We start from the raw sequence: 144,179 nt of genomic DNA, 5'->3' as shown, positions 1-144,179 counted from the left end.
GTGACCCCAAGGCGGTGCACAATGTGCTGCTGAGACCCAGCTTATCCCCTACATGGGTGCAGCGTGGGCGCACCTACGCCACGTGGCTGTTCATAGATGTAACGCGGCCTCATTTGTTCCTGAGCGTGTCCCACTGGCAGCTGTAATTCACTGCCAAAAGTATGTAAGGATGTTTTGATCAAAATGCATTTTCTTCTTGTGAGCTGTTCCCTCAGCCATGGCTCACTGCTGTCTCGTTTGGCCTGGGAGAAACATTATATATGCTTCAAGCATAGCACATGTGCAGGGCTGAACCTTTTATTTTTAAGCTGTAATAAACTAAATTTTTAGAGGAGAAAAGCTATCAAGGTAGCATCTACTCTCACGGTGTATGGTTTTAAAACAGAGAAAGCGTACACCTCCTGCAGGAGAGGAAGCTGTTTCCAGGCTCTCCTCTCCCTGCTGTGAGACCTTTCACAGAGGCACGGTGGTGGGCAGCGGGCAGTCAGCGAAGCAGGAGGGATCAGGTACCCTCACATCGGAGCGACAGGCTCTGCACCAGCCCAACCATTGTGGTGCTTTACTGTAGAAAAAGGTGCGTGCCCCAAAAGGTTTGGGCATTTGCAGAATTGTTTTTGCAATCTACAGTTTAAAAACCAACCAACCAAACAAAGAAACAAACAAAATTTGCATTAGAAAGTAATTGCAAGTTTTTTCTCCTAAAAAGTGAAAGAAATATGGGAACAGGAGAAAAGTATAAATTTTTCTTTCAACAAGCAACAGCCTCAAGTCCTAAGTGGCTGGAGGGAAAAAAAGAAAAAAAAAAAGAGGCCCAGGATAAGCAAACCAAAATTTACTTTGAGGTTTATAGCTTGTTTATAAGGTTCAGCCCAAGCACAAAGCACAAAGCAAGCATCTGGCCACAATCCCTTCGTGCACTTTAATGGCCTGCAAATGAGATCTAAAACAAAAATAATCAAACAAAACAACCTCCAGAAGGAAAGTTTTCTGTCGAAACCTCCGGACTGCTCAGCAGCAGTACCCAGACTATGCTTTAATAAAAGTTACCCCTTCCGAAAGGCTGGAGAGCTCTTAGCACGAGGTGCACCCGCCTGTCCGTGGCCGCCCAGACCTCCTCGCCCCTGTGATCACAGCCAAGCTCTTCTTGGGAACAGGAAGTGAAATAAGATATACAAATAGATCCCTCTGTCATGGCCTTGACAGCTCATCACGTATGCTTTTTGCATTTAAATACACTGGGGAAAGTTTCTGTGCCCTCCAGAAACCTTCCCGTCTCCGGGGCTCTTTCGCTGTTTGATGGAAGCTCTGCGTCTCGCGGGCTGCCAGCCGCCAAAGCCGTAAAATCACCTGCTTTGGGAAGTCAGGTTTTAAGTTACAGGTACACACAGATACGGCAACAGCAGAAGGTCTTAAAGAAAAGTTCGAGTGGGAAAAATAATGGTGCTGCAGTTAAGAGAGTAATCCACTGCGGAAATTCACGTCTGCCTTGGCAGTACCTCCCCACAGCCTGGAGGAGGCAAATATCGTAAGCTGAGCCTACGTGCCTCAGTCAATCGCTTCATTTCCAGCCCTGGTTAGGAGCATTCTGTTCTGTGTGAAGCAGTAAGAGTGAAGTCTTAAGGACCAGGACCTTTTTCAAAAGGCATTTAGATGTATTTACGCGCAGTAATTTCTGAAAACCAATTCTGTCACTGGTATGCACCGAGGTTGTTGAGCACCGTTTGTATGAATCAGGGGGCTGGGCCAGAAATTGCATTAAAAAACCCTTACATCTTTTAAAAAAAAATAAACAACAGCAACAAGGGAAAAAGGCCTTCTGTCCCACAGCTCTTCTTTTCGCAGGAGTAAGAGGCTAGCCCTGCAATCACAGCGAAGGTCAGCCGGGGAACCCCTGGCAGCCGCCCGAGCTGCTCCAGCAACACCGGGCGCTTCTTGCGTGTCCACCCAGACACCCTGTCTCCTACAGCATTTCTTTCTTTCATGGACAGCTTCGAATGAAGTGGAATCGTAAAGGCTGTGCTCGGGCAGGGGGAGCACAACCTAGAGAGACGCAGGTGCTGGGTTTGGGCCCCGGTGCCCAGTCGCGCAGGGCGGCTGGGAAGGAGAGCTTGGGTACGGCCGCTCTTCCCGAGGGGATCCTGCCGCTATGTCCATCGTCTGCCAGCCAGCAAAGCTTCCTCAGAGAGCGCTCTTTTTGGCTGAGAATGGCGTTATCCGCTTCCCGCTGCCTCCCGTATACCGTCTGTAAATCAGATCGTCTGTCCTGGGAGAAGGTTTAGTTCTTCATTGTTGGTTCCTGCTTTGTGAATTAGCTGGGGACTAACACCAGTTTTCTTGTTATCCAGCAGATAACAAGATAGCAGGCTTGCACCATGATAATAATAATAATAATAATAATATTTGTATTTATAACCGTAGAGTGAGGTTCAGTCTGAGGTCCATCTCAGACTCTATCTTGTTCTTTTTATTTAAACTTGAGCACATATGTTTTATACTCTTACTAAGTGACGATTTAAGACAAGTTTTTCTTTATTTGTGATGAAACATACATCTTGTCATGAAGGTGTCATTCAAAAGAGAATGAATCACTTTGCTATCTAAAATATTTTTTCTAATAAAATTCTATTTTTAATACAGTTTTCACCTTCTCAAATCTAAAACCATGCAATATTTGCTTTCTTCCCAAATATTTTTAATTGTGAATTCAGTGATATGAGTAGTAATGTACACAAAACAAGATAAATACACAATCTGCCTGCACCCAAACCCGGGTGGAGGTGCAAACTCTCTCCAGAGCATCCCTGACCAAGACAGAGAGCACGAGCACCAGGAAATGCAGAAGCACCTTGGCCAACTCAGGGCTCTGGCTGAGCAAGATCTTGGCAACATCTGCTTTTATTGTCCGCTGAGTTGCTTGGTTTGGGATAAGATAGATGTGCATGGGACACGTGGTGTACAAAGAACTATTGCTTGTTTTTCTTCACATGATCTCTGGCGTCATGTGCCTCGGCAAAGTCCGGCTTGCTTTCAGCCCTGGGAGATGAAAACCACCCTGAAGACAAGGAGCGTCTACCTCAAATCTTCTGACGAGACTAAATGGGACAGTCCTGAAAAGAAGAAAGAAATGCTTACGGACCTGTCCTTTACAGGTATATATCTCTCTGCGAATAAAAGTAGCAAGTACGCTTTTAAAAAAGCAAACCACCTCTTCCTGGCAAAAGGACTGGAATTAGTTCTGGAAACAGGTTCTTAGAGAACGGTGGCAAAATCCTCCTGGAGTTTTCCCATGCCATGGTAAGTGAGTTTCAGCAGGAGTAACTGGATACACAAGTGCATCTGTAAATATGCATCCGTAAATGCATACATATAAGTTACAGGGTATATTGTAGACCGAAATAAGAGAGTTCAGGGAATGTTTGACATTGACTTTAAAGCTGATTTAAAATAAACCGGAGCACAATTCTGAAGAAGAGTTCAGCAAAACCTTTTCAATATGTCAGACAGACGAGGTTGTACTCTCACTTCCCAGAAGAGGCAGGGTTGCTCTCTATTTCCAGGGGAAAATCACATGTAATATAATCCTTTGGTAAAAAGGACAGACCTCAGGATGCAAAGGAAAACAAACTTTATTCCACAGGCAAAGGTTAAACAAAAATTCTTCTAAGAGAAAATGTATCCAAACTTCAGTTATTAACAGAAAGAGGGAATTACAGCTACAATAAAAATAAATCAAGAAACAACAAACAAACATGTTTCCCTTCTGGCAAAAAAATAATATTCTGTTCAAATAACGAAGGTAACTTCCAGCCTTTTTTTTCCTCTTTCTTTTTTTTTAATTTTTAAAAGAGCTTGAGTAAGTGGTATATGTTCTAATTTCTCCCATTCACAATCTGATGATGGGCATCTCTTTTTTTCCCTGCCGGTGCGTAATTCCCTCCATCTGTCCCACCTCCAAAGTCCACACATATAAAATCAGCCTCTGCGAAGCAGCAGGACGTGACAAGCAGCTCACTTTTATCTAGCAAGACCAATGAAATATGAAGCTTGCGTGTTAAAAAGCATTAAAACATGTGTCCAAAACCCAAACTGATCCTACCATATGTTTTGAGGCTTTCACCACATGGTACCACCAAGTAAGAACACATTTTACTGCCTAGGAAGGCAGCTTTTCCACATTAGCTTAGTGCCTCCGTTGTTTCGGCAGGGGCACATTCGTTCTGCTTCTTCCCCTTATTTCTTTGACGCGTTCACTGCATTTTGTCAGCTAGAGCGTTGTTTTTCAGAGTCTGTAATGTGACCGCTTCCCAGGAAGCCCGTATTAGCAGTCGCTTATCGTGTGTGAACCTCAATGTCTTTGGCTCTTTAACACTAATTAACCAACCAAATAACAAATTAGATTTAAAGGGAAATCTTTGGGGAGGAAAGAACAGATTCAATTTAATTACAATGACGTATCTTGATTATTTTTTGTATTAGTACTAAGAATCTGCACTTAAACAAGTAATCTTTGTCCTAATAATTAAGACCATTTGTCCCTACAGGTTATTTCCTGCCTGAAACGGAGGGCTGTTGCCGTGCGAAGGTGGAAAGCTGAGCCAGTGAGAGTGGGAACAGAGAGACAGCTTCTCATCACAGCATTGCCCGCCTCCCACGCAGGAATGCATCTCCTTCCCAACAGGAAAACCTGGTTGCTGATCCCTCCAGGATCACCTGCAACCAGCATCCGTAAGGGCTCTTGCGGGGCGGGGGGAGAAGCCGGCGGGCATGCCAAGTTTCTGGGGCGTCAGGAGGAAAACCTGGAGACTCTCGGAGCAAAGCAGCGGAGCAGGATGTCTGCGCAGCTCCTCTTGTTTCCTGCGGTTTCTCTGGCACCTGAGAACTTACAGGTGAGCCCCGCAGAAATGCTGGGCCAAGCCAAAATCTCTGTTCCGCTGCCCACTGGCAGACATGACTATTTCTTGCCTGTGAGACTGGAACACCCAAGCCCCGCGTGCCTCGTCTCCCATCTTTACTCGGGCAAAGATCCCGTGCGGGAGACGCGTCTGAAAGAACACATACAAGCACTTGAGGCATTCCCGTAAAGCCTACATCGGTATTCAAGAAGCAGCTGGGCAAACCTCCAGCTATCCTTGCTCCTGCGTGAAGAGGATGGACTCCATGACCTCTCAAGATCCCTTTCAGATCTTGCCCTCTCTGTCGGCACCTGTCATTACTGGACCATGCCTCCATTTGCACTGTTTCACTCGAATGATGCTTATACAGTTTTTAAGGAAACGTGCACCATAAAGGGAGGCTTTTTATTATTGTTGCTGTTGTTGTTGTTAACTTAAGAACTGCTGAAAGATGCATCGTGGTTCCTCAGGAATGTGAGCAATGTTTTTCTCAGGGGCTTCGACGTCCCAAGCAGTATCTGCAAATGAAGGAGAGGAACAAACCAGCCACAGCAGAGAAATAGCTGCAGAAAAATGGGAACCTATTAACTGCAGCACCACCAAGTGTCAGCATTGAAAATACCACATAGAGGGAAAACATTGCTACAGGAACTGCGAGAGCGAACATTTAAAAAACTTGTTGGCATCTAAATGAAAACAGTTTAATTTTAAAAGTTTTTGAACAGCTGTGTCAATGTCTGGAACCTGTAAGCCTTCTTCCAAGTGTCAAGATACGTTATGTTGTGTCCAGGTAATGTTAGCACTTCCAGAAAATAAAATATATTTCCAGTTAATAAGGGAATACTTTAAATAGGAGTTTAGATTTAAAACTTCTCAGTATTTTGAATAGGTTTGTATTTGTTAACTATATACGCACAAGCACACACACAACTACTCAGCAGCTGTTGTACGCCGTGATGTTTGCAGGAGTCACAGCGTTCAGCACGGGTGGGGATTTGCTTCACCTAACAGGGACAGGCACAGCACGCAGCAACCACCGACGGATGCTATTTCGGTGAAACTCTTGCTCTTTTGTACGTGTGTTATACTATTGTAGGTGTGTCAGAGCCTTGTCGACATAGCTCCTTGCTTGTATTAGAGGACTCAATTGCACCTGGGTCTCAAGAGTCACATCCTCTGGCCACACGCTGACGTGCCTGAACGTCCCCTCGGTGCTCTGCATCAGACGAGATGGAACATTGTCACCGGGTCCTGCCAGCGGCTCACACGGAGCTGCGTACATGCCTTTGCCTTGTCAACAACTGTCAGGGGCTACATATCTATGGCAACATCACCTTTTTTTTTTTTTTCCAGGTATAGTAAGCAAAAACAATGATTGATGGCTTTTTTTTGATTTCCAGGCAATGTGAGATTCTCAGTCCCTTACTGCCAGCATTTATCCACAGGTGCCTTGACCTGCTACACAAGACGAGCCAATGATGTGTCCTTCTGCTCCTCAGAGCTGGCTGTGCTGGTTGATATGAGATCAAAATCTTCAGTGGGAAAGGAGAGAAACAGCATTTCCAGGTAAAACAAAGAAACCCGCATAACCCGCGTATTTCCATGGTACGTTCTGACAGTAAAACACTAGCTATTTTTATCCTGCCAAAAGCCCTCAGTGAAAAACGGGCAGCATGTGGCACCCACCACCGAATGCTACGTCATAAGAAGCCATTCAATGGTGAACGGCTACTAAAATGATCATGTAGACCAAGCACCACCTACTGCCCAAAAAAATAAGCTCTTCCAATCCCTAACTACCAACTCCAAGCTAACTGCATCAGGCTTCATCTAATAACCTGCTGAAAGGGCTGAAGTAACCTGCAAATAACCTGCTTCTGCAGATCTCCAAATCTTAACACTTGCCCTGACCAAACCCCAGAAATTCATGGCGGTTTTGACGTATAAGCCACTCACGCCTATCAGTACTAGCCCTGTGTGGGCTTTGAAATGTGTAGCACTGCTTTCTATTCCGTAACCAAACATGAGCCCTTAAACAGATAAGATGAAGTGTTGCTTAAGCTACCCCTAAATTCAGAATATCATATTAGCTTCTCCTCGCTTCAGCTTGGTATTTACTTGTACGGCTACCAGAAAACAAACCTTGACCCTAACTTTCAGGGTGAAACCTTCACTTTGTGCCAGCTCTTACTCATCTTTGAGGAGACCTTGCAAGAATGCAACATAAACCTGATCCTGCAGTCCTTTGTCTCTCATTGTCTCCTATAGCTTTCACAAAAGTACAGCAACACTATTCCTACAAAAAATTAAGAATAAGGCATTCAGATTCGTAAGACCAGTCCTCAAATTATGTCATGTGGTTTTGCTGAACGCAGCAGGAAATACAGCTCTGTAAACCTTACTTTCCTAACTCCTTCTGTTTCTCTTCAAGAAAGCTCAAGACCAGAAAACCTGCTTCTGCAACACTTATCTTCCCAGATCCTAACCTTAACCTCAACCTCAACCTCAGCCCCTCCTCTAGATTGATGAAACCTCAAATTTTACAAATAAAGCATTGCTCTGGGCCAGTTCACTGCTTGTCTCTGAGAAACGTGCCAAACGCAGGAGGAACACGTGCCCCTGCCCCCAAACCTTCCTTTCCAAACTTGCTTCGTGCTCAGTTTCCAGGTTTAAAACCGTCCCAAACCCAGATACTCGAATTTTCTGTACCGTTCTTCAGCCGCGACACGGTGTGCTGCCCTGCCAGGGAAAGGCTGAGGTACTCCCCAAGCAGAGGGAAACAATTTTTCTGAAGCGTGCAGACGGCACTTCTCAGCCGACGGCTCTCGCCCGGGGGCGGCGGGGCTCGGGGCGGGCTCAGCCCGGCTGCCGCCGCCTTTCCCCGCTGCCCGGGAGATGGAGCTGCGCGCCCGGCTATGCCCGGAGCCCCCGGAGGCGCGGGAGCTAACCGCCAGCAGCCCCAGCTTGAACAGACTCCAGTTGTCTACATCCTAATCTGACTGCTTTATGTCGGCTTATTACTCTGCAGTAATTCGTTGCGGTGGGTTGACAGCTATAGATCTACAACCTGTCCGTGTCGTTACCCTTTCGGCCAGCAGCGGAGCTGAGCCTCGACCAGAAGTACAGCAGCAGATGAATACTACTGAAAATACCGTTTTCGGTTGATAACGATCCGAAAAAGAAAAGGAAATTTAGCAAGGGAAACGGAAACCAATACGGTTCTCAAGTGATGATAGCAAAGAAACAAAACGTCATATTCAAATGCGAGGAAAACAGCCCAAATTCATCCAAAAATATATTGAGACTGATCATTTCAAGAGGCACGCTATATGAAATACAAGATGTTGAAGTCATTTACTACGCTAAACATTCAGTTGCAGCACCATTAAAATCACATGCTAAAAATAATCTTTAAAAATCACTAGAAAAATGAAAGCTAAATTTAAAAAAGCACAAAAGCACTTCACTGAGGGGTACGTGAATTAACATCATTGAAATAAAACCAGAAGAAAACTAGAAGATATCTTCCTGGAGCACAGAGAAAACCCCAAGCAAGAACAGGTAACATATAAGAAATAAATAACAGATGGGCCAACTGGAGGATTGTGCTTAATGTAATTAACATTAGCACTTACTGGTAACGGTTAATGGTTCTATACCATCACACATCCCAAAACAAAGCCTGATCAGGGATGCATCAAAAGACATGAAGTGAACCCTGAGGCTTAAGTGATATTTGGATCATGCTGAAGACATTTTCATCAGTCTTCATGAGAAGCTACAGCTATTGGAGACAAAGAGATATGAACAAGTTTCCATCTTGTAAGCTCTAAATTTTCTGTAATAATTACCCTTTTCCACCGAAATATTATATATGGTTACTTTCTTCTTGTCTGTCTGTCACTGCTGCTGACCCTGAAGGATTTACACCCCTCCAGCTGTCATTCAATAGTAGGAACCTATCTGAAATCACTGCTTTGCATTTTAAGACAGGAATCTGCTTTTACTGAAATTCAGCATGAAGCCGAAGAAATCTGTAATATTTACCAGACATGACTTTAAAAAGTGAAAATGTTCATGTCATGAGAAAATCTGTGTATTTTCAACTAAAATTTTAAAAATGTGTTTCCACGTGAAGTTGCAGAATTGCCTTCTTTCAGTCACAAGTACAGCTCTACTGAAAGTGACTTGATTGTCCAGTCAGAAAACAGCAATTATAAATAATAATTCCCAGGTTATAAGGTCTTGTATTTGAAAGTTCAGCAGTGTTGTAGTTTGATAAGAGAACTTACTTGAGAAAATGGCAGCGTGCTCGTAGGTAACAGGCAAACTAAGACGGCATTCACTAGGTACGATGGTCGCATGACTTTTAGCCTCTTCATCATCACGCTTGGGAATAAAATGGAAAAATAGAAAAGCCTTTCCCACAAGCAAACATTACCCAGGAGAGGTACATTTTGAATTCTTTTATATTCACAAACTCAAAGCCAGTTTGTGAACCTGAGTTTTCCTCTTTCTAGGTCCTGTGTATAGGACAGGTTCCTTCCATGCCATCTTCTGGTAGGCATGACCATTAGGAAGACCATGGCACTGAAGCTGATGTAGGGGTGAGAAGATGAAATGTCAACATAGATGTTTACTTCTGGTAAATTATAAAACAGAATGACACAATCCAGCGGCAGATTTTTTGTCTGCATATGATTTGTATCATTGTCCTTCAATACATACACATATACATATGCAAATTTACTTATAAACAAATCAATGGAGCACATGTAGCATCGCTATTTTACATCTAGAATATGTGAGAGGGATTCAAACAAATGCAAATGTGAAAATAGATTTTTAAGGGGAGTTAGCTTGCTTATTTTCACCATCGAATAAATATTTTGTACACAATAAAAGGACATCCCCATCTTCTCTGCCAGAGAAAACAGACGATTTTTGCAAAGGAGAAGATGGCCTTTGTCATCTTTATGTGCCGACTTTACAGCAACCTCCCTGTGCCATCTTCAAGAATGTATGTGCTGAGATGAACTGAGGATGGAGATGGAGAGAAAGAGAAACTTGTGCTCAGATATTGCTGCAATTCCAGAGCAGAACCGAGCATCAGCAGACAGAATCCTACTCCTGTGTACGGACAGCATGGTCCTGGGTGACAAACACAGGAGACCATTCAGGAGACGCTGCTGCTGCTGCTGCTGCTGTGAGCTTCCATGGCCCCTGCAGACTGCAGAGCACAGCGGTACCTCTCTGCACACTTTAACTGTGCAAGGCAACCGGCAGCTGGCATACATTGGAGACATTCTTCACCTTCTCTAATTTATTTGGAAAGTTGGTTGGGAATACAGTAGTTAAATGAGCACAGAAATACTTTTAAGTTACCTTGTTTCGTTGCCTCCCCCGCTCCTCCCACTCATGTGCACAGCACTGCCCTCGTCGCCACTCATCCCTCACCACAGCAGTGATATGCCGAAGTGAACTTCCGCACAGGTGCTCCATTTCTTTTCTATTGCCTGTACAAAGCAAAATATTTCATCAAAACTATTTTTTCACTTAATTTCATATCCTAATACCTGTATTTCATTGAAAGTTTCTTTTCAGTCCCTTGTAAACAATCTCACATCATGGTTAAGAATATCATCCCCAATTTGCACCTTCATGCAAAGAAATGAAAATGCGTTCTCTTGAAGTTAACTAGAAACAAAGCCAAAAAAAGCCTTAAGTTAATCGTGTTTAACATAAGGTTTACTTAATTCCAGGCATTTAAAGACAAGAGGTTTTCTTCTGTTTATAGAAAGGATTCACAGAAAATACTAAATTTTGTAATCAAATAAATGTTAGCATTAAGGTTGTTAGAAACAAGCCTCTGATGGTTGAAAGTGGTTATATATTGATCATGTTGGCTGTACCTTGGAAGGAGGAGTTAGCTGCGGAGATGCAAGAAGTCCTGTGTCACTAGAGATGGATCCTGAGTGCCATCTTCTCTGAGTCTGATACCGACTCTTGCATGTTTCTTCCCAAATATCGCTTAGTGAATCCTTTTACAGAACGCCCTTCAACCTGGTGTGAAAGGCAATCAGTATCTCACTGGATATTTCCTTCCCCATGGAGCTTGCTGGTTTGGTTTCTGACTAAAACAACGCTGCTGCCCAGATGAATGAAAGCTACCACCTCTTCACACTGAAAATGTAGACCTAAGCAGCCTCGTGCCTCTGTTCTTCAGACTGAACCAGCACAGGTGACACATGAGGGTGAACTTGGAGTAAGAAGGAAACACATTGCAGATGGACAGTGCAGTGGGTAGGATGACTTGGGCTGAAGCCATTCAGGGAGACTTCAGCCTCGCTGAAGAAATCTCAGGGATCAGTCGTTCAAAGATCCAAACTAGGATAGGCAGGAAATCCCTTCTGCCACTGGCTGATTCCAACAAAGCTAAAAACAAGGAGAAGGACAGAATAACATAAACGTAATAACGCAGTGTTCCCATACTGAACCAGATCAAAGGTTCATCTAGCCTGCTAACCATGTTTTCAGCAGGTCCATCCTGGATGGTTTAGCAAGGAGGAGAAAATGGTGCGGTTCCACCAGACGCAACGGCTCAATGCAGGACCTCATTGCAGCATAAAAAGCGAGGGTCTCCTCCCACTCCCTTTTCCCCTCTCTCCCTGTCTTTGTTCTGCTCCTGGCTGCGCATCCCTGCCCTTACCCTGCACTTGTGAAGGTGTTTGTCAGGTCTTCCACGAGCCAATGTGTGACCTGTTCAGTGAAGAGCAGTTTTCTAAACCGTCTCACAGGCACCAGATCTGGTTCGGGAGATGGAGCAGATTACACCGACAGGAGCAAAGGGAGGAGAGAAATAGAAAAGGAGGCAGAGGGAAGGAGCCCTCTGCCTCGAGCAGCACCAAGCTGTTACATTTATCTGACTGCATATGAAAAGGCAGCAAAACTGAAGTGTTTATCTATTTCAAAAGCTTTGTGAAATGATGCCCCGCTTCTGGCTCTGCAGACGTGTGAGCTAGAAGATATGCACGTAATCACACTAGTTTTGCTGAGCTCCCTCACGTGCTTGACATTAAGCGTGCACCCACATCGTCACATTCTGGCTCATTTTCTCAGAACCAAGTCCTTAATCAAAGGGTGGGAATACACCAGCGCTGCCAGCAGACTGCTGCTTGCAGTTCACAGCTCTTACCTGCATTTGTTCACATCAGCTGTTGAATGAGCTGCCCCCAAAATTCAACAGATCATTTGAAATCAAGGTGATCCAAGAAATTTATAACTACTTGTGGATATACAGTAGAAAAAATGGACTATAAATTACCTTTGAACTTGATTATATGCCTGACACCAACTGAAAGTGCCAATGGTCTAGAGTTATATCTCTATTTTATCCTTTTCAAGAATGATTTATTATAGGAATACAAATTTATCAGAGGTAAATACAAATTTATCAAGAGGATTCTTGCTATTGTGAACCTTGAACCTGTACCTTAAAAAACAAAACCAAAACCACAGCTGACAGTTACTCTTGAATTCTGGAGGGATTCTTTCTTTTTTTTAATGAGATATCTCCCACTAATTCAAAATCAACATGGACAACTTAAATCTTCAAATTCATTTTGGAAGGAATAGGTAGTCCTTCTATTTACTGATAGCTTTGCAGAGCACCAGTCTACCTAGAGATGACACAGATACAGAAGAACTACAGATGGTAATTTGAAATAGATCTTTAAAAAATACATCTTAATAGTATACTCTATATTTCTGCTTCCACCAACACTTCCAGTTAATTTTAAAAGATGCTGGGTCTCATTCTCCATTGCCCTGCTGTTGGTTTTGAGGTTTTCTGCATTGCCAAAAAGATTCTGCCAAATACCACAGCATGAAGTGCCAGGACAAATGTACAGAAATGCAAACCCCATAGATTTGTTCTCCACTGCTTTATATTTCATATTGTCAAATACAGCTCTGCAAGGCACCTGAAGAGTGATCAGGTGAGAATTCTCCACTCCCGCTGGGAAGGTAGGTTTAACACCTCCTTTCAACAGTGACTGTACTCTGCAAAACAGTGGAGAGGAGGGTTATTTATGTGTTCTTGTACAAGTGAACATAAACAAGTGGATGCTCTAGCAAACTGACAATAGACTACTAACAAATGGCCAGATGCTCTTATCCTCTTACAAGAGTGAAGAGGAGCAAAATGAGTAAATATTTATATTATCATAGCGGCATGTAACTGGAGCTCAGTTGTGGAGTGATTTACCAGCATGTTCCTCCTCTCTTGGGAATCCACATAAACCAAGCAAAGGTTCAGCAGTGAGAAAAAGCATTCTGACAGAAGGACTAAGCCAGATGAGGGAACTACAGGTTTTCAGGACGTACTTTCCTCTGGGCTCGGAAGATGACTAGCAAAGAGCAATGTTTTCCCGGGCAAGAGTCACCACAGATGAATACGAAAGGTCTACGTGGGCACGAGAGACGTGTAGGTGCATCATGGCACATAGCGTCAGCCCCAGCACTTCAGAAATCTTCTCTCCCAGAGCCTTGACCTAAAGCTCTGTGTTCAGGACCTCTCCCTGCAAGATGACTCCAGCCAGGACATCCTTAGCTATTGAGCCACTGGCTGCTCGTGTCATAACTCCACTAAGGCCAGCACTCCCCCAAAGGGCGCCTGGCAGGTTACAGTGTGTAGATCATTCCTCATCTACTGGTTTTTTCCACCTTGCCTGCCCTTCTCCCACAATTACTTAAAGTCAATGGTCACCAATTCTCCTACACCTGAACAAGGCTTGCAAGCCTCAAGTGCTTGGACTTTTGCGTCTTCCCTACTGAAAGATCACAGAAAGTTAATTTTTCACAAGAACTTACAATAAAATATTTTGTATTTCAGACATATTTTTGATCCTAATGGATACTTGCCTTTGAGAGTCCTTAGAATGTGACGCGGGTTATTTATGTCTATGTTGTGCTTGGTTTCAGTCCTAGAGCCTTAATATGTCCATAACTCATTTAGGTAAATGTTAAAATTGCCCCCAGCCAATGGAGGGCAATCGAACCACACTTCCTGCAGGAACTGAGAGAAGAACAAACATGCTTTTTGGATGACAAGATGTCATCTCTTCAGTGCATCTTTGGGGTGAAGGAAGGCAAACAAAGTATGTTACCTGATGCTCATCCTGTCCTTTGTGGATAAGAGGTTGGGACACCACCTTGAGACACAGAGAAAGAGCACATCATGTGTCAGTGGAGAGTTGGGGAAAGCACACTCATAGCTGGGATGGTTAACATCCCCGGAGCATCTCTGAAAAGCAGTCACATGTGACGACACACGCCCTTGGGCGTTTCCTACGCTATTGTGAAACACCAGTGGCAATCGTGGGGGTAAACCGGGAGTGATGACCGGAATGGCAGAGGAAGGCAAGCACTCAAAATGTGGTGCTGTATACAATGAAGAATATCCCCATATACTCTTAAAATGCTTAACAAGAGTTTCAGTTGACCAGTTTTGTTCTACAGCTGTAGAGGTTACACTGTACTGTGATGGGAAAATGATTCTCCATCATGTCCAGCTCACTGTGGAGCACTTAAAGCACAGACCCAGGTGTGAACTCATTCCGAGAGGTAAAAACAAAGCTGCATTATGTAATAAGATTTAATGATTATTTGAATCTCTTTTTCCATCCCTGTGGATCATTGATTTAACCTGCCTTGCGCTGTTCTCAGGATATTGCTAAAACAAGTAACCATCTTCTGAAATTAATCAGGATCATTTTTTGTATAACCCTGTAAGAGCTTTTGCTTTCTCTCTTCAATAAAGGAACACTAACAGGACAAATATTTTTGCTAGGAACTGCAAAATGTTTGCAAAATGTTCGCAAAATGTTCATATCGCACGGCCAGAGGAAAGAAATGCAGAAGCTACTATGTGCGTAGCCTGGGGTTCAACCATTATTTTCTCTCAGAGGAAAACAAAAGCAGACCTTTTAAAGCTACCACTAAGGAGATTTCTATTTAGAGAATATGCAATAACTCATATTGAGACAAGATTTTAATCTCAGCAAAGCTTTGGATAATCTGCTGGCACCTGTGTTTGCTGCTCTTCCACCCCACTGCACTGCCTAGACTGAGGGCCAAAGGCCGGATCCTGCAAGCTTGTGGCAGTGGTCCTGCTCACGAGTGACAGTCTTGGCAGGAGAGGCAAAGGTTTTTCAGGATCTGCCCCTGAAAGCGTCACCTATAAGGAAATGACAACAGTGTCATTGTCTTTTATATTTCTTTGGAACCGCTTATTCTTTTTGCCATTATTTGTTGTGGTACATATTATTATTATTATTTTTATATATATATATATAGTTATACTGATGTATTATGCTGACTTGCTTGAAGACAAGGTGTGAAGTATAGACAACTCTGTCCAAGGGAAACAGGTAGAAAGGTATTATCTAGGGTGATTTTTGAAAGAATTGGGAAAGGTTTTTCAGTTGCAGATCTAAGCTACTGGGCACATCAGCCTGTGTGCTCTGGAGAGATTTTTATAGTGGTGTCACGATACGAAGAAGCAGGGACATTTTCAGTGTCATGCAGATACCATTACGGATACTGTGGAGCCTTGCTGCTGCTGAGGCCTCTGTACCTGACTAACATATGAACTCCAGTTAACAAGCGTCACATTCGTAAGAGTTGTGCCTCTGCGGCTCAAGGAAAGAGAAAGAAATGTAAAACCAAACCAAAACAAAAAAAGTGGGTTTATGCATGATTATTTGGGCATGCAGTGAATGGTGCTGTAAAAGGAGATCACGTGGCCGGGCATAGGAAAGAAAAAAAAAATCTGCCTCTGATGTATCTTAGATAGGTTTCATCCACTTAAAAATGAGCATTATTCATTTGAACGGGTTAAAAATAACATCAGATTTCTCTCCTTTGATTCTGTGATTCATGCTTCCCATTTTAAAGTCTACACCCTGTGAAGAGGAGTGCATTATCAAGGAAAGGAAAGAGGCTTGCCAGGGACAGAAGGTAATTTCCCGTAGCAGGTGCGTACAGCAGGTGGTACACAGTGTACCTGCAACGAAAAGGTAGATTTAGGCTAAGATTTTATTTAATATGGAAAACTTATTGCATCCTGAGCCACTACTGGGGACGTGCCAAAAATCGTGTCTGCAGCATGATTTATTACGTGAAAATACCACCGAACTAATCAGTGGAGTTACTAATTAATACAAATCTGCATTTTTGCATAAGCAATTAGTGCAAAGAGAGTGCAATGAAAGAGGAAGTTTGACTCATTTAATCTCAGTGTCTATTCAAGCGGAAAGACCCACTAGGGCAAGGCACTAGGATCTACATTTGGATTTTTTTTTTCCTTTTGATTAGTTAAAGGAACTAAAAGGTCAAATTATCAATATTTAATTCAAATGGAAATGCATTTGTTCAAGAGGAAAGAAAACACTTTATTTAAACAAGGTGGGACTCTGGGGGTAAATGCCTGGATCAAAAATAATTAGATTTTGCAGTTATAACAGCATCTAAATCCCGCCTGATAAGAATCCTTTCTCCTAATAACAGAGGTGGTTTCACACCGATAGCAAAGACTGCTGCTGTTATTTAAACTCTAGCTCAGGCGGTAGCTGGCCTACCACTACAATGTAGACATTTGCTTTAATGGTACGTACTTTTCTGATTTGGGTTGGGGTTTTTTTGTTTTGTTTTTTTTTAATCAATTTGAATTATATTTTAAATCTATTGTGATTTCATAATTGTGTGCACTTGACCAAAAGAGTAATTTAAAAAGCTGATAATTAAACCTTGGTGGTGATGTATTTTCCATTAACTAAATAGAAGTTTACATTTATAGAATTAAAACAACAACAGCATGTATCTAACGGGGAAAGGCTCAATAAAATTAATACACTGAGTCTTAAGGGGAAAAAAGAGCAGAAAAAGCACCTCAGTCCTTCGTACCGATTTCGAGCCCGGCTGTACACGCATCCTAGCGAGACGCTGGGAAGTGCGATGCAGACGCACCCCAGCACCAAACCGGTACCGGAGCGGAGTTTAAAAGCGTTATTCTCCCCGGCCATGTCCGAGCCCCGGCAGCTGGAGCGGGCTGGTCGTTGCTCGGGGTGTTCCGGGCAGCGTCTCCTCCCGTCCCCTCCTCTCGCCGCAGCGTTGGGCCCGGGCGGGCAAACCCCAGCTGGCCCTTCCCCAGCCCGCGTCCCTGCGCCGGCGGCCCCGGCCCCGCGGGGCGGTGCGGTGCGATGGGATGGAGGGGCCGGGCCGAGCGGGGCCGGGGGGACAGGGTAGGGACACTTCTCTTTTTTTTTTTTTTTTTTGGATAACCCTCGAGCTTTGTGTGGGTGCCCCGCTGGAGAGGGAGGGGGCGGGAAACGTGACAGCGAAAGGAGAGAGACCGAAGAGCCCGGGCAGTAAATCACTCGCTAAATTATAAGCGCGGCTTCCTCTCTCCAATAGCTTTAAGCTATTTGGGGAGGCATCCTTTTCCCGCACTCTCGCAGGTGCAATATGAATCAATTATCTTAATTAAGATAATGCCGCAAACCCAAGAGATTTCCTCGGGAGCGGATTTCGCGCTCCGGACAACTGTAAGGCGTTCCCACAGCGCTGCTCCCCCCCCCCCCCCCGGCAACAAACCCCCCTCCCGCCCGGCCGGGCCAGGGCTCAGCCCCGGCGGCCCCCCGCGGAGAGGCTGCGCTCCCCTCCACCGCCCGCCGCACCGGGCCCCAGCCGGCCCCGGGCTTCCCCTCTCTCCTGCCGGGGCCGGGAGGCAGCAGCTGAGGCGGGGGCAGCGGGCGGGGGGCGGCCGGGACGGAGCTTTGTTGGGACGCGTGCGGTTCGCGTGCCGCGCCGCAGGGGGGGGAGGGAGGGAGAGGGGAGGGAGGAGGGCAGGGAAAGAGAAAAAGAGAAAGAAAAAAAGAGAAAGGGAGAGAAAAAGAGAGAGAAAAAGAGAGAGGAAGGATTCGGGAGGAAAACTAAGCAGAAGCCGAATTAGAAGCCAGATGGAGAAGGAGGAGTCTGTAGGTCAGGGGGAGAAAGAGAGACGCTCGGAGCGATAAAATCACGGGGCCGGGAGGGGAGACAGGGAAGGTGGGAAACCGGAGCCACGGAGTCAGGGGACAGCCCGAGCTGGGAAGGCAGAACCGGCTGCCTGGGAGATCCGGGAGGAGAAGCGGTGCCGGAGCAGCGAGAGGAGCGGGAAGGACGAAGCCGGCGCGGCAGAGCCCCGCCGCACCCGGGGCGCAGCGCCCGTCCGCCGCCCCGACAGGCTGCACCGAGGAGTGCCTCGTACCTGCCGGCCCGGCTCCTCCACGGCCACGCGTGTCCCCTCGCCCAGCGCCGCTTGGGGTGGAACCAGCCCCGCTCGGCGGGCTTTAAGCCCCTCTGTCCGACAGCCTGCCTCCGTATTTGTTTGTCTACTTATCTATCGGCAATTTCTTGACTTTATTTCGTTCTCGGGGAGGCGGACTGTGCTGAACACGCTCAGAGGCACACGAGCACCCCAAAGCTCTCAGCGCTCCCCGGGATTCAGCTTTCTGCCCGTGCCCTCCTCCTGGTGTTTTTGCCTGGTGTTTGCCCGGCGCCCCACGCTCCCGGGTGTACTCCCAGTCCGTCCCATCCAAACGCGGGTGACACTTCCCAGCAGCCGGGACAGGGCTGGCCCAGCCCCATCCCTCTCCCGCGCCCTCACAACCTGGTCAAACCTCACCGCTTCCAAAACGCCTCCGCTCCGGCAGCGCGGCAGCCCCAGCCAGCGCCCCGTTAACGGGGGCGCGCTCCCGAGGGGGCGGCCGTCCCGGCGGGGCGCCCTGCCCAGCCGCCCGGGACGCGGGCATCCTCCCGGCCCCTGCCTCGGGGGCACCTCTGCGGGCAGGGAGGGGCTCGCCGCGGGCAAGGGCCGCCGTCAGGTGGGAAGGGAGCGGCGCTTCCCTCCCGGCCGTGCCCCAGGGAAGGGCCAGCAGCCGCCGGCGACCCGAGCGTGCCCTGCTCCCGCCCGGCTCGTTCGACCCGGCGGCACACGCCGCGCTGCCGCCCCTCGTTTCGTACGGAGAACCGGCCAGCTTGGAAATAACAAAACGCAGCCGGTTGTCCTTCGTATTTGATTACCGAGAAGGCGAACATCCCCCGGAGCCCCCTCCTGCCGCCCCGCCAGCCCCAGGGCTATGTAGGTCACGAGCAGGAGAGAAACATTTTAAAAATAACCCGACCTGGAAAAGTATCATTCGAATCGCTCTCCGCAGGGGGCAATTACGGGTTTCGCATTTAAAGTTGCGTGAGAAGAAAATAAATTATTTCTTTTTCGTCCTTTTATTGATTATTTCTCGGGGTAACGCGCGCCGGTAGCAAAGCTCCCCGTGTTGTCGCGCAGGGGGGGTATGTCCCTCGTTAAAGCACATCTCTCAAAGTCGGCCGTGTTTGCAAACTCCGCCGAGGCGTTTAAAGACTTTAAAGCCATCGCACAGCATCTTTTATTAAAACTCCCCGTTAACCGGCGGTATTTCCATCAAAAACTCGGGGAAAGAGAAACAGCCTCTGCTCCAGACGGCAGGACAGACCGGGGGGCACAACAGCCCCGGGACGCCGTTTCCCCCCGCCCCCAGCACCGGAGAAAGCCACGAAGGCAGGGAGTGTGAGGGGGGTGTCTGTGGCGGCGGGGAGCGAGAAGGACGGGGAGGCTCCGGCGCTCAGAGGCGCCCGTTAGGAGATGCTAAGGGGGATGGCGGGGACCCGCGGAGGCCGCACCCCGGAACAATGGGAACAATGCGGCTCCGCGGGTCGGGACAGGCGGCCTCCCCCCCCCCTCCCCCGGCGGCGGCGGGGCGGGCGCGGAGCTACCGTTCCGCTCGGCGCCCGCCCCGCCGCCGGGGGGGGGGGGGGGGGGCGGGCTGCCCGGTGACAGATGGCGGCGCCCGGCGGGCCACAAAGGGCGTGGCGGCTCAACGGGCGGGCGCGCGGCCGCATACAAATAAGGGGTGTCACGTGGAGAAAGGGGGGGGACGGACACACAACGCGCCGCCGCGCCTGACGTGGGCGGCCATATGGCGCGTGCCGCCGGGCGGGGCGGGGCGCGGGGCGGGGCGCAGGCGCGTTGGGCGGTGGCGATCGCCGCGGTACCCAGGTCCCGGTGCCGGCCCCCCGCCGCGCATCCTCCGTCCCGCTATATAACGGGGGAGCCCGGCGCTGCGCAACCTCGGGAAAAAAAAACACGCGGCGCCCTCGCACGGAGAGCTGCGCCGGGGTTATGAGACCGTCACCGCGCAGGAGAAGCTGAGCAACGGAGGTAACGGGAAACCGGGTTTCCCCCCGCGGGAAAGTGGTTGGCGGTAGCTACCGGGGTGGGAGAGGAGCCCGCGGGGTCGGGGCGGGCGGAACTCGCCTCTGCCGGAGCCGCTTCGGTTTACATTGTTGCTTGCGGTCGTGGGAACCGGCGGTCGTTCCTGCCGGTGTGTGCAGGCAGCCGTGTGTGCGCACACCTGTATCCATCCACACATGCACACGTATATATGTGTGTACATATATATGTAAATGTATATGTGCGTCCATCTATACACACACATTATACGTGTATATGTGCTTCCACCTATGCACCTCCTAACTTCCAGCTCCCTCTCCTGCGCGGCGGGCGGCCGCCGCGGTCCCCCGGCAGGCTGCGCCCCGGCGGGCGGGCAGCATTGTTCCTCCCCGGAGTGCCCGGTGCGACCCGAGGACGGTCGTGGCCCCCCACAAAAGGCCCCCGTGGGGAGTGGGGGGACGGTGCCCGTCTGCGGCGGAGGGGATGGCGGAGACGGAAAGCCGGGGCCGGTCCCGCACCTGTTACCGCGGGCGGGGGCCGCGCAGCGCCGCCGCTCCCCACCCCGCCGCGGGCACCCAGCGGCGATCATGGGGGCGGAGGCGGGACCGGGGGAGCCTCGCCGGGAGAGGTCGGGCAGTGTCGGTCCGGGGGAGCAGGTGCCCGGCGCCCGTCGGGGCGGTGCGGGAGCCCCGCACAAGGCGGCGGCGAGGGAGAGCGGCAGGGAGCGGCGTCACGGGCGGCCACCCGTCCCTGTGGGTGTCCTGCGTGTCCGTCTCCCCCCCGCCTCTTCCCCGTCCCGATTCGGCAAACGTGGTTTGGGTTTTTTGTTTGTTTGGCGGTTTTGGGGGTGGGGGTTGTTTGTTGGTTGTTTTGTTGTTGTTGGGGGGTTTCTTTTGGTGTTTTTTGTTTGTTTGTTACAAAAAACGCTTGGTCTGCTTGCGTCGTGCCGCCCGGGCTGCCTCCCGCACACGTAATCTGCTTATATTCCCCGCTAATATCAGCGAGTTACATAATGGCATTTGAACATATGTCAACTTAATTATAAGGCAGGACCGCGGAGACAATTAAAAGTTTGCGCTGGCACCGTGGGGAAGCCGGGTCTTCCCTCGGGAGGGGACGGGGGGTGACCGGGGTGCTGGGGGCGGGGGGGGGGGGAGCGCCGCGGGCGGCTTCTCCCCGCGGGTGGCTGCGCGGTGCCGCGGCCGCAGCTCCGGGTGCTGATACGGCTCTTTTCTGTCTCCTCCGTGACGCAGAGGCTCACCATGACCAAGTCGTACAGCGAGAGCGGGCTGATGGGCGAGCCCCAGCCCCAGGGCCCCCCGAGCTGGACGGACGAGTGCCTCAGCTCCCAGGACGAGGAGCACGAGGTGGACAAGAAGGAGGAGGACCTGGAGGCTCTGCAGGCCGAGGCCGAGGAGGACTCGCTGCGGAACGGCGAGGAGGAGGACGAGGAGGATGACTTGGACGAAGAGGAGGAAGAAGAGGAGGAGGAGGAGGACGACGACCAGAAGCCCAAGAGGCGGGGCCCCAAGAAGAAGAAGATGACCAAGGCGCGCATGGAGCGGTTCAAGCTGCGGCGCATGAAGGCCAACGCCCGGGAGCGGAACCGCATGCACGGCCTGAACGCGGCCCTGGACAACCTGCGGAAGGTGGTGCCCTGCTACTCCAAGACGCAGAAGCTCTCCAAGATCGAGACCCTGCGCCTGGCCAAGAACTACATCTGGGCGCTGTCCGAGATCCTGCGCTCGGGCAAGAGCCCCGACCTGGTCTCCTTCGTGCAGACCCTCTGCAAGGGCCTGTCGCAGCCCACCACCAACCTGGTGGCCGGCTGCCTGCAGCTCAACCCGCGGACTTTCCTTCCCGAGCAGAGCCAGGAGGTGCCGCCCCACGTGGCGGCGGCCGGCGCCCCCTTCCCGGCCCACCCCTACCCCTACCAGTCGCCCGGCCTCCCCAGCCCGCCCTACGGCACCATGGACAGCTCCCACCTCTTCCACCTCAAGCCGCCGCACGCCTACGGCGCCGCGCTGGAGCCCTTCTTCGAGAGCGGCCTGGCGGAGGGCGCCAGCCCCGCCTTCGACGGGCCGCTCAGCCCGCCCCTCAGCGTCAACGGCAACTTCTCCTTCAAGCACGAGCCGGCCGCCGACTTCGACAAGAGCTACGCCTTCACCATGCACTACCCCGCCGCCGCCGCGCTGGCCGCCGCGCCCGCCCACGCCGCCATCTTCCCGGCCGCCGCCTCCCGCTGCGAGATCCCGGTCGACGGCCTGGCGCCCTACGAGGGCCACCCCCACCACGAGCGGGTCCTCAGCGCCCAGCTCAACGCCATCTTCCACGACTGAGCCTCCCCTCCCACCCCGCCGGGGTATGGAGACGGGAAGAGCCGAGCCCAGCCGCCCCGCCGGCGGCCACCGCCTTGTTTACAGGGGGCAGCCCGGCGGGTCCCGCCGCTGCCTTCGGGGGCCGCCGCGTCCCCGCTCACCGGCTGTCTTGCTTCCGCTCCTCGGAGCGACGCTGTCGATTTGGGGTAGGGGCATTGGGATCGCGTCAATTACCTGATCGGGATAACAAAATCACAAGCAATAATTAGGATCTATGCAATTTTTAAACTAGCGATGGGCCAATTACAAAATATATATGAAATCTATATTTTTCAACCAACCTTTTACTACTTGTTACCTTTCCCATGCTGAATTATTTTGTTGTGATTTTGTACAGAATTTTTAATGACTTTTTATAACGTGAATTTCCTATTTTAAACCATGCAGCTTCATCAATTTTTATACATATTGGAAAGGTAGAATTATATCTAATTTATACAAAATAATTTAACTAATTTAAACCAGCAGAAAAGTGCTTAGAGAAGTTACGTTGCCTTAGCACTTCTTTCCTTTCAAATAGTTGAAGAAGAAAAAAAAAATGCACAATCCGGGCAATTTCTTTCCCATGAAAGTATCTTTTTTTTTTCCTTTTTTTTAATTTTCTTTTTTTTCTTTTTCCTTTCCCCCTACAACGAGAACCAGATCCCCTAGGTCTTGAGAAGATATAAGAACGAGAGACTTATTTTCTATTAAAACATATCAATTCAACACATTACTTGCACAAACTTGTATATAAAGATTATAAAGCAAATGCCAACACCCTTTTTAAATCGAAAGCTGCTTGACTATCACATACAATTTGCACTGTTTCTTTTTAGTCTTTGAACCCCTTGGCATTCCGTGGTTTTTTTGAAGAGAACTTGAAGATGTTAATGTTTCCAGGCGATATAAATGCATGATTTTATACATGTTCACACAATCCGTGGTTGTCATATGTTCATCTTATAAATCGGAACCTAAAACTAATCAGGTTGTTAAAGTCGGGCTATATACCTATTGTAGTCGATTAGTACGGTAGCTTGAAACAAATTCAAACCATTTAATCCGTAATTAGAACAATAGCTATTGCATGTACAATGCAGTCCAGAATAAGTGCTGTTTGAAATGTAACGCTGGTTCAACTGGAATCAATCTGTACTGTAATTTTGTTTGTAATCCTGTATATTATGGTGTAATGCACACTGGGATTTTAGAAAAACATCCATCCTTTGGCAACAACATAGTATTGAACATTTGGTCGAATGTTGCATTTCTCCTTAAATGTGATTATTATTTTTTTTTCTTAGTGTAAGTAATTCCTATGGGATTATTGTTTTATTCGGATAGCTCATGAAAGGTGCAACACTTATTATTTGTAGAATAAAATTGGACTTAAAAAAAAGGACACGGATTCTTTACTTACCTCGAGGGGTTCCGGGGGAAGGTGGGGGGGAGGAATTTGTTCGTTTGTTTACAGCGAAACTGGCCATCTGCAATGCTGGTTTGTTGAATTAAGGAAACGGGAGCAGAATCGCGCTTCGCCCGGGAGCTGCGGCTGCCGGTTCGGGCTGTGCCGAGCGCCCCGCACCCGCCTCGGCGGCCCACGGGCGGGGAGGCTCAGCCCAGCCCAGCCCGGCGGCTGCCGCCCACCCGCGGGTCTCCCCTCTCGGGCCACGGAGAGCGCTCCGAGGGGATCCCCCAGCCCGCCGGGGCCGGAGATGCGGAGGCGCCTCGTCCCGCGGTACCGGCGCGGTTCCCCGGGACCGGCACACCGGGAAAACGCCGTTTCCGCCCCGGCTCGGCCTCGCCGGCAGCAGGTGCTCCATGCCCCCGCAAGCCAGCCCTGGATCCAGCGCTATCGATTTGCCGTGCCCCCCCTCTTCCCAGACGTGAAACATGGGTTTCTTTAATCTTCGCTGATTATTCTGGGGCTTAAGAAACCCGGAGACACAACCTGCGGCAGAGCAATTCCCCTAATGACCGGGGTCAGTTATCAACAGGTCTTTGCCTCCGACCCTCAGAAACAGAACTAAGGCGTTCCCCGAAATACCTTGCATGAAGCAGAGGTATTTCAGAAATATTTCACCTAACCAGCAGAAAATGAACAGGCTCTCCTGTGGATGAGGGTTCCCCCCCCCCCCCCCCCCGGAGAAATCAAACTACTGACGTCTATTTCAAAGGTGTTTATAGCTACGGAAATCCAACGCGTAAGCGTTGCAAACCTGTGTTAGTACTGCAGCACCCTCCCGGCCAGTCTTTCGTGCTAAAAACACGCTGAAAATTAATTGCGACGCCGGCCGATGCGTTCTGCAGCATCTCCCTGCGTTTTGCCCGAGCCCGCAGCTCCGCACTCCGAAACTGTTGCTGCACCCGAAAGGGAAGAGAGCAAGAGGCAACTGTGCAAGCGCCCGCCTCACCTTTCCCAGTCAGCGGCAACACAGCTAAACATACCCTAGATAACCCGGGGGGCGATGAATGACAATTTTTCACATAAAATTGAAAAAGCAGGCTTGCTCGCCTTTCGGTTATGCACCTTCTTCTTAAACATAAGGATTCTTCTAGTCAGTCAAGGGGCAACTCACATGCCACCATCTTTTATTCAAAGGCAGGCACAGATGTTCCTTCTGCAGGGGAGGTTTTAATTTATGAAAATGATATTGTTTATGCATGAATGCACTCTGCATAACACACAGTACTTCCATGTGATGAGAGAAATACCACAGAACCAGTGCCAATGTCAGGAACATATTCTGCAAATTTAGTCTCTTAAATGTTTAATGAATATTTGGAAGGCATTTCCAAACCACAAGAAACCTTTTCAATTACCTTTTCTTCTTCCACTGTTAATAACAAAATTCAACTTCTCTAGCCAATGCAATTTAACTAAAAAAATTTACCTAGGCTATCTGAATGTTCGCTACTGTGATACTTCAGAGAAAATAATATTTTAATGTTATGAGCAACCTAATAAGTAAAATTAATTAGGCATTTTGGTAACTAGAGGCTCCATTTTACGACTCACTTGTGAGTTTTGTTATTCCAATTAGTTTAGGGCTTTTTTTCCCCCACCCTTATAAAATATTCGAGATTTCCCCTCCCCCTTTGCTGCTGCTTCTGATGCCTCTGTCATATTTATTTTTTCTTACTGTTAATATCAAGCCGAATCTTGAAATCTCTGCTCATGACTCCCACAGGAAGGTCTATCAAGGTCTCTTTCAAAGGAAAGAATTACTCACACTGTTCCTCTCCTATGAGCATAACGCTAATTAACTAAGGCTATAGTGGGATTATCTAACTTTCACATGGGGAGGAAACTCTGGGGTTGAGTCATACCCACTCACATACTGGGTCATCCAGCAGAGGCCTAGGACTCTTTATGGCTTGTTGACACCAGTGGCCTTTCCCTTCTTCTTTATGCCATACTTCTGGCAGCAGAAACTGTTCTGCCACCAGTGCACGCTTGAGAAGACCCTGGTGAAATCTGTGCAGGTACAGTGCATGAGTAAACAATCATGACTTGCAGCTTTTCCCTTGGTTTTCTGAAGCAATAGAAGAGGGTCCTGAGGTTGCAGACTCATCATCGCCTGTGATACAGCTGAGGCCCCTGCTATGACAGAGGGGTCTGAAGTGGTGGAATTCCAGGTCACATTCACAAGATGTCTGAGAGGCTGAAGACTTAGGTTTTACCTAGCCCAAATGAAAAAAGGACCTGAACATCAGACTTTGGCCCAGTGCCTTCAGGAGGACTCCCCAAGTGAAGGGAAGTAGATTCAAGGAGAACCAAGATTCCTGAATTCACCAGAAGTCCACAGAGCATCACTTTCTCCAGAAGTTACTGTTCCAGAATTTTAATAAGCTAATATCAAAAGGCAACATACAATTCCAGAGGTAATGGGAATTAATAAAAATAATTCTAAACTAAGTCTTGAGAGCAAGTATCATCTCTAACAGTAAAAATTCTTGCAATTATTTCAGTATTGTAACTGATCAAAACTGGATCCACCATGACCTTAACAATTGCATACTAAAAAGATGAGTCTCTCTAAAAAAAACCCCAAACCCCACAAAAAAACCAAAAAACCAAACCCAACACAATACTTCCATACAAAGAACCATTTTGTCAAATACTTTGAGAAATTACAGAGTTAAATTACATTCTCTTGTTTATATAGTATCTAAAGATGAAAAAACCAAACCCACTCAGTTCTCACTCATTCCTATTGAGGAAGAACTCACAGAAATGAGAACTTGGGGGTTCTGCTGGGTGCTGTATCAGGGAAAACATGCAGAAACTGGTCTTTGTTTTTATTGACCAAAATGGGTTGTATGGTAATTATTTCAGAAATTGTAATGGTCTACGCTCTTTCCTTAGCTGAAAATCCCATTTACAAAAAGCCTTCAAAAACATAGCACATGAATAAGTGCTGAAACAGTGAGCTGAAGATCTACAAATAGACTGTTCTTTAAATATATACATAAGTGTTTTTTAAATAATTCATATATGTATTTAACAAACTGTCAGAAGCTATGCAATACAAAATTAAAACCGACAATGCTCTCAAAGCATTCTCTTAAGTATTTAGGTTGCCTGCAGGGTATGTAAAAACCCTGGCTTTCAGTTTCCTAGCTTGTAGTAGTTTGTAGCATAGAGTTAACTACATTTTGTATGAAATAAAATAGAAGCAACTAAGATTCATACTATTTGCCAACATTTTGGTGAAAGAACAATAGAAAATAAAATTCAGAGTGAAACTTGATTACCTTAAAAAGATAGCATGTCAAACAATGCAAAGAAAAAATAAAATGTCTTCTGGTCAACACATTCTCATTTTATATTCCTTCCCACTATCGTATTTTCCTCTATTTTTAATAAGATTAGTTTCAGCTCCCGGTGCTCATAGGAATGACTTCAACTTCAGATTCCATTCTTGCCGCTTCTTATTCCTGCATAATAATTTCACTCATTCTTGTTCTCCTCTTTGCAGAGATTTGTCCATCTCCACAACTTAACTGCTTTTCTTTCTCTTTTCAGACATATAGAAAGATATCTACTAATAGTAATGCTCACTTCCATAGACCATTGGTGCCATTTTTCTTCATAATAATTTATGACCTCACTTATTGTGAAGTCTGCTCCATTGAGACCCCACCTGGAGCACTGTGTTCACCTCTGGGGCTCCCCAACATCAGGAGGGCAGGGACCTGGTGGAGTGAGTCCAGGAGCAGGCCATGAAGATGATCAGAGGGCTGGAGCACCTCTCCTACGAGGACAGGCTCAGAGAGTTGGGGTTGTTCAGCTTGGAGAAGAGAAGGCTCTGGGGAGATCTAATTGCAGCCTTCCAGTACCTGAAGGGGCTACAGGAAAGCTGGAGAGGGACTGTTTATGAGGCCATGGAGTGACAGGACAAGGGGTAATGGCCTTAAGCTGAAGGAGGGTAGATTTAGATCATATATTAGGAAGAAATTCTTTACTGTGAGGGTGGTGAGGCATTGGAACAGGTTGTCCAGAGAAGTTGTGGAGGCTCCATCCCTGGAAGTGTTCAAGGCCAGGTTAAATGGGGCACCCTGATTTAGTGAAGGATGTCCCTGCCCATGGCAGGTGGATTGGAACTAGATGATCTTTGAGGTCTCTTCCAACCTAAACCATTCTATGACTGTAAGTTTGGTGTTCTGCTTAACATCTTTTCTTTGAAGTCAAGAAAAAAGTCACAACAGAGCAGAATTAATAGAGAGCTATAAAAGATGCTTTTCTAGAGTAGCAATGTAAGAAGGGAACATACTGAGGAGTGCTAATATTTGGGAACAAACAGCTGAAGTATAACTGACTACACACTAAAACTTCATTGTATAAACAGACACTGTAGCCAGAAAAAACATACAAGCCAAGGGTATGCTGCCAATTTCAAAATCCAGATTTCTCTAGAAGCAAGTTTCTATTAGCCACTGAAACAACCCAGCTACGAGAAGTGTCCAGTTGAACATGAGGTATTTTCCCCACAGCATCCCCCTCATCTCAATTCCTGTTCTTTAACTTCAACATCACATTATCCATGAATCAAAACCTAGCCTTCCTATTTCTTGCCTATTGACCTCATTGCATTTTTCTACTGTTTTTTCTCAAGGGGAGAGAACGTGTTTTCCAATAGCATGCTTTAGCTGCTTGCTCTCCTTCAAATACTAGCCATACTTCCCTCACTTGCTATTTCTGCTAGAGGTTGTCCTACCTCTTTCTTCACAGGGTTCTTCCAGAAGAGATTTCTGAGACTCCTACTACTTCTTAGCATCTAGACAGCAAGAGATTATTTCCTTCATCCAGAAACACTGTTAGTTGAGGAGATGTTAGCTTATCTCCTCATTTACTACTACCTCTTGTCCAGGCCCAGAAGATGCTCCCCTTTCCTAGTACAGCTGCCTGTGCTCAAGGCCAGCACCCTGACATGGAACAACATCTCCTCCAGGTCCAGACTGCTGAGAACAAGCTCTAAGAAACCACGAGGGGATCTTCTCTCACTCAAGAGCTGTATTTAAGCTCTTACCCTAGTATCTGCCTTCATGAGATTGCAGCTATACCTGTGTCTAGCCATATCCAGGCCCTGACCCACAGACTCAATATATTTGCTTGACCTTAGGCCTGCCTTGACAGTACAGCCTTCCCTGGTAGCTGCTGGGCTAGCACTGACACTAGTTATTGTCACCAAACCTGACCTGCTAATGCTGCTTTTCAACTTGATATTGCCCCCTCCTTATTGCAACAAACTCATTTAGCTATCTATACTCTTGGCTGAACTTGGTTACACACAGCTCCACTCACCTTGGTTGGGTATGTAGGACTATACCTAACTTGCAGCTACTCTTAGGTCTACTTCTTTTATAGAGCCACCTGCCCTTACTATTCCTTAGCATTCCTTCCCTGGTGTTTCTGGCTGTTAGGGCCCTAAGAACACCACCGAGCCTTAAAAACCCTGACCAGCCCCACTTGCAACCCCCTCACCAACCCCGCCCAAGGGCCTGGAGCTCTATTTAAGCTCAGCTTAGGGCTACCAGTCTTTCCTGTAGAGATGCTGTGGGTTGCTGGTCTCTAGTTCAGCTACAGCCCTGATCTGGCTATAAGCCCTGCTGAATCCAGATCGGCAAACTGATGGCCTAGTCTCAGCCCTGCCTCATCACTGTGATATTGCATGAGGAGTGGGATTCTTGGGGATCCTGGCAGCTTTCCTGGGCTTCCGTGCTCAAGTATCACCAGGTAGGTCCTGGCCAGAAAGACCCTTTCTTTGCTAGCCCTGGGGTTGTGCTCTTGGCTCCCTAGCCCTTAGGGAGCAGATGGCCCTTGCTGTGCCCTGACAATGGCTTTGCTTCCCTTCCTGGTGTGCCCCCTGCCTCCTTTTTGCTCCTTCTAGTTTACTTGAGCTAGTTGTTTAAAAAAAAAAACAACAACCAAAGAATGTTAAGACAATTTCTAAGGCAGCTGCAGTGATATTCTAAGTAGAATGGAGTAACAGAGTAACCTGGGATTCAGACTATAAAACACAGCACAAAACTGTTCTGTGGACTCTGGATTTTTTTATTCTTGTTATACTGTAAGCATGCACACTTTGCATACTTATCACCACAATAAGAGAATAGCTATGTCATGTAGAGAACTAGATGGTCTTGTGCACTGCATATTTAGCCACCCTTAAATTGAAGGAAGTACATTAAATTCAGAGAGTTACTTCATATATGGATAACACCAAAGATTTAAAAATACTCAAAGAATACTTTGGGAGTATATCTAAAGAACCGTAAAACTTAATTTGAAGGATTTTTATTAAAAACATCCTTCAACTTCTTATTAAGAGGTCTATGTTCATGTATCTATTGCCATTGAATCAAAATGCACATGAGAGAACAGGAAAGTAAACCACATCTTAGCTGCTTTGGGTGACTTGCAATGCCTCATACATCATCCCTATTCCTCGTGCAGCACACTCTATTTCTAGATGCCCCTTGATCATTCTGCCATCATAAGTACCTATATGCTCCACTTCCAAATTCTGGCTGTGATTAAAGACCTAGAAGAAATCAAGACCATCGCATGTAGGTTCAGTGCGGTATACTGTTTGACTGTCTACTATACACTTCCTGCTACGTGTTTATTGTTTGTCTTGTGTCTTTTTTTCTTATATGGGAACACCACACAGGATACTACATAGGATCATCAATACACACAACCCTTCTTACAAGAAAGGACAACAAGTTTCTATGTGTGAGAGTTCAGACATAGTCTGGAAAATGTATAAAATTATATTGCTGGACTATTCTGTATTTTTTTCCAAATTCAATGCACAAATCTGAAAGTTGTGATATTTTAAAAAGTCTATTAGAGTAAACTTGCTTAGAATATTTTTTCCCCAGGAAAAAGTGTCTGTCTCAGACTTACAAAGGATTGTGGGGACTGAAGATTTGGGAACAGTAGCAAAGCAAGAATGAACAGACTTATATGTTCTTATGGGTTTTGTTACTATATACAGTTCTCTTACTATTTATTTTTTTATCTACTACATTTTAGTATCTTAATAGTTACTGATTTAATACTGCTTTCAAGTAACTTCAATAAAAGGGTGTTAGAAATTTTAACGACATCAGTTGAAGGGTTTTACAAGTCTCTTAGGAACTGTTACAGTCTTCCACTGATGCTACTGAAAATATTATTATTTTATGGTTCTAAGACAATTATCAGCTTACCCTTTCCTGTACCTTATGAGAAATTATCTGGTGACAATATATAACATACATAGAAGGGATAGGCTAATAAATGGTCCCAGAAACAAATACAGATGACTGCAGGAGATTATAAAGGGTGTACAGCCTCAAAATTGATTCAACTGTATCCAGTTTCATGTTGTGCTTTATCTTCTAGTTAATGATTTAGCTTTCCTTTTGAATGACATCAATGCAAACACATTAAAGATCACCAATGCCAAATAACGGACACAGTTTAATTGGTTCATCTACTGTCATACCAGAATGATAAATTGGTAAGGCAAGCTTCTTTGGCTCAGTTTTTCCTGCCTTGTCACTCAGTTATCTTTAGGGGGGGAAAAAGCATTTTGCACAAAACTTCCATAGTTTACACAATTTCAATTGTTCACACTTTATCTGATTACTGTGCAGTCAAGATACTTGCATCCCAACAAAACAGATCTAAGGGACAAAAAAATATTGACACAGTAAAGTCAGAATAAGACTATTGACACTCACAGCTTTAAGCAAGCAGAAACTTTACGTGGTCATGTTATGATTCAGAAAGGTAAATTGGTGAGGGCTACATCTCAGTGAAAGCTGTAGCAATGGCTCAATGCAAACTGAAAAGCAGGTTGCATATTTAACAAATATCCAGAGCATAGTTTAATAGATGGAAATAAGTATCAAAATGCTGTACCATAGTGACTTTTTAAATGTGTCTTAAAACTGTTGTCTTGGCTATGTAATCAGCAGCTTGGTACAGGTTTTTATGGAACTATTAAGGAAGGCAGCTTAATAGTCATGATACGTATCATCTCATGGACTCTTGGCTCGTTTGATTGCAGACAATCAGATTTCCTTACCTGTAATAGCATTTCTCTTCTAGACAGACAAACATTCCAGGAAGTCTTGAATATTTTGACATATGGTTTGAACTGTATTTTGTATCAATCTGCAAAAGGCAGTATTTTTAACTTACTGCTTTATTTCTTAGAGGGATGTTCTATATTTGATTTATTACAAATACTAAAGATAAAATTAAACTGCTCACTTTAAAATGTCCTTTTCATGTGCTGATAAGCCACCATGACATTAGACAACTCAGAACTAAAAAAAAAAACCAAACCCAACACACAACCCTTGCTGTTTTCCTTCAAATTAAGCCCTTAGGGGCTCAGGAGCACCTTACAAATTGGAGTTGCTACTGGAGCTCTGATGTGATTGTCTTCAGTGGATCTTACAGCACCTGTCATACCTCCAAATAGTGAAATATCTCATTTACAGAGTAGGAGCAAAGAAGCATCTCCCTCCTCTGCATTTAAGCGTCGGGAGTGAGGGATGACCGTGCAACCTTCTGAGTATGTTTTCTGCATTGTGCCACTGGAGACCCTCTGGTGTCGTATGAGTCGGTATCAGGCTGAGCCACAGGGCTCCTCAGCTGTGTTATGAGGGGTGTATGTAATTGCGATACCTCCATCCAGGTTTGCGATAATTCTGTTTTGCAGAGTGAATGTCAGCGTGGTATTTATCTTAGGGCTAGGCACGGCACAACCTGTGAAAGCTTGGCCATTTGAGTATGAGAGGGCTATCAGAGCTTTGTGCCGTAGTTTTCCAAAGCTAAACAATCGTAATATTATTACTGATAATAGAAAAGCAGAAGACACGTGGGACGCTGAGGAAGAAAACGAGTTTGTGTAGCTAGAGAATTCCTTCGCGGCTCTCCCTGGGGAAGGAGGAGTGACTTGGGGGAACGGAGCCGTGAGAAGCCGGAGCGCCTTGTGGGCGTTCTCACCGTTACCGTGTGAAGCACCGCACCTCATTTCGGGTGCCGGGTTTGTTCCGGTACCCAACGCAGCCCGGGCACCGGTGCCGGGCGGCGCTCGGCCCGTTTCAGGTGACCCGGCGGAGCCCTGCCCCGCTGATGGCAGCGAGGGGCTTCCCCCTCGGCGGCGGGACAGACGTTTTCCCCGGGAGGAGCTCAGCGCGGCCCCGGACCGCTGCTGTGAGGAGACCTGCGGGCGGCGCCGAGCGCGGCCGCGGCTCCCGTAGCGTCCCGGGCCGGGCGCCCTCCCGCCGGCCCCTGGGCGTCCGCGGCACCGCCCGCGGGGCGGGGCGGGCGCTGCCTTGGCAGCAGCCGGGACGCCGCGAACGGCCGGTGGCGCGGGGCGGCGGTGCCGCCGCCATGCTGAGCGCCACGGCCCCCTTCCTCCGCCCGCGCGGACGGGCCTGGCCCGAGCGCCCGGCCGGCGGCCGCAGCCCGCGGGAGCAGCGCGCGCAGGTGGCGGCCGTTAGCGCCGCTCGCGCTGCTCGCGCTCGCTCCTCAGCGCCCGAGGAGCGGCGGCGGAGGGTGGCCCCGCTGGCGGCGGCGGCCCCGCCGGCTGAGGCGGGAGAGGAGCCGCTCCTCAGGGGCATCTTCGAGATCAGCAAGAGGAGCTGCGACGTGGTGCTGAGCGCCCGACGGCTCCGCTGGAGCCCCATCCTGCCCGAGAGTCCCACAGGTGGGACGGGACGGGGCGGGGCGGGGCAGGGCAGGGGGGTGTCCGCCGCGGCGCGGGGGGCGGGCCCGGGCCCAGGTCGCCTCCGGGAGCGGGTGGCGGCACCGCGGGATCGCCCGGGGCGAGCTGTCCTTCCCGCGGCGATGAGGAGTCGCCTTAAACCGGGATTATAGTGAACTAGTTAAAGTCGGTGGTGTCAGGCATGTCTCTTCCCTTCAAGGTTATGCCGGTGATTAAGAAAGAAAAATTAAAAAAAAAAGTTCATAACGCAATGAACATCTGGTATCTGAACCAACTCTTCCTGGCAAGAGCCTTTACTTCTTGGTGGGCAATACGAAAAGGACGAAATGTAAAAGACGGTGGTTTTTATGGCTTCATAGCCCCAGGCAGAACAGTAAGAGGATTTGATTTTGTTTCTGCTGCATCAGCTTTTCTTGGCTTACTCTTTTTGACAGGTTCATAAACTACAGCGTCTATAGGCAGGTATGGTTTTGTGAGATACGCCCGGGTTTTGTGATGAGGCTTCTGTGCCAGGTTGTCCTTTCTCTGTGCTTCTCCAATAAAACAACATGCTGTGAGAAAATGCTGTTATAAAGGATTTGATCAAGTGAAACAAATTATGCACAAAAGTTTTAGAAGAAATGGAATGCTCCTTAAACTTATCCAAATACTCTTTTTTGTCCTAGAAACTGTGAAAACACAAACTTACTTTCGAAACTACATATGCACTCTTAAAGTGCTTGTTTACTGCAGTGACCTCCCAGTGCTTATGTGAAGGAGAAATCAAAGTTGCCTTCAGGAATGCAGAGTTTCCAGACAGTGCAGTTGCCCTCCTGGTATGGCACACTTAGCTTGTCCAGGTCTAAAATACCAGGTTTATTTTAATGTTATTTTGGACAGAACTTAAAACTTCATATGGGTAAGATCCAACAGCTATGAACTCAGCATACAGAGAAACAAAGTTTCTTTCACATACCAGTTTTTCTATGTTACAGTAATCTGTTCCTCTTCAAGGTAGTCTGTATGCTGTAGAGACTTGAGAGTAGTGTGGAAGCCTGTGGTTCCAGTGCTGCTGCTGCAGAGAAATACTCAGATGCTCACAGTTAAAGTTGTTATGCTTCATTTCATGTAACCATGTTGGGATACCAGAGCTATTCAAATCAAACTAACGTGGTGCCGTGCACAGCTGTTGACTCTTATCCTCTGACTAGTGTAACCGTGTTAATGCAGTGTTGTGCTCGGACTTTTCAGCAGGACTGTTGAGTTCTGATGACAGCTGCACTGATGTGTGTACGGTCCTTCCTCTTGTGGAGCCACTCTGGGTGCCTCAGCAGTGCTGTTACACAATGCTGTAGCCTCTCTTCCTTCCTTTTTGGGATTAACTACAGGTGTCTATGTGCGTGATCCGAAGTGTGATTTATTAATTGTGCAGTTCTGTGTGAAATACTCTCATTTGGTTGCCACTTTATGTTCTGGTTACTTTACTGTAGCTTGAATTGTAATATATCAGGAACTAGGGTCCATGATTGTCTTTTAATTGTCACCAGTGAAGGATTTTAAGTTACAGACAGGAAGAATGAAGTTCGGTATGTATTGCTTCATGCTTCCAGGGATGGGAATATATTCTGGGGTATTTTTGTGTGTTTTTTAGGAAAAATCCACCCCCCTAAGTTGCTACTGTGCATAAGATCTTTTCATTCTTAGATTACTCATACAGACATCAGGAGTTTTTCTGTTTTAGTTCCTGTGAGGTAATAAAGTACACAGTGCTTAAAGTCAGGCATATTGCAGATGGCAGAACTTCAGGAGTCTTATGGAAAGCAGCACTGACAAGTTGGTGTACGTTATATCAGGATTTGGGCTTTTACTGCACATGTATTAAATATATGCTGATACTTTGTCTCTGACAATTTAGTTTTATACTATGTAGTATTGAGCTGCTGAATATTTTGGTTTCTGAGAAGCTCTTCTTTACTAGCTTCAGTGGAAAAGGCAGTCGTGTCTTCCAAATGCTGAGTTTTTCCTGAAGTCTGTGGTAGGCTCTGAGTTTTTACTATAGGGTTTCCAAATTCTTAAATGTCAAGTACTGACCTTGAAGATAAAGGGATTTTCAGTTCCTCTCTTGGTATAGATGCCATCACTATGTCATCTGTGGGTATTCCAGGGCTGTTCCAGGCTCTCTCTGAGAATTAAATAATCTTAAAAGGAAACTATTAGGTTGTTTCCAAGACCCTTCTATCCTTCTGGCCATGTTGTGATGGGGACGCAACGGTCTGCCTAAGCAGCATTCAGAAGAATACTTCTGACTCCTTCCTTCGTGCCAGCATGACCTCTATGTGTGCCTGCCTGTGTCTGCAGATGAGCTGAGTAGAAGCTGAAAAATTCACCATGTAGGGCTTGTTGCCCTCACAGGGATGAATCCAACAAAAGTCTTGTCTGTTTTTCCTTCCATCTCAGATACAGTAGGACAGGATGGTTTTACCTCTGCAGTTGCAGAGGTCAGGTGAGGATTTTGGAGCTTGAATGTTTTTTGTCTCTTGCATTCTTGGATCCCAGTAGCAATTACATGGGGATGTTGCAAGTGTGTGACCTGTACTGGTGCTGGGAGGAGCTGTCTGTGTTATGGTCTCATTTGGTAACAGAAGTACAGTAGTGCAGTGCTCGAGCCGAGCAGTAGGTACAGGAGATGGTCAATGGCTGGCTGGATAAGTCTATTCCACTGGGACTTGGTTTAAGTATACTTTCTCCAAATCAGAAGTTTCATAATGCAGTTTGCCTTAGGCTTTAAAAGGTCAGGTCTTTGCACTTTGCAAGTGGTGCAATGTCTCCTGCTTGGACTTGTATGTAGCAATTCTTCCTATTTTAGGAAAAGTCTTTTCTTCTACAGCAGTCACTCCAGTCAAGTCAGAGAACTGCCAGGTGGTTGCTTTCTCCCTTTTTCCCTAACCTCCCATCCCCAATAGTTCCCCAAAAGTATCCCTGTCTTGCTGAAGTTGTCCTTTGTCATCTGCAGTTCCCACCATGTGTTATTACATGTGGTAGCTCATGTAGCCTCGGCTCCTTCAGCTTCTAAATAGAACTCAAAGCTCCAGCTTAAAGTTCCCAAGCAGGTGACATCTGTTGTGCCTGGGCTTGATCAAGTCATGCTCGTGTATGCGTAGTTCTGCCCCATTGCACTGTTTCTGTGGAGCTTTTGGCAGCATGATTATCAGGCAGATTTCTTTATTCTCCCTTTGATTTCTGCAGCTTCTGTCTCCTAGAGGTTTTTGGCTACCAGTGCTCGCTGAGGATTTTTGATGGCTTCCTTTGTTGTTCACTCTCCAGACCTCATAGTAAGCTCCCCAGCAGCCTCTTCTCCCCTCTCAAATTAGCATGACCCGTTATGAATTTTGTGTGTTCTCTGTTATAATGAAGCTTTGGGCAGAAGTAAGGCCTGGGCAGGCACCTGCATGTGGAGCCTGAGGGAGCAAATGTGTCAAGTGGGAACGTGGGCAGCGCGAGGCACGGCTCAGCTGCCCCCTCCGAAATGCTGCAGTTAGAGCCCGGGTGTGCAGCTTGGCTGAGCCTTTTCTTCTCACTGGAGCCAGATACCCTCTGACTCATTGCTGGTTGCTTGTTTTTAACAATGCAGTGGGCATTATGATGAGAAGTAGAGCTCACAGTCAGTAGTTACTAGTTTTTTCTCTGGCTTCTTTCTATGTGGCTTTCCTATGCTGTAAATATAATCACTGAAATCAAGAGACAAACAAGACTTCTCTCTCTGTATTAGTAATCCAGCTCCAAACTGTAGAGCTTCTCATTATAGATGCTTCTTCAAAACTATAGCATAGAAAGCTATCTTAAGTACCAATTTGAATATTCTATGTGATTTCTGGAAGTTCCCAGAAGATAATAAGAATGACTGAATAATGGAAAAAAATAATCATTTACATTCAAGAACAAATGCTCAGAGCGGATTTTTTTTTTTTTTTTTTTTTTGGTGTTGCTAAAGTTTAAAAGCTAATGAAATGTAGGGGATCAGCAGCAATGGATGTGGGATCATTTGTATTTTAGAACAGTTTCAGTACAAATAGTGTCAATTCAATTGTCTTTATGCTGTTCTTCCAATGTGGCTTGTTTTTTGCTGTTGAATGAGAGCTTTAATCCTGATATTTCTTTAAAGCCTTCAGCATCTTTTTAAAGATTGCCACAGAATTTTCCAATTTCCAGTAATTGCAGTTTTTCAGCAAATTTCTGTGAGATAGGAAATGGACCAAGACTGGCACTTGCTCAGTGTTTTACTGGTATGTGAAGTCCAGAGGCTTTTGATCATCATGAAAAACTTTTTCTAAGTGTAGTTTCTTGTGTGTGTAGTGTACTTGACTGAAGGGTATTTGAAGTTGTTCTCTCAGACTGACAGCATGTAGGCTGGACTGAGTATTTGGATAATAATAATTTGGATAAAACTTGCTTTTTTTAATATTAGTAATTGAACATAATATTCTAAATTAATTGACAATAAGAAAGGAAGATCTCCCTAGCAATCCAGAGGTTAATGTATTATTGAATATATATTTTCTTAATGAAGTAAAAAAATCAATGTGTTGTTTAAGCATACTATTCTCATATGTAGTATTCTATAGTTCTTGCTGATATTCATCTAAAATATAGATTTATAAATATTCTGTATAAGTGCAGCAATAAGAAAAAAATCACCGATGTATTGCAACAGTGAAAGAGTTAGCAATAAAGGACTTAAAATTAATTCTGAGTGCATAGTGGCCTGCTGCCAAGGCTATTTAGGAACAGATGTGGCTGAAATAGATACCAATAGTCTGTTTGGGATCTCTAAAGTAAGACATCTGTCAGTCTATCGGTCAGTCAGGAATAATGGAAATGGGAACTGGCTGTTACAAAATGTGAATTACTGAAGTTCCATGTTGGTCAAATTCAAAGCTTTTGATTCTACTTCTGATGTGCAGAGAACATAATTTCTCAAAGTGGTTATCTGTTGTCCAAATAGAAAAACTATTTTTAAGGAAGAGACATAAAAATAAATAATAGGAAGTGTAACTGAGAGTGAGATGTATATGTATCACATTAATATATGGCTTTAAGATGTAAATTGAAGGAAGAAAGCCTGCAGTTCTAAACAATCCCATGGTGTCTGAACTTGTAAGACACTCTTAATTTTTTTTCAAGGAAATCCATTAGATTAATGTATTTTAGATAAATGTTGCATGAAACTACAAAAGAATTTGTTACTGTACAACTTTTTATGAAAAATTAAAAATATTTAAGGGGATGGAGTATGCTAATTAAAGGCCTCTTAAAATTTGTTCTGTATTTCAGGCGATTTCTAGATGTGATGTCTTGATTCTCTGTGTGTCTTTTATCCTTTATCAGCAGATCAGTTCATGGCTACATGTTTGTGGAACAATTTACGTTGTTTCATGCTCTCTGATGTTTTTCCTTGTATTTCAGATCTTTATGCACCTCTCTGCTTATGGTGAAAGGGATTAGCATACCCTGGACATCTAATAGTAGCTTTTGTATGTACTTTAATTCTCTACCTCCAGAAAGAAAGATCAGATATTTAAATCTTTGGTCCAGAAAATAAGCTTCTATGCTAGGTCTTGCAAATTGTATTTGTGTGTGTTTGGGTTTACATACATGTTAAGCTGCATGTGTGTTAGTGAGTTGGATTCTGATGCTACGTGAGTTTGAAATAACTGCATCTATTTAGCTTTCACACAAAGTAATAACTTTTCTTCATGGCCTTTTCTTTTTAATGCAAAACTATTTCTTTTGGTGATATTGTGGTTTGTGTTATCTTAAAGCTCTTGTAGGTCATAAAATTACAAGTTTTAGACCTGCCTAAAGGTGATGGGGTTTGGTTTTGTGCATTTTTTTTCATTTTTGTGTGGTTTTTCTTTCTTTTTCCCCTCTCATTTCTCCTGTTGCAGTATGTAATAATTATGCCTTGCCATATACTATTATAGATAAGGCAATTCTCTGCTTTATTCATCTCCTCTGCCTGCCTGGTGAGTGAGGGATGGTGACTGGCTGAGTGCTTGCCGTATTATGCATCGTCAGGCAGTTGGCACGCTAGTAGCAAGCCAGACGTAGCTGGTGCTGGTTTTTGGCTGCTGAGAAGGCCAATTGAAGAAAGATAAGTTGGAATCAAGGAGCAATCAAGAATACTGTGGTGGGGGTGAGCTGATATATTAAGGCAGAATAAGGGTTTTGGTGAAGTGCCATATGGGCGTGGGAGGGATTTGTGGGTACTGTGGAGAGGGATATTAGTGAACGGAGGGGAAACTGAAGGTGTTGCTGGGCAGATAGGAAGACATGCAGGGTGGTGCTATAGTGAGTGAGGTATGCGTGACACAGGGTAGGGAAATCCCTGGAAAGTCAGAGGACACATAATAAGGTGCTGAAGTACAGAGAGGTAGGATGCAAGTTCATTTAAAAAATATATTATCAAACTTCCATAATTTTCCTGTTCATAGAATAATTGCCAACTTTTTTTGACTATGCTTTCTATGCAAAGGTGTGCAAGAGTAAATTGATGCTCTTGTTTATACAGCATGATGGAAAGAATCCAAAAGAACGTATTAAAAAAAAGTTGATATACTAACCAATCTTTGATGTCCATGGTAGTGCTATTTTCGTGTCCTTGATAGCGCTATAGGGCTAAGAGCCCCTTCCTCAGCGTATATTAATGTTCTTTTTAAATCATTAAAAACAGTATGCAGTCAAGTCCCTTATCTAAGCATAAATCTTGTATCTCAGTTTCTGAATTGTCCTGTTCTTCAGCCTTTGTGAAACACTATTTTTTAACCCTCTTTCATATACTAGATGCTGCTGTAGTCTTTTCTTGGTTGTCATTTTGTCATATCATCTCCGAATTTGTACCCCTCTACAATGCACCTTTATTTCTTTTTTGTTGCATCAAATGTTGCCCTCTTGACTTTCAAATGTAGCTTATTGGAAAATGTGTGATATCTTTCAGGCAATCCCTTAGGTTTAGCAGCAGTGCTCTGTAAACATCCAAGAAGCTAGGTAATTCCTGAAATCTTGGTTTTTGTTTTGATTTTGGTTTTTTTGTTTGTTTGCCTTTTCTTTAATGTCTACAGGAAACAAATACATCTGATTAATAGCTTGGCAGAGTAGTTGTGGGGATCATGGAGCCTAATGGCTGCTTCTACTATGGTAAACCCATATAAGCTTGCTTCCATAGCTGTAACTATTCATGGTAATGTTCTTTTGCATTTTCTTGTTTTGTATCTTGGCAAAAGACATGCTCAGATTAAGGCATTTCTATCTTTATTTTACAGTTACAAAATAGAAATGAAAATAAAGCAGGAAAGTCTGTCATCTGCTCTTGTTGGAGTCAAAATAAACAAAACTTAGATAAACGATTTTCCTTTCACTGTAGATAGCTTATTTGTTAACTATGTGTGTTACAAAAGCAGCAAGTAAATAATAGATGTTGTTGCAATTATGCAAAACCCAAACAAATAAATATTGGGTAGAAGGAATCCCTTTTTGTTTGCTGTTTCATTTAGGCATATCCAACTATGTTATGCACTGCATTTAGAAGGAAGTTTTTACTTCAGTACAAGTAGTACTCTAAAAATATTTTTATCCTTCTTAGACAATTTCTGAAAAAGCCTAAATGGCTGAAAATCTGAGAACATAAACCTGAAGAATTGAATAGTCTTTGTGTACCTTAACATTAGTGGGTCATGGAACTAATGTTTTCCTTTCAAGGAAATCAGTGGTCCTGTTTTTTATGACTTATGTTGTAACAGTACGTGCAGACAAAAACCCATAATGTGTTGAGTATGTGATACACGTATTACCATATTGCCATAAGGAACTGCTATTATGTTAGACACCAACTGATTTCATGATAGTGTTGGATTTCTCTCACATATGCTTATGTTTTTGTACAGATGATCCTTTAGGAACATCTGCTAGTTTTGTGGTGGTATCTGCTGTTTCCTTTCAAAATGTGACCTTTTTGTCATTTACCACTGGGACTGCTATAGAATTGCATTATACTAAGATCCTTTTCTAAATTGATTCCTGTCTCATAGACATTAACTGTCAATCTTTTGAGTTAATTGAGTTTCACCATTCTCTGAAATACTACAGAATCGAGTGCAACTGTAAAGTTAATAAATTAACCTTTTAAAATACCGTTTAATGATTTTTATTTTTCTTTTTAACCTGCTAACTTGATAGTGACTAGAACTTCCTCCTTCCAACTGTTTAGTTGGTCTCAAAAATACTTGCGTCTGCAGACTAAGTATAAGGATGGTAGTTCTCAAACTATTTCACTAGGGAAGAAGTTTTGGAACTCCCCTCGTGCAGTTTAGGAACCCTTCCCCCTTAGTTGAATTGCAGATAATATCCTTTGGACAGTGATACCAGTTTAGGATCATATCTTCAAGCGTAGCTGAATAAGTGAAATTGCAAGCACAACAGAAATTCAGTTGTGCATGTGGCACTGGAACTGGCAGGGAAGTCATGACCCTGTAAATGCAACCAAAAAAGGGTTCTTAGTGTGTTGGAAACTCCTCCTCTTGGATGAAATACCAAGATGTATTATAATGTTTCCTTCCCTCATAGGTGTTATCTGGGTAACTGGATTTTGTGTAGTTAACGATGAAAAGTTGAAGACATTGGTATTTCCTATCTCTGCACTTTGGCTGAGCATAAAAATCCTTTTTGTAGGACTTCAGATTTTACTATCAGACTGTTCTGCTGTGGCCCTCTGCAGGAAAAAATGGTGTGTTGATATTTTCGTGTGTGTGTAATTTGGAGAAGTGGCTAATTATTTTGTTTCCAACATATGAGGTATGCTTGTATAGAGATAGTAGTTACATTCACATAATACTGTTTGTGTTTTTAAAAGTTAAATGTGTATTTAAGCATGCAAGAAAATTAATATTTTGAAAAATAATTAGACTTCCAATACTTCTTTAGCTTCATTTATTGATATGCGTTGTCATCTGTCTATACCTTTTTATTCAAAACTGTATTAATTCCAAAGGTGATTTTGAAGTTAAAAGTAATTGACTTCATACTTTTCAATGACAATGCTGCTAAAGGGAAGAAAATAGTTAACTCATTTAAAATGTCTGTGGCTTTCTTGGTTGAACCTAAATTTCTTTATGAACATGTATTTTGTTATTATCAAAGTATGTAGAGTAAAAATGCATTATTGAATGAGAACATTTTGTATCCTGTAAGGTTTCAAGGTAACTGTTTTCCTATTGTTTCCTCATGGAGTCATTAAAAAACCCCTCACAATGTAAGTCCAGCAGAGCAACAAGAAATGTCCCACAAATCTGGAAGTTTTGTGATACTAGAATTACCATTATTATCAGCTCTTCTTTGGAGACCAATCAATAAGCTGTGTTTCACACAACATCCCAGTCCCCATTATTTAGGTACAGCTATCAAGATTGGCTTGTTTGTGGTGTAGGATAGTATTAGCTATGTTTATCTTTTGGGAATGAGTTTGGTGCTCGAAGATGTGTGCATTTGTTTGAAGCCTTGAACTGTATTTGTATCTTTATCATTCTTGTAAGTGGGAGTGTTTGAAAATGCTTACGTAGAGATTGAGAGGGTGCTTCTGATTTTATTCCTTCCCCAAATTTTCCTAGTTTATTTCTTTTTAAGATTAAAGAATATCCTCAGTTTATTCTTTGATGGGTGGGTATTTGATTAAAAGAAATTTTTTTGTGTGATTTACGTTTGTCATTCTAGCTAAATATTGTGAAATCTTTCAACATAGTGTCTACTGTAAATGACAAATACTGAATGTTACTATATGAATGTTAGAGATTAAAGAAAACAAAAACAAAGCACAGAACTCATCTCGCGCTCTTTATGTATATCTATCAATGACAACATAGCAACTTTGAGATTGATGCAATAAATATGTAAGCTCTTTGGTTGCAAAACCAAGCCACACTTAATTTGGAGGTTTTGTAATATGATTGTAAGCCAGTGCATGTAGCATGATTGTAAGCCACAACACTTAATTTTTGTAAAATTTGAGCTCAGAAGCCAGAGTGGATCACAAATTATTCTCATGATTTAGCATTAAAACTTATTTTCCATGCTCACCATTTGCTTTATGTTACAAAGAGTTATTAGTTTTCCTTACTAGTAGTATGGAAGCTGCTGTTTTCTCTCATGGTCTGTTAGTGGTAACACACAGATAAATATGTTTTTTAAAAAAAAAGGAATCATGGTCTGTTAGTGGTAACACACAGACAAATATGTTTTAAAAAAAAGGGAAGATAAAAGGTGTTAAAAAAAAAAAAGTTGTAGGTCTGAATTTTCATGTGAGCCTTTATGCATGGTAGCCTTTCTGTAAGGGATTTGATGAAAGAAAATTCTACCACTTATCTGTAAGATTCGGTGCAACTTCTTCCCTCCTCAGCTTCTTGTTTAGTTGTAGGTGTAGGAATATATTAAATCTCTGACAAGAAATATGTGCAGTAACTCAGTTTCCCTTGCAGTTCTCTAATCTAACATGTAGCTGTTTCTTGCTTGTGTGTTGCAATTTTAAACAACTGGTCAGTTAATGAACAGAATTGAATGCTGAACTCTGGATTTCCTGGTTTTTGTCTGTTTGGGCTGTGTAAGATGGTAGTTACTTAAATGCTTTTCAGTACAGAGTAGTTGCCGTAGTTGTCGGTTTATTTGAACTGTGACAATATATCTCTTCTGTCAGTCTGTACACTCAAGTGAATATAGGAAAACATGCTTTGCAAAGCTCAGAAAATGCAAAGCAACAGATGTTATGTACTGCACAATTATACGTATCCTGGAAACAGATCTTTACACAGTGCAGACAGTCTTGGAAAAACAAAATTTGACATACAAATGATCAAGTTAAGGGTAACAGCAACAAATACTTACGACTAAATATAATGCTGTTTTGCAGATACTGTTCTGAGTAATTAAATGCTAATCATTCTATTAAAAACCCCTGTTTGACAGATGTTTAAAAATCATCTTTATATTTTTCTGTGTCGTTTCAGTACAGTATAGTAGAAACAGAATAAGTATTCTCACTTAAAAATAACACTGTAGGAAAATGGCTTTCTAAAAAAAAGCCTATGTTATTCTAACTTAAGCAAAAATTCTTGTAAATAAATTGCCAGAAATAAACAGGAAAACTTGCAGGATAACTTGCTGGCTTTCTGTGTGAAAACAGCACATCCTTGCCTGGCTTATCTGTTGACTGCTCTGAAGATGGTTCAAAATGAAATTGCTCCTGTCCAAGCCCTCTCCCTGGTATGCTTTTTGTTGGAGGGTTTTTTGGAGACTTGTCAAACTGCTCTGTCAAGAAAGGTGCTGAAAGATTTCCTACCTGGATGGTTTTGGACTTCCTAAAGACTTGCTCTGTCACATCTATATAGTGTAACTGGGGGTGAGGTAATTAGCTAGGGATCACAATTATCATAGCACCAGGGAATAATGCATTAACAGTTAGATGGCTATAGATAGTGCTAACTCATGCCGACACCATACTTTGATATGTTACAATAATCAGGCAGAAGGTCGTATATAGATGTCTATTTTTAACTTGGTATTATTTTTATTAAAGGAAAAATAACGTTTCTGAATATTTCATGTGAAATGTAGTCTTTCTTGGTCACTTGACTGCAACACACTCATTAAACAAGGCTGTGATTAAGCTAAGAATATCCTCCAGATCCTTTTCTGTTCCATAGACCTTTTGCGATAGAGGAGTAGTAATAACTTCAGTTGCTTTAGAAAACATTGCTTAGCAGAAGAAAAGAGTACCTGATAAATGCCTGTAGTTTTCTTTCTTTCCTTTTTTTTTTTTACTGTAGTACAAACAAAAATGACATAAAAAGGCTTTTTTTTTCACTTACATTTGTTGAGGAGTTAATTATTTAAAATATGATGGAAACAAGCAGGTGGTGTTTTTGAAATTTCGTCCCTAGGTCTCACTTGTTTTATGGAAACCATTTGTGGAATGTACACACAGAAATGCAGTACTGAACTTACAATATAATTTATACATATATACTTATTTGTCTTGCTTAAAGCAGCTGCTACTTTTTACATCTGCAAATTTAGCAGTTTAGCAATATTAGTTTGTATGCAGGAACAGACTAATAAAATGAACTTACAGTAAAAGAAAGCTGTTGTTAAATATGTTTCTCTTTGTTTTCTGTTTCTAATGTTTGTTTTCTTTGTCTAATTCATGGAGTGAAGGCTGTCTGAAAAGTTCATAGTGCCATAATGTGGTCTGGAAGGAGCATGGAAGAGAAAAAATGGCATGAGATAAACACAGAAGAGCAGAAATGCTGAATTTGTTTGTTTGGGGACTGTTATAATAGAAGTGGAAAAGCATTTAGAGATTGTTAGTTATGTCCTACAGCACTGCTTCAGAGATATGGCCGGTTTACAGATTTGAGAAGGCAATGGGACAGTGAGTCCAAGAGTTGATATAATTAAGCATAGTGTAATGTATTGATCTCTTATTTGAATGCCACCAGCTTGGGATCAAGATCAGGAGCTGTAGCCAGACCATTCCTAATGCATATGATCATAGGTTTATTATGTGTAAAATGTCATCTGTCACTCAAACAGTTGTTAGGATTATTACGTTAAGGATCATTAGAACATAAATAGAGACTAAAGCAGATGTTTGTATGCTCTATAAACCAACGGTTATTTAATCACATCTTGAATACTGCGTGCAGTTCTGGTGTTCTCAGTAAAGATTATGTGGGACTGAAGAAGGTTCAGGGACTAACAATAATTAATGGTAAGGAATGGCTCCTGGATGAGAGTGACAGACTAGGCCAGCACTTTTTGGCCTGAAAGGGAGGCAGTTGAGATGAGGACTGGAGAGAGTAGATGGCAATGGCTTTCTATCTGCCAACATAAGAAATACGGTGGAGCTAGTAAGAACCAGGCTCAAAACAAAAGGAATAACCATGCAGCAGGTAAGAGAACTGCAGAACTTACTGCCAAAGGATATTGCTAATGCTAAAAGATTTTGGGGGTTCAGCTGGAGACGGAAGGCCTCATTTGAGTGCTGTTAGATGTGGAGAAACTGCAGTCAGTTCAGGGTGTCCCAAATGAAAACAGGTGGGGAGTGGAAAAGTATTCGTGGGAAACAGAATAAATGCTTTATTCCTTCTCTTCTCTTAGCATCTGCTTATGGCTATGGTTTGACATAAGATACTGGGACAGATGGACTTTTGCGCTGATCTGGTATTGCTGGTGTTACTTACTAGAAACCAGTTAAATTGTATTTAAATGGTAGTTTATGTAAAAGCACACTCACCGCTAGTCTGTAACTCCATCTGTATTTATACTACTAAGCAAGCTTTCCTGGTCGAATTTGAACTTCAGTTTACCTAGCCTTCCATTTGCAAGGTACTTATTTTTATTGGTGGATCGATATTGTTTAAAGAATGTATGTTCTTTGTCTGACAAAATATCAAGAGGTTAATTTTGTTAAATGTTGTTAAGAATTACAATACAGTATCAGACTGTATAGGAAACCTGTATTTCTTAGCCACAAGTGCCTTGAAAATAGTGCTTGTGTATATGTTTATAATTATTATAGCCTTGGGGTTTTTATTTTTGTTGTGGAGATGGGAAGTTAAATTCCAAATACAATAGCTACACTTGTATAGGATGCGAGTCTGAAATGATTCCAAAAGAGTAATTAGTTTCATCAACTTTAAGATTAGGAAAAAGGGCAACTTCTATATGTTTAGCTGGTATTTTTCCATAAATCTCTTTTTTGGAAGATGTCTGATGTTCACAGGGTAGAAGTAGAAGACAACCCTCAATGTAAAACATCGTTATGTCAACAGCTTAAAGATGTGTGCCAGGGTATCTATAGTAATTGATTGTTGAACACAGGTGATGATAATTTTCTTGCACTGGTTCACTTTAGGGCTAAGTCAAAGATTATTGTCTGATTTGTAATGTGTGGTGGGATATGTGTAGAAACTCAGATTTGTTAAATTTACTTTTAAATGAGCAAGGTAAGTTTAATATTGTGATGGGGGAAAATTTAGAGTAGTAACAATAACACACATACTGTGCAAGTGCCTGTTGGAGACAGTCTGAAGATGCATCTCTGTTAGTTGCTCTATGGGTGCTTTGGCTGTGAATCTCTCTGATCCTGCAACTGTATGCAGGATCTTTATGCTGGGAGTAAAATTGTTAGGATCTGCAAGTAAGATATTTGCTTCAACCTCATAGTGGTAGTCCCTGTACATACGTGTCCATTTGGTGTAATGCTAGCATTTAAATTTTGGGGGAGTAAAAATTGTTACGTATTATGAGAGATTTGAATTGTATCTTTGTCATCTGACATGTTTCTCCAACAGTGAAAACTCCTCTGAATTTTTTTTTTAACATTTTGATCAGTAGTCTTTCTGTTTGATTTTAGTACATCTTAGTACTAGGATTAGGAATAGATATGTAAATGTGGTATATAGCTACAGTTACCATACTGGAGTTAAGAGGAGTAGACAGGGAGATGTCAAGGAATTTGCCTAAAATAGATAGAAGACTACTTGTTTGAGGCTCTTGGTGCACGCAAGGATGAAAAGCATACATCATGGAAAATTTTGGGGTGGTTTTTTTTTGTTGGTGTTGTTTTGACTGATGTCTCTGTTTTGAAGCAGTTGATACACCTGTCAGAAAGTCAGTAGGTTTCTGTATGTAACATAGTATACTAATGTAGTTTGATGTAAAAGTGAAAGTTATTTCTATGCTGATAGTTAATTTTGAATTTCATGGTATTTAATGCTAGAATTTTATTCACAAAACATTTTATGGATTCTGCATGTTCTTTAAAATGCATTAATTTATTCTACTTTATGCACTGTTTATTACACGAATCAAAACCAAGATGGAGATCTTTTGATTTTTGAGAATCTCATGAAAAGTTCAAATAATATGTTTTATTATCATTTATTCTTATAATTCCTGACCTGTATAACAAATAAAATATTAAAACAACTCAAAGTACTGGCTTTACCTTATAACTTTTGAGTGTATTTTGATTTTCAAAATAGCATAATATATCATTTTCTTATAGTGTAAACAGATATTCTCCAGAATTACTTCTTTCTGGAAAAGATTTTGTAGAGCCGTTGACACTTTATCAGTGTCTTATGTACATGGTTTGAAATTTAAATTTGCTTAAAGACATTTATTATTTACGATTTTAGTTTTATTTAAATGTAAGCGTATTGCAGTGTGTATTCAACAGTTCTGCTGCTAAATGAAGTAAGCATATACTTAGCTTGCTGTGCTGATACATGGGCACAGGTGGACATCTTGGTAGTAAGCACCATGCAGTGAAACACATGGCACTACACAACATGGGGCAAAGAGCACGCAGTTTGAATTAGAAGTCATTTTATGGATACCTTGTAAATTTGTGCTTGTTCATATACAGGCTGTAATTTCTAAAAAGGGTGTACATGTTTTTATATTGAACATTTGTGATATGCACATCGCTTTAATGTAGTTGACCTTACTTTGTGGCAAGAGGCAGTATTGTATGAGCCTGTTTATGTCAATATTTTAATAATTTATCTTTATAACTGCTTTTGTCTATATTTATAGTAACATTGGCACCCTGTGTACAGAAGATACAATCAGTGCTGAAAGGAAACTTGCATCCATCTGGAAGCAATAAACTTTTCTAAAAGACTGCACAGTGTTACTTAATCCTGTGATTTCTTACTGTGAATGAAATTAAGGTTTGGTTCAGTGGTGTCACATCATATTGGTATCAAATCTTTTGTGAGAGCTTTGTCATAGTGTTAAGCTACAAACAAAATTTTAAAATTGATGAAAGCCTGAGAATGTAATTTCCTCAGCCACAGGATTATGCATCACTGTAAATGTAGTCAATTCCATATGATAACAATAATTGTAATACCAGAAAGCTTCTGGAGTATTGTGTTTTGTAAGCTTTCTCTTTATATGAAAGGCTAATTTGTATACCGCACAGTTGACTTAAGTATACCTTAAATTTTGTATGGTGTTCTAATTAATTTTTGTACTCTACATATATCATGTAGTATAAAGTATATTTTTAATAAGCCAAAATACTTGACAAAGTTAGAGGAATATGAACACTTCCCCTAAGAGGAAGTGGAAAAAACCATTTATATTATAAAGATTATCTAACAAAATTCTGTGGGGTTTGTTGTTGCCTTTTTTTTTTTTTTTAAGTCTGTTACACGTGTGGTGTACACGAGCAAAATAATATTCATTCATCCCTGCAGGCAAAGTGGTGTAGCTTACATTCTTCTTATTCCTATCTGGCAACTGAGCTGAAGAGTGTTGGGTGAAAGAAGGGTTTTATGCTTGTCAGGGGACTCTGGTGGTGCTGTTGCCATCTCTTACCCTTGGGATAGTGTAGAAGGTGCAGATAGAATGATACAAAGGATGGCTGAGTTTATAAAGAAAGCTACTAAAAAAATAAATAGACTAAAGATCCATGAGAATAAGGCTGAACATGTAGCTGTTAATCAATGAGAAGTTCATGAATGTGCTTATCTAGCTGCTGATAGCTATGCTTCAATACCTAAAAGCATGAATTGCTAATATACATGAATTACCAATAGCTTATGGAAGGAAATTGTCCTGTGTTTAGAATGGGATGTGTCTGTTCTTTTTTCCTGAAGAAAAAGGTGGTTTGAAAATCTTTACCAGAAAAGACAAAATTTCAGATATTTGAGGCATGTTCATTTCCCTGAAAGTGGGACACTGATATGGATGGTTTGTAAATCTGCATTTGAAGCTGAAGCAAATCTTGTGCCAGTAAGAGTCCAAGTAGAACTAATTATTAACTTGTAGTTAAACTCCGTGATGTCATGTGGCCATAGGAGGTTATTTTGATTCCCCACACCCCTTATTTTTTGAAATGACAGAAGTAATTGCCATGATTATGACATAAATCAGGAGGTACAAAATAGTGTGTATGTGTGAGATTTTTTCGAAGGAATGTAAAATTAACCTCATGTTTCTTCTTTGGGGATTCTTTAGTATCTTTCAGCTCTGCTAGCCCATTGTATTAAATAATGTAAGTCATTAGGTTCCAGTGTTCTCTTTTTATTTCAGAAATCTCTCCCTTTAAATCTGTTATATGATGGTTGTATTTTTGGTCTGTGTCATTTAATCTTATGCTTGTGTTTGAAGAGGTTTTATAAAATGATGGAAATTGTTGATGTTTGCTACCCAGTTGTTACTCTGAAGTTTATGTAACTCCTTTCTCTTACTACATGAAAAGCCGTGAAGTTTCAGGCACTTAATAAAAGGTTTGCTGCTACTTTTCCAATCATATTCTGAAATTAGGCAGTATGTGGGCCACACTCTTAACATAATATGTAGAGCTTTCTATAGTAAATTTATTTTCAGTGACCTCTATCTTGGTGTGGTGTTAATGAGAAAATGTAACTATTAAAAAGCAAAGTCTTTGATGCCTGCATCCTCTCAAATGCTTCAGGTTCAGAATCACTGACTATCTGCCTTGCTTCCTTTCCGCTAGCATTGTTGTTCTGCATAGCATTATTCCCAGTAGATTTTCTTGTTAGGGGGCATTATTTTTCATAATCTTCCTCAAAATCTTTGTTGGAGAATGAAGTGGAAAACTCTTCCTTAAGGTGAAGCTTCTTGTCTGGAACAGCATTAGGCCTTGTGCTATGCTTTAATCACACTTTTCCATGGAGGTATTTATTCAAGAAGCTATTTGGCTTCTTTTAAAACTACCAATTTCAGTATGTTTTTTCTGACAAAGTTCTGTTGTTAGCCTGTAATTAATAAGCAAGGTACTTCATTGCTCTAAAACGAAGATGGAACAAGACACTAACGAAAGCTTGATGGATAGATGTCTAATGAACAGAGGGCCTTGTCCGTGTCCTGCTGGGCATCACAGAGTCCCAGGATGCTGGGTGCAAGAGTCACTCCTAAGATCTGGTCACACTCAGAGGGGAAGTCCCCGGGTCCGGCTCCTCCCCAGGGGGAGTCAGCTCCAGCAAAGACAAAATTTTAAGTCCTTGAGTATGGTCCAACTCAGAACTTCAAGGACTACACCAAATGTGCCCTGAAGCTGCGCTTCCTGCAGTTGCTGTGATGATATGATGCTGCTGGGCACAGGGGCATATAACTGCAACAGCCCTCTTGGTTTGATGAGGGTGTTCAGAAGAGTGAGGATTAGTTTTTAAAAGATGTGGTGGAGAGAACAGGGACGGGAATCAGCTGGTCAAGGGGTCTTGGGGGAAAAAGCCATTTGAAACATGAAGAGAGACAAGAGGGGAGAATGAAAGGTAGGAGGTTGCAATTTTAGATGTGTTTTCCCATGCTGTAAGTATAGTAAAATTATCAAGAAATACCCTGAGCAAAGAAGGAAAAAAACTTCACTTTCTGTAGGTTGTATTGAAACTTGCACAACACTGCTAAAGCCAGTTTTTATCGTTGTGTTTATCACATTGTGTCTTTTTCTTTTTATTATTTGTAATAATTACTGAACAGAGAAATAAATTAATATAATTTCTGTTATCTAATATAAGCCTTTATCCCATGATCTAGGATTTGCATTGGAAACTTACTGTTTTGGGTGTGGGTTGTTGGTTGTTTGTTTTTTTTTTTTCTGGGATTGAGTTGAAAAATTAGTCTGAAGTACAGATTTGTTCAAGAATTTTTTTTTTAGTATATCAGTTATTCTTCATAATAATTTTATTTTTAGAGATAGCTATCTATGATAGTAGTTTAAAATTAGATGACTTCTGTAAGCCAGAATAGTGAATAATGGCTTTTACTGTTATATTAAAATAGTGTGTAACTTCCTATCCAGTGAAAATAACTTAATGTGCAATTATAGATTTGTAAAGTGGAGGTTTTTTCTGAGGCTTAATTTTTTTTTTAATTGATGTAAATAGAGTTCTAAAAGATTAAGAGAAACCATTGTGCATCTTTCTCAGTTCTTGCTGACTCTTGTTGATCTGTGTTTGTGTGATCTTAGGGGAGTTAGCAATTGGAAGTGAAAATGCACAGCAGATTGGCTCAAACCATGTTGACTTCCTCCTGATGGAAGGAGACAGTCCCAGTCCTTCCTTCTTCCCTGCTGTGTATTTTCTTATCACTGTGAGGCATCTCTTGTTTTGTAGGACTTGTATTGAACTGATTATATTAAACAAATTTTCAGAAAACTATGCCAGCAAAAAAAATAAAGTGGACAATCTATGTTACTTTAGGGAGTTGAATTGACTTGGCTTGGTTTTGCCAAGTGCCAGACATAAGGAAAAGGGCTGGACCTACATAGTTGTGGCTGGTGAGTGAGGGTAGGTGCCTGTATTGGAAGAGGGATTAGTGGCAAGGTTGCATTGGCTTGGCAAAATACATCACTTCATCCTCAGATTCTCTAGAGGAGGAGAATGAAAATTGGTTGTATTCCTGTCAGATGTTTTTAAGCTCAAATTTCTGCCCTGAAGGAATACAGCTGTTGCTGCAAGTGATTGGTGCCATTAAAAGATGAAGTTAGTAGTTCCACTCTGCTTTTACTCTCCAGCTCTGGAGGAACTGAGATGCATCTCTTCAGTACTTTGTAGAACTCCTTGCTGTTCCCAAAGAGGTGATTACACACAGTCTAAGAAACATTTTTCTAGACTAGGGCCTTGGTTTTGTTACGCTTCTCTTAAAACATCATTTAAAAGGACTAGAGTAACGTAAAGGTAATCTTCAAAGAAAACCCAACCCCTCCCCAACCTGGGCCTTGCTGTACCTTCTCCTCAGCTTACTATTTGATGCTTTTGGGAAGTAGAAAGCGCAATTTTGCTTTCTCTGGTAGCAGATGAGGGTAAGAGGCATAGCATCAAATTTTGCTAAAGGTGTTGCATGACCTGTCTTTTTGAAATAACAAAACCTTGAAAATTCAGATGTTCTGAAAATGGCTTTTCTGTCTCATGTTTGGAGTCTTTAAATTAATGTTAAATAGCCTGACGAGCTATACAGTGATTTTCAGATCTTCTGGCAAGAATGATCATACTTGCTCCTTTACATTTCTCATTGCCACTCCTTCTTAATCAAAGTTGTAGCTGAAAACTGTAGAGGTTTTATGAATCAGTTGCATGCTACTTATTGTGCTTTGCAGGCTACAGTACAGGGAAAAATGGGCTTAATAGTTAATGAGTTAATAATTGCCATTTTATATGCATTAGATGTTATCACATTAATTTTAAATATTCCTGAGCCTAAATTTGTAGACATATTGTCAAAACTAATTTCATTTTTTATTCGATTTATTTTCTTTTTGGTTTTATATTAATACTGTTATATTTTAGTGTATATACTGGATGGTTATTTTGAAAATAGTGTTCGTACAGTGTAGGATGATCTGTAATCAGTTCTGTAATAACCACTGTTGATCACTGTATTTTCTTTGGTATAGTCTTGATGATTTTTATTTCTAATTCTTTCTATTATGTTACACTGGACTCAGCTATAGCAATCAACTATTAACGAAGTAAACTTTGAAAGTGTAATGGGACAGAGAGCCTAAAATGTTTAAGAGATTTATCTGTTAAATGTAGTTAAATGGGGCTAGGTGTCTTGCGAAAGGTCATAGGAAGAATTTATGACCAAGGGAGCATAACCCATTTTCCTTTCTGTCCAATTCTCATACTTGAATTTTACAGTCACATTTCATATGTATTTTCTACCATTTTCCATGTACTTGAGATATTTGTTATGGAAATTAAGTCCTCAAATACCACTTCTAGATGTTTGGCCTCTATGGTAGGAAAACAATCCAATAAATGTTTTATTGTTGAAGTGTTGGTGTTTATATTTTAATAACATACTTCTCTTTACAAACTATTCTATTTTTTACTAATACTGCTTTTTTCTTTGTGTATGTTTTCATCAATTTTGCTGTAAACATGAGATAATCTATTTGTTTAAAGCCTAGTTTAACACTCTTAGCTAATTAAAATTTGGTTTGCTATTTACAATTAAACTGTATTTGAATGCATTAGCCCCTTACCCTTTGATTTAGCTGTGTGTGGTGTATTTAGACTTAATTTTTTATTAAGTAAGAGATTAGACTACCATAAATAGGAAAAATGTAGGATAGTCTCATTGCTTGAAATCAGTGGAGAGGGTAAATGGGGGCATAAAACTTCCTAGAAATTCATATATCCAAGCAGGCTTTTTTTCATGCTGCATTTAAAAAAAAAAAAAAAAAAAGTGGACATGTGCAGAAACTGTGAGTACAATTAGCGTCAAGCAGATAAATCCAACTCTAATCCTGTTTACGCTCTACATCAGACAGATGTGCTGAGATTGATTTAGACAAGCCCTTGGCTTATAGTAATTTTTTTTAAAGTGCCATATATTCTGTTTTTGTTAGATCTTTGTTAAATGTTAAGTGCTGTTAGTTTTACTCTTCTCTAACGCCTATAACCTACTTTATACAGGTTCCCTCTCTGCTCTCATGATGACAGGGCAGCCTGGTAGAAGAGATTATCTTTATTCCTTGTAATTAAATTGACTTTTTTTTTTCCAGAAGATACAACAATGGGAAGTGGGTACTGAATTAAATAAATAGCATGATATCTAATAGATGTATACTTAAATCTCTTGCAAGAACAGATGGTACCCAATATCTTTCTAAGTAATGTGAGAGGACAGTTAATGTCCTGAAACAGCTAGCAATAACCAATATGATACTAACGAACCAATAGGTTTTTTGAAGTTTAAAAAAGTGTCTAATACAATATATGTTTTATTTTTAAAGTAACCTTGGTTGTTATCACATACTAGAAATATTTTTTATAAATGTAGCTCATGACTTAAATTTTCTTTATCCGAATTGTTTTATAAAATTTTACTGCGTTTGTGATGATCTTATTTTCAGTAAAAATAGAAGAAAATTATAGAATATACCTAGTGGCTTTTATGCAGATTTCTTTAGTGAAAATTGGCTGTCCTAATCCAACTAGCTAGTTCAATATTTCCTCTACAATTAAAAACTTGAGGATGATGCTTTTGTATGATTCAGTATTCCTACAGTTCAAATGCTTCTCCAAGCTGTATCTGGAAATGTATTCCAGTAGAACAACTATATATCAAATACTATTTTTGAAAATGTAGTGCTGGATAGTAAGAATGTATTATTTTAATTTTCAAAAGTTTTGATGTGCATCTGAGCAACACAGGAATTTGATAAATACAGAGTAAGAGGAAGATGTAAAAGGAAATAAAAATCTTGCTGAAATAGCATGAAAAGAAAAGCCAAGCCAAGCCTTACCTGGCTTATGACTAAATGTCATTCAATGAAAGCCATTGGGGGAATGAAAAGTATTTTAACAGGCCTTCATTAACTTGATTTGTGCAGGACAAATAAGCTAATGTTTGTAATTTATTTGTTATTAGCATAACAGAATTTGTGATATTCTCAGCAAAACTAGTAGTTTAGTCTAAAATGTTTGTTTAAAAATATTTAAAAAACAAACCCATTTAGCATATGTGTATTGGTTTGGAGGAATAAATGCTGCAGCTCGATTGTTGCTGCAGAACAATTGTTGCTATAATTCACGTGTCTTTGTGTTTACCCATTTTCCTAAAATGTTGAGCTTGCATGCTGGAATTTGTAGTGGTCTGTATGTCTGACAGGGAGACTTTCTGGAAAAAGATAAGCAGCCCCCTCGAAAATGCTGGTTTTAAAATTAAAGCAAGTCTTAAATAAAGGTATTAAACTATGTAGTTCTAGGTAAGTGATTCAGGATATCACAAGTAACTGTTTCATTGAAGGCCAACAAAGACTGTTGACCCCCAAATGCTTTAGAAGAGCAATACAAAGTTTGAAAAAAATCAAGATCTTGAATTTGGTAATGTTAGTATTGAGGTTGCTTGTGCAATGTCCTCTCACCCTCTGAGTCTATGCAAATTCATAGTTCATACTTATGATTCATAGGAATCATACTTTTTTTTTTCTTTTATCTTGCAGAAAATGCTGCAATCATTGCAGTAGTTTAAGCTTTGTTTTGTTTTCTATCGTTTGGTGAGTTTCCTCCTGTTTATCTGTTGTCTGTAGTGCAGATTTTCAGAAGTACACAATTCCCCATGTACTATCTCAATGCACACAAGCATTTACTTGTCACAGTATTCCTTCTAAGAATAGAAAGATTTCAGTCCAATTTTACACCTTAGTAGCTGACATATGGAGAAATTAAGATGGTAAAATGTACAAGTTGGAAAAATATGTGGGAAGCATAATAAGGTCATGCTTCTATCTCTAGCAGGTTATTTGGTATGGAACAGGAAAAGGTGGGTTGGTTGGGAATTGTCAGGAGAGGTAGTACTGACTTGAGCTTTAGCTGTGTTAGCATAGCTGAAGTGCAGTCCTCCAGGATTTCTGGACAGAAAAATGTTCACTGCATAGTCTGGTTCAAGAAATGATGTTGACAAATGCCAGCGTTAAACTGTTACAAGAATTAACACAGGCTTCTTTTTCCCTGTCAGAAGAAGAATGACTTTCTGAAGCCCTCAGCTTCATCTGGTGTAATGAAGTAGGTGATACATGATTTTGCAGTCTCAGCTGCAGTGCTGCCCATCTTTCCCAGGAAGATAGTTTATTTAAAATAGACTTTTGCAGCTTCTCCCTGGCACTTCAGTACGGCGTGCAGCAAATATTCATCAAAGAGAATGTTACGGGTTTTGCTATTAAGAAACCACTTGACTGAACTGTTGCTAGATTTGGAAAAGGTTTCTGGTTTCCAGCTTTTCTTGCCTTGGGCTGCAAAGGGACTTTTATTGGTCTAGTGTTCCAGATCTGCTGTAATTACAAAGAAATCAGGGAATCTTTTTGTGTCCAGAGTATCTGACACCTGCAGGAATCGTGACATTTTTCCTTCAGCCTGTGTATTTGACGTTTTTGAGGAATCAGGTGTTTTACAGCTCAAGAGAGCAGAAAACGGAGAAGCCTGTACCACAGTGGTTCAGTTGATACATCTCCAGGCGGCATTTGGAACTAGTGTCATTGCAGTGATAGTGTCTGCAGCCACAGGGTCCATGTGTATAACAGCCCCAAGATAAGAAAACCTTCATTCATTTAATTCCAGCCCTAACACAAATCTCCCATGGGATGAAGGTCTTGAACTGTCGCGAGAATTTTTGAAACTATTTTTCTTTTACTTGTCTTCTAAAGTAAATTCATGACTTGAAAATGAAAGATAAGATGGGTGACATGCTTTTGGTTTATTTTGCTATTTTTGCTTGACTATTTTCTGATATGTCTCTAGTTCACATCCGAAAGGCAGCAGTTGTATCAAATGAAAAAATACATTGAGCATATAGTCAGCTTGGGTCATAACACACTTTCTGATCTATGACTTAGAATACAACTGCTGAGATTGCTATGATTTAGGAGAATAAAATGAAGAATTTGCTTTTTGAATGAAAAAAATTGCTTCACTGTTCTTAGAGTCTGCAATTTTATTCTTTTTTTTTTTTTTTAATATCAGAAAAGAGATTAAATAACCTCTTTGAAACAGTGTTATCTGTATAGCTGGATACGTAACCTAAGTAATAGACAGTTGGTAAAAAGACCAGTGATTGAGGCAAATGATATGCAATAAGTTTCAATATAGGCATGAACAGATGCAACAAATGAAGCTAGAGATGAAGCCATAACAATATTTTTTTTAGATATTACTTCTAATCATATTGATAATGCTTCTTTTTTTTTTTTTTTTTTTCCCCTCTACAGGTGATTCCAGTATGGTTTTACAGGCTCAGGAGGAGATAATTGAAATGAAAGATGTATTTTCAGTAAAACTGAAACGTCGTCGTTTTGTAGGACAGAAAAAAGGTGGTACTTTGTTGGGTATCACGATTTTTAAATGCTTGAATAAAGAAGAGAATAAACTAACAGACTGTGCTATCCATTTAAATAACTTAAGTGAAGATCATTGTCATTCGTGGTTTAGACATCTGAAGGAAATTTTGAATGGTAAGCATTTAATTGGGGTTGATGTCATTATTTCAGACTTGTTTCTATTGGCAATACATCAGATTGAATGAAGCTTAGAAAAATATTTGCCTGTGGCAATTAAGACACATGGATATGAATGTTATTGCTGAAAAACGTTTACTTCTGAAGTTTTACATGGTGAAGTGTAAAATTTAGGAAAGTGACAATAATTGACTAATGCATCTATAAAAATTAAACAAAATGATGTTATTTTTTGGAAGTTATTTAAAATAAGTAGCTTATTGTATTCTGACTGAAGAGTCTTCTGGGAAATCTGTTTCTTAAAGAAATAAAATATATTGTTTATGTTTTCAATGGAATTGCAGCAAATCTGATGGTACTACAGTTGTTGCAGTCCTGGCAACTCTTCAGGGACTTCCTGGTGACTGTTTAAGAGCTCCCACTTGAGACCTGCAGATTCTTTAAGAGACTAATGGGAGAGGCTTTCCTCCTCATAAATTCACAGGTGGAAGTGCTCTTAAGGTTCTGGAGGACTCTTATTGTATAATTTGATACAGAATGTATTGACACTAACTAATGATGAGAGGCAATTCTTTATTTTAAAAATATCTTTCTGTGTTTGCCTGGGCTAATGCCAGTTTCAGGATGCTTTGTTTAACCCATGGTAGTTGTATTTTTTTCATGGAAGCTGTATCAAACTTAAGAAAAAAGTATTCACAATATAGAGGGGAAAAAAACCCCAACCCCACAACAAACCAAAGCTTTTCACTGTAATTTAATACCATCAATATTGGAAAGACACATAGCACACTTGTGATTTAAAAACATAAAACAACAAAAAAACCCCCACAAACCAAACTCTCTGATTTAGCTCCAAAATGTGTCTCTGTTTACAGACTATAGCAAATGAGTTTATTACAAAAGAAAAACAATCCATCTTGTAACAGACTATGAAAACTCCACCTGAATTGTTAATACTGAGCCAGATTACAGAATTCAAATCTTACACATCTGTAGTGTTTGTAGCAAACTTTCAACAGCAATTTTTAGTGTACTTCTAGTAAAGGGACTTTGTCAAAAGCAGATACTAGAGAAAGTAAAACAGCATTCTTACATTGCTTGCTTACAATATGCTTTGGATTTTCCAAATAAAAATGTGTCTTAAAAAATGCCTTCCCTTGCCCCTTTTCGAAAGACTTTATCACAAAATATCTAAATCTGCAGAAGTGCCAAGATTCTTGCAGATCTCCAGCTACCCATAAAGGCAAGGACATTTGCATAAGGAGCAAATGTCTGTTTTGTTCCCAGATTACCCTCCATCTATCAGGAGCAGTGATACCATATGTTCACAGAAAAAAAGCTGCAGTATCTCTTGCTCAGGTTGCCTTGACTTCGAGGTGCTGGCTCTGTTTTATAGCTCTGTAATTGGAAGCCACCTGAACCTGAAAACAGCATTCTGTGCAGTGCTGCTGTTTGTAGTTCTTCCCTCAGCCACAGTCTTTCTCCAGAAGCTCAAACCTCGTGCAGACTTTTCTTCATCTCTAATCAGTACATTTTTCTTCTTTCTTTTCACTTCAGGAATAATCAGGACTCAGAGAGAAAAAAATAACCAAACACAACCCCCCAAATGTCATTTACTAATGTGTATATTGTTTTAAGTTCTGTAATTACAATAAAAGTAGGTTTTGCACTATTACATTTTGAACTCTGAGTAGATATTCAAACTGCCTTTCTATTCAGAAAATCACCAAAAAAGCAGCAGCATTTCTGCATTCAGTGTGGCAGAGACACATTATCAGTTATTCAAACAATGATGGAATAGTAATGGTATAATTCAGAAAAAAGTCTTCTGATTTAAAATATACCAAACATTGGTAGGAATTTCCCAGTGGGATACAAGTCTGGACTAAAAGTATAAAATGCAGATAAGTTCTCTTGATTCCTCAGTAACTGAAATCTCAAAAGGCACATTGATATATCTCTGCTTGAAATGGTAATGAATTTTCATAGTTTTTGCCACAGCTTGTTTTCATTAATAGTGCTGATGACAACTTTGTTGCTCAACTCAGACTGGCTCCTTTTTGTTTTCCTTATGAACTGCAGGATAAAGTTAAAATTTCAGCCTTCTAATATAGTCAAAACTTAAGTGTCCATATCTCTTTTTTTCCTAATCTACCTGATCACAAAGTAAATTTTCATTAACTGCTGCATTATTTACTTGAAGGTTTTTATTGCTTCTAGGCTAGAGCAAATGAAAAGCAGGTGATTTACCAAAGTAGAGTCTGTATATGTTTGGATATGGCTGTCAGTAAACATGTACTTTCATTTGTGAGAATGGCTAAATATTACTAAAAAGTGTGTCTCCTTTGAAAATAAATGCAAGTTCTATTTGTTTACCTTACTCTGACAAGTTTTTAGATTTTTATGCATATACATTAATTAAGGAACAACAGTAGCGAGTTTATCAGTGATGATACAAGCTAAAGTTTTATCTGGAGATTTGGTCTAGTGAAGATTTCATTTTTTTTCTGAAATACCATGTACCCATGTTTCCCTTTTACTGTGCTCTTTGTGTCTGACACAAATGTTTCTTGCACAGTTTTTTCTGCTCATTCTTACTCTCTTCAGAATGAGTATCCCTTGTTGCTTTGAATTTGAGTTCAGAGTACTTCAAAGTCTAACTAGGCTATAATTGTCTATGAAGCCTGTTATCATATAAGTGAGCACACAGATATACTATAGTTGTTTAGAATATAGTTACAGTGGCTGCTATTATGGATTTTTGTGTGTGGGTGACAGTAACAAAACACAGGTGCTACCATCTTCCCACTTTTAAGTTCTTATTTTCCACATAACGTTCCTGCTGTCCATGTGCATGCCAGCTAGATATGAAGAGCTTGCTCAATGGTGTTGAGGAAAACTGATCTGTATATCGCATAATTGTTAATCTAATGTAAAACGACTGCTGCCATCTTAGGGCATGCACCTATGGAGCCTTGGTTCTGGCCTGGCTCTTGAAAAGTCCTGAACGGCAGCTTAGACAGATTCTAATATGCTGCTGATCTCATGTCAGACCTGTTGTACACCTTATTCTCTGATTTCCATTTATACATCGTATCTTTTTGTACTGGACTTACGGGCATGTACAGTGGATGTACTGCATCAGTGGGATTCACTGTTTAATTTAAAATCTTCTGGGCATGCAAACACCCAGTGTTTCTTAAAGGGTTAAGACAGGCCCAGGAATAAGAGAAAATGCATAATTATCAATGCTCATCCATTTTTTAAAATTTCTTTTTAGCAACATAAGACTTATTTTTATTAACAGTTAATTTGAAAAAGTTTTACTTAAAAGCTGTAAACTAACAGAAGACAGTAAATATGGTTATGAATAGATGATAAAGTAGCAAAAAATGCATGGAGCGCATTTTATTTTTATCTACTATTCTGTAGTACCTCTCACACTGGGATTTGATACGAATGTCTGAAACTTCATGCATGAAGTTTTAATTAAACCATTAATGTTAAACATTAACTTTGGTTAGTTAATATTAACAGTGGCGTCTCCATAGTTACACTAACAAATCTGTCTCATATTATTAGTCTTCCTCATGTCTAATATTCTTACTGTTGTATAAAGCATTTATAAATGTGTGCAATAATGACATGATTCCAGGCTCTTAACTTTTGTAACATGAATCCATTTTCATAAAGCTAAGAACTGAAAGCAGCACAGATGCATGTCTGAGCATAGCGTCTCTGCTGCCCTCTCAGCCTTTGTTTTCAGAACACCCTGATTGACCCACCACCCTTCACGGTTCACTGATTCACTTGATAGATCAAGTTTAAACTAGTGCATATTAGCACATTTGTTAGTACTAGAGGAACAGTTGGCCTTCCTGCTTTAGGCTGCTGGTTCATTTCAAATGGAGCAGCCACAGAAAACAATAACAGAATACCAGTTAGGAGAACACCAAAAGGCTGACAGACTGAAATCACTTGCAGACTGTAGTAAATGAGATTTGATTCGTTCATTCATATAGATGTTGTTAAAGTAAATTAAAAGACGATTATTATTTTAAAATACTTTTAAAGAAGTTTCACTATAAAAATATGTGAAAGCTTAATCTTTGACTACTATTGGATGTTCTTTCATTAAACTCAGTTGTGTGGTGTGTTAGAACATGTCCAGTGCACGCTGGGAATGATAAATAAAAATTTTTGTCATGATGACCCATTCATGTCAGTTGACAATCATCTGGCACAAACAAAACTGCGTCAGTAGTGTACCATATCTTTGCTCAAGTGCAGATTGTTGTGATACCTATTTCTATAAATAAGATAGTTTACCTTTCTAAAAAAGTAAATTGATTCAGGTAGTCATAAAGAGAATATTATAACACTTTTATCCTGTGAATTCATTTGATTCTTGAAAATCCCTCTAGGATTTATGTATTAACTCTGATGTACTTTTTAATGATATTCTAATATATATAATCATATATACAGTTCCTGTTTGAGAAGAAGGTGATGAACAATTTTTTTTTTGTTTTTAAAAAAGGAAACAAGAATTCAATTAAGTTTCTTTAAAAATCTAAGAATTTTTTCCCACCAACTGAAAAGTCTGTAGTCCTTTGTCACATTCTTTGATGTGCTTAAATAAGTGAAAAAATCATCTATGGGGCTTTCATAATTGTTATGTTTTGATTTTAAGGAATACTTTCCCTTTTGATGCTGAAATAGTATTTAGTTAGATATTCTCTGAGGAATTGTTCCTGTTCAGTTGTTGAGGTAGAGTAAGTAGGAAGAGCTTCAGACACTCTGAAGGTACATGTGGCTTTAAAAATGGAAGTAATACTCTGCATGGGACAGGAAAATGTGCTTTCACTTTTGGCTCCTTTTGGAGTTGTGGCCTACTACTGATTTTCCTGAATGTTGAAAGCAGTATACTTGCCAGATATTCTAGCTTTCATTTGGTTAAGAGAGTGATAGTCTAACCTGATACTAAAAGAAAATTTAGAGTCATAAATGAATGAATTGAATACAAAATTGTTCAAATAACATATTTTAAATAACTACCAAAGAAACAGCAGTATTGTATGCCACCAACCTCACTGAATCATGGCAATTGTAGGAATTCTAGAGAAGAGAACTTGAAAAGTAATGTTATTGTTTTAGTATAAATTATTTACTATTCAACAAAATGCCATATTCCAAATAATAATGTTACTTCATAGGATCAATGTGCAAGACAAGGTACTGTTTGCATAGCAGTATTTCATGGTGATGTTTGCTCAGACTTTGTTACTTTGAAAACCTAAATGTCACTTTTTGAAAAATAAAATTAACAATAATACTCAGTTTTCTGAATGATATTACCAAGTTTTCTATTTATTTGGACCTCTTTCAAGATGTGGGAATTTCATTTTCACTGTTTTACTGTTCAGTCTCAGAAAACAAAATATGGGATTGTAGTATCATTTTTTTGGGGTGTTATTGTCATATGCCTGCTGGGACTGTTTCATATTAAATTCCAAAAAGGCTATGTTTTGATGTTTGGGGTTTTTTTTGTTGCCCAGTCTTATACCTTCTCCACATTTACCTTGCTCCTGTATCAGGGCTTAACTAGGTTATGACATATATTTCTTTTTTTTTTTTTTTTCTCCTTCCTGGTTCCTACAATGTTTTGGTTAGTGTGTGATTCATTTCTACTGTTGATTAGCTGTACACAAAAAAGTAATCAGTACTGTAATTTTAAGATAAATAGCACACATCCAAGAAGAAATAGAGACTTTTTTTTTTTAGACTATAATTTACTGAGCATGTTAAAATAATGGTTCTAATATTAAAAAAATAATTTAAGCTTTAAAAATTGCTGGGCTATGTGTAATCTTAAATATTTTGTGTTTTCTTTTTAGGCTTTCAAAATAGACCAAAATCCTTAAAAGTGTTTGTTAATCCAAGCAGCCACAAAAGAGAAGCCACTCATGTTTATTATGAAAAAGTTGCACCTCTTTTTAAGCTTGCTGACATCAAAACTGATGTCACAGGTAAGTTGCTTCAAAAGCATATTTTATTTGTTTGTGAAACTAGTGTTTAAGCATGCAAGACAATTTGAATTTACTGCTAATCCTGATTGGCTTTGCCTGCAAGTAGTGCATTTGGAACTGTAGTTAATACAATACAATATATTTTTATTTCATCAAAAATGTTTTAGTAATACTGTTATTCATTGAATATTTTCCCCCTATAGTTATCAATACTAGTAATTTTTTTTTTTTTTACTTTTTAAAAGCAGGCATTCTATAAAAAGAAACAAGTATTTGATGTCTGACAGTCTTGTATGTGCTTGCTAAGAGTTGTTCCTGCATTCTGACAAACACATGTCCTTAAATATTACTTCTCTTCTAAGAATGTCTATTGGCCTGATATCATAAGAGGGGCTTATCCAAAGGACACATTATTTCTGGATTCTGACTCAGTTTCAGGGATGACCTGGAAGCCTAAGTGCTTAAGTTCTGTAATGACAAGGGCAGTCCTCGTGAGGCACATGGGAACGACTTGGTGTCTGGAGAACACGAAGGTACAACTTTAATATTGTAGTGATGCTGCCTTCTGCTCAACAATGGGTTCCCAATAGCAGCTTTGGATTTAATTTTCAATTTCTGCCAGAGTTCTGCTTTATGTCCTGAATTTGCCCTTTTGTTGTTTCATTTAATAGACTTTTTATAAGAAATTGAACAGGGAAACAATGAATTTTCTTAAAGAAGTAAAATATTAATGTTCTGATCATTACTTCTGCCCCGTTCTATGAAAAGACCAAAGCTTATGTGGTATCAAATTTGGTCCTAAAACCCACCCATGTTTACAGAGAAATTACATTAGTATTTCCCATTCTGAATAATTTTTATCCATAGTATTACGATTCCCTTTAATACACTGCTAATTTTTGATTATGCATTTCATATCCGTGTGAAGTGTAAACTCTGATGCAAGACATTTTAACACCAAAGAGTCTTTCTCCTATGTCTGTTGTAATTGGTTTGCAAAATAATCAGTGCCAGCTTAAGCAAATTATAAGGCAGAGGGCTCATCCTACAGTTGTCCCTTAAACTTCTTGTGAAATCATGACTAGTTCAGGTGGCAGGCCAAAAATCATTCTGAGCAGATCTGATTTAGGCGTAAGGATATAATAACATAAGAAGTACTTGTATATGAGATTTATCTTGCTAATTTTATTACCCATGTCTATGTATTTTCAAATTACTTGGGCTACAATTTAAAGTAAAATCAGATGAAGATTAAAGACACATGAGGATAAGTGAGAAAAACATTGTCTGTGTTAAAATTCTGTAGTGATAATTTCCTAACTTCCCTTAAGTGATAAAGCAATTTCAGCAGCTTTATATAATTTTTGATTCACAGACATATTTTTCACCTGCACGGCATAGATGATAGTGTAAACAGGTTAATAAAAATGCTGTCGTCTTAGAAGTTGAACTTAGCCTTGTTTGGTCACAATTTTTTTTAAAAAAGGGTTTTTTTGGTCATGCAAACCTTAGAGATGACCGTCTTATTGTTAAGTTAGTTATTCCTTTACTTTAAGCAACTATTTAAACAAAATTACCTTTTAAAAATTTTATTCCTTACTACTTTGCTAAAGGCAGCATTATCATTAGTCTGTGTAAGATTACATTTTTAGCTATGTAATGTCACATAGAATCCTAAAGCTGAACTAATAAGTCAAATCTGTATCAATAGTTTTTAATATTAATTCATAGAATTTAATATAAGCTATGAATATAATTTCTAGTGGTTTAAAAAACATTTTTCCTAATTGAAAAAAACAGTTTAAAAGTTTTTTTTATTTTATTATTTTTCTTTTAAAGTTTGAAAATAAACTTCTGGTTTTAGCCAGATAAGTGTTTAATGGCTTATCCCTAAAATAAGGTTATTTTGGCAATATCCAAATACTATTGTGCTTATTAGCTGCCTAACACTCCTCCTACAGGCAAAATGAGAAAATTGCATTACAGTTTTAAATGCTAGTAAGAGATCTAAGTAATTAAGAACTATGCATTAAAAAAAAAAAAAAGAAGAGGTGGTAGTGGGTGCTGAGTGAAAGTTCTGTCTACTGGTACCATCTTCTAATAAAACTAAATGCCTCATTTCAAGTCATTTGAACAGGCTTTTTTCCTCCCATAATTGGTTTGGATTTTGTGAGGTTGGAGTGCGCATCTCACTGCTACTGCTTTTTTGAAACATGGCCATTATTTACATACACAGTGATGTACAAAGGTGTGTTAGGTAATAAAAGTTGAAGGCTTTCGTACAATTTTTACACTGAAGATAGTTTACTTTTAGTCTTTTTGTGTACACATATTTAAAGGTTATAATTAATTGCACACAAAAATCTTAAAGCAAATTTGAATCTCTGAAGTGACTTTCAGCACATACACAATAAAACACTTGCAGGTTACTAAAAAAACCGACAACCCAACAAACTTTGACAGTGGAGGGCTGAAAGACGGAGCTCTCCTTATCCAGTCTTGTATGTTGGTAGCTGGCTGTTGTTTCCTGCATGGTCAAGCTTGCCAGATCTTATTCTTCACTGTAACTTCTGTTGGAATAAACTTTTTTTTAATTCAGAAGTTTGGAATGGAGGTATTTTCTCCTACTTAAGGATATACAGTCAAAAGGCATGTATGTAAATAAGTGAATTCAGAAATAGCATTTACTTTCTCCAATTATCTTTAAATTTGGTTGGTTTTTATTTTTCTCCCCCCCCCCCCCCCCATTACTTTGCACACTACAGATGTATTTTAGTGAAATTCACCAAAGATCTTAAAGAGGGGATTGTGTTTTGTTGGGCTTTTGGGTTATTTTTGTTACATGGAATAAACAAATCTCTGAAGCGCTCAGTGCAGTAGAAAGTGGGAATTAGAAAATTTAAACTGAAACAGTGCTTTAACTGCAGCTTAGGCTAAGCAATACTTAAAACCTGGTCTTTATACAGTGTTTTAAGAGTTCGGCAATCTTGAGTGCTGCAGCTGGGATATGTCTGTTAGAAGAACAGTGACTCTTCTAAAAATCCAGTTCAACAAAAGCTCATTCCGCATTTAGGATACCTACAAATACTGGGGAATAGTGATAATTGGAACTAGTATTTTAGAAATATATTAGTATCTTGCAAAATCTTACACACACTAAAGAAAAATAAATAAAGTAACCCCACCAAACTCCTAGTTTGTCTCCTCTTCCTAGTTTTGATTCTGCTGCTTCCATTTATGCACAGTTACAGGCTGCATGTTTAGGCGAAGCCAACAGTCTTCCCCACACCCCCATTTTTAGGGCAGAATCACAAATGAAAAGAGAGTGAGTGAGAATTGGACAAATAACAGTGGTTTAAACTTACTATACGGTAAATAACATTAATATATTTTCAGCCAGTGTGAACACCAGTTAATCTGCTGTTATCATTAGCAGTTTTAATCCTATTGACATTAGTCTGTGACACAAGTGCCAGCGTTTATACGTGTCATATGGAAGTGTCCCACGTTTTGAAGTGTTGAACTAATTATATGTTGCTTTTTCTATATGTAGGGGTTGAACCCTTAGTTTCTTGTTGGCTGTGTGAGATAGTGTATTGGAATATGTGTGACTGTTCAAATGAGTTACACTGTCAGTGCCCTTCTTTCAGAATGCTATTACTTGAAAATGTGTACTGGAATTTGCAAGTTGGGCACAAAATGGCTTTGAAAAAGGAAAACTACAATTATGCATTAGAAATGGTTGAAAAAAATTAAATTATATTTTTGTGATAATATTTTTACCAAGTATGTAATTTGAATCTTTCTCAAACTGTGAAAATACTTCTTTCTTCCTCTTACCAAAATTTGGTGTGTGGGTTTTTTGGTTGGTTGGTTTGTTTGGTTGCCCCCCCCCCCCCCCCCCCGAATTGGAATAGGACTAAATATTCAAACACCTAGCTTTTCTCCAGCTATCAGAATTTTTCATGTCCCTCCAAAGGCTGTCAAACCTACAGAAAACATTTTAGATGTGGTCTTTTTATTTCTGTGTTGGATTTTTTCAATTTTTTTCCTGCTTGATCAATTTTCTATATGTTCCCATGAAGTTTTTACTGGAGACTTCATTTTTTTTATTACCTTTTTTTTCACAGTGTTTCAAAAGAGATGCTGTGTACCTCTGACATTCTCTTATCAAATTTTAAATTTCTTGGAATTATACCAAATGTTAAGCTTTGCAGTGGTCCTCCTATATAATTTCCAAACTTAAGATATTAGATGCAAAGAGGATGGAACCCTCAGCAATCTGGCTAACACTAGTCACTTTTACTGCCTTTATTGATTTCTCTGTAGATATGAGTCCTCTTTATTTTCATGTCTTTGTTCTTTGAGTGAATTAATTTTGTAATAATAAACATAACTTGCATACATTACATTAGGAAACCACTGAGCATGTTTCTTTTACAAAACAAAATCTTATTTACCATACCATTTTAATTAGACTGTACTCATAACTTTATAAATGATGTCATGTTCGTTTAAAAAGGCATGTAACCAGGTAACCAACTGTATGTTTTCATGGGAAGATTTTCATAGTTAAGCAATGGTAAGATATTTGAACCTTTCTGCATTTTTTCACAATGCACAGTTTTATTGGTCACTTTTTTCACAATCTACAGATAATGATAAAAGGATAGTTCCCGTCAGTAAAAGCAAAACTGAGTACAATAGCTTAAATATTGTGCTTTCATCTTCTAGAAGAGGTCCTGCATGAAAGTAAATTCTGTAAATAATTCCTGAAAGCTATTTCAGTGATAGGTATTTCTGTAGCAAAATTATAATTCTCTGCCTTTGGTATCATCAAAATAACTCTAGTATTTAATTAAGAATTTCCGGAACACCAAGCACTAGAACTTTGCTAATACTGGTTGGGAGATTTTGAAGATATATGCTGATATACAATTGTTTAATATGAAGTGTAGAAAATATATCACTTTTATTTTTAATAGGTTTATTTTTTTTTAAAGTTATATATACTCAGTATATATACACACATTCTTGTATGTGTGTGTATGTATGGGGGAGAAAGAGGTATTTTCAGTTCTTGCAAGCAGCATTTGAATAGTCTGTAGAAATACTATGATAACAGGTACAGATACGGAATGATTGTTTTAGACACCACGACTAATAATTTTAACAGTGTTTAGAAACACTGGAGAAAAGCCTTGAACTATGCTAGCACCAGGGACAGACAAGCATGAAAGATTAATGTAATTTTGCATATAATGATGCACATTCTTACACAAAAAATCCATCTGCAAGTGTCATGTCAGTCAGCAAAAATCTTTGATGGGTGGCTGCAGCTGGGCTGTCTCTTCTGGCAAGGCTGGCCTAGAAAATGCTAAATGTAGTTATGATGCTTTGTGCCATCTGTAGTATGCCAGTTTATCCTGTCTTCACTGGCATTTACAGTACTATATAGGGTATCAGCACACACAGAGACATCAATGTAGAGTGACAGATTCATTTCCTCCAGAGGCTATGAACTCTGGTGTATACTTGTGCCACCTTCCTCTGTGTGTTATATTCTGTTGTCACTGGTATTTGGCTTGATTTCATACTTCTGTGGTTAACTCCTCATAATTTTGAGTTAGCAATTTGCATATCCTAACACAAAAGCAATTAAATTTGATTGATACTGAAACAATTCAATCTTTACTGAGGATATGCTTACATTTTCCTGAAGTTTACCAACTGTGTCAATGCTAAAACTTGCATTTTGATGCAACAAACGTCTTCTCTAATTCTCTGAATTTAAATACACTAAATAGCCATTTGTCTGGCAGCTGAGTTTTAATGTGTCTTGCCTTTTAGTTAGTGTAACTGTGAAACATATCTTCTCATACTTTTAATGTATTTAATGATTAAAAAAAATAATCTGAACTGAATTACTGTGTATCCATCATGTTAGAAGGGCAAAAAATAAAAAAAACCCAAACAACTTTTAAATTATCTAATATTCTGATCATTAAATAATATTATTTTCCACAGTAACTGAATATGAAGGACATGCTCTCTTGGTACTTAAAGAATGTGAACTCCAGGCATTTGATGGGTAAGTTGGTTAGTGAGAATGAATGTCATTAAACTTTATCATGTTCGTTTTTATTTCTATTCCATCCAATGCTATGCTAGTAGGTATTTCATGAGTTATTCTGTTTCACAGATACATTAAGCCTGAGAAAATCAGTTTTCATTAGATGCTTAGTTTTTTTAACTTATTGACAATAGGTATGTATTTTAGATTAATAAATAATGGTAAATAAACATAAAGCTTTCTTAAATATGCTTCATGAAAGCTTCAGTCTCTGTATTTGCAAAAATGACAAAAGTGCCTTATATTTCACTCTATCCATTCAAACGGTTCTTAAGGAGAACATTTTATCTAAAAGTAACGTGAATGTTTTTTCCATTAAAAAAAAATCATTCAAACTTACTTGAAGTCAAGAGTGAAAATGCTTGTTCAATCATTTTTAAAGGCATTGTATTTTTACATTAATCATTCAATAATAAGATTCAATGACATATAAGAATAGTTTTGCATACTGTGGAAGTCTTATAGCATTCTTACAACTCTATTGGAATATGCAGCGAGCCATACAAGAAGGCTTAAATAGTGTTTTATAGTCTAATCAATTTCTATTAGTGCTAGAAACTCACAGAGTTAGGTGAGAGAATATATCTGAAAACGTATGTATGTATTCCAGATTCTGAGGATAACTTCTTTCCAATTAAGAAAGGCCTTTTGGGATGCTAGCTGGGGAACCAGTTTGTCCTGGGAAGCAGATATGAAGACAGAGAAGAAAAAGCCTGGGTTGTATCATCTTGCATAAACCCTTTCTACTCTGAGTCATATTCAAGTTGTTTCATCTTTGATCATTGGGTAGAGTCACTGGAGTACTTCTCCTGTAAGACTTCTCTCCAGTAGCCAGAACTAAGGGGAAATAGGAACAGAAGAACTGGAAGAAAATAACCCTTAAGTCAGCATGATGCTAGGATTTTTGAGGTGAAAAGATCCCTGTCCTTTCTAAGTTAGCTGTTTAAGTGTTGGGGTGTTTTCTTGTATTGGGAGGGCTACAGGGGTGGCTTCTGTGAGAAGCTGCTAGAAGCTTCCCCAATGTCCGACAGAGCCAATGCCAGCTGGCTCCAAGATGGACCCACCACTGGCCAAGGCTGAGCCCATCAGCAATGGTGGTAGCGCCTCTGGGATAATGTATTTAAGAAGGGGAAAAAAACCCCACCACCAAGAGCAATTGCAGCTAGAGAGAGGAGTAAGAATATGTGTGAGGAACAACCCTGCAGACACCAGGGTACCAGAGCAGAGATTCCCCTGCAGCCCATGGAGGTTAATGGTGGAGCAGATATCCACCTGCAGCCCATGGAGGACTCCATGCTGGAGCAGGTGGATGACCAAAGGAGGCTGTGACCCCGTGAGAAGCCCATGCTAGAGCAGGCTCCTGGCAGGACCTGTGGACCCATGGAGAGAGGAGTCCACGCTGGAGCAATCTGTTCCTGAAGGACCGCACCCCATGGAAGACACCCACACTGGAGTAGTTTGTGAAGAACTGTAGCCCGTGGGAAGGACTCACGTTGGAGGAGTTTGTGGAAAACTGTTTCCCATAGGAGGGACCCCACGCTGGAGCAGGTGAAAAGTGTGAGGAGTCCTCCTCTGAAGAGGAAGGAGCAGCAGAGACAACATGTGTGACCCCCATTCCCTGTCTCCCTCACTGAGGGGCGAGTAGAGAATTTGGGAGCAAAGTTAAGCCTGGGAAGAAGGCAGGGGTTGGGGGGGAAGGTGTTTTTAAGATTTAGTATTTATTTTCTCATTATCCTACTCGGATTTGATTGGCAATAAATTAAATTAATTTTCCCCAAGTTGAGTCTGGTTTTGCCTATGACAGTAATTGGTGAATGATCTCTCCCTGTCCTTATCTCAACCCATGAGCCTTTTGTTACATTTTTTGTCCCCTGTCCAGTTAAGGAGGAGAGTGATAGAGTGGCTTTGGTGGGCACCTGGTGTCCAACCAGGGTGAACCTGCTACACTCATGTGGAAATTAAGTAGCTTTTATTATCAGAGGTTATGAGCAAAAATGAAATTTCCAAAGTGTTTGAATAATAAGTTTTATAACTTCTTAAATAGCCTGTCAGTTCAATTTATGAAATACAATAGCACTTCTGTACCTCCTTTTAGATGTGGAAGGCACTGTATGTGGTGGCAAGAGCTAAGGTAACTTTTGTGCTACTTCTGCATGGCAGAGTTCGTGTAGTCCTGATCTGCCTTGCCTGAGCTTCAAAGCACCTGGAGGTGAGTTAGGTTAGGCCATGCCTGCATGTATTAGTCTGCTGCACTGGAATTTAGGTACTTATCCCAGTTGGCAGTGTGCTTTTTTTCCCTGCCTTGGGGCCAAGCCTTGGTGACAAACAGAGAGAGTGCAGCTGTGATGCTGCTATCTCAGCTGCATTTTCTTGTTTGTACAATGACAGAAATACACAATATACTTGCTCCCTAATCAGGAGCCTACAGTATTATGGATATTGTTTAGAGTAGCCCCAGTAAGTCAGACTTTAGTGAACAGTTGGTTAAGAAACTTGTGTCTGATGGTTAGACAGATGTTTCTTCCTCTAAGAAGCCTTCTTCAAGGTCTTAGTCAAATCTGTTTGCTCAAGACTTTCTACTCCTTATGCGTAGCAGGTTGTCACTGATTAGCTTTGGAATCCGTGGTCCCTGAAGATATCTTTATTTCCAGCCCAAAAGGCAACTCTTGATGATTAATGCTAAATTAATAAAAATATGTTACTCCTTGGACTCTTCATCTATTTCCAATAACAACAAACACAAAATCAGAAGAAAATATATCTGTTTTCAAAAGTGTTAATAGCCAGAAGACAATCCACATAAGTCCTTCCAGGTGTACAGTTTCTCGGACTGCAAAGTTTAACTGGTTTTGCTGCTGTGGCAGAAACTTTTAAGCCTAGGAATAATCCAATCTAGACCAAAACCAAGACAAAAGACAGGAGATGACTCCTAATTGCAAGCAGGAAGAAAATGTGCTCTGAACTTTTGCTATATACTCTTCTTTGGTTTTTTTGTTTGATGTGGGCAGTGTTTAACTAGATAGAGGAAACATTCCTAAAAAGTTAGAAATTAAAAAATAGCTAGGAAATAATAATAGGAACTGAAGAAAAATGTTAAAGGAGCTGAGATAATTTAATTTAAACATTTAATAACATAATTATTTTCTTATAAAGACCTTACCAGTTTTATCTGGTTGAATTATTGGACATAGTTTTGCAACTGCGTTCATACAGATAGATTAAAAAAAAGATATTTTAAGTAAGTGTTTCCTAAAGTAAATCTGACATTTATATTGCAAATGCTTGGAGTGTACTATTACTGTTTTTATCATTAAAATGTGTTTATCTTAAATACATGTAACTTTCAAACATTACTAATTTGGAGAATCACCTTAATAGTTACTTAAATAAACAAAACCAGAAAAAAACCCACCAGCTGACGTTTGCTGTAACAGAGCTTTTACAGACAAATGCATTCCTCTCTATAGCCACAGCAGGTGGGAGTTTAATTACATGCTCCAGAAGGAGTGATTAAGTACCTTCATGCAAAGGATTGCTGGCACTAGGGTTTTATACCTTCCTAAATCCCTCAACTGCCTGCATAGTGTGTGGAATTAGCTGAATTCAAGTATTTTTAATTTTATTGTAATATTTGGTGAGTTGTTATGATAAAGGCAATTAAAAAGCATTGGAATGCTTGTGTGGGTCGATACTGAGAGATTTAAAGAAGTTTTCCACTGAGGCACTTGAGCATATGCAAGTCTTCCATCTGATCAGTTCACGTGCATAACATGTGATAAGGTAAGAAATAATTTGTAAGTTGTTAAATATATTAACTCCTACTCAGATATGAGAAAGCAGGAATAAAGATGCTTATATTCTGTTAGTTAACAGTCACTGATCTGACAGTGAAGCTCTAGCTTGTTCTAAGGAATGGGTTTTAGCTATTTGAAATACCATTACGTAGATGGTGTGTGATAGCTGCCTTTCACTTGTTTGCTCAGCTATGGAAGAATTTATTTTGAACTGTTTAGCATTTTTGTTTTGTAATAGGGTAGTTTGTGTCGGTGGGGATGGATCTGTCAGTGAGGTTGCTCATGGTCTACTACTGAAAGCCCAGATAGATGCTGGAAAAGACACAGACTATATACCAATGCCTGTCAGAGCACCGGTTCCTCTTGGAGTAATACCAGCAGGTGAGTCTGAAAGGTACTGTTATATTTTGTAAGTCATCTGTTTTAAGTCCCTCTGGCATGTTTTACAGTTTTGGCTACAAAAGGCAGTTCTTGGTGCTAAAGCTTCAGTTACTTAAGGGAGCTATTGAATAAATGTCCTAAATTAATGATTTAGATTGATTACAAATGACTAGATTTTAAATCATTATGATAATTTATAGTAATGGAACAGATGAGCTCTTTGCCTAAAGGAAGAAGCTCAGGAAGAAGAAAACTGAAATAATTTTCAGCTGATCCATGCAAAGATCAAGTTTTGCCCTTATTTGCTGCCAGAAATGATAACAAATGAAAACTTTGTTCTCTACAATTCCCTTAATATAAGCCATGCTGTTTCGCTTCTCTCCAGTTTTCTTGGCAGGATTCTCAGTTGGATTCATGCTTTGGGTCTATTTTTAAATGGTGTCCCAGGAATACATTTTGTAGATTATATTAAAAAAAAAACCAAACCAACAAACCAACAAAACAAAAACCCAAACACAACTGTGCACACAAAACTGCTTTCTCTCTCCTTTACTTCTACAGACCTGAAAATGTGTGCATCTCTCTTGAAAAAATCCTCCTGCTCCTTTATTAACTTGTACTTAATGTCTTGTGGTGTGGGTTTTTTTGTGTGGTGGTGGTTGTTTTGGCGGGGGGTGTGTGTCCCTTCTCCTCCCAGTTTTTGTATTTGCCCTTCTCAGAGTATAACTTGGGTCAGGCAGGGAGGCTTAGCTAGAATTAGCACAGGCAGGGTTGATTCTGGACAGGTATATAAACCACTTCTCTTTAAAAGAGGATGGATATTTTTGTACGGACACCACCCTCTGGTGTGGATGTTGATGTGACTACTTGATGTAATTTCTCAGATGTTTTTAACTAGTAAGGAAGAAATGCCTGCAGCCAGGTGAACAGCAAATCGTTGTTTTCAATTTTCTACAAAAAAAGGAACAAGTCTCTTCAGAACTCAGGAAGCAGGTTTTAAGTGCTCTGACTTGCTTTACACTTCTAAAAGCAGCATTAAGACAGGGACTAGTTGCTTGTAAAAACGCAAGATTACACTAGCTTTTTTCAAGTTAAAAAAAAAACTTGGCAAAACTTGGTATTGGCAAAAGATACAGTAATATCTCAAACACATGAAGCAAATGAGTTTTAGTACAGCAGTTGGGCCATCACTTATCAATTCAGTTGCTGTGAATATTTTGATGATGTTAACATGGAATCTCTCCAGCACTTGACTCCATGCTGTTTGGGCATGCTTAGGTCACTATGCCTCATCATTAGTGCTTACTCTTTTCAGGTTGAGACAAATAAGTCATGATCAAAAAAGATTTGTAAACCCAAAAGAATGCTGTATGGCTTGTTACGCAGAGTCCCATAGACTTTGTTAAAAGAGGGTGGGAACAATGTATAGAGTCATAGTGTGAGAAACTCCTTAATGCATTCTTTAAAATAATCTACAGCTTATTTTATTTCGATATTATTGATATTTCAAAAAGTAGTCAGTTAGGAACCAGATAAGTATGATACATACTTATGTACATGAAGAAGATGGAACTCAATGGCCAATTAATTTTTCCCCCCACCAGAAATCCATTGAACCAAATTATTAGGATTCTCCAGCTGAGTAAGAATAGAAACTGTATTACGGGACAGCATTATTTGAGCAGCTTAAAATCTGGGTTTAGCCTCTATTGTTAGTAGTTAAGACAGCATTTTGAAGTTTCAGCCAACTTGATGGGAAGGAGCTGCTCTTGAAACAGTTTACCTCCTGAAGAGAAAGGTCTAGAGGGGAGTGTGTTTTTACTAAAATACTCTGCTGAGCTGCCTTGTTCTGGTCCCAATCAAATGGATGAGATGTGGGGAAGCCTGCAGTTGTACTGCTGGCCATTAGCAGGAGTGTTTGTTGCTATGGGAACTACTGCTAAGAAACTGTACGGAGGGGGGAATGGGAGAAAGGGGAGGGGGAACTGGAAGGACATTAAAAAAAGCTATCCAGTTGTTACAGAACAAGAGACAATCTATATCTGATGACTGTGAACCTTTTGGTCCTTAATGGTTCGTTTAAATAAATTCATGATTTCCAGTTAATTCAGAAAATGAAATATTACTGAGGAGCTGTTAATTTGTGTGATATTTCAGGCAAAGAACCAAAATTTTGGTGCAGTTTTCATCAGAATTTTAGCTATGCTTGACTAGGAAGTCATTACATCACATTTATCTGTTTGGATGGGGGAGACATTAACAGCCTTATGAATATTCATGTTGTCTGGTTAATTAAGTTAATTGTACTGCAGAAGTGCTTGCACTTCCAAGGACAATTTTTTTCTCTACAATTTCTGTTTGGTACCTTCATCAGTCATGTTTTACATGACCGGCAGATACTTTGTCCTTACTGTGATGCTTTTGCAAGTTTCATAGGAAAGAGGTTGTAGGAAGTTGTTTGTAATGTCAGGAAAATGGGCTTATACTTTGAACAGAATTATAATTTTTTAATAATAAAATCTTGTTTGTTTCTGTTTAAAAAATGCTGGTGACAGAGATGCTGGAGTTGTATGGAGGAAACCTTTTTACAGTAAATTGAGTAGTTGGAGTGAGATCTAAAAATGTGACTGTTAGAAATCTGTGAGGGCTGCAAGCCCATTCATGAGCATCAAAGAATATTATTAGTCTCTAAACTAATATGATAGTGTTCAGGGGAACCATCTTGTTATCGGTAAATAATATTCTGAGCTTACATAAGGGAGAAAAAAGGTTTAAATTACTTAGGAAGATGAATAGTGGCATTAAACTCACTATTATTGAATAAACAATTAAATCAGCAAAGCTTATATTTTTTTTTATGATAACTTTCATTGTTTGCTTCTGTTTATAAGATTTTTGTGTATGTGTGTGTGGCATCCTCCTTGTATAGGACCCAGGTAATGACACATTCAGTCATTACTGGCATCAAAATGCTGTTACGCATATATTAAGAGTTTTTTAGAGAAGGTAGTGGTACTTGCTACTGTAAAACTGTGCATGTTCTAGATCTTCCACTTGTGGAAGGGTGGATGCATTACTTACGGTTTTGAACACAGGCAGGACTTGTTTTATTTTCCCAGGAGTCATGAAAGAGTGGAGTTTTGCCTTGTTTACTGCTGCAAATGTTAATGAGCTCCGCAGATTTAAGAGAAGGATGCAATTACTTGTGCCTATCCTGTTAGTAAGAATGAGATTTAACTCTCATTAAAGTCAGTATGAAGATTGGTATTGACTTCAACTGTGGTCAATTGTTGTCTTGCTGCCATCTGTATTACATCTGTATTACTTAAATGAGGAATCCCTGTTTTAAGACATACCAAGCCTGATCTTCAGAAGTATATTCCACTTTCTGCTCTTTTATTAGCTTGATCTTCAGTGACAAAGAAAAATATTTTTTTCAGAATAACAACTTCCCGGTTGTCAGGTTACGGGAAATAAACACAATTTGCATGATGTGTAATGATCTGCTCTTTGTGTGTGTGATTTCCTTTGTTTTGGAGAGGTTCCCATAAAATTTGATGAGAGTTGAAAAAAATTATTTGAAGGAAATATTCGAGTATTTTTGAGCTACTTCTCTAGCTAGCTTCACTGGCTAAGCAGAATTAGTTGAATCTAGAGGTCATAAGTCATTCAAACATGAAATGGTATTGGGCATATAATTGTATTATTCTGTGAAGAATTGCTTTTTTAGGTCAAACCTAATTTTTTGTCACTGAACTTTCCTTATAGAACTGTATTTTATGTTCACTGAATTGAAAACCTCACTATTTTGCATAGTAAATGGTATCTAGAGCCACATTTTTGCCCTTTCTTTTTTTATGCATATTGTACAGAAAGGAAAGTTCAAATTACTTTTAGTAAGTTGTTGGATATAAGTTATTGAATATAAATGATTGAAATTGTAATATTCTTAATAAACTGGACTTCCTGTTAGTATATCTAGAGAGACTTTCTTTTGGGAGAAAAAAGCAAAGACTTGCGTTTAGCTTTTGAAATTGTCAGTTTATTCTTTCAAAGTACTTCATAATCCCAATTCGCTGCATTTATTTAAACATAACTTTTTTTAGGAAAAGGAGAAAGACATTTATAGTCACCTGTAAAATTCTTAGACATGTGAATGAAATTACTTTTTTTTTAAAATTGTTTAAAGAATAAAACTGTACATAACCTGATTTCCACCACTGGAGATGTAAACTTAAAAGAATGTTTTGTATTAGTTCTTTTAATAGATGCACCTCACGTCTTTCATGTAGTAGGAACCCTGGGGGCCTTACTCAGAGCTCCTTTCTCTGATGTTATGAAGGCTTTCCACGAGGTTCTGAGTATTTTGAATTACTGCCAGAGACTAAGGTGCTGTAAGGACATAACAGGTGCTCTGTGTGATACTGAGATAAAACTTGCAGTTATTTTACAAATTCTTATTCTGATAAATTATTGGAAAAAAATTGAAGCATATACTCCTGAATAAGAATGAAAAGATGCCCTTAGAGCTTTGTAAGTATGTACATCAGTCTTTCCAAATTTAGTCGTTGTTTTAATACCACTAATGTGACATCAAAGATTGCAGAGTTTTGGGATGAGCATAATTTTTCAGTCTGGTACATGATGCTTTTAAAGTGCTTATTTAAATATTGAGTGCCTTTTGTTTGAAATGTGATAGTCGTTCCCTTTCTTCTCTTCTCTCCCTCACTTCAGAAAGACAAGTTTAAATGCTTCCATAAAACTTAAGGCAAATTTAGCATCCAGAATTGTCTATTGCTGCTGCAACATATTAAATAATTTAAGCAACAAGAAAATGATTTGAAGATCTAACTGAACTTATTCCTTTATGGAATATTAGGTTCCAAATTGTTCTTTTGTAATTTTTGTTATTTTAATTAATCTGTTGTTGAATTATTCATCCCTTAATCAGTGATATGAAGAAGGTGAATATTCTGCTTGCTTGGTGGCAGACTCTGGTTCTTTATATGTGCAGAAGTGAATCCCATGGCCCTACTGCTTGGCTAAGAAATGCCAGGAATGGGATCAATGAGAAAAAGCAACCTGAAATTCTATTAAACCTGTACCCATTTAGGAAAGACACAACTGTTCAGGATTTTTAAAATAAATTGCCGTTTAAAAGTCAACTGATACACAGATACAGAATGTGTATACATTAAAGCAAAAGGGCAAAATTTACATGTATATCCACGTTTCTTACGCAGGTAAAGTGACTTGATGTATGAATCGCCACCAAACATGGGTCTCCAGAACCATGCTGCTTTCTCTTACAAACTGATAGCTAGTTTTCCACTCTCTTGTCCAACTCCATCTTGACATTGCTAGTTCTTGACTTTTTGACTTTTTTTTTTCTGTTTACCACCTGATTTACTGCTCTTCACCTTGTCTCAAAATAAATGAATCTCTTCTATCCAGTGGCTAGTAGTACAATAGGTTTACACTGGCTGGGTATTGTATTATTTTTTTCTACCTTAAAAATATTTCCCAAATATATCTTATTAGATAATCTGCCTTCTTGTACAGTTCTTCAGTGCAGCACTTAGGTATAGAAGTAGTGATCTTTAGGGAGATGGGTTAAAAAAAACCCCGAACCAGGCAAATTTTGCAAAGCTTCCCCTTCCCCCCCTCCTTGGTTTTTATGACACTTATGAATGAATTTGCAGAGAGGATTTTATAGAATGTCTAGAAGTTTTAATGGTTTTAATTTGTACTATTCAGCATTTCTGCTGTTACCAGCTGTTACCAAGACTAAGTAATTGGGGAGAGGGGCATTCTCTTTTTGAAAATGCAGTAAATGTCTCAGTTTCTTCATTCAAATAAAAGTTGTGGATTATTTTTTTTCTTGTTATTCTGTATCTGTCTTATTTTTACAATAGTTTGTGTTCACTTTTACAGGTACTACTAATATCTTGGCCCACACTCTCTATGGTATTAAGCATGCAGTGACTGCAGCATTGCACATTATAATGGGTAAATGTTTTTACAGATGTTTTCAGGTTTTAAATAATGAAGCAACGTTTAGAAGTTTGCCATAACCAGTTGTTTAATAAAGATACGGCATTATGCTATATCACTGTAAACTATATTGTGAGACTTTAAAACCCAAATGATTCTATCCTCATTTATAACGTACTGGAAAGGTTATGATTCTTTGAGTATAGTTTAGTAGCAAAGGTTGCGGACCTCATCTTCTGGTACCTAAATTCTGCCATGGAATAATGCCTGATTTTGGCATTCATGCCCTATTACTGATGTTCTGTTAAAGCAAAAAGTAACCTTTCCCAGACTCGATTGTGTGAACAGTGTTACTCTGTGTGTGGTGTTATGCAATGATTGGTTGCATTAATCACTTGATTATTTTAATTTAATGTACCTGCTGAAGACAATAGGAAAATATACAATACCGTCAGCTTGACAAAGTGGTTAGAATTAGACTTTTCAGGGAAGTATTGTCATTTTTCTGAGAAAGTATCATTCATGTCTTTATCTCTCTGTACGTGTCTTTTAGACACTAACAGTTTCTTTAAGAAAGCTTTATTAGTAGGAAAAACTGTATCACTTGCCATTCAGTCTGCACACTAGGTTTTTGAATGTGAAAATGTAGTTATGCTAAAGGAAAAAACTACGTTGCCAATGCAAACCTTATTTTCAAGTCTTAGGAAACAACAAATACTTAGTTGGGCAATGTTAATATCCCTGTCAAAGCAATTTTTCTTTAGGATGCTTTTTATTAAATAAAAAAGAGAATAACGGGGAAGATAGTTCCACTTTGAGTATCTTTTCTAGATTGCAGTCAGTAGTGGAAGAGACTTTGCTCCGTTTCGTAGATATTACTATACAAGCCTTTACATGCAAAATCTAAAACTGTATTTTTAAATCAGAGATACTCAATCTAATGAAAACCACCGAGGTTCTATTACATTAAAAAATGTATATACCCCTCCTGGAACAGAATTAGATGTCTAAATTCTATAACTGTAAACATAAATATATTTAAAACCTATATTTAAGAGTTCCTGTAACTCCTCCAGTACAGTGTTCATTCATTACAAACATTTGGTGGAGTGGTTGGAAATATTTATGTAGCAATATTGCATTTTCTTTGATGCTGAGTTTTGAAAATTTGAATAGAATTAGGAGTCACACCCTATGCGGCCTGATAGAATTGCTGAATTTTTGCCCTAACATTTTTAATATTTTGAAGCATCTAGATGTTCCTCTCTGAAATTACTGCTTTAATAGAGTCTTAATTATATCTAGATTAATTTCAGTTTCAATCAATAAAACTTGACTTCCAAAAGAGAGAAGAGTCTGGAGTTTTTTCTCTCAGTTAAATTGGGTGGAAAGGAAATGGTAAGTTGAATTTAATTTGAAATACAGATGTTATTTGTAATTTCTGATCTTTATCTTTGAAATTTTAGGACATATTCAACCAGTAGATGTCTGTACTTTCAGTACCCCCAGCAAGCTTTTGCGGTTTGGGTTTTCAGCTATGTTTGGTTTTGGTGCAAGGACTCTAGCTTTGGCTGAAAAACACCGTTGGATGCCCTCCAATCAGCGGAAGGATTTTGCTTTTATCAAAACACTGGCAGATCTCAAGTATGCCATGAACTGTTATATTTTTCTAGTATTTCTTACTTTCTTGAAGAAAATCCAATAATTAATGTAGTAAAAATATAGACACCAGTGATTTAGCTATCTTAACTTCTTAATTGCAGACAGATTTAACTCAGATGTGATGTATATCCCTCTTAGAAGTTAAAGAGGAGATAAATTCTGTTTATTCAGCGTTTTCTTTAAATCATCTTAACTTGGATAAAAGTTTGTCTAGCAGTCAGAATATTGGTTTACATTATAATAAACATCAATACTTTTCTAGGCCAGAGGAATGTGAATTATCATTTCTACCTCTACAAATTCCACAGGAAGAGTCTCATGAGAATGACAGGTAAGTAAAACTGTGTCAAACAATTCCAAAGCTAAAAAATATGTGTCTTTGAAGATAAAATTGTACAAATTCTTAAATTTATTCAAATTTGATCATCAGGTAAAACAATCTTAAAAAAGATTTATTTTGACAACTGCAAACTTGTAGACTTTGTAAAATCTTCCCTATAGACTATAGAGAATTTTGTTACAAAGCAGTTTTCCGCTCAGTATTACTGGTTTGTTCAGTTCCGTTAATCCGTTCTTCCACTGAGATCTTACTTTTTTCTAAAAATGTTTAAATGTACTGAAGTGACTTTAAATTATTTTACCTATGTGTTTCTACCCTTTTAGAAAGAAGAAGGAGAAAATTAAAAAAAAGGGTGAGTTTTTCCTTTTATGATTATTTAAAAATGAACTGTGGCTTGTTAAGCTGGAGTAATATAGAATTACTCTGTTATATTTAGGTAGCAAGGATCAATGGCACAAAATTCAGGGTCACTTCCTGAATGTCAGCATTATGGCAATCCCTTGTCTGTGTTCAATGGCACCACGAGGCTTGGCACCTAATACGAGGTCAGTAGGGGTTTAGCGAATTAGTCATGTCTATAAATTCTGACATCTTACCTTAAGACCTTGGCTTTTCCGAGAATATGAGCCTATGTTTAGGTAGTCTGGTCCCTCTGGAATGGGGGAGGGAGCATGGACTGCAGCAGACTTGATAATCCCAGGAATTGTAATCAGTTTTTGGATCAGCCAAATAAGGTCAAGCAGTCTAACTAGAATAATGAGTGGATAATTGCTGTGATTAAATTAGTTGGCAAGTCTGACTTAAGTAGTAGTCATTGAGCAGTCATCTGTCGTAGGATTTGGCTATATGTAGAAACTTCCTTCTTGGATTTTATTTTATTTTTTTCAAATATAAAGGTGGTCCTCATCTTCTGCTTTACAGCCAGCAAAAATGAAGTATGAATCTTTCTCCTGTCATGAAGAACTGAAATTCACACTTCTGTCTTTTGTTGTCGTTTTTGTTTGGTTGGATTGGGGTTTTTTGTTTGTTTGTTTTCCTGACCTTGGGAATTACAGTTTATGCCTATAGGGTTTTGGAAAACAAATGGGTATGTAATCTGGTTGTTGACATTGACTCATGTTGCCTTTAGCTCATTGTTGAGAGCATGCTTTGTTGTGGTCAAAACGGTTATCAGGTGATAAATATTTATACTTGATGTATCCAGTTGAGGATTAAGCAGAGTAACAAGTACAAACTTTGTAGTTGTATGTGAAATACAACGTGATCCCTCAAAAAAGAATGCAGAAACTCATATATGTGTGTGTGTGTCTATTAAAAAAACCCAACACTCAGGGAAGTTTATGGAATGAATCTGTTTTGTTTAGTTTGATTATTATTAAGTGAAAATAGATGTGCCTTAGAATTGATCAGGTATTTTTCTTCAAATTACTGGTGGATCTGGTAGAATTTGACTTCTTGGAAACAATATAGAAACAAATGTTTTTGATGAAACTCTTATTGAGAAGTTTTCTTTGCTACAGAGGTCCTGCTAAGCCTCATACAACTCAAGATAGTGCCCTGATACTGTCCCCTCAGGAACTTACTGTTCAGCCTTTAGCGTGTTACATACCAGTCAGTAGAAAGATTCTGACAAGAATTGAAGAAATTGGTCTTTTTTAGCTTTGCTTTCTCTTTCCATCTGTTCTGGCACTTGTTTCTCAGTGACAGGGAATTTTATGACAACTCCATGCAATTATTGCAGGTTTGAAGGAGCCTGTTTCTCATACAGTGTAGTTGCTCTGTAGATCCCCCTATCTTTTCATATAAGGACACACTTTTTTCCCCCTCTTTTTAAAAATAACCTTAGGTGTGCAGTCAGCTGTAGTAGGGTAAGAAAGAGTAGACTCTTCAGACAGGTGCTTCGTTTCTCATAGTGTATAGTATCTTGGCTGTAAGGCTTTTCAACAGTGGAAATCTAAATGTTGCACTAATTATTATTAGAGACTCAAGACCCATTATGGAAGCATCAGCTAAACTGAGCTAGGTTTCTTCACTCTGTCCTATTTTCTCCAAGAGTTTTTTGCCATGTGAAGACATTTGAAGTGAAATGAAAGCTTCGACTGCTGTTTGTAACTCTATACTAGTCTAAATTCGCAGAAACATGTCAAGATACATTTAACTGTCTGCCCTATGTGAGCCATGTGGGACATTTGTTTCTCACAGCGTAGGTGTTGTATTTCGCTGCAAATTGGACTTTCAAGAGAATTAATGAGAATTTTTAGTCATCTCTGAATGTAAAATGCCATAGTGCCGAATGTATTGCCCAGTAGCCTCCTGTGCCCTTTTATTGCAGCAAATATAAGGAGGCAACTTTTTCAATTTCACTATCACTGTTTTCTAAATCAGCAAAGTAATGCTACACCAGGTGACTTGTTTAATACTTATGGAAAAATTATCATCCTTGATTGTGCTATGTCGTCTGAGAACGTTCCTGATGCAGTCATGCAGTAGCCAGAGAACTATGAGCGGGGAGAGATCTGTGGTGGTAGGCTGGAAATATATTTTTTAAACATTCTTAACATATTTTCCAAGCATACATGGAGAATAAATAAATATATATATGTATGCATATATATTCAGAAGATACGAAATACATCATCTCCATATAAAATTCAGTCTCAGCAGTGATTGTCACGTTCTTCAGATCTTCTTCTTGAACATTGATTTGTATCTATAACTTAAACAGGACTTAGGCATGATTGCATTGAGATTCAGGTTGTTAGGTTCTGCGACAAGGTACAGTTGCATTAAGGAATCTGTGAATTGATACTAGCTCACTGGCTGACCCAAATTCTCAAAGATGCTAGAATATCAATGGTGACTGGATACCTAGGACCATTGAGTATCTGCACTGCAGGGTCTCTTCTTGATTAATCTCTAGTATCTGACTGGTTTATCTTGTACAAAATTCCCTTCAGTTTTTAACTTTTATGTGCTTTGTGAAATGTGTAAGCAGAACTGTACTGAGAATTGCTAAAAGAATAGCGGCATAGTTCAAGATCAGGATCTTTGTTAGAGCAGCATGAGTGTTAACGGAGGAGATGAAGGAACCCATCTGCACTGGGTTATGTGATGGGGATGTGCTTGCATGCATCATGGGAATGGTTTCTTGGCAAAGCTCTGCCTCACAACATTTATGGTAATCATTATACTTTGCTGGAGAGAAAAGCAAAAAGATAAATTTGTGATCCTCAATGTTTAAAAATCATCTGTTAAGTAGAAAAGCAGGGTTTTTTAAAATTATATGTATTATGGTCAATAAATTATGGATATTGATAAGGGAGTACAATTTTATTATTACAGTGTGTGTTATAACTATATCGATGCTAAATAACCTCAATTGTATAGTTTATATTGATCGGAGGGAAGGAGGATTGGCAAAAAGGTTTAAAAAAAACATCGAGACTATTCTATTAATCTATTTCGAAGAGCCTGTTAAACTTCCAAATTAATGAATTTTCTTGTGGAAACTAAATTGGTCTGCTTTTCAGGTTGAATAATGGAAGCATGGCTCTTATTGTTGTACAAAATACTTCTCGAACAGAGTTTATAAAACATCTGAAAAGATACACCAGCATAAAAAATCAGGTACTGTTAATTTCTTTCTGGTGATTATAAAAAGAACAGTTCATCATGAAGGTAGACATACTGCAAGAGTTAATGTTAGCATCCTCATAAGGAGACTTAGCTTCCTGTCAGAATACATTAGCCCCCTTTTTATCTGATTTTTTTTTCTTTTAAATCACTAGACTAATACCGATTAGCCTATTTCAGCCCATCTGTTGTGGTTTAAATTGTATTTGTGTTGTACCATAGTTTTACGGGTGTAAAACCCTTTCATCACAATAAAGGAAATGCATGCTGTATCTAAATTTTGTGTAGTACAGAGATCAAGAATGCAGACTCGGGGGGCATCATGCAACTCTCTGTAAGAAATAGGTAAAGTCCATAATTTCAGCAGATCAGTGCATGCTATGCTGGTAGCAGTGGATTATGACCATTGATTTTTAGCAGGTATGCATTCCATCTAGTTATGAATGTTTGCAGAACTGCATTTCAAAATTGTGGTCATTATTCTGTCTTTGAAGAGAAAAATGAAGCCTCGAAACACAGTGCCTTATTGCTGGCCTAAATACCCCGTGCATAGCCTAAGTGTACTGGTACTCATTCAAATGTTTCAGGATTATGTGAAATCACTTTTACAAGAAGGTTTAGATTTGAATTAGATAACCGTTCAACAGTCAGAGGGTTTGGGGGGGGGTGACAATTCCATGTGACAGCACTAACAGCTGCATTTAGGAAATAGTTTATGCTTTCCAGTTATGCTTTTGGAGGAAGGCTTTGCTTTTCTCTGTACCTTTATAGTTAGAAATTAGACAAGGAGATGTGGACCCTCCTTTAAACTCAAGATCACCATTTACTGGAATTCTAACTAGCCTTGTTTAGGACAGGATTACTGGTAATGATGAACAGAGCTCAGGAAGAAGTCTGCTTGGATTTTCACATACTCTGAAAGCATGTGCCATTTTGGTCTGTGCAATATATACCACCTCACCTGTAAATTGAGCAAGTCCGATACGGGAATGCAAATGGAACACTACCATTTTTTCTGAGGCACTATTTAGGATAAAAGCTTGTTAATCTGTAAATGCTAGCTGGAATATATAATGCCTGATGTGGTCAAAGCTAGAGTTAAGTGTTCTCACTTACTTAAGACAAAAAAAATAAAGCAAGCTTTTTAATTTCAAGTAATCCAGTTTGTTGCTAAGCTACCACCGATATCTTTCATCTTCATTTAATATGTATCTGTGTTTGGTTTAGTTCAATTTTCCCTTTGTTGAGACCTACACAGTTCAAGAAGTAAAAGTACAACCAGGGCTTAAATGTGGGCTTGATGCCAAGGAAAATACATATTTGAATGCTGCTTCTGCGGAAGGAAATTACCCTTGGAATATAGATGGAGACTTAATGGAAGAAGCATCAGAAGTTCATGTTCGGTAAGTATTACATTTATGGACTGTATAGCTGTAACAGATTAGTACTGCAATCTCAAGTGTATGTAACACAGATGACACCAAAACTGGGCGTTTTAAATACTCTAAGAACAATCCTTTTGTGCACTGCACAGTCTGGCTCCTTTGGCATTGTTTCAGCCTCTGCCCTGTTGCCTTGTGCCCATCTTTGGAAGGTTTGTTATGACCCACTTGGCCTTTCCTGTCTGCTGCTTCATCAGCTTCCAGCTCCATTCCAGTACTTCTTTCTGCCTCTTACTTTACCCTTCTGTTTCTTAGAGGAGAACAGAAGCATAGAAAGGTCTGTGACTCTGGGAGGAGCTCCTTATGGGATAAGGATTCCCAAAAAATCAGTGTGTGTAACCTTAATGAAAACCTGTAGTTGTTCAATTGTGGGAAACTTAGCACTGCTTGAGAATAGTCTCCCTATGTAGGATCAAAGAGACTGTGAATGCATAGGAAAATGGAGGATTATCAGTGGAATTAAATGGGTGATGGCTCATTCTTCTGCGATGCACACAGGATTAGTCAAAGGCACAGAGCTCAGAGTAACAGTCCGATATGTTAAAAGACAGATCATGTTATAGGATATATACTTCTAAAGATGACTGTATAGGAAGTGTCAAAATGTAATTAACTTGATTTTATTCCATATAGCACTTCATACATATTTGTTCTAACACACACCCTGCACCCCCCATTGCAAGAGTTAATGAAATTGATAAAGTTTGACTTCCTCACTTCACAGGGTGCATCCGCAACTTATTAATCTCTATGGTGTGAACACTGATGACCTGGAGAGCTCCCAAGCAACATGCAATTGCATATAGAAGGGACACGCTGCCAGTTCTGCTTTAAAGAATCCTTTTCTCACCTCTATGGACAGCTTTCCAAGGTCCCAGTCTTTCACTCACTGAACTCAGTTGTTGTAGCAGAAGCTTAACTGGGATGTTTGTAATATTTCTGGTTTTAAATTCTTATCAGGTTATATATTTTTATCAGGCTATATTTAAGTGTAAAGAAACTGTTAGGCTTAGCAAGAAAAAATGAAAACTGATTATATTGGTCTCGTATAAATTTAGGGTTTGAGAAGCGTCTGTCAGAAGAAAATTTTTTTTTCTTTAAAATTATTCTAGCTTTTGCAATAAATACAGTATGAGATACTTTTAAGTGTGCTGCTGCTATCCATGTTGTCAGGTAACTCATTTCAAATAGACCTGGTGAGTGGAGGTATGGTACCACCTTATGCTGAAGAATGGTGCAAAATACAGATTTTTTTTTTTTTAATCAAGTACTTCCATTTCTAGTATCATGTTTAATGTTGCCTTAATGTATGTGCTTTCAAATTGTTTCTAGTCAAACAGTAATATAGAATATACTGATGTCTTATACAGCTCTTTTTGGTTGAAATGTATTTTAAAGACTACTCTTTGTACAAAATAAGTATTTAAAAATATTTTATCTATCCTAGAACTGAAACAATATTCAGCATAGGTTTTGTTGTTGCTGAGAATAAAGTTATGATAAATAGAGTTGACTTAAATTTTTATAATTTCCTTATTTTTATCAGTGTTTAGAGTTTTTGTTTGTAACTTTATTTAACATTTAATACAATTATTTGAGAAGACAGCAAATTAAGACTATATTCTTTCTGGAAACTGGCTTGCTTTGAGATGATGAGAAGTAGCAGAACGACAAGTTTGTCCGTCTGCAGGACTACAAGGATAATGAACATTTTCCTGTTCGCTTCTCTATGAATCGTTTGGAAGGTGGCTGACAAGTAACGGTAAGAAAGCTGCATTCTCTCATAGCTAGAATGAGTTGCTTTAAGTTCTTTCTTCAGTAAGCAGTCGAGTAGAATGTGAAATCCAGAACTTTTAAGATTTTGTTAAATCAAGGCCCTAAGCCTTTACATGGGATCTATACCTACTATATTTTATTTGATTCTAAATACCACTTGCTAAAAATTCTTACCTGCAATAAATACGCAAGACAAAGTACTGCCCCTAAAGCACTGCAGGTGATTATTTGTCTCCTAAGGACAAGCCGTTACTTGTTGAAAATGTCACGCAGTTTCTGCGCTCAAAGCTGGCCAGCAGTAAAGGCCAAATTCCTAGACAATCAAATGCCTGCTTCGCGGGCAATTATTATAGGAATCTTGTAGGTAGTTCTGCTCTTTGCACTGGAGTTAGTGGCTGCAGAGCAGGATCAGAGTCACAGCATCCTTGGGGCTGGAAGGGGCCCTAGCCCAACCTCCTGCTCGGAGCAGGTCCAGCCACGAGATCAGATCTGGTTGCTCGGCGCTTCATCCAGTCCAGCCTTGAAACCTCCAAGGATGGAGACAACGCAACCTCTCTGCACCCCTGTCCGATGGCTGGGTGGCCTTGTGAGGAAAATGTTTTTCTTTATGTCCTGTTGGAACCTCTCATTTCAGTTTATACCTGTTTGAGTCGCAGTGAGTAGTCTCCAGTTAAATTACTATAACTGATACTATATCACATTGAGTATTTTTAACATGTTAAGACAATTCAAACTGAACTTCTTAAAGTTCTCTAAGAAGGAAATTATAGCTACATTTTGTAGATTTAACTGTTTTTATTACATAACTGAAAATTAACAAAGCACTTGAACTTGCAGAAGAAATAGCATCCATGTGCTTAACTTGTTGGGGTTCTTTTTAATAAAATGAAATTGAGTGGGACTTTACAACCTTGCCACCACCAGGACATAGTACATTCAATTTTTGTCAGCCTGGTTTATAAAAGTTAATTGAATTTTGCTTCATATCCTAAGAACGGGCCACCAAAATTTACATTTTAATAAAATCTGAATAGGAAGTATACCATTTCTAAGGCAACATTATCACATGTACTGATATAGGTAAACAATTTCAAAGATAAATAAAATGCTTTAGTTTCACTTCTTTGCATTGTTTGTACTAAAAAAGAATGTTAATACTTTTTCCAGTATTTGAGGTATGTTTTTCACAATATGCTGTAATATCAATCTAATTTCTGTTCAAAGATATTTTGGTTAAAGTGCAAAAGTTCACTAAAGCCCTTTGGAAGGTAAGCATTTTGTGTATATTTTCATTGACTTGAAGAATGAAATATTTTCTTGCACATACTTTATTTTGATTTTTAAAAAAAAATATATGCACATTCATTTGTCCTTTGCAGAAGATTTTAGAGAGAAAATTTACTTTGGAGTGATCCACATTTTTGGCATCAAAGTCAAAAGAAATTACAAAATGGTCCCCAATACCTTTAGAATCTGTGGACAATACAGCTTTTATGGCACCAAATACTTAACAACAGTACTTGTTGAAGGCACTCTGTATCACTTCAGAGTCTCAGGCTAATTCCATATGAGGTGCAGATTCAAAGTGTATATACATATTACATTCATTTCTCCCTGCAGTTCAGAAAGACATCAAAGGCACAGCAAGAAAGGCCATATTGCATACTGCTGTCAATAAATTCAGTTATTGAAGAAGCTGTACATTCTCCAGTTGTACTGGGAAGCAAAGTAACACTTTCTTCCCTGGATTGTACTATTTCACCAAAGCTAGGTGGCAGTGCAAACTTATCTAGCTGAAGAAACTTCCTGTAGTAGCAGAGCAGTGGTTTGAACCATGTTTCTATTCAGTCATTTGCCTTTCTGCTCAGTGGCTTCTGAGGATGCCTGTTTGGGTGGTATTTATCTGAAAACTCCACAAGAACCCAAGCTAGCTCTGCAAATGACTTCCTCATTAAGTACTTTCAGGTAAGCGGTGGCATTTGGCCCAGAAAGGTTGGCATTTGGAGTCTTTTGGGTATGTGTTTTTCTGTTTTGTCATCACGTGAAGTCTTTTTTTCAAGTCCTGGAAGAATGCCAGTACTAAATAATACTATGCTAAGTACTATAGAAAAATCTTCAAATAAATAAAAATAAATACTTGCTTTAAAAAAAGCCAGGTAGAAGTATTTCATTGGAGAAGTCCAAAACATCATGGCAGCAATATGTGAGGAAAGGATGAAACAACTAAGTCTGTCATGCTTGCAAGTACCACATTAAAGATGGCTACAAATTACGATCGCTGACACATCACTCATGCTACAGCTGCCAGAGGATTCTGTGCTGCTTCTCCAGCCTACCCCACAGAACTCCCTGCTCCGAATCCCCCTTTGACCTTCCCGGTTCTGGCTTGCCTGGGTGTCTAAGACTCTGCTGCATTGTGGCTGTGCCTGTGAAGCCAAAGCTTACGAGGTTACCTTCAGAAGCCCAAGAGAGCTTCTGATAGCTGCTTTCTACATCTGTGCGTTCTACTTACAGTCCTTCTATTGGTTTAAGCTAATTTTACCTTTGTAAAACTGCCAAAGTTGAGATGAGGGAGGATTTCTTCTTGAATGTCTAATACAAAAATTATTGAAACTTGAAAATGAATAGAATAACTCATGCTAATGTGTTTGAGAGCTTACTTTCCAGGACTGGCAAACATTATTACTTTCTAGAAATTCTTCTTTCTGGTAAGTAATTCTTCTTCTCTTGATCTTTAGTGTTCTTCTGTCTGTTTGAAACCAGATATATAGCATTTCAAATATTACTGAGAGACTTCAAAACAAACTGTTTTACCATTTTCATATTAGAAAAACAACAGTACTCTAAGGTGTAGTCCGCCCTACAGTTCAAGGAAATAAAGCCCATTTTGAAAGAGTGAGCAAGCTCAAGACCGGTTTTCTTGTCGCTGATCTATCTCCCATGAATGAACCTGAATATTAAATTCTTCGTTTTAAAACCAAACGTTTATTTGCCATCTTACTCATCTTTGTTCCCATTTGTAAAACTCCAGCTGTCTCTTTTGTTCTTGTCTTGAGGGACTGGTTTGTATTGCCTTTTGAAAAAGCCAATCTGAAATACACAATTTTGGAATCTGTTGTCAGCAAATTTTTGTTATCAAATCTAAACCATAAAAGATAAACTAAAATAAAACGCATGTCTGTGGTGCTTATGAACAATGGTATTTGCCATTGCTTTGTCATACCAAGTAATCAAGTGTTACTCATCAATCAAAAAAGTGGGTTTGCTTTTTCTTTTACTTTTTGGGAGGCTAATACTCTCCTGCAAGGAGTAAGCACATGTGGGCTTGTGAACTGTAAAAGCCCACAGAATCCAGTATTTTTTACATTGTGAAATGGTAATAAAACTTTCCTGTGAAACTTGTTTCATTTCTACACTTCCCTGGGAAAAAGGCTGGATGGAGAAAGTCTGCATGTAGGTAAAGAAGTTAACAGTCTCTTAATTGCTTGTCAGAGGAGGTGCATCCTTCATAGTTTTCTTTTTTTACTTATGCACAGGATTTTTTTAGCATTTATGTTGCAGTTTAAAATCTTAAACATTTTATTCTGGAATGAAACTATGTTGTAGCCTATTAGTCATCAGGTGTCAAGCGACATTAAATGTGGAGCACCATCCCACAAAAATGATCCATTTGATATCATTAAATTATGTAAATCATTTGCAAGCATGAGATGCCATATCAAACATGGGAAGGGGTTTGTGGTGTTGAGTAACAGAAGATGTAGAATGTGCAGAAGATAAAATGAAGGAAAAGGGAGAAAAACCCCAAGTTACAGGAGGAATTATGTTTCTTTAGAAAGGACAGATAATAATAAAGTATTATTTATGTTTTAATCTGCATTAAAAGATCCAAAGATCCACCAACAGTGTGAATTTCTGACTTGAGAACAATTGAGAAATACTGAAAACCTACCTTCCATAATATAAATGAAAGAAGCAAAAACAAGGTAACACCAACTATTAAGCCTATTCCAATAATTAGCACAGTAACGCGGTATTTTGGCTTTTGGTGGTGCACTCCTTCCAAATAGACCTAGAAAGCAGAAAATAAGTGTTTAGTGCTAACTGATTTTTTTCCCCCTAAAAGATACTGAAACAAACTAGGAAAATTAATTACATTCTTAAGTAATTAAGATCATATTCATTGCCTGTGCATAGATATGTATAGAATTCCACAATTTTAATTGCTGTTGGTTTTTCTACTTTAACAAGTTTATCAAAAATTCATTAAGAGAATTCTTACATATGCAACTTGCTTGTCCTTATGTAGTTCAATAACTTTTGCATTTTTTTCTGGTGAGGCTGTTGCTCTTACTTCAAACTTCAATACTGATGCATCATCCTGATTAAAAAAAAAGTCTATCTTTTAAAAAAATAACTTCAACACATTAATTCCTACCCAGCAAAAATGGTAACACAGCTGCTCACAGAAACAGAATCTCACACAAACACACAATGGTGCCTTTTTCTGATCACAAAACAAATTAGTACCAGAAGCTGGAATGAAGCCCAGTTGGATTTTACTTAAGTCCACATCCATGCTGCTTTTCTTAGAAAAGTACAATTATGAGTTGAAATTAAATCCCAATCCTACATAACCCAACCAGAACAGTCAAAGCAACACATACTATAAAATAAAGTGATAATCTAAAATACGTATTTTTCAGTGGCTTTAATTTTTCATATATCACCTTGAGACTTAGCATTGAAAACAAAAAACAGGTAACACCTAAAAAGATTTGGATTTAATCACATTGTTTGCAAAAATATATTACTACTCAGAATTTATATGCAGAGAATACTGCAAATATGTCTTGAAATATTCCCCTCAAGTATGAAAAATTCACGTGTTACCATTTCTAAAAGTGAAGGAGTAGCCTCCAGATGCAACTGAACGGTTGCTTCTTTTCCACTTTCAAGGTTTCCAAGCTTGCAATGTATTTGCAAGCAAAGGCTGTCATTTTTCATGCAGTACTGCAGAAGGGAGGGAAAGATTAAAACTTAGGTTTATCGACTTTATCATCTTAGTATTAAAGACACTCAGGAACATAGTAAAACAAAAAGATCTGTGTTTTTTTCCTGAAAAGTCAGGGTGTAACTCTAGGTTGTCATCCATCACTGCCAATCCATAGGTGCTAAAGGAACAGTACAAGGGACCAACCTAATTGTTATAGAAGACAACAGGTCATTTTCCTTAAAAATTCAAATTTTTTTAGACTGAAAAGTAACAATTGTCATGATTTGGTTATATGGCTTTTTTACACTGTTTCAAATTAGCTTTTATCAAGAATGGTAAATGACAATGACTATATGATATCCAGTATAAACAGCATAATTGATCGATCCTTACACTTGTACACTGCCAGCTAGCACCATTTCACTCAACTTTGGAGAAGACAAAAAAGCAAGCCTGTACACGATTATATTCTTTGTCCAAGACAGCAATGCCTGAGTTCTGATGTGACATTCTAGTGCAGGCTTTCTCTCAATCATTGGTTGATGATCCTTGTAATTTGCTTACTTACAGTCCTGAATTAACATATTTTTAAAACATCCAGCTTCTTTTAAGATGAAAGTATTAAACAAAATTGTACTTTATCAAACACAAGTTGCAGGACACTGATTTCTATGAGAACAAACCCTCAAAAATGTAACACTAGAACAGCAATTCTGGTTTGGACTACGTAGCCAAGTATCTCATCTCCAGCAGGGTCCATTAGCAGGTGCAGAGGGATGAGCTTGAACAGGCCAGGCATGTACGATATTCTCTCAGCCTCCCAAATATTTTTAATAAGAAGTTCCTGAGCCAAAAATCATTCCCCTATATTTTGTTATTCTTAATAACTTTCAGTCCCATTAACTTGTATGGTCTCCCTTGGAATTAATTTATTTTTAGCGTTCATAACCCTTCAGTAAGAAATTCCACCACGAGTACTACTTTTGGGGTTGTTGGTTTTTTTTTGAACCTCGCTCTTATTAGTTACATTTGATGGCACTTTTTTGATGTGGAAAAGACAATGAATATTTGATCTGCATACTTCATGTAATTAAAATTAAGACTGTTTTTCCCACATGCATCATTTTGGATTTGTTACTGGATTTCATCTGCCGTTCTGTTTGCCCACTGACTGTTACATAACCATTCTGCAGTTCTTTGTAGGTGACTGTCATCCACACTGACTGCAGTGACATGTCATTAATCTACTTCCTCATCTCAGTTCTCACCTCTTTCACTGAAGTCACTTATGGCTATGCTGAACTTATCACAGGTCACACCACTAATCCTGGGAAGACTGCTCTGGTGACCTCATCATGTAAGATATACAGTTGTCTTACAGCTTCTTCATACAGTCATTTATTTCCCACTGATGCCAAAAGACAGACCTTACCATTTGTCTCTTAGCAGGCTTTGAAAAGAAAGTGACAAGATCCTTTAATATGTTTTCATTTTTTTCTGCTGCACTACAGTTTCTGGGATATTGATTATAGGAGCACTGTCCAACTGTTGTCTGGAAATAAAAGTAACATAATTATGCACTGTTAGAATTAAATTAAACATCAGATAATCAGAATACAGATTTCTGAAAGGCAAAAACCTCAAAAGGAATGTAACTTTTACTTTCAGCATTCTAAAACCCATGGGCTGAAGATCATCCTATTCTTGTTCACTCTGCTTCCCCACAGCTCACAAGCTTGTGTGTTTCTGTGTACACTGAGTTACACACAACGGTTTAGGAAGTAGATATGACTGAACCAGAAAGGGACTTGAGGTTTTTGTGCTCATTTGAGTCAACTACGGTAGGCATATTTAGACATATTGTAGACATAAGGAATCTCTTGCACCCTATTTTAGCTGATTCTTATGAGTATTAATGTTCTACAAAGGAGAAGACTGTATACTATATATTCTACATAACCATGAATATTCTGTTCGATATGAAATAATTAAGACTGATGGACTGGATTCTTTAAAGAGTTACCCACTGCAGAAGTTCTTTGATTTGTTTTAATACAGTGTATTCTACTCCTTAACAGCAGGAAAGAATTGACAAATACAGCTGCAGGCCAAGGATCAAGCTTTGCACAGATGGATTCACTGAATTCAGGGGGACTCTAATAAGGACCTAAGGTATTAGGTATGACTGAAAGAAATGGATAGAAATCAAATACATACTTAGTACCTAGTTCTGCTATGCTCTGCTTCTCTTTTTCATAGAATTTGTACAGCTAATAAAATTATATGAAGTAACCTGTGCTTACCTTGATATCCAATATGTTGAATAATTTGGAGTCGTCGGGCGGAAAAGCATTAGGTATCATTATCTCTAAGTTTGTATTTGGAGCCATGCTTGGTCCTGCACTGATAACCTTGTGGGGAAAAATGTTACACATTTAAAGCTTTAATTCATGGTAGCTATTCAAGTAACAAACAAAAAAACCCCCAAAGCCAACCCCCAAAAACCCCCATAAAACTTCACAGAACGGGGTGGCACCTGCATTGTTACCCTGTCACAAAAGCAGATTCTGCTAGGAGTTGTGACATTTAAAGAGATGAGTTGCTTAATTCATTCTGTAGGTTTACCAAACCCTTCACTTCTCTGAACCTGATGAATAAGTAGCACTAATCTGTGATGACTACCCTGAGGTCATACAGCCTGCCTTCCCGAATATGCAAAAGGGACTAGGAGAGATTAATGTCTAACTCCTGCTTTTAATGCATTGGAGACAAATCTGATACCTATAGATCCTCTTATAAAGAGCTCCTAGTTCCTTTTGCTCACCATAAGATAATTCCTTTTAAAGTGTTTCTTAATGGAAGAAGTGGCAAGTCAGAACTGTGCTACCACTCTCAGTCCTGCTTGTGCCAAGTATTTTTTCTCTGACCATTCAGTGAAAGATTGTTCAGGCCAAAAAAAGTGTTCAAAGAGGAATTAACAGCCACTTCCCATCGCTAATGCACAAAAGTTGCTTACCATGCTCTTGTACTCTTAAAAAGTTCCCTTATTGACTGCGCAGACTGTCATTAGATACACTGGAAATCTAAGCATTAACCTTCTAAACAAGGATAACAGGGTTTACAAAGAAAAACTCTTACATGGAAAGTGAAGTTGATACTCTCCTTCATACACGTAACTGGTGAATCTTTCTCATTTGTTCCATAAACAAATGAAGCTGGTGATACAAACCTACAATGGTTTAGAAGTGGTTAATTAATAGAATTGCCATATATCATTAGCATAACTTTCTGTTCCATGCTATCTCTAGTAAGATTGATTCTAAGAAAATACCCAAGTCTGTGTTTAAGTAAATCTAGGCGTACTGAGTAGAAGTCCTCTACCTTTGTACTCTTTCCTCTTAAAAAGGCAGATGAATCGGAGAAAGTTGTAAATCCTCACCCAAAACTATGCTCCATGAACGTCCCACAACGAACGCAGAATTTGGTTCATGTTAAGCAAGGCATCTCAGATATGCTGTGCTCTTATTAAATACCTCTTTCTATAAAAAATATCCCAGTTCTTAAAAAGTATTAGTCTGTTAAGGGACAAGTTCAAAGCACCACAGATATCATTGGTCTCATCTCAGAGCACTGGAAACAAGATCTTAGGAAGTGTATGGGTCAGACCCCAGGACAGCTGTGCCGTCTCATTCCCAGGACTTTTCAGCTACATCGCAGTTCTGCGTAAAAGCTTTGGGCATTTAGAATAGTAACAAGACAACAGCTTTATGGATGCGCAGGTATAGCAATAGCTGACTTACCCATGAGCATTTAATTCAATCTCATATTTTAGAGGTACAGCTAAAGTTTGTGTGTTATCCAGCAACATAGTCCCATCTTCATTTTTACTATAAAAACGCAATGAAAGAAAAATGAATATCAAATGCATCATCATATGCTATGCATTTTTTCTATAAACAAATATTAAACAGACCTTTCGGCTTATTAAAAAAAAAATTTACTGATAACATGTCAGGCAGTTAAAAAAAAGAATGTTCTGTACAGGCAGAAACCTGCTCATTATTTAAATAGCTATTACTTGTTTTCTTTGTCATTTCCCTTTCACTACAGATTTGCAACAGATGTGACTTCTTACGATTGTGCTTTGCTAAGTCTCTCCAGTGTCCCCTAGTCTGTTTTCCAAAGCTAGTAATATTTTTTCATTGAGCAATCTTTATTAGACTTTACCAGGTAGCATTAACGGGGATGTTGAGTTCATCTTCTGCTTTGGTAAGTGAGCTTGCATCCAAGAGGAAACTAAAATCCAGCTGTAGGACAAATAACATTTTTTTAATATCAAATGATTGTATGTCTTAACACAGTTTAAATCAAAGTATTTTATTAAAGTAATTTAGAATTTCCTAGTGTAAAAAAAATGCAGAACTAAGAAAATACTTGCTTTTTGTGTCTTCTACTCCCTTTCTGTTGACCTAACACACTTGTTCACAGCCTTAGTCAGCTCACTTGACTAGGAAGCCAAGTACAATCAGTTGATGCATAATACAAACAACGTTGTCCCTTAATATATTATTCCAAAGATTGTTTAAGCAACTGATTTTAAAACATGAGAGAAGATGTTAGTTGGGAAGAAGGAGAGATTCTGAGAAACAAGTTTTTGCCCCCCTGAAAAGCCTCTCATCATATTTAGGGTGTTTTTAAAGCTAGGAACCTCATACATAGCTTACCTTTGATTTGTGATCTACATATAAATAACCAACGCTGCACTCAAGTTTCACTGCATGAATTTCTTTATCATCTAATACTTCACAATGTATCTGTTTTTCTTCCTAAAATAAAGGACAAATCAAAAATGATTAAAATAAAACTGCTTTTTTCAGACATTTCAAATTACATTCACACACTGAAATTGGGTGGTTTATATTTCCTTGAACTAGATACAAATATACAGAACATTCATATTTTAACATATCCTTATACTGATTACTGTATCTTGTTACTTCCTCTTCTGTTTGCTAATAGTGAAGTCAAGGCGTACGCATCAGACCCAGAGCCACTCAAGTTTAAAGCCAACCTCTGAAAGGTGTCAGGGGGATTCTACACAGAGAGCAGGTATTTTAAAGAGGCAGAAAGACAACGATTAGATTTGTGACTTCTTTGCAAGTGAAAAAGAGCAGATTCAAGAAGATCTTTGTGATCACTGAAAACATGATCATCAGACAAGAAGTAGCAGTAACATCCTGAAATACATTTAGAAACCATTTTTTTTAAATTTTTGTTGTTACCATCACATCCTGTTATTGAAATGATTTAAGTCACCTGCATTGATTAAATTGCACATGGTTTAGGTAGCTAGAAGTCCCAGAACTTAAAAACTGGAGTTTTGTCAGCTTTTTTGGGGGGAGGTGGTGGTGTGTGTGTGTAGGTGGTCAGTATCTAAAGAAACTCAACAATCTAGTAACATAATTTGAAAAAGGTCTGGCTGAAAAAGAAAAATATCAAATGATTACTGTTTGACAGATTTTTTGTTGTTGTTCTTACCAATTCTAAAACCCGGATGAAATAAAGACCTTTAGGGATCTGAAAGTGGAGGACAGTTTCATATGCATCATCTCCAACATTAAGCAGAGAAATGTTCAACAATAAAGTCTTCATACTTCCAACAGCGAGATACGTTTTCTTATCATGAGGCCTATAAAAATAATGATCATAATGTAAGTGAAAAGTAATTCTACATATAGCTTGTATGCACAAAATCTCCTCTACTGCTCTTTTAGTTAATTTCATTTGGTTCTGACAACTCTCAGCTGGAGGTTTACTCAGTCCTGTAACTGAAGGTACTACACCAGTCATATGATGGTCAACTCCAGTGTTGTGCTTTTTAAGGCCTGAGGTTACTAACGCAAGAGCAAGAAAATTGTTACCAGAGCAGTCATGCTTCTGGCTTTTACCAGATAGGTCCTTTCCTTTGGAGATGAGGACAGCAATGTGCTACTGCTACAGTATTTTCAGACGTTATTTCAAAATTTGCTCTTTGTACTTAAACTAGAGGATGGAGTTAATATGAAACAGGACACACACAGGTCAAACGAACATGCCTGTCTTATGATCTATGCAATGTTCTATCATCATGTTACAAATACAGACACCCTACGGGGGGCTAAAAGTAAACTTCAGCTTGACATTAAAGTTTAATTAAGACTTGTAGAAAGGCTGCCTAGAAATAGACATTTATCAGCTATTCTGGCTTGAAACCAAAGCATTAGTCACTGAACACCTTTGGGAAAGAGGCTGGCACTTAGAAAAGCAACAGAAGGTAAAAGCACTGCATAAGCAGATAGGTTCCAACACAAAAGCAAATTAAAGAAAAAAAATGTTAACATTTCAGTAGCTTGATTAAGTTTAGGTTAAATTTTAAAGTTGTTTTACTAGCTATAAGCTTACCGTTCAGGCCTCTTCTATGCATTAAAGCCAAGCTCATTAACAAGATGCTGTCACAACGATGCCTCCCAGCTTAACACACAAGTACACAAAAGCACCAGGTGCACATCTGGGACTACAACAAAGCGGAACTAGAGCCTTTCCCTGGTAATCATATTTCATTCTTCATTAAAAAATGCACGATGCAGACTAGAAATGTACCAAGCAGGCCAAAATCTAAGCAATTTAAACAAAACATGATAGTGTATACATGAAGACTCATAACTCAGCAAGTAAAGCATTACATTGACAGCCCTATTTGATTTCATTCTTTTAAGACTAAAAGTGTTTGCTTTGCTGTTTGTGGATAACGAATGCATTCTGTCTAGACAAAATAAATCAACGCTTCACAGCTAACTAGTTTTTAATCGAGATTCTGGGGGCACAATGTAATTTAAGGTGATACTTCACACTTTATCAAGATATTTAGCCTATTTATTTACACTGAAAATCTGCTACTGGTACCTAATGCCAAGCAGGTACGTTGTAATCTGTTTTTCTTTCTTAGATCTTTGAAGTATTTACAATACTGCATTGCTAATGTCACAAATAGGAATCCTGCACAATCTTTCTTTCTGAAAAGTTCAAATAAAATAACCTTCAAGCCTAAGAAAATGACAGGGCTTAAGACTTGTGCTACAGGTCACACGTTAAAGTAGGCAGACAGATACTAATCTTATTCAGAAATCTATGGAGATGAAAAAGCTTGTGGTCAGATCACATAGGTGTGATTAATCAGCATTATGTGATTGTCATCATCTTTCGGTGTCATTTTAGGTTGTTTGATGAGATAAACCTAGTATCTCGAGCAAACGATTATCAACTTTAAAAGTGCTAAATTACACTAGAAAATCCAGGTCACACACAAAATACCTAACTAGCTGAGATTCACAACAGGTGCAGTTTCTCTTTTTGCACACCAACAACCCACATTTTTTGCTTTTAAGTATAATATTCAATAAAAACAAAGGTTGTGATGATAAAACATAACTTGAAATTACATCATTAAAATCCATTCTGAATAGAAACAATGGTACATGGCTTAAAATTTTCTGTAGATGATGCTAAATAGCAGTACATTTCACAAAGTATTGTTTGGTGTAATACAGATTCTGCAAGACAATAATAATTGTATTTAAATACTTTGAAAAGTGCATTAATTGTATTGTACAATAACAGGACTTAAACATGACACCTAATTGGAAGGAATGGGAAAAACTGAAACATACCAAAGGGTATCTCAAAAAAATTAGGGATGACGAATGAATGAAAAAAATCACAAAACAAAATTAATTTTGGAAAATGCAGGCTAATTCATGTAGGGAAAAGAAGTATAAACCTCACATAATACTCAACCATCTGGTGTCTCAACCAGCAGTGTAAAGCTGAAGATGTAATATTCTTAAGTAAATGAGGAAAAAGAGCCACTTAATTATTTTATAATTGAAATAATAAATATAACAATGTCTTTGTACAAAACTGAAGTATCTTCTTTGTACAGTGCAAGAACAATATCTTCATGAAGGCAGCAGAAACAATTGATAGCTTCTCAATTTAACAACAGTTATGATGTCTGAGTGTGTGTTGTGCACTGTATCTTAGCCCAGTTATATATGAAGTGTAGAATACAAGTTTACCTTCGATTGTATACATTTCTTTTACTTTTCCTGGAAGATTTACAATTTAAAAATATTCTTCAACTAAACACAGCTTTACTCTTCCTATTTTCTCAGGGAGTCCATAGAATACTTTTGCAAATTAATGTTCTTTACATACAAAAGATTAAGGAATAATTCAGATAAAATCTTATTGAACCTCTTTCCAAAGCCTGAAAGCCACACTATACTTACTTTGGAAAAGCAACTTTTCCAGAAACTCTCAAGTCAGCAGAACAATTTTCCTGGGAGCAAAATCTTGCAAAGACAAACTATAAAAGACAAATAAATAAAAAAAATACTTTATTGTAATATGCATATTATAGGGACTAAAGCTATCTCTGAAGAAAGCAAGCTATCACCTTGTTACCAAGTATCTGGAATTGGCTAATAGCTCTTGCTCCTAAAAGCAGTTCAATCAGGCTACGGTTTGCCATTTTCTGAACACATTCTGCACTCCCAGAACAACAACAGAGAGGCTTCCCAGGCTCGGTCTCTCACAGTTAAACCAGTGGGTGCGTGTTCAGCTGATTTTTTAAAAGTAGTACATGAACACAGCAGAGTGTTTTAGAGGAACCAGAACGCAGGTCTCTGCAGTCTCTCCTACGATACAGCACATTAACTTTAGCATGAGAGTGTCATTACGCAAACGTTACCTTACTGTTAGTGAGGTCTGATGAGAGTAGAGACGCCATGAATTGCACGTCTCCGTGCCTTGGTTATCAGTATGCTATAGAGCGCATTTCTGTCACTATATTCAATGACACCCTATTTCACTCTGAGGTTTCGAAAACAAAATTTTGAATGAAGATGAAAAGGAAAAGCACGCTATTTACAAGGAGCTTTTATATATCTCAAGAGTTCTGATAGTCAACTGTATCTGAATTACATCAAGCTTACCGTTTGTGAAAAGTTGTAATATGTTTATCACCATTTTGTAGTTAAAAATTCAGAGCATCCTGACTTTTGCTCAAGGCAGAGTAAGTGTCTCTTAATTGTTAATAGGGTTTTTTGGGAAAAACCCCTTTATTTCATAGTCATTTAAGGATACAGAATATTCTCATTCCCCCCCCCAGATTTGTGTTTGAAAACCTGCAATAGCTTCACAGAACTAATATTTCAGCAAGAAACACTTCAAGATTAATACCAACATGATATTGTGTATTTAACACAGAATTAATTTTAAAGAACAATTTTATACTGGAAAGTGACTCATCCTGTGTAGTTGAAAAAGAATGATTATTTCAAAGAGTGAATTTCACACCAATATATATTCTTGCAAGTTCTTTGCACATACCTCTTTTTTTTTTAAATCATAATACAAATTGTCTACCAGTTCTGCAAAGATTCTTTTTTTTTTTAATTAGCAAAAAATTAGGCATTTTTCAGTATGATGGTTTATTAATTAAGATCCAGGCACTAGGTGCTGCTCTGGAAAATGCACTCCTTCACATGCCATGGATTGTGAAGCTTTTTATAACTGAAGATTAAAATGTGAATATTTACTTACTGCATTTGAAAAAAGAGAACTCGGACACTAACCTTGCTTTTTATAACATCTTTTTCTTTCCTCTGTTGAAGAACAGGTTGAAGTGGTGAAAATTCTTGAGCGTTTCTTTTCTGTAGAATATGATGCCCCAGATGATAACTTGCTTCAACATGTACAGGAGTCAAGATATCCCTTACATCTTTCTATGAAAATTGGAAACCTAATGAGTTAATCATATAAGACAAGACATGTATGCTTATGTTTTAAAGATTGTAAGGCTCCCTAGAACTAACTTAAACAGGAACACTTAATTTTTTACATGTAAAATAATTTCATATGCCATATGGCTCCTATACTTTTCCAGACATCTTTCTTGCTGAAAGAGGTAATTAGAAACGCAGAAAAGCATAATACATTCAGTGACAGCATCAGGTATTTCAGAGTGGAAGATTCTTTTGTTAAAATAAGTCTTACTGAATAGCAAAGCTATTTCTGCTAATAATACTGGCTTACACACCTCTGAAATGCTCTACTGCCCAAACAGAAAAATAGGCAAAAGTTGGCTAAAATGGAGAAAATGAATCAGTATGATAATGCCAGACAAAACGCATGGATATTCCTGTATGAAATCACAAGGAGTTCTCCCACAGTACCACTAAATCAGGTGATGACTGCATTTTACTTTTCTGCCTATTTCCTGTTCTGTATCAAAATTATAAAACTCCTCAATAAATGACCATTTTGTACATGAAGCCTTGACTGCGTAGGAATGTTGCAGATCGGAGCCCAAACTACCTAGTTGTGAAAACTGAACAGCTTGAAGCACCAAGTACTAACAATAGCAAACCTGACTAAATTATTCCCTAAGTGTAGGAGATAGACAGACACTGATTGTCCCTCCACATGGCCACTACTTTAATTCTTATCTGCAAGCTTGCTTTGGCCAAATCACACATTATCTAATTCATAATAATTTTCCACAAGGTCTTCTCTGCATCTGCTTTATATTACTGCCATTATACTAATTAGCTATTAATTAGTCTTTACTCAAAATACATAAAACGTACATGGTCTCTTGCAAGGACTGTACTTGACAGACATTCACACTTACTTAACTTTAGGAGCTTCACACAAGTACAGAAACCTCAGTGGGTGGAAGGAGATGCTTATAATGCTATTAATTAAGAATTAAAAATAAAATTGAATTATATGGAGAAAAAAATACTAATGATGACTATAGGAAGCGATGAGCCAAATCATATCCTTCCTCCTACACAAATACCTTATGATGCTGGTACAGCAATCTGTACAAGGTCGGCTGTCAGTCAGATCTCTTCTAGCTTACAAAACGCTTACAAGTAAGTGGGCAATTTGCCATTGCTCCTGTAAGTAATATTCACTTAGGTGCAACTACCAGTTGAGATGCATCTGGGCAATTTTCCAGTAGATAACATAAGCTTTCCTTTCTACCCTGAAGCTTTATCATGAAGAATTGGCTTCTAATGGTGTCATAAACAAAAAATAAGCCAAAGGAAGGAAGAAGAAAAATACGTGAAAGACTTTTTCCCTGCAGGTTTTTTGTAGCTGTAGAAAATTAAGTCTATTTCCCAGCCTCTGTGCAGGATCAACTGCGCCAGTCATCCTAAGAGATGTTTGTTTCAGAAGGTCACAGAATTGCTACCTTGAGGATTTTAAAGAAAAGGCTAGGCAAACTAGTCCATTATTTTATTACCCTTGTTTCTCCTAACATTTACATATTCCCTATCCTTAGTATTTCTTTGAAGAATTCTTTTCCCCCTTACATAAGGTCTTACAGGAGATAAATCTATTTTTTCTGAGTTTAATAAAACATGGTTTCTCTGCATCCACTAGTTTTTATTGTTTGACTGTGGTTTAGTACTTCAAGTTCTTCCCATTTATTCTCCAAAATTTTTGCTGGAATAGGCGAGCTTCTAAGATGTTTGATAGAGTGAATCACTTTATTTTTTCTTGTCCAGTAAATGGCCTTAAAAATATTATATCCTTGTCCTGATTGCAGTTGTTTTTACTTTCAAGACAGGTCCCTCATTCATCCCTCAGAGAGATACATCAAGGATGAATAGGACAGTTCATCTCCTCCAGAGCAACAGTGACTTTGAGACTACTATTGGAGTTAGGATCGTACTGACTAGATTCTTACTAACTTACTTCCAAGTCAGTACCATCCTTAATTTCAAAGGATGGCTGCTGTTGGATCAAACTCTACTTCTGGAGAAGCCAACAGCCAACTTCCTTCTGTGGAGCAGCTGGTACTATCTCTATTACTGGTGTTGGTACAGGCCTCCCTGGCTAACTGACACCTTGCAGGTCTCCAACAGGCTCCTGCTGAAGCCACACTTGCCCTGGCAGCACTTCTCCCTCTGCGGCTTCTCCTCCGAAGCACTTCTACCAGCAGATTCCTTCTACAACAAAGTTGTCTCCACACCTTCACAGAGAACTGTAACCACATTCACTACTGATGTGGTCCAGGATTCAGGTTGACATGTCCAGGAGAAAGACACATCTTGCAGGCTTCACTTTTGTAAGTGGAGGGATCACTTTGTCCATGCAGTGCACATTCTTCATATTGTTCAGCTCTAAATTCATTCATGAGACTCTTGTGAGTGCTCTTCCTCACTTCCACCTCTTGATTCTCTGTCTCCTTTGCTGAGTGATGCGTCCCTTGCAGGGACAAATCAAACAATTCCAAGCAAGTGTTCTTCTTCAGGACCCGCTAGGCTTTGGCTCCTTGCAACAAATTCACAAAAAAAGACCAGACTATAACCTCAAAACTACAGACTCTCTTCTAGCAATCATCTTCATTTCACTTCCTATGGATCAGGAATGGGTTTTTTTCTTATCAGGTGAGCTTACCTTGTCTACGCACAGTAAAAAGGGGAACAAGACCATACATGTGTTCTTTGAAATAGTTACAAATGACAAAACACAATAAATATTTTCTCTGTGTAATTACAAGTTTAAAGATTTTGCATTAAGGAGTACGTAAGAAAGTTCCATCAGAAACGTTCAGCAGAAAACGTATGTTACACTGTATCCTCTTGGCTGCTCCAAACTGGCCTCAATCGATGATCTGTCATCCATAAAAAAGGGTGAAAAAACGTCACGAACACTCATGGCCTACGTCATCACTGTGATTGTTATTATTATGCACATTCTCACTGACGTAAGAGATGGCAGACCCACTGACTTCTCCACAGAAAGCTGAGAAGGCATCAGAATTAAAATATATTAACTGTAGAAGTTACGAACACAAATATTTTACTTTCAAAATGTGATGCAATTGTAAACAAAGCAGATTCTTTTCCAGCAAGTATGCTTTTCAAAGAAGAAAAAAGGATTTACAGGGCAATGCACGCTGAAAATCACTTTACCCTCAGAAATGCTGGATGCTCTTTGCAGGAAAGAGTCTTGCTGTAAATCTTTATATTTCCTGAGATGGTATCAGATGTTCCATTGGAGGAAAAATAAAATCTTGCTTGTGTATCCACTTTTCTGTTCACGTCAACACTCAGATTATAAAGCAGTACTGCAAAATAAAACCCAGGGAAAATAAAAGTTATAAAAACTTTAAGTGTTATAATTTTAATGGATTTATGACAGAAATTACATCTTCTGACTCACTCCTTTAAGTATGTTCCATAATATCCATTTTGAAATGCTCCGCCTAAAAATTCTCTGACATAAATCCGTATCTAACTACATCAGGGATAGTTTTGTCAAGTTAAATTTATAGTTTTCTACCAGAAACTGTTTAAAGAAGACCTGCTTCAGTTACTTAAAGGGCTGACAGTAAATTTCAACAAACAGGTAAGTCAACAGATACTGACAAATATTGTTTCACTTCACAGTTTTTTCTATTTAAGTTAGCATGAATTGCTATGATAAGGAATTGCAAGTAAGTTTCAGAGTATTACTGATCCATTACTTCTTAATCTCTGCCAAAAGTTGAGTTAGCATATCTAGTCTTTTCTATTTAAGTTGAAAACACTTATGTCCAAATCCAGCAAGGGTAATGCAGTCTGACTGATCGTCTTTCACAACAAATATGAATTTCAAAAGACCTGAACTTGAAACTTTACAGTTCATCGTCAGATGTGTTCTCTGTAATGTGTTCCTAAAGGGTATTGTATATTGTCATACAGAAGATGTAAGCAATTTAATTTTATATACCATGTATTTGCAGGGCTGTTTGCAGTTTACAAATAGCACATGACAAGTAGGTTAAAAGCACCCAGGCAATACAGTTAAATTTAGGCAGTAAATTATTTTCAGTAAGTTCACCATGAATATTCCTTCCAATAGATATTGCTTCAAGCGATATCAGGTTTTGCCAAAAGCAAAATATGCGTTACAGAAAATCTAATAAGATCTATTTGTCAGTAATTTTGATGGGACTCCCTCTCTTTCACCTAATGTTCCATAATGGTACGATCAGGTGCTTGAGCTGCTTTATGAAGGGAATGGCTTTTCTCTACTGCTTAGTGGTAGACTGCATCCTCCAGCAGTCCCCTGTGGTTTGGTCCCTGTCTGGGAGGACCGCTGAGTATCATGCTGAGTAACCCTACTGATTCTACGCTAAGACAAGACATTCACCCACCATTAATTCCCTACCTAATTGCGAAGGAACAGCCCAGACATTTGCACGTGGGAAGTTCAGACAAACTTGACAGACAGTGCTGTTGAGTCCTGCGCAGAACAGAACACGGTCCCTGGGGAACTATGCAAAACAAAGTGTTCACAGAATAAGTGTGCTCTCCTTCTTTGTGAACCCTAACGGCACACTTTCTCATTCGCAAACCTATCAAAGTGACAGTTATGTCACTGTTATGGTGTTATGAAAGGGACCATATGAATGGCATCATTACAATGTAGTTCAAAGGTACGAGCGTGAATCTAATCACGCTGCTGTTAGGTACGTTAATGCGGGTACCGGAATTAGGCTATCTATGATGGTACTGGTTTAGTACTGCTGCAAAACCCATGTGAAAATACTACTAAATGGTTGTGAACAGCTGAGCTCAACTGTTTAGCATCTCAACCCAGCTAGCCAGCTAGCTAGCTAAAAAGTAGTCTTTGTTTGTCTAAACCAGTTGCCATCAAAATTTTAGATTACATCGTTGATGCAACAGACAACGTGGAGTTCTACCTGCGTCCTCACGATATCTTGCTTTTTTAACATCACTCCCTCTTCTAGGCCACGTAACTCCAGCAGTCCTAGTAGGGATGCGCTGTTATTCTACATTGAATCCAAGTGTAAGGGCTCGATATTATAGGGCAATTATGAACTAAAAAAGGTATCCATGGTTTTAATTTTTCATTTTATACTGAACTCAGACTAATGGTTCACTAAATACCAACAGTATTATTCTGTAAATAGGTGCATTTAAAATGAATATATATACTGGAATTTTTTCCAAGTAGCTTACCAATATAACCAGGTACCTCTCGTCCTGTATAGGTAAAGCATATCTTCAAATTCATACAGATGGCAGGCTGGTCATTTTCCACACAGTTTAAATTAGTTCGATTTATTGAATTAGGATGTTTTAAAGATGCTTCAACTATTATCACCGGTTTTGTTCTAAGAATAGAAAAGAGTTAATGTTCACAAAGCACTTCAGAAATAGCTTACAGAATCTCTGACAGAATCTATTTTTGCATTTTCTAATTATCATTTTTTAAGCTATCTGCATTTTTCAGAATCTAAATAGTTGTATGCACATTATTTGTTGCTCAAGAAGTTTCAGAATGATATTTTCTTTTTCTTCAGGGTGTTTACGTAAATGTTTCAGTTGTAGAGCATTCTAGAGCCTAATGACTACTGAAGTTCAAGACACCAAGAAGAATATCACAAGGTTAAAATACACTATTGAGTTTTATTAAATTGCATTAAATAATAGTTAAATTGTACGGTCTTTAAAAGCACTGAAATGTAGCAATCTCACCTCAGCACCACGGCAGAATCAGAGAGAAATGCACCAACTGCTACATCTGAACAAAAAAAAAAAAAAAAAAAAAAAAAAAGATAAATAAGCATAATTTGTCAACAGGAATTACTTCTCAGCTACAAGCATTTTGTAGCATATTCACCTTTTGGTCAGCATTAAAACACCATTTGCCCTTTATTAAAAGGCATATACTAATATTCAAAGGTGCTCTTCTCCCTCTAGAAGATGATTCCTCAAATATTTGTCCACTTTCCATCAACACTGCATGCTAATTTGCTGGACTTGCAGATATTGGTAATGTGATGATTTGATTTCTATTCCACGTTGAAGTGGCTGATACTGAAGGACAGTTCAGCTAAATAGGAGGTACTTGCCTTCTTTTTCATCCAAACAGTCAATATTACTATACACACACATATACATAAACTATTCAGTTACATATTTATATATTATATATGTATGAAATTATACCTAGAGATAGATAGAAAAAATTTATTTAATTTATTCCGAACTAACTGAAAACTATTCATGCAATAAGGAAAGAAATATACACAGTATATATACCTCTCAAATGAGGTAGCAAGTGAATTGTCAGATGAGTCTAAATGATACTAGGGTCTGAGAATGTGACTCCCAGATCAGAAAACAACAGGTGACTTGACAGCAGACTACTTGTACACTACCTCTTAGCCCAGCATTACAAATTAACCTGGCTAATGTTTCTGTTGACACAGCCAGAGCACACAACATGCAGCTCATGATAACATTGTGCTTTTACACCCACAGGGGCAGGACAGGCAATATCTCACCTGATATAATGCTTACTTGCATAATGTCAAAATATTTTAACAATGCATATAAAACAATGAGTATATACTTGGAAGCAGCTAAGTTGTTTTACACCGAACGAGCACTTCTGTGTCATGCCCACAAGAACTCCACAAGAGTCTTAATGCAATGCTGCGAGCCCTGACTCAGGTTAACGCGTGCACACAAGCTGAGAGTCACAGAGCTCAGCAACTCCTGGCAAATTCAAGACTATAGGAAAACTAGAGAGATTTTTAGGTTAGCACACTAGTCTAGACAACAAACTGCTGCCAGTGCCCAAACTTTCTCATCGTGACGTTAGCAGATGAGATGGCTGCTGTAAAAACAAAAATCACGTTTTTCTTCCTCTTGTGTGCTAAGATCTTACTATTACATCATTCTCAGTCCTGAAATAATAGTTAGATGACCGTGAAAACTGACTGCTTGGTCTCAGCTTTACCTTTTTTTTTTCCTTCCCAAAATGCAAGATGTGACATGTCATCTTAATAACAGATTTTGCTTCTGTTAAAAGTAACAAGTGGCACGGTAGGGTTGTTCCCTATGAATCTCTACTCTTTCAAAAACGAAAAATAAAATTGTTTAATTCACCTTGATAACCATTGTTATCTGCATCAATGCCACTTGCTATGGATTGTCCAAACATGCTTAAAGAATTACTGACTTGATGTCCTTGTATTCTCTGAGGAGGAGAAAGAAACAGAAGAGAAAATTATCCTTGGAAAGCTGATCTTTGAGTTACAATACCCAATGAAAAATGTTAGCACAACCAGCCTGTTTGACAGCAGTCACATTCTTACCTGTTAAAAGTATAGCTCTGAAAGCAATATTCCTCAATTACTGCAAATGTTATATCACATAAACCCTGGCTGAGGCCTCCAAACCAATTTATTTTTCAGTTACAGGTTATATTATGACTGGAAATTATAGACTATGTAAAAAATTTCTGAAGTCTTTTACAGTACCTCAGATGGTCTGAGTGTTACATGAAGGGAAAACCCTCTCGAATTTAAACTTATGTTTTTTTCTGAATTGATTATTTTTCATTGAAAAAGCATACCTGTGTAAATGATGGCGTTATTCCATCTTCCCTGCCATTGTATATATATATAACCCCTTTTAGATTATCTTCTTGTGGAGCCCCAATTGCTACATCTGTGGAAAAACAATTTAACCATAATCAGTTGACTAGGAAACATGAACACGGAGGAGTTAAAGAAAGCCAAATCGTGATGCATGCAATGCCAGACCAAATTTATTTGACCGAATTCAGCAGAAATGCTGAAGATAGATATAAAGCAAACAGAAACAATACAGACCAGCTCAGTGATCTGACTCTGCCTTAAGTACTATGTTTTTCGGCCAGATACAGCCATTTTGTTCAAGACAAACTCTGTTCCTACCAATACTGAATTTGACCCCTAAGAGGTTATCATAGAGAATAGCCAAAATGACAATGGTATTTAAAAAAAAAAAAAAGCCTTGTATTCCTGGAATGATGATTTTCCTGCACTCTGCTCTTCCCACATGGATTAAATTGCTGAAACACAGGAAGGACTCTTATTATGTTGTCTGAAATAAACTATTTTCTATGAAATGTCCTGAACAGCTGATAACAGCCTTGAACAGGCATTTAACAAGAAATTAAGGTAGCTGGTTTGTGCAAGGAGATAATTTTTATGCCTAGATGATTTAATCCCAGAGGAGTGTGGCAACACATAAACAAATCAGCCCATCAGCCCTCACCCAGAGGCTCCCTGGTTCAATGGTTCAAACAGCCAGGGGTTGTTAACCAAAAAGTGGAGGGGAAGGAGATGAATTACATCATCTTGAAATGCACTAAACATAACTGTGAACTTTCATTCGCAAATAAGCAAAATTGAACTATCCGCAAATCAGAACTACCATATGCTGCACCAAACCAAAATCACAAGAAAAGCAAAGCTCTGATGATTTGATTTTACTGAACAATTTGCTGATCGAATCCATACTTTGGTGACTAAAACTCACAAAGTACATTATGTCTCTTTACTGGTGAGATGAAAACAGGACAGCCAAGTTGTGCTGATTAAAATTACACCTATGTTCTTGAGGAGGTCAGATTCTACACCAACAGGCACGCCATTATCCGCACAGGGCTGATACTGATGGTTTAGATCATTGAAGAAGTTGGCTCTGCTGTGCTTTTTTATTACTTACTACAGACAAATGGTTTCTAACACCCAATTTCTCTTTATATTTTGCTTCCAGCTGTTTTTCTTACAAAATTTCTTTTCCTACCGCCATTCTTAATATTGCCTCCAGTTTTTCTTTTCAATGTTTTTGCTTCCTTCAAAAGCTAATCCACTTGTTTGCTCCACCTCATCCTGAGTTTTACGACGCCCATTGTACATTATATTCCATGTCACACATCTACTTTGCCACGCTGCTATTAATTTGATTTTACTTCTCTGGTCCCCATCCCAAAAACCCAAAGGTTTTTCCTTTGGAGTTTGAAAACGTTTTGGGGCAAAAACTGAAACTTGTGTATAAAATTGTGAAGGTAACACAAAACAGGAGAAATGAAATTCAACAAGAGTTCAAGGAACAGGTACCAAAGGAGGGGAAAAAAGAAAAAGGACTTTATGGAAAAGGAGACCAGATAAGAAGAGAATGACTGTTCCAAGCTTTGCAGGTTACGGAACAGGACCAAGAACATAAGACAAAGGGAACAGTGAAAGGAGAACCCTGGACAGTAATTGCAAATAAAAAAGGTAATTCAGAAGCATGAAGACAGGCATGGACCTGGTAAAGATACAGCCCAGAAAAAGCTGAGAGTTTTTGCACAAAGGATATTAGCTCCTGCATACAGTCCAATTTTTGATGATGGAAAAACTGAAACTGTTAGTGAATTTTTGAACAGCAGAAAACGCTTGTTGAATTTTTATCATTTACACAGCCTATGGTGCCTGCCCTTCTGCTGGAGGGGAGCACATGCCAATTTTTCAGACAGGAATACCAGCTATTCCTATTTGAAACCACGACAAGATGAACAAAGCCACTGGGCCAGGTCCCCTCTGCTTGTCGTCAGCCGAGCTGGGGGTCTCCCACTTGGCTGTGTTTTTGTGGGCTACCTGAACAGCCAGTGTGAATGGGCTTGGAAAGAAAGAAGCTGAGAGCAGTAGACCATGGGGCTTTCTGTAGCAAATACATTTTAGGCAGCCTGACTGGAAGCAGAAGGGAAGTAGAAGGCCACAAGAGTCATTCTAGATGGTTTAACACATCTTGCATCCTTTCCTCTGCTTTCTTCAACTAAAACGCCCTTTATCTATAACTTCCACATGACATTCTCTTTTCAATATATATTATTTTAATGCTTATGACAGAAGTTAGACACAAGTCTGGAGACTGAATCTCTCTGCCCCCTGAGCAGGTTCCACCTGAACAATGTCAATGGAGATTTCAGCCCATATCTCATCATATTTAGAGAAGGTGTTTCAGCCTGGGCAGTGAGGAAGGAAGGGAGGATATTCTCAGTTTCTGTTTAGGCATCTAACTGTATGTGCCCGAAACAGATCCTTCTGTGTAGACAAGAGGAAGAAAAAGCTTCCTCAGAGCCCCATTAACATTTTCAATTCACTACCGGGCATGGCCATCGAAGTCCTTCCCTCTGTTCTCTGTCCGAGCCCCACTGGGAGCCCATGCTAGGTAATTCATGAGTCATCTGAGGGCTTGAGTGGGAAGTACTCCCACAATAGTCTCCCAACCTGCAGGTTGTTTTCAATATCCCCATGTGTTTAGTACTTCCTACCGGTGACACAGAAGCAGATCTTGATGTCTAATTTTGATTTATCATGTTACAAAATTGCAAAATTGTTCCCCAACCATTGTCTCAGATGTCTAAAACAGGATTAGGGATTCCACTTGAGGTCTGGCACCCAAAGGTACAGACTATGTTATCACCTTATGCTCATGCTCTTCATTAAAGTGACAGAACCTAATCTCTTGGTACTACACATCAATGACCGTGAAACAGCTGTATTTCAAATCAGTGGCCTAGAAAAGAAAGGTCAAGTCACCAACTGAAAGTCTTCTCAGACTTCCATAATCCTCCTGTTTATTGTGACAGTCCACTGCTCAGAGAGAATTAAACCCAAGGAGTTTTTTTTTTAACATACTTACCTTCAAAACCATCATTATCAATGTCTCCTAGATTGGCTATGGACTCTCCAAACCTGGCTGCATACGAGTCACTCCCACTGAGCTCTATGTTCAGTTCGACCATCTTTGCCTCCTGAAGGAAAACAGAGTCAATGGCACATTAACAAAGCGTCTTCCAGGTGACCTGGGATATTACTCAAAATGTTAAAACTGCCTTGGAGCCAGTATATAACCCTACTGAATTCCTTGGTGCAGAAGCGAGCATTACCAAAGACATTTAACAGTATTCAGTATAAGAATAATAAAGAACAAGGAAGTTGTTCTTTAAGCAAGAAAATAGCAATGTGTTCCCACAGGAAACACCTGTAAGCAGCAGCAAGCTTATATCAGAATACAGGGGCTTACTGCTCTGCAAAAACTGTTTTCTAAAAAGGTTGTAAACAGTAGCTGCTTCAAAGCTCTTGTGTGTGCCTAGTGGCAGGCTGTCACCGCCTGAAGTTACCATGAAAGAAAACCAGTCTCCTCAGTTCTAACACTAGCGTACAGCTAGCCTTCGCAGGCGTGCTACGCACGCCTGCTGGGATTGTCATTGCGCTTCTGGAGTTGTTTTTCCTATATCCTGAAATACCATATTCTTAGCTTGTTATACTAGAATGACTGTGTTACCATGTGTTTTTAAGAGAAAATGCTTACAGAACCGGAATTGATATAGACATAAACTCTTCCTTCTTCTCTGATGGTACTTTGCATTGGAGCACCAACTAGCAAGTCTGAGAGGCCATCTGAATTCAGGTCCACAGCACAAACTGCAGCTCCAAAGTAAGAACCAAGCTGTGTGCAAACAAGAAATCACATTATTTTTTAATTTTGAGGAAGACATGTTCAAGTTGTAAGGTGCAGAAAAGTAGTATGAAAGATTTACCTTTTTACCCCTTAATTCAAATAGAATATTTAGTTGCTTCTCAATGCTAAAAATGTATGCCTAAAATGAAAAGAAAATATAAGTGGAGTTCAGCAAAGAGAAATCTGAAATACTTTCCTGTGCTTTCTCTACAGCACGTGCTACAGAATCAGCAAAGCAGCACACAGTATCACAAGGTACAGCTATTTACTACTTCCTATCTGTACCCTTCTTTAACACCATAGTTCACAGCAACATTCTCTAGGCTATCTTCCCTCATACCTTCTTTGACTCTTCTCCCCATGAGAAATCATATATATATGTGTGTGTGTATATATATACACACACGTTTTTAATTTGTTAATCAAAATTCAAAAATCATGGATGAGTATGTGGGAGTATATTCTTCAAACCAATAGTATAGACAATCTCTTACTTTACCAGTCTGTTCCTGTTGGGGAGCCCCTCCAATTACTTCTGTACTGGCTGATGTCAGAAAATGTCCAGCTCCAACAGAGTATCCTGTCAATTAGAAATGCACTATTCAATACTGGAAATGCTATATAAAGGAAAAAAAAAAAAGGGGGAGCATGACGTATAAAAGCTGTCAACACCACGAATTATTGTGAGTCTGACATTCAGACCTCATGCAAGTTAGCAATGAGAACAGAAGAGAAAACTTTTGAAATATAAGCAAAAGGTCAATACAAACAGTAAGTTTCAGCAAGCAGAAACAAGTGTCAGAAACACTTATTTCTTCCCAGGATCTCAATTATCTGCCACACTTTAGAAGCCAATAAAATAAATTGCAATTAATCTTCTGTTAATGCATATTCTACAATTGTTCAGTGAGTCCATATCGTAATACAAATAAAAATGATCAAACGTCCATACAGTGCAATGTGGAAACAATTCAACTGTTACTCTTTGACTATTGTTGTAACTGGACTGCAGAAAAATGAAGCGTAGTGCTACTTATATGCACGTGCACATATACTACACACACAGAGAACATTGTGCATATACGCATATGAAAATGTCAGCAACAAACTGGAGCTTGATTATGTCATAAAAGTTGCATCAGCTTTTGTAAATGAATCTATGGAACAAAGTACTTGTGTATGTGGAGACAGCTCTTAACAAACAAGACCATACTTTGGTGCAGACATCCAGCCACAGAATTGCAAACTGAAGGCTAACACCTCAATCTGCAGCTACACAAGTCATCCTTACTCTTTCCAAAATACATTATGGCTAAGTTGAAACAGGGAAGACAGTTAACATATTCTGCTACTCTTGCATTTATTGAATGACTGGTGATTTTCACAGCGTACAGGGAAAATGGAAGAATCATCTTGGATCAGATGGGAATGAGCCTTAAATTGTTCATCTGTGAAGACATCACATCAAGTTCTCATCAAGCCAGCTTTTTCTTTTCATATTTTAAGCTAAAAGAGGTGCACAGGACAATTTATCATTTAAAGGTCAACACCTAGTTTTTACTTATTCAACAAAAAATTAAGCTTAAGTGGACAAATCTTAATTTACCTCCTCTGACCTTTATTTTCTAGTTATTTTGGTTTTGCTCTAGTGTAAATGTTGGTAATTCTAATGAACTTATGAACTTTTTTTTTAATTAAAAAAATCCCCAAACTCCAAACAAATCAAAAAGTCAAACACACTGAAAGAAAGCATAGTAATCAGATAGACCTAATTTTTACTGTGGTTAATTATTAATTTTTTTTTGGGGGGGAGGGCAATTTCATAACTGACCCTTTAAATTTAAAGGCATAGTCAAATGAAATTTTTTTTCTAACCTCAGAATTCTCTCCTCTCTACGATTACTACAGTTTTGCAATTTTCTGAACTGTCATTTGCCATTCTCAGATTCCTAGAAGAGACTACCTATTACTTCGTGATTTCTTTAACGTAGTTTGTTAAGTACCTAAGGTTACTCTCTCATCAGACCCAGCTGGTTTGAAAGACTGACTTCTCTAATTCCTTTTAAAGAAGTCAGTTAGTAATCTCCAAGATACTCTGAAGTAGTCAAGGAAATACAACCGAACGTTACATATTACCAGCTTCTCTTTCTAACTTCCTTCTTTCTTTTAATTGTCTGGTACTTAAACAGCTTTGCTTCTTCTAACTTATGGAAAATGTTACGACACTTTAGCACACTCTTCCTGCAAATTCTAATTTGTTAATTATTACTCTTTGACAATTTAATGAAAAATGTAAATAAAGAAGCCAACTTCCCAGTCCCTGCCAGAAGAAGGGTAGTGTAAGCAGATAATTATGTCTAGTCATGTACTGAATTAAACTCTGGTCACAATATAGTTCCACCACTTGGTAAGGATATCTTTGTTCATTATTTAAGGGAGAGACATACTCAGTCTTCACACTCAAGTCACTTGGTAACAGAACTAACCCTAAATAGATTTTGGCCTTAAACAATGCAAAGATGGGACAGAACAGAAGCTGAGGGAGGGGAAGGTACCGTTACATTCTTTCAACCGCATTATGCATTATTATGAGGGAATGAAGCGGAGGTTTAAGTACCATGGAACAACGCAAAAATTTAAGGTTTATCACACTGCTACTAGAGCGACACACAGCTGAGCCAATGGTCCCTTTCTGTAGAAAGGGCACATTTAGGGGACATGTGGCTCTGCCAAGGTGCTGGCTGTTACGGTCGCACCAGGCCACTGGAGAAGTGTTTGTGAAGCAAACTCCAGCTGATCTCCAGTCCTGCATGGCCAAGGGCACTAAGAGAGACCATACATGTGCGGGAAGGCTTTCCCTGCACCCTCCCCAGCACAGCCCTTATGCAAGCTTTCACCCCTTTGCCTATATCTGGCTTTTGGCTAGCAATGACTTGACTCATTCCTTACAGAAATTCTCACTCTTTTACTTGTAGGAGCAGAGATCTGGAATGAGCTTTTTAACCCAGACATGTGCAATGTTTTTTCTGCTGATTGTTACTGGAAAGCTGGAGCAAGCATTCTCTGAAGTTTGTCATTTGTCCCATGGAAGTTTAGAAATGCTACTAGTTAACCAGAGTGATCTGGGTATCTGATCACCTTTTACCACCCAGCATCTCTTTTGCTTGATTTTCCTGCAGAGCCCAACTGCAGCCTTTGCAAGGCTCTGTACTGAATTCTGAAGTGTTAGCCACTTTGTATTTCATAACAGTTATTTCATAATGTATGCCTGCTTCCTATTGTCAAAAGACTGAAATCAGAAACAGGAAATATTTATCCACGTGAACTGGATCTGTCAATGGGAAAACGCAAAAACCAATGGTCACAGGCAAAAATATTCTTGTTTTAGAGTTCAGGAAGGACAGATGAGCTTTTTCTTAGTGTGTAGTGGGAAAACTGAAGCTGCTGATGGTTCTGGCAAAACCCCTACAAATTCTAGCACTAAATCCAGCTAATTACTTGGATATAGGTATATGAGTAGGAGCTTCCTGGCTTTCTTTGCATACATTCATAGATAAGCTTTGCTTTCCCTGTATCCAGACCAAGATATGGTTGGAATAAAGAAAAAAAAAAAAATCATGATTGGAGGCAAGTCTGTCTCTAAGATCATAGAATACTTCCCTTTACTGACAACGCAATTAAGACATGTTTTCTTGCAGCTTTCACTGTAACCAATCTTTCATATTTCTGTTATATGTGAAATCATTATGTCTTCTGCTATGAAACCCCCTGGCAGCATTTCAGACTTAGCAGTGCAGTGTGAACCATTGCTAACCGGAAGCATCTCTCTACCTTCTAAATCAAGAAACGATAGAAACTCAGTGGAGAGATGACAAAAACAGAAATCCAATGTTTAAGAAGCTTCTATGTAAAAAGAGAGAGGAAGCCTTATAATTAAATAATATTTAACAACATCAGAACACATCTTTAGAACTGTTGCTTCTGGGATTAATAAAGAAAGCACTGATAAACACTGTGCATTCCAAGATCAGCTATTTAGCTAATTCTTTGAATTACGTGTTTGTAAAGTATTAAATATTTTTAAGTACCTAGATAACTGCCAAATTTCACTTGGTTATTTGAATCAGTATAAGCATGGATTGTATTTGCAGTTGTATTGTACACAAAAACAGAACCAGTCCAGTAAAATGATCCAGGGGCTCCCATTATAATTAAGTCCTAAAAGAAAAATAAAACAAAGCCATGTTATTCATATTTAAATATTCATGAAGATAAGCAAAACAAGTCAAATGCTTTTCTTTACTCAATGAAATGCTACTGGAGTTGCATCTGGCTCAGTACTGGGGGACTACCACTAGGTCACAGACAGCATTTTTCAGATGTTCTAAAAACATGGTTATTAAAAACTTTGAGCTGTGAACAACTTAACAAACATGATATTCTCTTCTCAAAAGAGTTTTTTTAGAAATCATTATCTTAGGGTGAAATGGAGATTATTCTGTAAAGCAAGAAGGTAAGCATTATTAGTGTTATTGTTACATCAAACAGATTACTTTAAAGAGAATAATAAAACTTTATACTCTGTTATATTCATGTTCTTTTTCCAGATGAAAAATAATTTTGGATTTAGTAAGGTGTAAAAGTATTCTTGGGAATAAAAAGTAGAATTATGGAAATCTTGTCAAGATACAGTTAAAAAGAAATGGGAAGAGTCTGATTTTTCCCATCCACAAAAAAAGACAGTGTTAATGTTTGCAGTTACATATGCATTTATATGTGTATATAAATATATGTTATATATATATATACACAAAGAGAAGTTTGGTATCTTTAATACACACCTCAATGTAAAAACTAGACATTCCAGCCTGGCATGACCCATGGTTTTCTCCAAACTTTCGTACATGATCTGGGAAAAGGGAAGATATATTAAAAAGGATGAGAAGCATGTAGTTTCAGAATTTGTTACCAGGTCTTCAACAGAAGTTGAGACAAGTTAAAAGAAAGCAAAACAAAAACAAAACAATGTTTGTTTTCAGTTCTTTAATAAAACTAAAAACACTGGTTTCCACTGTATAGCCTTTAGCTTCAATATAGTATTGTACCAAACTCAAAGCACTGTGTATCACTTGATCACAGCTTCCTTTGAAATCTTGTGACTTTAAAGGCTATACTTCTCTTTTTAAATCGTTCCATAAATGAAATAGCACAAATAGTTTGAGCAGCACAGCTAGATAAGCTTAACTCTTCTCTTCCACTCTGTATAATTTAGGTATAATCTGACTGACAGGCTTATGCATCTTGATAGTTGTTCCACCAGTGCTCCGAAGGGCTTGTGTTACAGCTATCTTGGACATACTGGTATCTACCATCCTTAGCAGTTGTCTTTATATCCAACTCTCCCAGCTCTGTTTTCCCGCTTTTCTTTCCTAACTGCCTTCCATCCAGGTTCCCTTCATCTCATCCATACATTTGTTCACTTAAAAAGTCACCGAAGACAAAAGCATGATTTCACCAATGCTCATATCAGTCTCTGAAGCCAGCAGCGGGACGGTTGGGGGAGTTGCTCTATCGGTCTGCACGGAAAGGCCAGATTGTCAACGCCTCCTTGCATTGGCAAGGGACAGGGTCACGAGATCATTCTCCTGGATGGGAGGGAGGTATGAAAGAGAAGGCAGGGATGGACTTGTTTGATAGCTCCAGATATTGACTCTAATTCTGCTCCTGCAGCCCTCTGAGGAAGGACCACTGAAGGTCTTGCACCACAGCAGCAGCCTTGGCAGGAGAAAAGGAACAGAGACACACACTGCATCGAGGAACCACAGCAGCTTTGCATCAAAGGCTAAGGAGTGGATAGCAACAATCACTTGCAGGTATTACTGCTGCTGTGCTGTGAGGCACTCTCCTGAGCAGAGCAAGCAAATGACAGAGTAAAGGAAGGAAGGATATCCTCTAGTGGCGTACTTTTGAGAAGCACACATCCTTCAGTCATCCAAGGAGTAAGTATTCTGATGCCCTATTTAAACTAATTTTTTGCTTGTCGAAAGCAGCTTTTCTTTGAAGTGATAAACACCTTATGAGCCCAACTTATGATGTAAGTTTGTTAGCACCATCAGCACTCAATCTTCAAACCTTTGGCTGGCAGAAAGCCTACTCAGAGCAACACAGGCTCTTCACAAGCTCTGCACCATGCAATTATGTATCTTACCCTTCCCTACAAAGGACCCAAGCATTCTGCTTACCTATATAACATGGGCATATTCTTCTGCTCAGTTCAGTTCGAAAATCAGAAGAGACAGCAAAACAAATACCATATGGGAGTTTGTGTTCATTTTTTATGTAAAAGATATTTTTCCATCTATGTCCACAAGCCTATGGATAAAAAACAAAGATGGCATTTGACACAGAAGCATAAGAAAGGTGAAGGCAGTCTGACAAACAGACACGCAGCTCCAGCAGTTAATACATACAACGATAGATCCATTTTCTTTTGGCTGCCTCGATAAGCTGACACCCAGCCACTGATTATCACGCTCTTCCAAACAAGTCTTCCCACAGTGCTCTCCTTTGGGGTTGCCTAGGACACAAAGACCAATGCTCTGAACAGGGTGACAAGCTGAAGGGCCACGTGGTCAGTAACAGGAGCACCCAAGAACCCTACAGGGAGACTGCAGTAACTCAGGTTTGGTGGACCTGACCTCTGTCTCTGTCTTACATAGGCCACCTAGACTTTTCACTTTCTTCTTGAACAAAGGTATGACTGCACAGCCTGGTTCAGAACACGATAGGCTGGCAGAAAGGACTGGCTTCTCCATCATTAAGATGGAAAGTGCCATTATGCTCAATCTAATGAAGCGCTGGCTTTGCAAGTGTTCTTCAGCCTAAAAGTTCATAAGAAACACAAGTAATACCCGTGAGTGCTACCTGAACTCAGGCCTAAAGCAGGTATCTCTCCAACTCCCTGTCTATTGGTAGCAGACCTTAAAACGATCTCTACTGCAAATGGTTATCAAATAAAGGGTGTATAACTGCAGTCCCTACTGGGGGTGTCAGATCATTATATATGCACATCCTGTGTACTACTTGCACTGTTGCAATTGTTTAGCAGTAGCTCTTTGGGTTTTTTTTTATTTAAGGAGAGTTAATTTTTAAAACCTTAGAGAACATAGTGAAATTTCTTCTAACTCCCTCAAAAGGCTACACTATTGCCCAGTTAGCAAACGTTTGCTTCCTTCTAGAAAGCAGTCGTGGTACCCATGGTAAAGAGAAGCTACACATTTAAAAGTATTCTAAGTTATATAAAGCAAGCTTTTTGTAAGACGTTCATATGAATAAGCATTAACCAAATCATTGAACCACTATTTTCTATGCACCAGTATGACAGAGTTTATGAAAACACTTCTTAGAAGAAAATACATCATGTCATTTGACAAGCTTTTTTGCATAGTTTTTAAGAGTTTCCCAGATTCGATGCAGCTACTGGTGAACCCGAAATTTGTGAGGGTTAGGGAGTTTAGCTACCCAGAAGAGGGCACCAATACAGACCAGAGTGCCAGGGCTGACGGGGACGTGGTTTGATGGGGAAAATAAATAAAATCAACCCCCACCCCTCAAACTGTGCTCACGACCAGAGCTGAAATTTATTACTGCCCAATACATTAGAGAGTTTAAATAAGTACACTCCTAATCTAGTGGACTTGTTGAATTCCTTTTACAGGACATACAACTGCACAATATTGATTAAGTATGGAAACAGAATAAAGGGATACACCTAGTCTATTCAGTAGCCAGGAGAAAGATGAATGACTGTGGGCTTTGCTACAAACATTATCACAACCAACACTGACTGAAATGATTTTATACCTAGTACATCATGGACTTTTTGAGAGAAAATATCAGATTAATGGAATAAAGATAATTCTTTATCACACGGTAAGAAAACACCAAGAAGAAGCATTTGTAGGACTAAAACCCAATAACCATCCTTATTTCAGAGCTTGTTCCCTACTGTATTGTGACAGGCTTAGCAATTAACATTTGTCTGAAGAAACTGCTGGAGCCTTGATTTCTTCTACTCCGAAATACCTCTCCACTTCTTTTTCCAAACATCGCACTTTCTCCCTGCTCCAATGGAGAGACGAGAGCAGTGCAGTCCTGAACCCCCCACCGTACTGCAGAGAGGACAACACACCCTGCGTGCCGCAGCTGTACTCTACCTTCTTCCAAAAATAATACTCTTCACAGGGTCAAGAGGTATCTGAGCCTCCTTCATCTCTTCTTTACCACTTTCTCTCCCATGTCCCTTTCCCTAAGACATCACGTAAATATTATGGAAAGTCCAAGTAAACAGGAACTAACCTTAGCACTCACAATAACATCACATGCAATTGTCTTTGGGCCAAGAGATTTTATGTTACTGTAATTTAATAATGCCTGCAGGTCACCTTAGGAACGGTAATTAACAATATGCGGGCTCTTACTCTAAGACAAGCACGAAGTAAAATGCCTTACTTTAAAAATCTACTAAAAAGAAGTTGATTTTTTTGCAGGTTGTCAGTTTCTGAGGTTTAAGCAATAAGCTTCCAAATTCTCCTACCTGGCTAATGTCAGTGACAACTTCCATGTACTGAATATATACCATTTTCAGACACAAGTCTGGAATTTAATTTTGGAGTTATGTCACATAGAACTCCTCACTCCCTAAGGGAGACACTTCCATGGTTTGTATGAATTATAGACCATGTTAATCTGACTGAAATCTCCTCAGAAAACAAAATTCCATTACGCGCTCACATGTAAGAAGTAATCCTCCTTTAAATCAGAAAAGGCATTTCTGGTAAATCCCTTCTACCAATGCTTTCTGTCCTCCTACAACAATGACTTACCTGGGACTTACTTTACAGTGTATGTGGACTTGCAGGAAATGGAAGAAGTGGAGAAGACCAGTGTCATAAATTTAGATCTCTAGAGGCTTTCTGAGACTTTCTATCAGTAAGTCAAACAGGACTAGATGATGATGATGTGAGAGATAACAGGAAGTTTTGCTCCTCTCAGTGCTTCATTCCTGTGCCTATTTCAGAGGTCCGTAACAAGAAAAAAAACCACCACCATTCCTTCATGCTCGTTGGATTGTATTCCCCTTTTCCTTGGCTTCAGCACACGTTCTTGATTCAGGTTCACTCTGGCCCTCTGCTGACCTGCTATCTTATGTCTCCTCTCTTTCTCTGACTGGCATGATAGGCCTTTGTGGGCAAGAGAAGCGTGAGCTTGGCATCCCAGACACCGTGATGAGCCCCTGCTCTGGGTATGACATTATAAAAGCTTTATCAAATGAGAAGAGAAAATGCTGTATTCTGCACAAGCAAGAGAAGAGCACTGCATAAGCTCAAGAGGACATGGCAGCTTGGTTGCCTCAGGGAAAAGGAGCACGCGCTGTCATAAAGTCACCGAGAGATAAGTAATTGCCCAGCCTGCGTACATTACACAGCTGGAAGATACACTTCTGCTATAATCCCTGCTGCACGCATCCACAGAAACAGCACAATCGCATATAAATAAGGTCACAACTTGTAAAGTCACTTCCAGCTTTGGCCTCAAGGACTCTAATACAGATGTTTGCAATGTCATCTGAGAAACCAGTTTTACGTAACTTGCTCCAGTGCCTTCCATGCCCAACAGCCTCCCATGAGCCTTCTTATCCCCCCAGAACTCCTCTGGTCCTATTGCTAATTGATTAAAATGATGAAGTCTATTGCAAAGAAAACAAGCCTTCTGATATCCTGCTCCTAGATGTCAGAGCCTCATCAGACTCTTTTTTTTTCATTTATCCAGGGCAATCTTTTCTCTTTTCACAGATTTTACAGGTCTTATCCCTCTTACGTTCCTCAAACCACTTCTACCCAAAACATTTTAGTGAAGTGCCAGCTGTTTCCCTAACTCTGTAACAGACCGAGATCCAGACGGTCCTGTCTTCCTTGGAATAGTATGGTATTTTCAGAAGAGATCACTGGCAGGGTATGAGCAATGCAAGTGAGATCAAAAAGCAAAACTACCAAAGGCAAAACTTACTGAAATCAAAGTTGAACAAACACAGGCCATCCTTTTGGGGAAAACCATTAACTGTTCGCTTTTCCATTGTAATGATTCAGCTGGGGGAGCTAGAGGGCAATTTGTTCATAGGTTAATTGTAGCAGGGATTTAAAGGAACAGTGGAAGGCTAAAACTGCACGCAGAGCTTTCCGGCCTTATGTTAAGCAATGTGCACTGAATTCGCTGTGTACATTTGTAGTTAAAACTTTTTTTGTTTTGTTTTTTTTAGACTGGATGGTAAATTTTAAAAATTGTTTCCTGTATTTTTAGACAATGAATCACTCTGTTTCAAATCTGAGAGCAATTTTGTTGCAGAATTTCTGTAATGTTTTGCAAGTCCAAAATGTAATAGGTCAAAACGTCTAAAGAACTTTGTGCAAGTTCCTCTACAATAATCTATGACTGTCCCAAACTGATGTGGGCAAGGTTTTGAAATTCAAAAGACTAGAAGACAAACACTTAGTGCTCCAAATAAACCTGAAGCACAGTATTTTGTATTTGTGCCTAGAGCTTCATGACAAGCCTCTGCATCCGACATAAATCATTGTTTAAAAATACTCCAAATACAAATAAATCAGCCATGAAGAATACTTGACAGCATTGAGAGAAGTACTCCTCTATGCAGCAATCAGAGAGAGATTTAAAAGTGCCAGTGAAGAGCTGGGAAGACAAAGATTTGCTAGGGTATCTCATGGCTCCTCTCGGCTCTTAAACCAACCCAGGCCCCTGCAACACCTTGAACAACATTAAAATTCTCTGAAGTATGCCTGGATGAGTTATTTCCAGGTGCCGGGATGACCTGCAGCACAGGACTATTCCCAGCAACTCTTTCTCTACTGAGGAAGTAAGTAAGAATGTGTGACATAAAAAATACAACAGTAGTTTTGTGTGATCAGAGGATTCCTAATTGTGCATGAATCCTTCATGAATCAGTTATGCCAGTTTCAAGGCTACTTCAGTGAAAGATACCAACAAAGTGTTTTCACATATTTATATGTGTAAGTAATTCACACCCATTCATTACAGCAGCCCAACATTCGGAAAAACACACTCTATTGCCTGTTGTCACACACTTCTATTGCCTGTCATTTCTGAGACTCATAATTAGAAACTTATTACCTCAAAGATTCTTTTACTGAAATAAATGTGAATTCAAGTATTTAAGAGAAAGACAGAAATAGCTATTTCTCAATTTGCCTGTCCCAGCAATGTAATATATCCCTGCACATTTTTCCAAGGAAATTACCCTATTCTATGAGATCAGAACCCAAACTTGTCACTGGCACGAATCCAAGGTGAAGAACGAGGAGGTCACTGACTGAAAGACACAGCGTGGATAAAACCATTATGTCCAAAAGTTGCTGACAGCCTGAACGACTTCGACAAGAGATAATTAAGTTCAGCTTCGCAATTGCAAGTTCCCTTGTGTATTTCTGTGACTGCTCGGCAGGATGGCAGAGGCTTAACAAACCTCAGCTACTATCCCACTTCATTTACATCCCATGTGCCGCAGCCGCCTTTGGCTTCTTCACCGATCTCATTGACCTGTTTTACAATAGAGCACTTCTTTTCAGTATCTATTTAGCTTCCGAAATACTGCTGACATTACTTCAGTGATGTAAAGATGTCATCTAGCACTCAGGGAAACAAATATTTTGCAAAAATCTCTGGTGGTGTCACTGGTTTTAAAAGTGCATGACAAGAGAGTAAACATAACCGTGTAACCTGCAGCCTCTAAACCCAGGAACTGAAGCTGTGTTAAATTAAGCCTTTGGAACCACCTAAACATTTTCATTCACCTGTTGCACCATTTCATTTGGAATCCCCTAAGCTACCGAGGAAAAGCCCATCAAGTTACTTCCTCAGAGTTTCTGTTTTTCCACAGGCTAAATGAAAAAGTCAAGAAATGCAGATGTACGTAGTTTTCAAAGGACCTGAAACTTTCTACCCTTCTCCCACACAGTGAAGGACTATTTTTACCTTAAATTCAGGAGTAAGGGTTTACTGCCTCTTACCATATGCTATTTCACCACTTTAGTTGACAACTTTGACTTTTGCAAGCCTCCTCTTACAAACAAGCTGTTGGAGAAAAAAAGCTCTTTGTTATATATTATTTTTTCAATAGATCTAATATTGGAATGAAATTACTCAAAAAAAAAAAAAGAAAAAATAACTACTTGGGCTGGAATAAGTTTAATTGCAGTTCCTTCTACAAGCAACTGCTGGTCTTTTCCTTATGTAAAGCACCAATGAAGTATCTTGTAGCTTAGTTACAAAAAATAACTCTTATTTCTATCTGTAGGAAAACACACGGATAGAACCTGTCGGTTCTAAGCATTATGCATAGATGTGTAGAGAAATTATTATTTTAACATTTTTGTCACAGAATGCTGCGTTCTGCCCTGAAAGCCTATTGGTTCATGGTGCGCTATTGCTTTCATTTGTTTCAAATATTTCAAAAACGTTTTCCCGCGCTCCTTATCCTTACTGGGCAGCAAGTTCATAGTTTTAACGGATCGGATGGTCTCAGTCACAGCAGGATAGAAAGTTCAGGAAGCTTTCTATGCATAGCATACGGATAGAATGAACGGCGCTGCATGCAATGGGGACAAGAACAGAGCCCGAAGCAATTCACATATATTCACGGTAACTCATTGCAAAGCGTTCTCCTTTTTAACAAGTATCAAACACTTGGAAGTTGTGCATCCAGTTACATCTCCCAAGCACGGGGCCTGGGGAGGTAGAAAGCAGTTAGGTTAAATACAGGAGCTGGAAAAATTGATTCAGTCAAAAATAGCTTTGTTCCCCTGAAACTCAATGTTTCAACAAATCCATAGGCAAGGAGAACCCATCTGCAAGATGACGGTGGTTCAGAGTTACTTTAGGGTGGCTTCTACGAAGGGAAAGCTTTGCAGAAGAAAAGACGATTTAGGCTACTTCCACCCCCCCCATCTCTGAGCTAATTACATTCGCGCTCTCCTCTGAAAGCTGAACTAGCTTTCTGCTGAGAAGTACGAGACCGAAACTCTCACACGGCTTTTGAACCGGGTGCTGAAAGGCGCGAGAGAAAACTGTGGGAGCGGGACCTGTCAAGTTTTGGTGCATTTCTTTTTATCTACAGAAAAAAAAAAAAGTGCTACCGTTACTGCTCTTCGGCAATAGCGTTGATCTCGCCCTGCAGCGATAGGTAAACGCCAATTTAGTCTGGGAAAGACCCAGGAGAAACCGCCCGCAGCCTTGAAGGCAGCGGCAGAGGAGCCGCGGTGCGCGCAGGACGGGCTGGCACAGACCGTCCCGTCCCGCCGCCAGCAGGGACAGCCCTGCGGCCCGCCGCGCCGCCCCGGCCCCGCACCGGGGGTCTCCCCGCCCGCGCCCCGCCGCCGACTCACCCAGCTGGAGCTGCTCACACCACCCGCGGGGGTTCTTCCCGATCCGGCACCGGAAAATGGCCCCGGGGTTGGTCACCGAGGTGTTGGCGGGCCAGCTAGCCCGGGGGGCGCCCACCACGAGCCTGCGGGGAGAGACGGCAGCGTGAGGGGCCGCGGCCGGCGGAGCCCGGAGAAGGCGCGACGGGCTGAACGGGCCCCCACAGGGGCAGCCCGGCTGGGGACTCACCATCTCTCCTCGCCGTGGCGGTGCAGGAGAACTGAGTACCCGAAGAGGGTCCCGTTGCCCCCTCGGAAGAGCAGCGGGTGCTGGGTGTCCAGGTTGTAGGGCCGCGCCGTCGGCAGGCACTGCCACAGCAGGAGCAGCGGGGCGGCCCAGTCCACAGCCCCCCTCGCCCTCCCACAGCTCCGCATGGCTCCGGCCGGCCGGAGGCAGACGGGCGACCAGCGCCGGCTTCCCGCCTCGCTCCGCTCTCCCGCTCGGCGAGAGGGCAGCGCCGCACCCCCGCCCCTGCCCTGCCCTGGGACGGCGGCAGCCCGCGCCCTGCGCCGCCCCTGCTACCGGTGGGCCAGGCCGGGCCAGGCGGCCTCCAGGCAGCCTGGGGTGGGGGTGTCCCCTGCGGGTGGGGGAGTCGCTCGGCCGCGCTGCCGCCTCCTCCCGCGCAGCAGCAGCCCCTCTCCCTTCCCAAGCGGCTGGGGTCGGGTTTCTCTCCGCCCCGTCCGCGCCCACGGGGGTGCTGCAGAAGGGGGCACGGCCCCCAGGCACCGGGAGGGTACGGCCTCCGGCCCCCGTACCCCCGAGCTAGGCACGGCCCTGTGGGACGCGACCGTCCCGGTCCCCGCTCCCGACGGGACAGCGAGGGGGTCGGCTCACCACACCTCCACCCCGGTACACCTGCCCGGAGGGCGGCGCGGGAGAGCTGCCGGCGGGCGGCCTGGAGGAGGTTGGGAGCGTTTTGGCGGCAGAGGGAGAAGGGAGAGCCTGCAGGCTTCGCCTAACGCCCCCCCGCCGACTTTCCCGCCCCAGCTGCCCTTGAGGTGCCCGGGCCCAGTTCGCTTTGCTGCTCCCGGAGCTCATCACCCCTGAGCACCAGCCGGGGAGCTCCAGCCAAGCGCAGGCCGGGCTTCTGGGAGGGAAACCGTGTGGTGAGGCTTGCGTTCTCCTTTCAGATTTAGAGAAAATCCCAGTATCTCTGTGCTGTAAGCCTTGCCGCACCACCACTGTACTGAGGGGGTCTTCCCTGCCACGCGCTCCTGGTGAGGGGTGTATTTGAGTCCTGATATTATACATGTTAGAAAGAACTGTGAGGGTAGAGTACCATCCCCTAATGGAAATTCAGAAAGCTATATTTTAAGCTTCTTGGAATAAACACCACCACCACCCCCCCCGCCCAATTTCTGTTCAGTTGGTGGAAGTGTGGAAAGTTTAAGACTTCCACAAAATGCTGAGCAACTACCAGAGCAGGACACTGAGGCAACGCAGGAGTGATACATCTTGTCATCCTAAGCACATGCAGATGCGTAGCTCCTGGAATGAGATCAGCATGTTGCAAGATCTGACAGTTTGTCAGTCAGCAATCTTTTTTTAAGTTCTCATTTCTAGAAGCATCAGAGGGCTTCCCTGGATCACACCGATGCGGAGCAGTGTATGTTTGGTGTGAAGGAGTTAAACATCTCCTCAGCTGCTATTCATCTCCCTTCCAACTACTGACATCAAAGGAGTTTCAACAATCAACAGCAGCTGTGAATCCACAGTTCTATCAGTCAAGAAGTTTTCACCATCATTCTGAAAGCAGCAAAACAAGCATGATTCAAAACTGAAATGCTAAGTTGTGGTTTGGTTGGTAGGAATTCATGACATTGTTTCATCACCACCCTGACCGCTTAGCTGGTTTTGGGGGACTTTTAGGCTTTTCTCCAAGAGATCATTACAATTCCAGGGTTCATTTCTCATTCACAAAAAATGGACAAAAAGCTCTATCCCTTGAACAATGGAGAAGGGGACAGTTTCCCAGACTCCTTTTCCCTTGCAAGTTTATGCCCTAAACTTCTCTGTTCTTTCTGCTCTCTCTCAAGACCCATCGTAAGCCTAGCATTTTGCAAATAGCTGACACAGGAACCACATATGACCATGCCTCAGTGCTCTCTTTGCAGCTGTATTTCTAACCATTCGGGAGAACCCCACCCTAACCCTTGATTAGATGACTCATTCCTCACAGTCGGCATTGTAGCTTATCAATGAGTGTCATATAGGCAAGGAGTAAATGTGTGCAAGCTGCTTATGGTACTCAGAGGCAAATTACAGTCTCCTGAGACCAGTATTGCTGGGAGAGTTTGGGGAAAGAGAGACACTGCTGAAAGTTGTAGGGGCTTTGTAGAACCTCCAGTCTCATGGCTCCTAGACTGCTGAAGATGATATTGAGCTGGCAGCAGGGATAGTAGTTGACAGGAAAAGGTAGATCATAAAACTGTGAGATTCAGCTATTGGCACATAAATAGCTGCTTATGTGATGCAGATGAGAACTGTCAGGAAGAAGCGTGTTTGTTGTCTCCTAGACTGTGCTAGAGTGGATGTGATCATGATCCACTAGACATCAATGAAATCAGCGGAACATAAATCTACTAGAGTGTGAGAAATCTATATTTTGAGAAATATTTGAGGTTTTTAGTACTGATCAGGTGCAGGACCAGGTAGAGAGCAAAATCAATGCAAAACTGATGAAATGGTGTAATAAGAGAGAACTTGACTTTTATGAGGGATTAGGAGAACTTGCAGAAAAGGTGGAACCAACACTGGAAGCTAAGTACCTGTATTTACAAAGTATAAAGATATCCTAAAATAATAAAAATAAGTTCTTCCCCAAACATCTTGCCACTCTGCAATCTAGACAGCACGTCTCCCATAGTCCTCTGTGAGTTAGTAACACTGGAAGTAAAATATCACAGTGACTTGCTCTTCTGCCTGACATTGGTTCACCATCGAAAGGAATTTCAGAGGAGCTATTGGGATGGTTTGTTAAGTGAGAAAGTATATTAGTCCACAGTTTGGCAAGCATTTTTATAGCACCTGACTCCTCATCTCTTCAGTTCTCATTCTTGAATCATACTGCTGCCTCTGTTACACTGATACTGTTCTGCATCTAAGCAGTGAACCAAATCAGAGAAGTGATCTGGGTTAAAAATAACCCAGCAAAAACCCCAAACCTAAATCAGATTTGCAGTGCATACGTTGTGTGGCTGGCCAGTCGTATTGGTTGTATTAGTGGGGTGGTTTAAGCCACTGCTGCAGCTTTAGGAGCTTTCTCAGGCAACAGCCTTAACTTTCTACAAGAAGTGGCAAGAGTCTGCAAAGTTAAAGCCTATGCATCTACCTTAAAATGGAAGCAGAAATCCATTTCCCCAGCACTGATCTCCTGCTAGAGTTCAGGGATCTTGATCCAAATACTCTTCTGCCTATGTCCTGAGGGGTCCATCTCAGAAAGAGCTACATTAGAGTAAACTGGATTTACTGGTGCCATAAATGTCAACATACAGCATCATGTGAACAAGATGACCATACAGTTCTACACAGGATCATATATGGTCCTTCAAGATTTAATATTTCAAATGCAATTATGAGGTAGTAATTACTTCTGAGATTTTCATGTGTTATTTTTTGCATTTGGAAGGGGTGTGAAAGGAAGTCGCTGGGAAAAAAAACCAACTTGCGTTCCCCATCGCTGTTCAATTTGGAAAAAGCAATAGTTTGGGTCTTTAATCACTCTGTCAACATTGCTTGCCTGTCATACACCCCACTACTAGTGAGAAAAAAGGAAAGAAAAGCACTGTAGGAAGAACGTACTCATTCTGAATGTCTGTCATTTCTCTGCATAATCTGTACTACTCCCTTTTTGATTCCCTAACTTGGAAGGCATTTGTATTAAATTAAGCCTTGTGTATGGGCTGAGGTTGGGTGACTGATCACATGAGTGCTTTCACTGTGTTGCAAGTACAAGGAAAGCACACATTCCTAAAACTCTTCATCCATATGCCTGTTTCCAGCTGTGTCTGTCCTTGGTCTCCTTTGTAAGCCTGCCACTGCTTAAGGAAAAGTGTCTCCAATTCTCTCACTTAGAAATAAAAATGATCAGTGGTTGATTTCCTGTTCCTAATTAGAAAGAGTTGAAAGTTTCATTTTGAAATTATCTAAGTACTTAAATATTGGTATTTCAAATTGAAATTTTCTTAACCTTTGTAATTCACATGGAAAATCTAGGGGCTTGGTCAGACCAGAACTATGTCTTCTTTTTCTGTAAGCTTTTTTTTTCCTCCCCCCAACAATGGCAGTGGGCCAAAAAGTCTATTATTCATATGCTGTCATCTGAGAAATTATAGAAGGCAAATATACTGTTACACTTACCCCTAAGATTCTCTTCAAGAAACTTCATCTTCCCTCTGCTGTAAGATCTATGTGAGCCTGCAGAAAGAGGATATATTGTCCACTGACAAGTATAATTAAGCACAGATGTCTGAGGCACCAAAAAGCAGCTAATATTAGCAAGGGTCTTAATTTTTATCATTTTGCTTATGTTCTCTTTAGAGATCTGAATTTCATTTAGAATCAGTTATAGAGGAAGAAGCTTCTCATTTAATCGACAAATAATGTCTTCATGCTCGCATGATGTCTTTTTAGGAAATTTTTTCTTCCCTTGAACACTTGTGTTGGTGAAGTAAAGACAGGCTTTCCAAAAGAGCTTTCCAATATTTAAGCTTATAATGGTGTCATACAATGACTATGGCAACCTGACTACAAGAAGCAAACAACAGATCATTAAAATTAACAACAGCTTAACTAATGACTGCATTCTGATTTATAGATAGGTAAGACTGGAAATTAATCATCGTATGTGTATGTGTGATAAATGCATTGCATATCCTTTTCTTCCTTAGAATTTTGTCTAAGATTTTTGAGTTGCAAGACCAGATCCAACCATAAATAATTAGTTTTGACTGGAGATGGGCTGTAACCTCTTTCCCCATCCCAAAGGAATCGCTGAGCTTTTGAAATTTTCCCATCTCGAATTCAAACAATATTTTCATGTGCCATCTCTGTGTCTTCCATTGAAAAAGTCTGGATCAGCATAGTTACAGCATTTTTCATTATTTTCACATTTTAAAAAAAATATTTTAGGTTTGATACAGTTATTTTGACAGGAAAAGGAAATACGTATGTTCAGAGAATTTCAACATTACAAATTATTTAGTTTTCATTTTTTTTCAAAATGAGTAATTTCTTTAAATTGACCCTTTCCTGCAATTAATTTCCATTTCAACATATCAATCTCTCCCCAGAAAAATTCCTGACCATCTCTTGATATTGTGAGTTTCTGGGTTTTTTTGTATTTCTGTTCTTCCATGGGTTCCACATGTCTGATGAGGAGATTGGGTGTAATGGAAGTGGAACAGAATCCATAAGAACTTTGCCTAGATTTATTTATTAGCTGCAAAGCAACTTTAAGTTAAACATTGGTCTGTTGCTTCTGCTAGGCAAGATAAACCAGAGGACAAACTAAAAGAACAAGCTTTGGTTATTTAACCAAAGCAGACCAAAGTAGATAGTTTTGCTGACAAGAAGCATCTGTTCTGTACTCAGGTATGAATTTATACAGCAGTTATCATCACTAGACCAAAATCACTTGCACATAGGATAGTTTCAATCTGTATCAGTCTTTGAGTATGTACATGTATCAATACAATGAGACCGTTATGTTACACCGGACTGCCTTAATAGTTATTTTCCAAAGGTGTCCATTCAAGGACACTTGAATGACTGAATATTTTGAGAGGAGTGGGGGTGTCCTTTACTCTCTATATCTTTTCCCTCTCTTTTTTTTTTTAATAATTTGTGACCAAAAAATATGCATGGTAAGCGATTGGTGAAAGTTGGACAACTAACTTGTGACGACAACTATGTTTCAGATAGGAAACAAACTCCTAAGACCCCCTTATTTCTTGAAAAAACTGAACCAAAACAGTTGTTGGAAGAGAACTGTTGAAAGGAAACATCTGGAGGAAATGCCAGTCCAATTTCAATCTTGTCTTCAGGATACCATAACTTAGATTTTCCAGGATGTGATACTGTGCTTCATCAGACAACATCACAATGAGATCATACCTCTGAAATATGGACTCCAGGCCACCTTTATGAAGCATGGTAATCATTATGTCTGATTCTGCTTCCTGAGAGAGTATATTAGAAATATTTCTCATCCATTGGTTATTTCTTTAATGCTAGCATGGAATCCTAGATATGCAGAAAAATGATTACTTCACAAACTCCAAATCTATGTGAAGATGGAAGCAGGCACCTCTAACCAGGAGCCAGCCCTGAGATGTCAACAGAGTTGCAGAGAAAAGCCTAAGACAAGCCACAGCTAAATCCAGGACAAAATTATGCTACGAAAGAATTATGGTAGAAGCCAGTGAAAATTCAGTGATTTTTGTATAGCCATATGCAATGTGAGACTTCTGGAGTTTTTCAGAGGAGATGAATAAAAGAGATTGGTCTAACTTGTTACGTATGTTATGTATGTATATTAATATTGTTCTGGCATTCCTTCCATGGATGCTCTTAGTATGATTACAAACCCCATCCATTTCCCATAATGTGTCCTCATAGATTTATTAACCTCTTTAAAAATTAGGGAAAACAACAATTTTCTGGCAAGTTATCAGAGCTCTAGTTGGTAAAATGTTGACTTAAAATGTCCTTGGTACTGGCATTACCTTCATAAGTAGTTATTTGCTAGCTGTGTATCTATGATTTCATAGTAATCAGGTCCAACAAAAGTTTAGACCCTCAAATTATAAATGTAAAGAATTTTTGTTGGCTTGCAGGAACAAGACCGATCTGAGTATCATTGTCGTGTAGTCTGCAAGAGAGGTTTTTTTAAAGTTACAGTCTCATAATCAAGGAAAATGTTGTAGTATTGAGGATAGTCAGAAAACAAAGTATGTGAAGAATATACTACTAAGTTCATTCACTTACAGGTAAACTTAGTTGTCCCTGTTCCTGGTTTTTGCTGAAATACGCTGTGTCTATTTACATGTCATTTTTGGGTTTTTTTTCTGTATAGTGATCTACATAATAGGCACCATAAAAATGTTACAAGTTGTTGCTATAAAACCTGTAATGAAATGAAATTATGAGCTGCTGTCCTACTTAATTTCTCTTAGTTGGCTCTGTTTTAAAGTACTACATGTAGTAGCTTCAATATTTTCTTTTTTAGATTTGGATTTTGACATGTCCTAATTCTCAATTTCTTTCAGAATTGTTGTAATCATAGCTGGATGTATTTGAAATGTATGTAGCCTTTTGTGCACTCGTAAACTCTACAGACTCAACACCCAATAGACATGTATGAACATTGTACATATGTATTTTAATCTCATATTCCCATGGGTAGGTCTTCTGTTGCAAAATGGAGCTGGAGCATTCATAGAATACTCTTATACGCTTTCTTTAACTTATTCTAAAAATTTATACACCCTATATATACATAGGGATCAGGTCTGAAAAAAGTTTTTCACCTTTTTCAGTCAGTGCTTACCATACCTGAGCAGGTGCCCCACAGTATAGTCTGTACTCAGAAAAGAATACCTGGACTTCATTGCTCCTCCTGTTATCAAAGAATATTGATATTCAGCTCTTTGTTGCTAAAATACATCACTCCCAAAACAATTGTGTGTTACAGCAACACAATAAGCAAGCTGCTTGAACAAACAAAAGCTCCAGCAAAAGAGCCTTCTTATAAAAACAGTATTATATTATAATTCTAAGACATCAGTGATTTCCTAAGGAAGCAGTAAGATCTACCATGTTTTTTCCTTTTAATGAGACAGTACTTCCAAAAGTCAAAGAGAGGCCATATGTCTGTCTTCCACATAGTTGTGGTTTGCCTCCAACTAAGTGTGCTCATCTTCTTTGTGGGGGAGAACCGTAAAGACACATGTATCAGCTATTTTACACCAAATGCATAAATGTTTATATAGGAGTAGAATGAACAGTGAAACCGATTATTTAATAACTCAAATAGCACAAATGATTCAGAAAATCACTCATGTCCTGGAGGACTAGGCAAGCATGTGTTCAGCTGTAGCACAGCCCTGAATTTTAGTGAACTTAAAGTTCAGCTCATACATGAATATCCCGATGAGAGACTCAGTGACCTAATTTGTACCAGCTCCTAGCTTTTGTTTTGAAGACGGTTCCTCCAGCTGTATTTGTTTTCCCCACCTCTTGCACCAGAAGGCTCAAGGGGTGGCCAGGTCCTCCGCGTGTTCCACATATTCTGCTCTCCCATCTCTTCCCTAGGCTGAAGAGGCTTGGCCTAATTTGTATCTCCTTGCATGGAAGCCATTATGACTTTAGGAGTTCTTACTGAAAGGTCTTTTTGGGTGTCTGTGGCAAGGTGCTGGCAGCAAGGCGGCTGCAGGGTGGCCTGTGTGGGAGCAGCCCAGGGGCTGCCCTGTGCTGGACACAGCCAGTTCCGGCCGGTTCCAGCCAGCTCCTCAGTGGAGTCCCTGCAGGCTGGGCCAATCAGCAGAGCTGGCGGCACCTCTGGAAGTGTCTAAAAAAGGGCAAAATGCTGCACAGGCAGTGAGGAGGAAGAGTGAGAAACAGCCCTGCGAACACCAGGGTTAGGGAAGGAGGAGGGGGAAGAGGTGCCCCACGTGACAGAGCAGAGACTCCCCGGCAACCTGTGGAGAGGAAAATGCCATAAGAGATATCCAGAGTGCAGCTCTTGGAGGACCCCACCCTGGAGTCTGTGGATATGCCCTGAAGGAACTGCAGACTGTGGAGAGTCCACAGTGGGGCAGAGTTTTCCTGACAGGAACTGTGGCCATGGAGAGCCCATGCTGGAGCAGGTTCTCCTGACAGGAACTGCAGCCCATGGAGAGCCCCTACTGTAGCATATTTTCCTGACAGGAACTGTGGCCCTGGACAGCCCATGCTGGAGCTGGTTCTCCTCACAGGAATTGTGGCCATGGAGAGCCCACACTAGAACAGGTTCTCCTGACAGGAACTGTGGCCTTTGAGAGCCCACAGAGGAGCAGGTTCTCCTCAGAGAAACTGTGGCCCTGGAAAGCCCACACTGGAGCAGCTTTTTCCTGACAGGAACTGTGGCCTGTGGAGACCCCACGCTAGAACGGGTTCTCCTGACAGGAACTGTGGTCCTGGACTGGCCATGCTGGAGCTGATTTTTCTGACAGGAACTGTGGCCTGTGGAGAGTTCATGCTGGAGCTGATTTTTCTGACAGGAACTGGGGCCCTGAACAGCCCATGGCAGAGCTGGTTTCCCTGACAGGAACTGTGGCCCTGGAGAACCCACACTGTAGCAAGTGGTCCTAACAGGAATTGCAACCATGCTGTTCTCCTGACAGGAACTGTGGCCCTGGAGAGGCCACGTTGAAGCAGGTTCTGCTGACAAGAACTGGGGCCCATGGAGAGGAATTGCAGCCCATGGAGAGGACCCACACTGGAGCTGGGGAAAAATGTGAGAAGAAAGGAGAGGCAGAGAGGGACCGTTACATACTCTCAGTAACCTTGGATTCCCCATCCCCCTTGCACCTCTTGAGTGTGGTTGGGGGATGTAGAGGACCTGGGAATTAAGGAGTGAAGTGGAGCTGGGGAAAAAGTTGTGGTGGTAGGGAAGGTGATGTTTTAATGTCTTTGTTTCTCACTCTCCATATCTATTTTAAATGGCATGAAATTATTTTTCCCCAAGTCAGTTCTTCTTTTCCTGACAACAGTAACTTGTAAGTGATCTCCCTGTCTTTATCTTGACCCACAAGCTTTTTCATCATACTTTTTCTCATTGTCCTGTTTGAGGAGGGGGAGTGAGAGAGCAGCTGGGTGGGTGTCTGGCAGCCTGACAAGGTCAACCCACCACAAATTCCAGACCTTTTCCAATACTACTTTCAGTTTAAAGAGACTAGGGCTGTAAAATTTGAGGTATAATCAATATTCAGGGCAATATTCAAGGTATCAGTGAATGGATTTATTTAATATAATTTAATATAATTTAATATAATGTAATATAATTTAATATAATGAAAATGTTCACTATTTAACTTTCTTTCCTAAAAAATAATTTGGCTTTTTTTTTTTTTCTTTCTTTTTTGGTGCAGCTTACCATGAGATCATGATGAAAGAAGTCTTAATCAAGGTCTAGTACCTGTAGAATAGTCAAGCTAGTTCTTCATAACTAAGTGGTAAGAAACCACACATTATTTGATTTTTCCAGACTTTAAAATGATGTGGAATTTCTCATATGATATATCAGCAAAGGGTCCAGCTCTTGGTTACACAAATATTTCCCTGGGGTTTACAGCTATTTCAAGCTCAGTATTATACCTTGTGATCTTGGCTCTGATAACCCTTCCCTACCACATCTTCTCCATGAGAATCCTTCCTAGGCTGTACAGAAGGTTGAGGAGTTCAAAAAGGGCTGAGAATCTTGTCCTAAATATGTGAATTTGTGTCAGTTTTAGATAAGGTGATTGAAGAATTTACAGCATAGTATTTATTACATAATGATTAGAGATATGAAAATGCATCATAATTTTAAGAACAAATGATTTTCTTATTTTAGGCAAAGTACAGTTATTTTTGTATGATCTGTCGTAATTTTAGAGCAAGTGAAAAGATGTACTAATAAAACCCCCACACCTATATTAAGCATCAGTATAAGCCATATGTAATAGCACTTAAAATTATATATAAAAAGTGATATGGGTATTAACCTACCGCATAAGAAGAGAATAAAAATAACTGTGCCATCTTCTTTCTTGCGACATATCTGAACCACAGTTTTCTCTTTATTCTCACAGTCAAGATTATTTCATGTACAAAAACTGACCATAAATGAGCATGCAGTTTGCATCATAGACATGCCTGTGGGATGATAATAAGACATAAGATCTGTTTTGAGAAATAAGTGTTGCTTATCTAAAAATTTTCTTTCTGCTCACTGAGATCACAGAAGGCAGTTCAGAGAAAAGTAAAACAGAATTTAAGTGTCATCACAGATGGGTAAAAATAAGATGTTGAATATGTATTTTGTGTAGCTAAGACAAAATTCTATGTTTCTCAGAAAAACGAATTCAGATCTAGAGCTAACATATGCTGAACATCTTCAGCAATGGGCCATGTCTCTGTAACCCTTAGTAGCCATAAAAGCTGTTTGGCATTTCACTTAATAAAACAGAGATTTGCCAATACCATTCATTATTTAAGGTTAGACTTGGTTTGAAATTCTAGCTCTTTTAATAGCTAATGGAATTTTTTCATTGTTTTCAACTAGCCCACAATTTTGCCCATCTGTCTATTTGTCTGGGACTGTGTGAAGACTGAAGCATAATCATTAGATAGAATCAGATTAATGTGCTTTGCAGTGTGATTTTTTTTTTAAGTTTTATGTCTAATGAAAATTGATCTTCTAATTAAAATCCCCACAAAAATTCTGGCATACTTACTTAAAATATGATTACTTAGCACGATGTATGAAAAATAGATTATATATTTAAATGAGTTTTCCCAGGATCTTTCTATTTTGAAATGATAATGTGTTATTATGTCTTTACTATATTGTATTCATATCATCAACCTTCTGTTTTGTAAAAGGAAGTTACATTTTTCCTTCTTGTTAAGTAGAATGAAGTATAATACTGTACAACTCTTTCTGAGCAGAAACTTTGTTTCTGCTATAAATGTATAGCAATTACTATCAGGAACAAGTCACTAAACATTCCCTCTTGTGTCCCAGTGAGTCATATGTTGACAGCAAAATTTTCAAAGCCAAGAGTAAAGGTCTTTACAAACACAAAATGTATGAAAATATAGAGTTAAAAGGGCAGTCATCAGTTTTAAGAAAAGAAGTTAAAGGGTGAATTTGCTTGTGATAATTTTATCTGTTCCAGATCATTTTGACCATTGCCGCTTAATCATTTTCAACGTTATAGCTTATCTGAAATGGTAAATAAGGCTTACATAAGCAAACCTGACAATCAACCAAATTTTTATATATTGGAAAGCTTATGAGTTGGGTATATCTCTGCATGAATACAGTTATAGCCTTCTGAACCCAACTCGATCATGTGCAGAGATGTCTGCATTGCTTTTCCATCTTTCTTGTCTAGATCCAGTCATTTATTTATTTCTAGTTTTCAAGACCAATAATGTCTACATTTTGAAATTAAAAATCCAAAACTTAGACTTGTGTCACCTCCTTTTTTAGAAGCTTTTTGATTATTGACATTATGTTGGCTGCTTGTTCATCTTTCATGATTTAGATCTTGAAAATGTCATTAGATGCAGTTTATAAAGACTGTGAAATCAAAGAGCTCTAGTTTTATGTATTTTCAGGGGGCCTGATGTTCTGAAATTAAGGAAGCCACATGTGTCAGTCCAGTAGTACAATTCTGCTCCAAAAAAGATACTTGGGTCCGGTGTTCATGGTCACTCAGTTTTATACAACCATAAAATGCTAAATATTTTTTAAAGAAATCTCCATGAGACTTTTCCATAGAGAGGGCAGTCTAGTGTTTCTGAAATCATTAGGAGTCTGCAATGACTGTTGGACTTCAGGCTTACCTAGATGAATAGAGAAGAATAGAACAGTCCCAAGTGTTAATGGTAGTAGATGGCTGCTTTCCACAAGGGAAAAGAATTGCAGCTTTTCAAATGTCTCCGTGTTTAAAGGAGGCTGATGGAAACCTCAGTGCAAACGTTAGTGTTCCCTGAAGCTTGTTTTATTGGTTTGCTCTTCTAGAAACTGCCTTCTGAACTTTTCGTTGTTTTCTGTTAATCATTGTTTATGCCTGCTCACTGTTAAGTATAAGCAATAGGTAATTATTCACAAGGGATGTTGCTTTTCCTTAGTTTTCATATTCATTTGTACAAAAGATAAAGCAAAAAGAAGTACTGGCATTAAAATTTCAGAGCAAAAAAAAAGTCATCTGGAAACAAAAACATTTCACTTGCAATCATTAATTGTTTGGGGTCTGTTACTGTAATTAGTCCTTTAAATACGGGAAGATAGATGTAGAACGTAGATACAGATGTAGCTATAGAGACAGATGTATACATACACATACGCACATACACCCATGAAAGTGAAAATACTATCCTTTAAGAGAATTTAAACTGGTGCCTATGCATCTTTTAAAATCTATAGCATGGCAACAAGAGCTCTAGTCACTGAAAAGAGAGAATGCAGCAAGTACTATGCTACTTACGAGTGGGGAAAGGCCCATCTACGTCTGGGGTGATATCTGAAGGACAGATTCATAAGCACAAAGGAAGTGTCATGCATAGTTCCGGTATTTCAACCAAAATTGCTGCTCTGGATCTAATCAGTTGAGCGCAGGGTTTGACTTCAACAGACGCATGTGTAGGAGTAACTGTTTGCCATCTTAGGTTCTAACAGCCAGCAGAGATTATAATGAGCTGTGACTTGAAGAGAAATACACCATAGTAAATCATCCAGATCATATATTAAAAACTTTAAGATGCAGCAATACAGTTTGCTAGGCAGACTGCAGACTTTTATTCTATGTCTCAAAGCTAAATAATATATGCCTAAGGGATGGTGGGGGATGAAACGTCAGTGGAGTTAGACTGATTTACACTAGCTGAGAATCTGGTATGGTGAATTATTTCCAATCACTCCTTGAGCAATAGATATGTATTTTTATCTTTCTAAAATATTTTCCTCTCCACTTGCCTCTGTTCAGCAGTGGTTGCTGACATTAAATATTTGAGAGCAATTTTGCCATGAGTAGGGCTAGTTTCAGTGACAGCTGAAGTTTTCCCATAAACTTGTGTGGATTATGCAATTTAAATGGACAGAATTCAATCTTAGCTGCCTGTCATGTTGATCATAATCACAGTTACTTTTTAGAGAGTATTTTTGTAGTCTTTGCACATATGATCTCTGCAACTCAGAGTGTTTGCATACCACGCAGCATCTGGCTCAGTTTTTACAGGATCTTAACAGATGCAGTCAGGAACAATGTACAACTCCCTGAAGTCTAAAAATAATTGCACTTCAGTAATCTCTTATGCTATAATCACTATCCTATACAAATATAATAATCGTATAGCATTGAAAATGACTCTGAAAAATCAGAGGAAATGCCCACAGCATGTAGCCACTAAATCTTTTATTTAACAAAGAAGAAATATTAGCGATAGAGAATAATATATTGGCATTTTTGTGTCAGAATAGTTTTAACTTAAATCATGT

The 144,179-nt window shown here is 39.6% G+C and overlaps 3 protein-coding genes and 1 long non-coding RNA gene across 6 annotated transcripts; 2 read left to right on the top strand and 2 right to left on the bottom strand.

Moving 5' to 3' along the window:
- Positions 1–20,072: 20,072 nt before the first annotated feature.
- Positions 20,073–23,961, top strand: NEUROD1 (neuronal differentiation 1). Its single transcript, XM_054830203.1, has 2 exons — positions 20,073–20,190; positions 21,456–23,961. Exon 2 carries the CDS (start codon positions 21,465–21,467, stop codon positions 22,539–22,541), a length of 1,077 nt encoding a protein of 358 aa, XP_054686178.1. The 5' UTR covers positions 20,073–20,190; positions 21,456–21,464; the 3' UTR covers positions 22,542–23,961.
- Positions 23,962–33,431: 9,470 nt separating this feature from the next.
- On the top strand, positions 33,432–89,090 carry CERKL (ceramide kinase like). Of its 3 annotated transcripts, none has more exons than XM_054829903.1 (13): positions 33,432–33,781; positions 58,575–58,817; positions 64,718–64,849; positions 70,877–70,940; positions 75,015–75,157; positions 81,092–81,166; positions 82,618–82,795; positions 83,076–83,144; positions 83,477–83,505; positions 83,590–83,698; positions 86,684–86,780; positions 88,014–88,189; positions 88,953–89,090. In XM_054829903.1, the coding sequence occupies exons 1-13, from the start codon at positions 33,466–33,468 to the stop codon at positions 89,032–89,034; spliced, it is 1,713 nt and encodes a 570-aa protein (XP_054685878.1). In that variant the 5' UTR covers positions 33,432–33,465; the 3' UTR covers positions 89,035–89,090. The 3 variants fall into 3 exon arrangements, with proteins under 3 accessions (XP_054685878.1, XP_054685880.1, XP_054685879.1); XM_054829904.1 differs by lacking the exon at positions 33,432–33,781 and adding an exon at positions 33,965–34,172; XM_054829905.1 differs by lacking the exons at positions 86,684–86,780; positions 88,014–88,189; positions 88,953–89,090 and adding an exon at positions 84,075–85,190.
- Positions 89,091–89,237: 147 nt separating this feature from the next.
- On the bottom strand, positions 89,238–130,678 carry ITGA4 (integrin subunit alpha 4). The gene is made up of 28 exons (XM_054829901.1): positions 130,121–130,678; positions 129,895–130,016; positions 122,887–122,993; positions 122,659–122,788; positions 121,258–121,325; positions 120,505–120,634; positions 116,911–116,996; positions 116,496–116,555; positions 116,267–116,404; positions 115,595–115,706; positions 112,494–112,588; positions 112,025–112,115; positions 110,606–110,651; positions 110,087–110,241; positions 108,032–108,186; positions 104,675–104,824; positions 103,328–103,404; positions 100,539–100,689; positions 99,725–99,826; positions 99,228–99,307; positions 98,801–98,887; positions 98,139–98,229; positions 97,304–97,411; positions 96,433–96,552; positions 94,898–95,017; positions 94,287–94,385; positions 93,957–94,076; positions 89,238–93,094 (listed from the first exon to the last, which is right to left on the bottom strand). Exons 1-28 carry the CDS (start codon positions 130,303–130,305, stop codon positions 93,002–93,004), a joined length of 3,078 nt encoding a protein of 1,025 aa, XP_054685876.1. The 5' UTR covers positions 130,306–130,678; the 3' UTR covers positions 89,238–93,001.
- Positions 130,679–137,491: 6,813 nt separating this feature from the next.
- LOC129208152 (uncharacterized) lies at positions 137,492–143,297 on the bottom strand. The gene is made up of 3 exons (XR_008577691.1): positions 143,170–143,297; positions 140,681–140,827; positions 137,492–137,549 (listed from the first exon to the last, which is right to left on the bottom strand). It is a non-coding gene; the product is annotated as an uncharacterized LOC129208152 (long non-coding RNA).
- Positions 143,298–144,179: the final 882 nt, after the last annotated feature.

This window comes from Grus americana, chromosome 6 (genome assembly GCF_028858705.1).
Source record: "Grus americana isolate bGruAme1 chromosome 6, bGruAme1.mat, whole genome shotgun sequence".
Taxonomy (NCBI): Eukaryota; Metazoa; Chordata; class Aves; order Gruiformes; family Gruidae; genus Grus; species Grus americana.
This window is presented reverse-complemented; position numbering and strand designations above follow the sequence as displayed.

Coding starts and splice junctions, on each gene's coding strand:
- CERKL (XM_054829903.1), top strand. CDS start 33,466: ATGCTGAGCGCCACGGCCCCCTTCCTCCGCCCGCGCGGACGGGCCTGG. Junction 33,782..58,574: donor CCTGCCCGAGAGTCCCACAG/GTGGGACGGGAC, acceptor TCCCCTCTACAG/GTGATTCCAGTATGGTTTTA. Junction 82,796..83,075: donor AAAACACTGGCAGATCTCAA/GTATGCCATGAA, acceptor ATACTTTTCTAG/GCCAGAGGAATGTGAATTAT.
- NEUROD1 (XM_054830203.1), top strand. CDS start 21,465: ATGACCAAGTCGTACAGCGAGAGCGGGCTGATGGGCGAGCCCCAGCCC.
- ITGA4 (XM_054829901.1), bottom strand. CDS start 130,305: ATGCGGAGCTGTGGGAGGGCGAGGGGGGCTGTGGACTGGGCCGCCCCG. Junction 122,789..122,886: donor AAGAAAATGGATCTATCGTT/GTATGTATTAAC, acceptor TTTTATCCATAG/GCTTGTGGACATAGATGGAA. Junction 93,095..93,956: donor TTTCATTTATATTATGGAAG/GTAGGTTTTCAG, acceptor TGTGTATTTCAG/ATTGGCTTTTTCAAAAGGCA.